At 40.6% G+C, this 144,179-nt stretch overlaps 1 protein-coding gene and 1 pseudogene across 6 annotated transcripts; one reads left to right on the top strand and one right to left on the bottom strand.

Annotated features, from left to right (window-relative positions):
* Positions 1-30,321: 30,321 nt before the first annotated feature.
* FAM49A (family with sequence similarity 49 member A) lies at positions 30,322-109,186 on the bottom strand. 6 transcript variants are annotated; one of them, XM_030555388.1, is made up of 13 exons: positions 109,110-109,186; positions 91,588-91,738; positions 63,043-63,130; positions 60,752-60,831; positions 46,671-46,792; positions 45,506-45,611; positions 44,385-44,521; positions 44,224-44,301; positions 43,806-43,922; positions 43,640-43,719; positions 39,623-39,749; positions 33,765-33,835; positions 30,322-32,996 (listed from the first exon to the last, which is right to left on the bottom strand). In XM_030555388.1, the coding sequence occupies exons 4-13, from the start codon at positions 60,819-60,821 to the stop codon at positions 32,933-32,935; spliced, it is 972 nt and encodes a 323-aa protein (XP_030411248.1). In that variant the 5' UTR covers positions 60,822-60,831; positions 63,043-63,130; positions 91,588-91,738; positions 109,110-109,186; the 3' UTR covers positions 30,322-32,932. The 6 variants fall into 6 exon arrangements, with proteins under 6 accessions (XP_030411248.1, XP_030411251.1, XP_030411247.1 ...); XM_030555391.1 differs by lacking the exon at positions 63,043-63,130 and having other exon boundaries at positions 30,322-31,129; positions 32,888-32,996; XM_030555387.1 differs by lacking the exon at positions 63,043-63,130.
* An 8,137-nt stretch (positions 109,187-117,323) lies between these two features.
* Positions 117,324-120,378, top strand: LOC115647687 (annotated as a pseudogene).
* The last annotated feature ends 23,801 nt before the right edge of the window (positions 120,379-144,179 follow it).

Genomic DNA, 144,179 nt, shown 5'->3' with positions numbered 1-144,179 from the left:
CTGGAAGGTGGCGGGTGCATTTCGCAGCCCAAAAGGAAGGACATTAAATTTATACACCCCCACATGGGTGATGAATGCTGACCTTGCCTTGGCAGGTTCATCTAGCGGTACTTGCCAGTACCCCTTGGTTAAGTCTATTGTAGAGATGAACTGGGCATGTCCCAACTTCTCCAATAGCTCATCGGTGCGTGGCATTGTATAGTTGTCCGGACGAGTTACCGCATTTAGCTTATGGTAGTCCACGCAAAAGCGTATTTCCCCATTTGGTTTGGGTACCAGAACCACTGGAGATGCCCATGCACTGGTAGATGACTGGATTATACCCATCTGTAGCATGTTCTGGATCTCCCGTTTTATAGCAGCTTGGGCATGAGGAGACACCTGGTAGGGTGGGGTTCTAATGGGGTGAGCATTACCTGTGTTAATGGAGTGGTATGCCCATTCAGTCCGTCCTGGGGTGGCTGAGAACAATGGGGCAAAGCTAGTGCACAGCTCCTTGATTTGTCGCCGCTGCAGACGTTCCAGGGTGGTTGAAAGGTTCAAATCTTTCACGCCACCGTCTTTTTTCCCTTCGTAGTAGACACCGTCAGGCCACTCAACATCATCTCCCTGGACTGTAAACTGACAAACCTGTAAGTCTCTGGAATAGAAAGGCTTGAGAGAATTAACATGGTACACTCTGGGCTTTAGGGAGGAATTGGGAAATGCTATGAGGTAGTTCACAGTTCCCAGGCGCTCTTGGACCGTGAATGGCCTTTCCCATGATGCTTCCATCTTATGGGCCTGTTGCGCCTTCAAGACCATAACCTGGTCTCCTACCTTGAAGGAACGCTCTCTGGTATATTTGTCATACCAGGCCTTTTGCTCTTCCTGAGCATTCTTTAGGTTCTCTTTAGTAAGGGCTAAAGAGTGTTGGAGGGTGTTTTGTAGGTTGCTTACAAAGTCCAGAATGTTAGTTCCTGGAGAAGGCGTAAACCCCTCCCATTGCTGCTTCACCAACTGTAATGGCCCCTTAACCTTGTGACCATACACAAGTTCAAACGGTGAAAACCCTAAACTGGGATGTGGTACAGCCCTGTAGGAAAACAGCAACTGCTGCAACACTAGGTCCCAATTATTGGAGTGTTCGTTGATGAATTTACATATCATGGCCCCCAAAGTTCCATAAAACCTTTCCACCAGGCCATTGGTTTGATGGTGGTACGGGGTGGCAACCAAGTGATTCACCCCATGAGTTTCCCACAGTTTTTGCATGGTCCCTGCCAGGAAGTTAGATCCTGAATCAGTAAGGATGTCGGAAGGTCAACCTACCCTGGCAAAAATGTCTGTTAGGGCCAGGCACACAGTGTTAGCCCTGGTGTTGCCTAGAGCTACTGCTTCTGGCCATCGGGTAGCAAAGTCCACGAAAGTCAGTACGTTCTGCTTTCCTCTGGGCATCTTTTTTGGGAAGGGACCCAGAATGTCCACAGCTACTTGCTGAAATGGGACCTCAATTTATGGGGAGTGGCTGGAGAGGGGCCTTGACCTGGTCTTGGGGTTTTCCCACTCTTTGGCATACCTCACAAGACCAGACATACTTGGCAACGTCCTTGCCCATCCCCTCCAAGTGGAAAGACTTCCCCAACCGGTCCTTGGTTCTGTTCACCCCAGCATGGCCACTGGGATGATCATGGGCTAAGCTTAAGAGCTTCCCCCGGTACTTAGTTGGAACCACCAACTGTTTTTGCGGCTGCCATTCTTCCCGGTGTCCACCAGAAAGAATCTCCTTGTATAAAAGTCCTTGCTCTATAACAAACCGGGATCGATTAGAAGAGCTGAGAGGCGGTGGGGTGCTCTGTGCCACTGCCCAAGCTTTCTGAAGGCTGTCATCTGCTTCCTGCTCAGTCTGGAACTGTTCCCTTGAGGCTGGGGTCACCAGTTCTTCCTCAGACTGTGGACTTGGGCTTGGTCCCTTTGGAAGCGATGTAGGTGATGGGGTAGTTTCCATTGCTGGTGAACTGCTCTCCGCTGGTGCACCTGAGGGTATTTCAGGCTCTGGCTGAGCCTTTTGGGTATGGCTGTCTGCTGCTTCTGCCAGTTCTGGCTAGCTGGCGCCCACTGGCGTTGAGTTTGAAGATGTGGTTGCACTTGTTGGTGCTGGTTGCTGTTCCAGTTCCGGGCCTGGGACTGGAGGTGCTGTGGTTGTTTCAGTGGTTGGCATGGAATCCAGGTCCACTACCTCTGTCTGGGTCTCTGGTAACAGAGATGGGGCGTCTATGGATGGCTCAGGAACAGGAATGGGTCTGGAAGCTTGCCTGGTTTGGCTACATGTAACCATTCCTACTCTCTTGGCCCGCTTCACCTGGTTGGCCAAGTCTTCCCCCAGTAGCATGGGGATGGGATAGTTGTCATAAACTGCCAAAGTCCACATTCCTGACCAGCCTTTATACTGGACAGGCAGTTGAGCTGTAGGCAAGTCTACAGCTTGTGACATGAAGGGGTAAATTGTCACTTGGGCCTTTGGGTTGATGAATTTGGGGTCTACGAAGGATTGGAGGATAGCTGACACTTGTGCCCCCGTGTCTCTCCAAGCAGTAACCTTCTTTCCGCCCATTCTCAAATTTTCCCTTCGCTCCAAGGGTATTTGAGAGGCATCTGGGCCTGGGGATCTTTTGGGTGATGGTGGTGTAATGAACTGCACTCGGTTGTAGGGTTTATTGTCGGTGTGCCCTCTGGGTTATTCGTTCCCCTTGACAGTAGCTTTCTTGCTTTCTGCCACTTCCATCCATCTGGCTCCAATCTCCCCCGCCTCGGTGAGATTTTTGGGTTTTCCATCTTGTATATACGGTGTTATGTCCTCAGGAACACCATCCAAGAACTGCTCCATTTGTATGAGGAGGTGCAGTTCTTCCAAGGATTTAATATTGTGTCCTGATATCCAGGCCTCATAATTTTTCCCAGTGTAGTAGGCGTGTTAGGGAAATGACACACCTGGTTTCCACTTCTGGGTTCTGAAATGCCGATGGGCATGATCCAGGGTTATCCCCATTCTGTATCTGGCCTTGGTTTGAAAAAGTTTATAGTCGTTCATTTTCTCCTTAGGCATTTCAGCCGCCACCTCTGCTAAAGGTCCACTGAGCTGTGGCCTCAATTCTACCATGTACTGGTCTTCAGGGATGCTGTACCCAAGACAGGAGCTTTCAAAATTTTCCAAGAAGGCCTCAGTGTCATCACCTGCCTTGTAGGTGGGAAATTTCTTGGGATGTGGAACCATAATTGGCGAAGGGTTGTTAGGATTGGCTGGAGCATGCTGCCCAGCCTGCGCTAAGTCCAGTTCATGTTTTCTCTGTTTTTCCCTCTTTTCACTTTCTTTTTGTTGTTTTTCCATTTCTCGGTGGTGGGCCGCCTCTTCTTCTTCTTGTTTCGTTCGGTGGACTACCTCTTCTTCTTCTAGTTTCCTTTTGTGGGCTGTCTCTTTGGCTGCTTGTTCTCCTTTGTAGGCTGCGAGTTTGATGTTTTCTTCCTTTTCTTTCAGCTCCACCTCTTTTTGTCTTTTTTCCAGTCGTCGCCTGTGTTCAGCTTCTTTGATTTGTTCTTCGGCCTCCATTTTTGTATTGGAAGGCATGGTTCCTGTTTTCTTGTGTTGGGGTGCCCTCCGGTGTTTATCTTATGAACTGCAGGTTCTCTGTTGCCTCCTGGGGTTTGCCTAGCAACAGTGCCTTTTTCCCTTTCTTCCTCTAGCTAATCTTTTCAATGTAAAGTAAACCAGAAAACCACTTTATTTGCATGTGTATTGTGCTGGTATTTGACTCCTAATGGGAGTGCTATTGTGTGACAAAAGACCCGTAATAGCTCCTTAATGGTTCCTTGCTTAATATGCAAGCCAGAAACTGCAAGAGATAGCAGAGAAAAAAAAAACTCTGGTTCCTTTTAAAACCAAATTGTTTCTCTCTGCTTAAAAGCCCTAGCAGAGAAAAAGAAAATAATATTTCTACTGGCTTCTATCTTTCCCACAAAGCTGCACACCATGTCATAACATTTTTCCCAGATTTGGACCTTAGCGTCCAAAATATGGGTGTTAGCATGAAAACCTCCAAGCTTAGTTACCAGCTTGGACCTGGTAAAGCTGCCACCACCCAAAAAATTAGAGTGTTTTGGGGCACTCTGGTCCCCCCAAAAACCTTCCCTGGGGACCCTAAGACCCAAATTCCTTGAGTCTCACAACAAAGGGGAATAAACCATTTCCCTTCCCCCTCCTCCTTCCAGGTGTTCCCTCCCTGGGTTCCTGGAGAGATACACAGAAGCAAACTCCGTGAATCTAAACAGAGGGATTCCACCCTCCCCGTTTCCAGTCCTGGAAAACAGAAGTACCGAGAGCTAATCTCTCTTCCCACCTCACCCAGAAGGAATGCAAAGTCAGGCTAGTAAATCTAACACACACAGATATCCCCCTGACTTCTTCCTCCCACCAATTCCCTGGTGAGCTACAGACTCAATTCCCTGGAGTTCCCCACTAAAGAAAAACTCCAACAGGTCTTAAAAAGAAAGCTTTATATAAAAAGAAAGAAAAATACATAAAAATGGTCTCTCTGTATTAAGGTGACAAATACAGGGTCAATTGCTTAAAAGAAATATGAATAAACAGCCTTATTCAAAAGAACACAATTCAAAACACTCCAGCAACTACACACATGTAAATACAAAAGAAAAAAAAACAATAACCCCTATTGTTTTATGATCTTTGTACTCACAACTTGGAAACAGAAGATTAGAAAGCAGGAGACAGAAAAATCCTTCCCATAGCCGAGAGGGACAGACACAAGACAAAGAACAAAGAACTCACACCCAAAACTTTTCTCCACCCAGATTTGAAAAAGTCTTGTTTCCTTTCCAGGTGAAAGAGACATTAACCCTTAGCTATCTGTTTATGACAAAGATGCTGCATGAAAAGTGACAAAGTAGCTTGTTCCACTTTACTCCCTTCAGCAAGGGGCAGAGGCAGGGGAGGAATTGTGAGTCTTAGTTCATTCTGTGCTTTCTCCTGGGGAGGTACAGTTAGGCACCACACTCTTTCAGGGCACAGTTAGTCTAGCCCTATAATATCCCAGTTATAGACAGTATACTGTACTATGTACAGCTGCTAAAAGGAGGGATTCCCTCTGCCTGTCTTTGAATTCTGAGCTCAAGCATCCTGAATGGCCACCCTGCCCAGATGCCAATGTGTTGGCAGATATGCTAGGATTTCAGAGTGATGAATACTGTTCAGCCGATGCACCTGTTTGGTGCTGCAGGGGATTCACATACAAATAAAGAAGCAGTATGTTGTTTCAGTCCAGTATTTATAAACAGGAGCCTGGTATATAAATGATTGCTCTACCGCCTGGTCATGTGACTCGTTACTGTTTTTGGTGTCAGTGTTTTGCACAATCCTGGAAAGTAAGAGTGTGTGTGTGTGTGTGTGTGTGTGTGTGTGTGTGTGTGTGTGTGTATATAAAGTTGTAAATGAATGATGGATATTGTAAATCATGAAGGGAAAGTTGAATATATTGGTCCTGCTTGTGCTCTTATGGAAATCAGTTTGACTACAATGGGTTCAGTGTTGAGTTCTGTGTGCTTAAATGATGAGTGATTCTTTTTTCTGTTTAAAAGGCTCAGACAATGTTAGAATTTGCAGGAGCTGAGGTGGTTCTACTATGCCCCAGTTTCTCACTGCTGCTGCCAGTTTTAAAAAGTGAGGGAAGATGTAAAAGAGTGAAAGGAGATCAGCACTTTCTGCAGAGAATATTGTCTCACTTTTCAAAAACACAGTGGACACTGGGCATTAATTTAAAAGGGTTTGTTGAAATTTTATTGATTTTTTTTTTTGGTTTCAAATACAGTATACCTTTTACCTCACTTTTTCTTCCTACAAAGTTCATTCATTTTAGGGAACGTGATCAAAGCTATCAAAAAAGGAAAAATTGGAATTTATGATTATTAAAATAAGTAGTTACAGAAAGAGACTTTGCATATTGTACATATGAATGGCTGCAAACTACATCATCAGATCTCTTATGAGCTCCAACTGGGCTATTCTAGGTCTTGTACTACTCTTATCATACTATCCAAGTACCTTCCAGATGAGTTTCATGCTAAATTCATTTCATGATTGGGTCCTATCCACCCAATCCTATTCCCATTGAAGTCAATGGAAGTTTTGCCATTGATGCCAATGGAAGCAGGCTCTGGATTTATTTTAGTACTTTGTTTCCAAATCATTGAAGGACATGAGGCTTTTAAAGAATTTAAAATTACTTTTTAAGTAGGAATATGGAAACTGGCATATCAACACACAGCAGTGGTACATCTAGGCTAATATTCCTAAGATGTTTATACCTGATGTTTCAAAGCAAAGCATAACATCTCCATAATTTACTTAACTGTGTGATTCTGTATCCCTGGGGAAGTGCTGCCTGACCTGTTTGTGAAAAGTTTTTGCCCTGAAATAGGATGGTGCATAGTTATAATATTTTTCATATGTAATGTAACTACTAGGACTGTCAATTAATCACCGTTAACTCACACGGTTAACTAAAAAAATTAATCGTGATTAATCACAGCCTTAAGAGTGTGATTAAGCAACAGAATACCAATAGAAATTTATTAAACATTTTTGGATGTTTCTGCATTTTCAAATATATTGATTTCAATTGCAACACAGAATACAAAGTGTACAGTGCTCACTTTATATTTGATTACAAATATTTTCACTGTAAAATGAATTGAATATTATCACCTCATACAAGTACTGTAATTCAATCTTTTGATCATGAGAGTTGAACTTAGAAAGGTAAAATTATATACAAAAAATATAACTGCATTCAAAAACAATGTAAAATTGAGAGCCTACAAGTCCACTCAGTCCTACTTCTTGTTCAGCCAATCGCTAAGAGAAACAAGTTTGTTCACATTTACAGGAGATAATGCTACCCACTTCTAATTTACAATGTCATCTGAAAGGGAAAACAGGCATTTGCATGGCACTATTGTAGCCAGCATTGCAAGGTATTTCCATGCCAGATATGAATGTTTAGCATATGCCCCTTCATGCTTTGACCAACGTTCCAGAGTACATGCTGATGATACTTGTTAAAAAAAAAAAAGTGTTAATTACATTTGTGTGACTGAACTCCTTGGGGGAGAATTGTATGCTTCCTGCTCTGTTTTACCTGCATTCTGCCATATATTTCATGTTATAGCAGTTTCAGATGATGACCCAGAACCTGTTCATTTTAAGAACACTTTCACTGCAAATTTGACAAAATGCAAAGCAGGTATCAATATGAAATTTTTAAAGATAGCTACAGCCCTCAACCCAAGTTTTAAGAATCAGAAAATCTGAGCAGGATGAGTTGTGGAGCATGCTTTCAGAAAAAGCAACACTGATGTGGAAACTACAGAACCCGAACCACCAAAAAAGAAATTAACCTTTTGCTGGTGCCATCTGACTTAAATGATGAAAAAGAATATCCAAAGCAGTGCAGACCAATGGATGTTATCGAGCAGAACCCATCATCAGGATGGATGCATGTCCTCTGGAATGGGGGTTGAAGCATGGAGACATATGAATCTTTAGCTCCTATGGCACATATACATCTTGCAATGCCAGCTAAAACAGTGCCATGCAAACACCTTTTTTCACTTTCAGGTTACATTGTAAACAAGAAGTGGGCAGCATTATTTCCTGCTAATGTAAACTATCTTATTTTTGAGCTATTGCATGAACAAGAAGTAGGACTGAATGGACTTACAGGCTTTCAAGTTTTACATCGTTTTGTTTTTGAATGAAGTGATATATTTTGTACATAATTCTACATTTGTAAGTGCAATCACTTATCACAAAAGTTGAACTACAGTATTTTTACATTCACCTAATATAAATACTATTTCTTTTGTTTTTTATGGTGTAAATATTTGTAAAAGAAATATAAAGTGAGCACTGTACACTTTGTAGTCTGTGTTGTAATTGAAATCAATATATTTGAAATTGTAGAAAAAATATTCAAATAAATGGTACTCTAATCACAATTAATTGTGCTATTAATAATAATTTTAATTGCTTGATAGCCCTAGTATCTACACATGCTATCATTATTTAAATATTTTCTTTTTTTTAATATCTTATTCAGCTATTTGCCTTAAGAGTATCCTATTGTAGTGAGTTCTACAGAATAATTAAACATGACAAAGTAGTTTTCTATTTTAAATTGGCTACATTTTAGTTTGTAGGCCCTTTTTGTTTTTGTAATATTGAAATTGATTTTAACCTTGTCACTGTACTGCAGTGACTGTGTGTATGTATCCATGTCTCCATCTAGTTAGTGGCTCATTGTAAGAATAAAGGACTGATTACTAGGGCCAGTTCCAACAGATCTCCTTCAGCTCAGCTAGAGATCTGAGCCTCTGGAAAGGAAAGACTAGGAGTGAAAACCTGGTTCCATTGAAGTCAATGGCAAACTCCCATTGACTTTACTGGGACCAGAATTTCACCCCAGATGCACAGACTTAGCTCTCCAAGTGCATGTAAGATTTCTCTCATTGCTGTGTTTGTTGTCTATAGCACATGCTTTTATCCACACTGCTGCTTCTTTTCCCAACCTCCTCACCTTTTCTGACTGCTCCTCCAGCCTCCACCACATCTCCTGCTCCAACCGTATTCCGCTCCCTTACCATTCCAGTTAACACTCAGCTAGATGTTCAGATGAGTTTCCATCTCTTCCCAAATAACTTGGGAATGAGGGGCATGATGTTTGATTTAAATGATTGCCTTTTGCAGTGTCTGTCTAATAATGCACAATTTAATTAACAGTGAGGGAATAATTATTTGGTTCAGTGGCAATACCAAAAAAGGAGAAAAAAAAATGGTCTGTCTCAAACAGATTCCACCCCTCGCCCCACTGAAAACAAACAAACAAACAAAACAAAAAAAATAATTTCAGGTCAAACAAAGTTTTGTTCAACCAAAAATTGCATTTCATTTTGGAGTGTTTTTATCCTTTTTAAAGAAATAATTCTAGATGAGTTTCAAAATGAGAAACCGTTTTAAAACTAAAAGTAACATTTCACTTCAAAAATGTTGAAAAAAGCATTTTGACTTTTTGGAAACATGTTTCTTTTATTTTTGGCTGAAACTAGTTGCCAAGTTTGACCCAAATCAACAAACAGTTTTGGTCACCCCAAAACTGCGTTTTTTGGCAAGTAAACTGCCCAGCTCTAAGTTTAATTCCTTGAGTTTGGGCATTTTAAATATTTTAAAGGGGTTGTGGTAACCACAATCAACCATGTGTTACTTACAGTCAATTGTGTCATCAACCTATGGAGAAAGTAGGGATGAGAAAGTAAATAAACCAATATCATTAGATGGTCCTCGTATACATTCCCAGACAGAACCAGCAGGCAAAATGAAGCTCCCTGCATAATGTGATTTGCAGCACTTCCTAAATGATCTCCCCTCTGGAGATGAGATTCATTATGCTGCTCCCATTCTGGGCAGTGAGAAAGTAAGACACTTGGATGGCTGACAAATCTTCTTTCCCTGGAAAGGTTGGTGGTAGAAGAAATAAAAGTAGATCAGGCTCTCTGGGTCAGATCCTAAGCTGATATAAATTGTCACAACTCCATTGAAGTCAATTGACACCAGCTGAGGAACTGTCTGTATACTTCTTTCTTCTCTAATGATGACCTAAAGCACTAAATCCTCAATAACCTGAGAGACTTTTGGGGAGTTGTTTCAACACATCTATCACTTGCTGAGGGCTAATGAGCAAAGCAAAATACTAGCTGAATGATCACCAAATGGTGTGCCAACATTTTTTTTTTTTTTTAAACACACTGATGGTGCTACTTTTTTCTACTACCAGTGTCTCACTACTAGCATCACTCCCTTGTGCTCTTGGTCTGTTTTAATGCCCTTTAAATCTTGTAGTCCTTTAATATTTTCTTCTGAGATAGAGCAAGATTCCTTTTACTTTGAGTCTAACTACCCTCATCTACATTGACATAAAACTCTGGAGTAATACTACTCAGATTAACAGAGTTCTATTGATGTAATGCTGGTGAGGGAGAAGAATCAGGTCCTTTATTTCTATCTATTAAATAAGAGCTAAATTGTTTTGCAAAGCGTCCTGAGTTTATTACATAGCTCTAGAGGCTCTTGTGAAACCCAAACCGTCTCTATGTTCCCTTGTCCGTAGTTGTTTGCATTCACATTTCACATTCAGATTTCACTGCATAAAGGGCAAGGAAAGTTTACTGAATGGAAAGACCTTTGGGTCTACAATATCAAACAGTGGAGTGACCTCAAAGGAAAACATTTTTTTTTTAAATGAAATAAGGTTTCCTTGCAAATCCTGCTTGTTTTACCCATCCAGCTCTGACTCTTTGCTGCCTCTGTGGTAACACATGTTTTATATGAATCAATATAAAGATGAATTTTAACATACATATAACTAGATGCAGCTATGCAGTAGGAGGGAATTCCTACAGGATGATGTCAAGTTTTTTAAGCAGTAAAATTAAAAATAGAGCATAAAACCTGACCAGTCAACTTGGCTTTGAGCCAAGTCAACACATTTGGGAAACATTATCAAGTTTATCAGAGGTAATGTATCGCAGAAAATCTGCTTCTGTTTATATACTATTTATTATTCATTTTTGACATTTTCCTTCAACCTTTTTTCCCCTAAGCAAATCTATGCTAGACTGAGTTGAAACATGAGATAACAGAATAGCCTCTTTTTTCCTTCCACATAAGACAAAAGCAAATCTGACTAAAAGCAGAAACTCTTAAGTGAAAAGTTATGATTTGCTATTTCTCTCTTCTAAGAAATATAACTGCAGGAAGCAAATTTGAATTGACAGGGAATATTATTTGGCAATAAAGGAGAAAACGGACTCAGTGAAAAACCTCACAAAAATCAGAGGCTTGGGTAGGTGAAACTGTATAGATCATAGCATATAATATTTAGTAGCATCTGTAGCAAAATGTTCCTTTTTTCTACAGTCGACTAAATTCTCCCCTGCTCTATGCTACAATATATGCATATATGATATACTGTAGGATGTACACAACCTCTTGCTCACAGGAGCACACCTCTACCTCAATATAATGCAGTCCTCGGGAGCCAAAAAATCTTACTGCGTTATAGGCAGAGCGCCCAGCCCTGCCCCCCAAGATTGCTGCTTTACCACGTTATATCCAAATTCATGTTACATTGGGTCACTTTATATCGGGTTAGGGGTGTATTGACATATTTTAGTCAAGAGGTCAAATCCTCTGCTGGGGTAAGTACTTTGAGTTCAGTGGCGTAATTCCAGTAGAGAATTTGGCCCATGAGTAGCAGGAGTTTTACAATAAAAATAAAGGTTCGTAGAAGACAGGCCTAAGTCAGGGCAGAATGTGATCCAATGAAAGGAAGTTACCAACATGGTAAACACCTTTAGACTACATGGGCCCAATCTTACAATCCTTACTCAAACAAATTCCCATTTAGATAAACTTTTAATGGGAACTATGCCTTACTGAGACTGAACATTCAGATCTTATATTAGCTTTCTGGTCAGTCTTCATAGTAGAGTTGGACGAAAGGAGAGCCTGATCCAAAGCCTCTAAAATAAATGATTTTTTCCGTTGACCTTGTTTGGCTTGGGATCAGATCCTCAATTAATTTAGCATATTTTCCAGCAATTTGTCCATCAATGGATCATTTCCTTCAAAATTCATAATTTAAAATTATTCACCAATTGTTTTAATAAATAATTAACTGTATCTTGTGAGCATTTTATTGCAAGTGTTTGATATTCAAATTTCAAGTTGAACAGCATGAAGCATTTTCTGTTCCCTGACAGGATGAGCAGAAGTCTTAATCAGATTTTTGGAGCAATTCCCGATAAATAAAAAAATAAAATTCACTTTCTTTTAAAATTCTAAAAAAACCCAAAAACAACAAAAAAACCCCCACACAATCCATATCACTAGCCACAGACATTCCTACCAGTGCACTTGTTTCCCAGAAATATAAAGCAAAGCATATGCAACAAGGGGCAGGAAAATGGCTGAGGCCAATTTTGAAATTCAAACAAATATACTCCGAACATTTTATTCAAAATTTACAACTGTATTGAATGCTGTATGCATGGATATAGTGAGGTGTTTTTTAAAATGAGGAATAAGCATAATTCCTTAAATATTTGCTGTGATGTGTTCTTTGACGGGAAAAATAGATTAACTGATTTTCTATCTTTATTTCTTTTATTAAACCAGAGAAGTTTTCTCAAAAATACTTAAAATTCCAATGTGTGATGAGTGTACACATTCAGGTTCAGATTGCTATTTGGAATATTTTTGGTCAGCTCTAAACAATTATGACTGGCTATAAAACTTGTGCTGCAGCAAATGGAACATCTCTTAAAACACAGTAGCATTGGAGAGGATCTCTGTTCAAAGTGGACACTGATGGAAAAGAGACCCAGAGAGAGTAAGTGAAAAGGAGTTCCAAGTAACCCAGTAAGGATGAACTGCTGAACTCTTCTGGAGAAACTAGCATTGCTTGTTAGCCTGTCAGGTAGCCTGTGCCACCAGAGAGAAAAGGAGGATTTACTGGGGAACATGAGGATATACGTGGGGTACAAAAATGTTAGAACTTGAATAACTGCTTTTTAGTTTTGTTTTCTTTTTAAAGTTCATAACAGGCTCCATCCAAAACATAGTGACTTGGCTTTAGATCAGATTCTAAGTAAACAGCTACATGGGAGCCAGGTCACTGGCTTTATTTTCCATTGTTGCCACTGTGGTCCAAGTACTTCTGTTTGGCAATTGCAGTCACCTCAGCCTGGTAGATCCCAGAGTACCAGGCCCACCTACACCAATCATTTATAGTGGATCGGTGGGGGGTGTGTCTATGTATTATAATTGTTAATATGTGCTGTTGGTTAAGCACTGATCTGATTGTAGTCATGAAGGTCCATCCATCTGCATCAGCTTGCAGGACAGGGCCCTAAGTTTCAGACACAGAGTGAGTGAAGGCGACCAGTGTAGGTGAGTTTGCAGTCATGGTACATTGAAAGTGCACACCCACAATCAGTTAATTCAGTCTGTAGTTTAAATGTGTCCCTGAATTACTCATTGATGCTAAGCTCTCACATAGCAGCATCTGCACTTAATGCTTTCTACCATCTCTGCTAGGCTATGGAAAGAGATTCCATCCCATCTGAAATTATACATGTCTTGACCACCTCCCATCTGGACTACAGCAATGCAATGCAGCGCTGCCCAGAGGATTCAGGGGGCCTAGGGTCTTCAGCGGCAGGGAGCTCCCACTGCCAAATTGCTGCCGAAGACCCGGAACAGAAGAAGCTCCGTGGGCCTGGGCCCCTCAAGGTTTTCCGGGGCCCCCGGAGCAAGTGAAGGACCCCACCCTAGGAGCCCTGAAAAACTCTCGTGGAGGCCCCTGTGGGGCCCGGAGCAAATTGCCCCACTCCCCTTCCCCGCCCTCCCCCCTGGGTGGCCCTGATGCAATGTACGCGGGCATGAAGCTGTCAACCCTTAGCAAACTCCAACTACTTCAGAATGGAGCAGCACTACTCCTCAGCTACTCAAGCTACCAGCAGCACATCAAACTTGTCTACTACCATATATACTAGCTTCTTATGCAATATCGATTAAAGTTTAAGATCTCAATCCATATGTTAAGGCACTCCATGGCCTGGGCCCAGCATATCTAAAGATCAACCAAAGGTCTGGAACGAGGACCATAGTAGAATGACTCTGCTTCTTTGAGTACAATTGGACTTTCTACCATCAGAATATAGCTCATCTATGCAGGAGACATAGCTTTCTCTGAGGCAGATCAAATTGTGGAACAATATTTTATAGAAACTCTCTTCACAATCCTCCCCTCCTTCTGCTGCAAGTCCAAGGTACTTGTCTTTGAACTGCCTTCTTAACATATATGCAGAGTAGCATGTACATGAAAAACTAACAAAACATCCCCACCAAAATTAAAAAAACACTCCCCTGCACATACAATTCTCTCCCTGGGGAAGAGAATGAGCCACATGGCAGTCACATCATTTAATGCATTTCAGAAAGATGCTCAGACATGATAATAAGGATGGTTAGAGACCCTGAATAGAATGGAAAAAAGGAAGAGACGGCATGAGAAAGGACAGAGGGGACAGCTTTACAATCATACAGATACTCTGATTATGCATGGACATCTCTTTTGTTGACAATAAATAAGAGATCCACTAAGATAAGAAAGCTAGCATTATTAACATAAGGATGGCCATACTGGGTCAAACCAATAGTCCATCTCACCCAGTATCCTGTCTTCTGGCAGGGACCAGTGACAGATGCTGAAGAAGAAATTAAGAGAACATGGCAATTATCAAGTCAACCATCCCATTACCCAGTCCCAGCTTCTTGCAGTCAGAGGTAATGGGTCACTCATATCATGACGTTGTGTCCCTGACCATCTTGGCTACCAGCCATTGATGGACCTGTTTTCCATGAACTTACCGAGTTTAAAATAAGTGTTATACTTTTGAAATTCACAACATCCACCATGCTTCCTTATTTTTTAAACCTGCCGCCTATTAATTTCATTGCGTGATCTCTTGTATGTGTGTGATGTGCCTATTCATTTTCTTGACACCATTCATGATTTTATAGACCTGTACATATCTCCACTTAGTCATCTCTTAAAAGCTGAGCAGTCAGTCATTTTAATCTTCCCTTGTACTGAAGGCTTTCTGTACGCTTCATGATTTTTGTTGCCCTTCTCTATACTTTTTCCAGTTCCAATTAGGGCTGATGTAAGGACATTTCGTGCCCCAGGCGAAACTTCCACCTCGTTCCCTGCCCCCTCCCTGAGCCCTGCGGCAGCTCCCTGCCTCCCACCCCAACCCTGAGGTGCCCCCTCACAGCAGCTTCCCCCCGCCCCAGGAACCATGCAACAGCCCCCCACCCCAGCTCACCTCTGCTCCCCACACCCTTGCCCTGAAGCATCTCTCCACCCCATCCCCAGGTGCTTCCCCCTGCAGCAGCTCCCCACCCCACCTCCACCCTGAAGCATGTCCCCCATGGCAACTCCCCACCCCTCCTCTGCAGCTCCCCGCTCCAGCTCACCCCTGCTCTGCCTCCTTCCCGAACATGCCATCACTACTTCACTTCTTCCGCCTCCCAGGCTTGTGGCCTCCATCAGCTCAGGCGCCGCAAGCCTGGGAGGCGGAAGAAGTGAAGCAGCCACTGCATGCTTGGGGAGGAGGCAGAGCAGGGGTGAGCTGGGGCGGGGAGTTCCCCTATGTGCCATCCCCCATCCTTACTTGCTGCAGGTGGCCCTCCCCGCGCTCCCCTGCCCCAGCTCCCTCCGCCTAAATGCTGGCAGCAACCAGGGCAGCCGAAGATCTGCTGCCATGGTTGCCTCTGAAGAAGATCCCACCCCCCAAATCCTTGTACCCTAGGCAACCGCCTAGGTTGCCTAATAGGTTGCACCGGCCCTGATTCCAATATGCCTTTACTGAGATGGGGAAACCAGAACTGCATGCAGTATTCAAGGCATGGGCATACCATGGATTTATATAGTGCCATTATGAGTTTTTTGTCTTATTGTCTATCCCTTTGCTAATGATTCCCAGCATTGTTCATTTTTTTACTACTGCTGCACATTGAGCAGTTTTCAGAGATCTATCCACAATGACTCCAAGATCTCTTTCTTGGGTGGTAACAGCTAAATTAAATCATATCATTTTTATCTATGGTTTGGATTTATTCCTATGTATATGTGTTTGCACTTAACATTGAAATTGATCTGCCGTTTTGTTGCCTAATCCCCCAGTTTAGTAAGATCCCTTTGTAATGCTTCAGTGTCAACTTTGGACTTTACTCAAGATAGTTATTTTGTGTTGTCTGCAAACTATCTTACTGTTCACCCCTTTTCCCAGACCATTTATGAATATATTGAACAGCACAGGTCTCAGTACAGATCATCACAGGACCCTGCTATTGACTTTTCTCCACTGTGAAAATTGACTATTTGTTCCTATCCTTTGATTCTGATTTTTTAATCAATTACTGATCCATGAGAGGGCCTTCCTTCTTATCTCATGACAGCTTAGTTTGCTTTAAAGCGTTAGGTGAGGGACCTTGTCAAAGGCTTTCTGAAAGTCCAAGTACAATATATCTAGTGGATCACTCTTGTCCACATGCTTATTATCTCCTCGAAGAATTCTAATAGAGTGGGGAGGTTTGATTTTACTTTATAAAACCCATCTTAATTTTTCCTCAACAAATTGTATTCATCTATGTGTCTGATAATTCAGTTCTTTACTAGAATTTTCAACCAATTTGCCTGGTAGTGAATTTAGGCCAACTGGTCTGTTGGTACCAGTATTGCCACTAGAGCCTTTAAAAAAAAAAAAAATCAGCATTACTTTAGCTATCCTTCAGTCATCTGATACAGAGGCTTATTTACATTCCACAGTTAGTAATTCTGTGTTTCATATTAGGGTGAATACCATCCAACCCTGGTGATTTATTACTGTTCAATTTATTCCAAAATCTTCTCTATTGACATTTCAACTTGGGACAGTTTCACAGGTTTGTCATCTATAAAGAATGGCGACAATGTGGGAATCTTGCTCACATACTCTGCAGTGGAGAATTCATTTAACTTCTGCACCAGGGCCTTGTCTTCCTCAAGTGCTCCTTAAGCACTTTGATTGTCCAGTGGCCCAACTGATTGTTTGGCAGGCTTCCTGCTGCTGATGTACTTAAATATTTTGCTGTTAGTTTGTGTCTGTTGCTAGCTGCCCATGAAACTGTTTTTTGGCCTACCGAATCATACTTTTACACCTGACTTGCCACAGTTTATGCTCCTTTGTATTTTCCTCTCTAGGATTTGACTTCCAATTTTTAAAAGGACACTTTTTTGCTTCTGATCACCTCTTTTACCCTGCTCTTTAGTTTTGGTCCTCTTACTCTCTCTCTTTTTTTTTTTAAATTTGGGGTATATGTTTAGTTTGAGCCTGTTAGGAAGTTTTTGGTAGTTTCTGTGCAGCTTGCAGGCATTTCACTCATGTGACCATTTTCCTTTTAATTTCCACTTAACTCGCCTCATTTTTGTATAACTCCTCTTTTTTGAAGTTAAATGTTATTGTGATGGGTTTCTTTGGTACCCCCCCCGCCATAAGGATGTTAAATTTAATTACATTATAGATGCTATTATCAAGGAATTTAGTTATATTCACCTCTTGGACCAGACCCTGTGCTCCCCTTAACACCAGATCGAGAATTGCCCCTCCTCTTGTGGGCTCCAGGACTAGATGCTCCAAGAAGCAGTCATTATAATGGGATGTAGAAATACAAATTCTAAATCCCATTCTGAGGTGACATTCCCAGTCAATATGGGGATAGCTGAACCCCCCCCCCCATTATTATTGAGCTTTGTTTCTGTAGCCTCTCCCACTGACACACACCAGGGGAATCTGAATGAATAGAGGGATTATGATGAGAGGAAATTATGGAGGAGAGGGCAGGAGTTGTCATGGTGCTAGTTATGGCTGCCTGATTCGATGGGCCAGTCTATCTTAGAGACAGTTCTAACATATGCCAGTGGATCAATAGGGTGGAACAGAGCTCTGCTCTTCCCCTGACATATCCTCTCACATCTTTGACATACTCCCTATGCTGCGCTGGAGGTGGGGGAGTTATCACAGGACCCAGTAAGCACGACATAACACCAGGAATGTGGTTTAACTAGGCTGCCATTTTATTAATTTATACATTTGGCAACTATCCAGCAATAACTCATCCAGTACAGGTCCTCCTTCCTTTGTAATACATTCCACCTGCTAGAGCGGCAGCCATCAGTCCCTCACCCTATTAACCTTGTCCCAGCACCATTTGTGAGCCCCTATTACCTTCCCTTTATCTGAAGGCCTAAGGGGGTGAGAAAACCCCCCCATTCCTCTCCTTCTTTAGGAGAGGTCTTCCTCTAATCCACTTCTAATTCCAATCCCCTCATGAACAAGTACCTGCAGCGGGCACAGGCCAAGTTGCGACAAAAATAATAATACAGCCTCACCTACTCAACTCTGGGCTAAGTTGAAGGCAAAAATCCCACCCTCCCGGACCAATCTAGCAGGGAGGAAAAATTCCCTTCCCAGCCCCCAAAAGGCAACTAGCATGATGCTCACAGCAAAGGGGAAAAAACCCAGTCCTATTGTAATCCCAAGGAGGTAAAAGGTTTTATAAGTCTTCTCCTTGGGTGCATGGGAGCCAACAGATTTATGCTGAATCCTCACCAAACCAATCAGCCTAAGACATCCTCCTCAGGCCCATGAGGAGGGGCCCACGAGTAGGGGAGAAAAAACAAGGGTAGATGTGCCATCTTTAGAGAGGCCATGCTGACCCAGACAAAGCCACCTCTGAGGCTGCTGGGGGAGCAGGAGGAGGGGGCCCTTCCCATAATTGTGCTGATATTGGTGTATAAATAAAGCAAGGAACAATCACAGATAGGGTCCCCCCTTTCATGTTGGAAATCATATGCGATATATTTCATGAGATATTTTTTGCTGGCAGCATTCAGAAGTCTATGCTTCCAAAGGTTTACTTCAGTTCCATTGGACATACTGCGAAAGAGGGCTTGGAAGAAATAAACCCTGCACCAGATAGACAAGGAGAGACTAGGCCAAGGAAAGAGGTTTTATTTTCAAGCTTTTAAGTGGGGGAGGAGGCGGCAGCTGGTAAAAATAATATTAAAGCCCATTAAAAAGTAGTTGAGAGAATGTCTTTTTAACTGCTCTAATACCAGCACTCTGGCCATGAATTGTTTTTGTACTGCTTTAGAGATCACGGAGGTAAATGGCCACCACTGCAGGGGTTAAAACACTATCTTTCATTTTTATGTTTCTTGACCTGGGAAGTCAATAAAAGCTATGTCAAAGGAGTATACCCAGCAAGAGGCAGTTACAATTACCATAGTGTGTAATACAATGGAACAGGAATCCCCTGAAAAAAAGAGCTTCCCAGGCACACAAAGCTTTAAGAGGCTTTCTGCACTAGGCTAAAAAATTGCTATTTCATTGGGAGCTGTGCCTGCTTATTTGACTCGTTTCACGCTGAATCTGATCAGATGAGGGTTCTTTCATATCTTAATTAGTCTAGCTATGGCATCTCCTATACTGACAAGGAGTATCCATTCTTCTCATCCGCTTGTTATTCTTCATTACAATATGTAAAAAGAAAACAGGCTGCAGCTTTTATTCAACCTAATAACTTGATGGCTGATTACTTGTAGGCACCATACATGATTGATTCTTGGGGAGGGATTTGGAGGAAGAGAAGCAAGCAGCTTTGCAGACTAGCTGAGGCTATGTCTACACTACAACTTATGTTCACATAATTTATGTTGCTCAGGGCTGTGAATGAAGTTCCCTCTAAGTGATGTAAGTTTCACCTACATAGCACTGTCCACATCAATGCTGTTCTGTTTGATTGCTTCTCCCGCTGACATAGCTTCCGCCACTCAAAGAGGTGGCTTTATTATCCTGATAGGTGAGCTCTCTTGTCAGTATAGAGGGTCTTCACCAGATGTGATTCAGCGGCACTGTATGTGTTGACATGCAGTGAAGGTACATTTTATATGTTCCCTCACAGAGCCATTGTTTCAGACTCCCGGCAGACTCAGGCAGAGAGCACTTGTAAAGTTTGTACCACAACCTTGAGGACTAGAAGCTTTTGCCCCTATAAAAAGTGACATCTTAGATTCTGCAAAATGAATCTGAGCTACATAAATACTAGTGTTAGTTGAAAATTTTCAACTGAAAAGTATTTTGGTTACTGGCTGGGCTTTCTTCAAAAGCAATATTTTCCATTAAAATATCGTTGACATTCAATTCTCCATTTTCACACGAAAGGTCACTTTCCACAGAAATCACCATTTCATTTTAAATATTTTTTCTGACAAAGCAAAACTGAAATGTTTGTTCTCTTTGTTCCCTTTGCTGGTCGAAGCAGAAAGCTACATAATTGTAATTTTTTCCACAGAAAATACTGTCTATATAGTAACCTAATTCAGAATTATAGCTGCTGACTGTAGTGGCTAAAATAAGAACTTGTATCACAGGACCCACTCACCATTATGGTGCCTCCTCCTGGCTGCTCTGGGGAACCAGTTCCTTCTAGGGCTGACACCTCCTTTTGCCATCTCTCTCGGTGACTCAAGATATTCTCTTCTCTTCATGGTTTGGCCTTCCAGCCAGGTCACTCTAGTCCTTCGCTTCCAAGGTAGCAAAGTCCTATTGGACAACTGTTCCAGGTAAAAGCAGCAAAGAGTCCTGTGGCACCTTATAGACTAACAGACTTTTTGGAGCATGAGCTTTCGTGGATGAATACCCACTTCGTCAGATGTTCCAGGTAGTCTTCTGCACCACTGTCCAGTCTGTGCCACTTGCCCAGTGGTAGGCAGGACCAAGGCCTGCTCTATATTCCAGGTTCCATCCCAGGGACTGTGTGTTCAGCAACTGTGGTCTGTTTTCTCCCAGACACTGTTGTTCTTTCCCTGGACACCTTCCTACATCTTTTGGCTCCTTCCCTGGGTTTAGCAGCCCAACTCCCTCCTCCCAAGGAGTAACTACAGCCTACTCCACTCCAAAGCCCTAAAACACATCCTTCTTCTTCTAAAGAGTGACTGAAAATTACTTCCTTACAGCCCTTTTTTACTGCCAACTTCCTGGCTTTATAGCAGACCCGCCTGTTCCTCCTCAGCTGGACACCATCATGAATCAGTCTTTCAAGGGCTGGCTCTCCCCAGGTGCAGCCTACCAGATTAATTAACCTACTTTAACCATCTCTGCCTTGTGTGGAGTGGACACTTCATCACAGTTTCTCTAAACAATTAGTTCAATGCAAGCTGGGTGTGAATCTACCCCACACTAGCCTTCTGTGGATTAGTTGTGTGTGTGCTCCACATGTTAACAGTTCATTAGAGCACTTTGAGCCAGTCCTGTTTCAAAGGTGACTAGATCAAAGTGTTCTCAAGAGCTGTTAATGTGCTTCAGAAGGGTGCAGGTGGTCGGTCGGTCCACAACAGGCTACTGCAGAGTAGATTCAGACCCCAGCTTGCCACAAACTGAATGTGCGTGTAGGCAAGTCCTAAACGTTTACTGTATTTTACTCCTGTTCACTTTGAGTGGCCAACACATGTACTGTGAGCTGGATTTTATTCCTATTTGTGCATTATCCACAGACTTGTTCATTAAGTTCCAGTCAGTTATAGCTAGACAAATCTACTGAAGGCAAAAATGCTTTAGCACTCTCTCACAAGACTAGGGTGATCAGATAGCAAGTGTGAAAAATCAGAACAGGGGATGGGGGGGAATATGAGTCTATATAAGAAAAAGACCCCAAAATCAGAACTGTCTCTAGAAAATCCACACATCTGGTCACCCTATAAAAGACCTAGTTGTCATTCCAAAGTCTAATGGTGTAAAAATGTCATATAACCCAAACAATGGAAACAAGATTATTTTATTATCAATTAAAAAACAAATGACTACAAGGAGATCATTAGAAACATCAGAACTAGAGCCATAAGACCTAAATCTGATGTTGTTCACACCAGTATAAATCAAGAATATTACCACTGATGTCAATGGACAAATGCCCATTGATTTCAATGGGGCCAGGAATTTATACCATGTAAAATGGATGTAAGTGAGACAATTGGGCCCCACATATCCTCATGTGTACTAGACTCTCACTATTCAGAGCAGGCCATCAGTTCTTAGCCTAATTAATTTCTCTTTTCTATATAACTTTGAGTGTATTATCTTAATGCTGGCAGCATAAAAAACACTGAGAACAGCAGGAAAGCAGGCAGAGCCACAAGGTCAATGCACTTATAAAGGGGAGCAGCTCTTTATTTTTTTATTGGGTTCCTATCTACTATTCATTACCAAATGTAAAATCCTTGACATTTAATTATCTCTAGATGTTCTGATATGAATCATTGCCACTGTAAAATACAAAAGGCTGGTGGTAGCTGGTTTGACCTCAAACCAGTTTAAATTATTTGGGTCAGATTGTCATCTGGTGGAGCTTTGGAATAGCTTTATTCATGGCAATGGCACAAGAGCAATTTGCATCAGTTGAGGAGCTGGGCAATAATGTCATGAGTGATAAAAATAAAGGTTAATTATTCAAGCTTAAATGCATATCCCACTACATTAATTAAAATAATTACAGCTGTGCGAGACATCAGCAGAATAGTAAGCCTTAATGTGAACGTGAAACCATTCAACAAAGAAATCTTCATTAGCTTGTTCAACTTGTTAATTAATAAAACAAATGTCATTCTGACAGATTAAGTTAAACAAATGTGGCCTTTACTTTGTAATTTTAAAACACAGCGGCACAGAATTGGCTGGGCTAGGAGCTGGAAATAATCTTTAAGGGTATAAATATTAAGATATGATTATGAACATATATTTCAATCAAAATGTGCGCAATCAAAAAATCAACATAATGAATACATACTTTTAATCTAATAAGAATTATACACATAATAAGAATTTCATGTAAATCCTTAATAAGGCTGGTCTGGGGTCACAAAGGTCTTGTTCCACAATGAGTTATTAATTTTACAAGTGTTTAAATGGCTGACCTCACTATGGCATCCCCTTAGAAAACATAAACTGAGACAGCCAAATATCAGTAACTGAGACCAAATATACTAATTTCTGTAAAACTCATCTAAGACCCTGGTTCACGTCCACTCTAAGGAATCCTATGGTAGAAATCCTTTGATTGGGGATAGGGTGACCAGATAGCAAGTGTGAAAAATAGAGATGGGGTAGGGGATAATAGGTACCTATATAAGACAAAGCCCTGAATATTGGGTCTGTCTCTATAAAATCGGACTATCTGGTCACCATAGTTGGGGAAGATGATTTCTAAGGCCCTGATTCTGCAAGGGTACTATGCTTGATTTAATTGGAACTACTACTATCTCTGTGTGCACTATAAAACAGCAAGTTTAATGCAGGTATGGACAAACTGGGTTGTAACACAATTCGCTCCAGTACCTAAGGATGGGTGAATAGTGTAATAGGTCAAAAATGTATTCCTCCTTCCCTCCAGCACACTGAAAGCTTTGACAAAATCAAAAATTTTGTCAAATGTTTTACTAGAAAATCTGAACTTTTTGTTGAAAATTTGCCAAAATGTTTTCAGCAAACAAAACCCCAAAATTTTCACCAAAAGCCTTCTGCAAACTTTTCAGTGAGTCAAAAACCAAATTTTCCAACAGAAATAAGTTTAAACGGAAACTTTTTGACCAATCCTAGGGCTCAGACCTCTATCCAGTGATGTCAAGGGAACATTGCTGATTACATCGACAGATGCCGGCTCAGTCCTTTGGCAAGCAAGCAGCAGGGATTCAACACACACACACACAAACCCAGATCCACAAAGGCACTTAGACATGCATATCCCCACACTTAGGCACCTAAGTGTCAGGTGTATGGTCCTAAGTCACAGTTTTGGCACTACGGCAATCCGCAACACTCCTGCCAAATCCTGTAGGTGCCTATACTTACTCAGTGCCCAAATTCTCCAAGTAAAAGTTCCCTTGATGCCTATGTTTCAGCCTTTGGGTATGCACGGTCCTACCTCCCTTAGATGGCTAGATGCCGTTCTCTTGCCTAAGTCCCAGAGCAATTCACCGCCCAGGGAAAGACAGGGATTCAGTCGCCTAAGTCTCAGGTCGGGTCTGATTTGGTAGGTGTGCCCAGAGGCCACCTACCAGATCAGAGTTTATTCAAAACTCAGCCGGAGGAGGTGCCCGTTTTATAACCTTTGGCCCAATGGTTAGAGCAGTCACCTGGGATATGGGGGAGACAAGTGCAATTTACACCCACACCCCACCTAAGGGAGAGAAAGGATTTGAACAGGAGTCTCCCATCTCTGAGGAGAGGGATCTGAGATATTCGGATGAGGGCCTCCCCCAGTCTGTCCTGTTGAAGGCTGGGGGAACAATGAGTATGATTCTGTAGTTCAGTGGGTAAAGCCTTCTGCTGAGAGGTGGAAGATCACAATTCAAAACCTTTCTTCCCTTGTGGTAAGAAGGGCAATTTGAACCTGGGTCGCCTACATCCCAGGCAAGTGCACTAACCACTGAGCTAAATGTTATACGATAGGTACTTACTCTGGCCATTTCAAGTAGAGCAAGACATGCTCCTAACTCATCCTTCAAGAAGTGCCTTAGGCACTGACTCCAGGTAGCTAGGCACTGCCCTGAAGCCTGGATTTAGCTTTGCTCACACTCCATTGGTCGGCATCCACCATTGATGAGTTTAGGTAGCTTCCTACCTAGTTTGCTGGCTTTTGAAGATTGCATTTTTAGGCATGATTTCCCCCCATTCATAGTATTGGGAGCCTAGATGCCTAATTCAGCTTTGTGGATTACACTGTTGTTCCTGTGATTTTTCTATGTGCCAAAAAGTTAGGTGCTGTCATGCTCAGCCTTGCAATGCCTAACTCCCTTTGTGGATCTCACCCATGGTCCTTAGCCTAAGATACGGTACAGTGCTTCCAATGTGCTGAACTGAGCTGCTGTACTCTTTGCATGTGATCTAGCTTACGGAAATGTAAAATGATCACTCTGTGCCCAATGGAGAATGTGGTGTTCCCAAACAATTCCATTAGAAAATCATTCTGGTTGAAAGGAGATTAACGCTTACTGCAGTTAGCACCCAACCACATAAAAGTGTGCATTGAAATGATAATCTCACTGTTAGCCAATCTTAAATAACATAGATACTAAAAAAAACCCCAGGATCTCAAATGTATTAAGAAGGCAAAAAAAAAAAAAAAAAAAAAGCAACATTATAAAATAGGACATTTTTTAACCTTGTGTCTTGCTTAACAATTTTTACAAAGTGAGGTAAATAAAGCATTTCCCATATTTACATCAGCTGGTCCCTAAAATTAGATCAACTGGAAAAAAGTCTAGGATATTATCTTAATTAAACTCAACCTCATTCAGTCTAGTTCAGAAAATAAAGGATTTTGTAGACATCTATTAATTTTTCTGAAACATTTTCTTGATTGTTAATTTTTAGATTCAGTTTACAGACAGATTATGAATAGAAGATTTCAACAAGATTCTCATGTTATATATTGATCTGCACTAACAGAAGCCTAAATTTTATTAGTAATAAGTAATCACAAGGTAAACAAAGCTATCAAGCAGGGAAGAAGACAGCATGCCATCTACATTCCAGCATCCTTTGAGCTTATTTTTCAAAGAATACATTTCAAAGGTTTACTATAAAAAGAAGGGGAACAAACCCCATAGTTAGCCTTCACCCACCGATTCCAAGAAAGCAAGTGCTTTTATCGCTGTGTGCTGGGTCCTGGCTAAGGAACAGGACAGCCATGCTGGAAGAACGACTGGTGAGAAAAACTTCTTTGAACAAATGACTCTAGGTTGTTGCGTTTTAGTCTCAGAAATGTATTTTTCCTTTTGTTTCTTTGCAATGCTTTCTTTCCCTATTCCTTATACTTGGTATCACGTAAACTTACGGCCTTTTCTTAATAAAATTGTTTTACTTTTACCTTAAACCAACTCAGTGCTTTGACTGAAGTGGAGGATTTCTCAACGCCACTTAATAAGCTGCTCTGTATGGTCTCTTGAAAGAAACAGCAAAGCTGAGGAGGTTTTGTGGGTGCTACAATAGGAAGGGCTGGGCACTGCAGCAACAAACATTCTTGAGGAGAACTCAGAACTGGGAGAGTGTTGGTGTCACTCTGCAAGGAATAACCAGGCTGGTGGAAACCAGGATGAGGCTATTGTGCTGTGAACACGCTGTTGGTGTCAGGGCTCTGATATACAGGGCAGGTAGTGATAAAACCCCTTACTAGCCTGGGTTGGACCCCAAATCTTCAAACCAGTCAATGTCACATAGAAGTTTAGCATTCTTGTTGTAGTAATGTAATTTATTTCCACATGTCCTCAGCACAAGCATCCTCAGTGTACACACAGAGAGGGAGAGGGACGAGCAATTGGAGCCCATTAGCAAGGCCATCCTTCCACAAAGGGACAGTACAATGAGTGTGTGTTGCTCTCACACAACAGAAGGAAGGTCACATGGAATGTTCCTGTTTGGATTTTTGTGTAAGCACAGAGTTCATTGGAGCGACTGTCCCTACCCTCTCCTGACTCCCACTGTCACTGCTAAATAAAGGCCTTAAGATCTTTCCTTTCCCCTGTTCATTCCCTATCTTCATGAGTGCCAGAGAGAACAGGAATTGCCCTCATCATGTACATACACTTGCAGCTCTGCATTTAGTCAATCACTACAATCTAACCTCAGGCTTCAGAAGGTCACCTGCAAGGGTCAGGAAGGAATTTTTCCAGATTCACATTTGGCCAGCTACATTCTGGGATGTTTTTTTCCCCAACCTTCATCTGATCTGAAGCATCAGATATTGGCCACAGCTGGAATCAGGCCACAGGATGAGATGAACCAATGCTCCAAGGAGGTACAAAGAACCCTCTCTCCCAGATGGTTAGCAGATGCTCCCATGCTTAGGCTCACACTGATTATCTACTATGGTATCAGGAAAGAATTTTCACTCAGGTCAGATTGGCAGGAACCTTGCAATTTTTTAGCCTTCCTCTGCAGCATAGAGCACTGATAATCTGCAAGGGTTATCTGAGCATGTCATCTAATTAATTCCCTGCTGTCATAGGGGCCTCAAGCATTGGTTGATCCATAATATTTCCTGGTACACAACTGACTCTGGCACACGACTGTTTAGTTTCCTGAACACTGAAATGTGAACTAGAACCTGGATTCTACTTTGGTCAAATAAACTCTCTTTGGAAAGATTCAGCAGCACGTTTCTTTTAATCTCATTTATTTAAGTGGGGCAGAAACTGGGTGAGTGGACTACTCCCGTTTGTCAGTGGCAAGGCTGGGAAGAGAGCCCAGGAATCCTGATTCTGAGACTCGCTGCACCTGAGAATTGGAGCATTATCTACATGAGAAGAATGTCTGGAATCAACAGGAGGGGGGGCGGGGAGAGAGAGAGAGAGAAGTCCCAGCATGGCTGCCTATTGGATCAGGCCCACAGAAAACAGCTGAGGAGGAATGCAGGATACCTCTTTTTAGGTTAGTGGTTAGAACACTAGCCCATGATATGAGAGACCAAGGGACAAATTCAGAGCTGGGATATGAATCCAGGTCTCTCAGCTGAGTGCTTTAACTACTGCATTGTAGGATATTCTGGGATGGGTCTCTCCTGTTGAAGCTGTTCTACTTTGTATGAAATACTTAAATAGTCATTGTGTGAGAGAAAGAGTGGGATAATGACTATAGCCCAGTGGTTAGGAGCACTCACCTGGAAGATAGAGGTTCAGTTCCTGCTCTAATTAATATGTAAGTACTTGCACTTGTTCTATTATAAATGGTGGTGTGACACATGATTAGAAAGGGTTAAGCATCCTGCAGGATGAATGACTCAAATTCAGCCCTTAGACATATGTGGAGATAACGTTTTTGTTTTTGTGTATTTACATATACATCTCTACCTTGATAACACCACCTGATATAACACTAATTTGGAAAAAACACAGTAAAGCAGCGCTCTGAGAGGGGTGGGGCTGTGCACTCCAGCTGATCAAAGCAAGTTCGATATAACGTGGTTTCACCTATAATGCAGTAAGATTTTTTTGCTCCAGAGGAAAGCATTATATCGAGGTAGAGGTGTATAGGTAGTGGTCAACAGTGTAATCAACAGTCCCTGTCTATGCTGTATTCTGTTAATTCAGAGATCAAAAGAACATCTTAACATTTAAATGAACTGTAAACATAGGATATCACTGTATTCATTTCTCTTTGAAATATATAGCAAATAATCTGTGAATGGTGGGAAAACAGGCAATTGCCTTATGTTAATCTATGCAAATAATTACCAGGTGATTCTTAGGAATTAAACCTACTCCAATGTCTCTCTGGCTGCCTATTGTTTATCCAGGACTGTAAGGTCAAGTGGATGCTAGAACATTGTATAAAAGACACTTGGGGTCCTGATCCTGTCATCTCAGATCTGCTTAAGTTTCATCAGGGGAAGTTTGAGTTGCAAAATTGAGATCTCATTTGTTCTGGAACACCCTGAATAGGATATTGGACATTGGATTATAATCTATGGACTAAATTCTAAAATAACTCTTTGCAACTACAAAGCTCACGATCTCTGCTATGAATCTGAAACTCAACTGAACTCATATCTGTATGTATATTGATCTTTTAACCATACACTCTTTTCTTTTCTAATAAATTTTAGTTTGGTTAATAAGCATTGCCTGCAAGCATGTATTTGGGTAAGATCTGGAATAGTCATTAACCTGGGAGGTAATGTGTCCCATCTTATGGGATTGGTAGAACCTTTTTGTATGATGAATAAGATTTTCATTAATCCTCATCATATCTGACTTGGGTAAGCAGGTGGAGGCCTGAAGCTGGGTTGCTTTAAGGGAACTGCGCTGTTGACTCCTGAGTAACCAGTGAGGTATAACAGAAACTGTTTTGTGCTGGCTTGGTAAATCTCAATATTGGAATAGCCACCAGCTTTGGCAATTGCCTGCCCCATTCTTCGCAATTCAGCCTAACTGAGTGACTTCAGCTGACTCCCCTGGGATTCCGGTCACAGGTGGACTTTAACATCCAGGTGTGTCTATGGACACACCTTTGTCCTGTAGGCATACTTCCAAAACCACCTCAGATTTAAGATGCCCAGCTGCAAACAAAGTCAGCGGGAGTTGAGTCTCCAACTCACTGAAGTTCCTTTGAAAATGCCACCCCAAATCTTTTAAATATATCTTGGTCAATTTAATTGGCATATACAATACGTGGTTTTGAAAAAAAAATGTTTGAATAGTTTCATTTTGCCTTTCCAGCCTCTTTGTTCCAAGGACAGTAGTTTTAGGGCAAAAGGAGAGATGGAGATGGGAAAATGGACATATTACTGCTTCTATCATGAATTTTCCTCCTCAGAAGAAATTAGCAACCCACATAGATTCAACATGCAGCCTGAATGCAGTACACCCTGCCATAGGCAGTGGCAGAAAGTTATAGCCACATGTGTACATTGCCTAGCACAATGGACTTGGACTCTACATTTGGGCACCATATTAAAAATGATGATTCAATTAAACATTTGAACTTTCTCCAAGAATGGCAAGCTATTTAAGACTCTGCATTGCCTCAGAGCTTATCGTAGCCAGTTTTTATTTTGTTATAATATAGGATGATGTAGTAGTAATCAAATGTCAAGCAACTTAAAAACAATTAAAAATGTAAAGTAAAAGTTGGAGGCTTTTTCTTGTATAAAGCCCACCACACAGAAAGGTATATTATACTCTCCTGAGGCAATTCTGTGCCAAAAAGTTAAAAATTCTGTGCTAAAAAATTAAAAATTCTGAATTTTTTTGTCAGAACAACACTATATAATCATGGCAATTATTTTAGTAATTTATTTTGAAAGAAATATCAGCAACTATGTTCAACAATACAGACACAAAAAAATTCTCCAAGGAGCAGAGAGTTAAGGAAACCCCTATGACAACTCAATTCCTGTTTCTCTACCCTCTTCCCCCCGGAGCCCACCCGGGGGGGCCAGACATTCATAGCCATTCTTCCCAGAGGCCAGCTGCAGGGCCTCCCCCAACCCAGACTCCTGGAACCATTGCCCCCAAAGCTCAGCTGTGCCTCACCCCTCACCCACCTAGACACTCGCATGCACCTCCTACCCCCCCAGAGCCCAGTGATCCATAGGGAGAAACATCATGATGCTGGGTCCTGGGCTGGAATTGAGTTTCCTGCATACCACCTCTTTCCTTCAAGGCATGCTGGGAACTGTAGCTACCAGGAATCCTACAGCTCCCTCCTCCTCTCCACAGCAGCATCTTCTATTTGTGAGCTGGGCTCTGCTGGGTCTAGCGCTCCTTAGTGGCCGCTGGGGGGAGATGGAAATTCTGAGCATAATACTAATTTCTGTGCTAATTCTACTTTCCGCAATGGTGCAGAATTTCCCCAAGAGTAATTATATAGGATACATTCAACCAGCAGAGCTGTTCAAGTGTCTAAGAACTGTAGTATCTGTAATATTACTGGTATAAAAAAGTATAACATTTATAAATTGGGTATATTTGGGGATATTGTATGGAACTTTCAAATGTCAATCCATACCCTCCTTTCTTATTGCCCACTGTATAAATACAGACAATCCAAATGGTATGAATGTACCAAACTTTTTATTATTTCAAACAAACTTCTGTACAAAATAGCTCCGTCACACCAGGCAAAGAAATGCACTGACATTTGCAAACAGCACATGACAATTTTAAGAATGCTTTCAGGTTTACATTTTTCTTCATTACACAGTTCTCCTCTTTTGGCAAGTATTAACTTTAGCAAATAAAGAATCTATCAGATCCACTACGAATCTGCAGTCCATTTAGCTGACAATGGTGAAAGTACTTTTTTTACATTTGGTAAATATCCCTATAATAAACTGTTTCGAATGACATCTGGGTATTCAGCAGCAGCTGTATAGCAGAGTCAGAAGCATTATTACCTGTATTACATTAGCTTCTAGAGGCCCCAATCAGAATTAAGGCCTCAAAGTAATAAGTGCTGTGTAAATATACAAAAGAAGGCAATCCCTACCCCGAAGAGCTTACAGACTAAATATTGCCTAGGAACTGACATTGATAAGTAGCTTTGTAGGAGTGCAGTACAGTTTCTAGTGTGCAGCATTATACCACCAAAATATCAAAGGGCCACATTTTCTGAAGTGCATTCATGAAAACTCCGGTGACTGCACACAAATTCCAATACGCATATAGATACATAAATCAGAGTTTATGCATATGCCTTAGAGTTTACATGCAAACATGTAAGCCAAACACGCAAAATTAATGCAGGTTTTTGAAAACGTGATCCTCTCTGCTAGAAAATTCACAGCTGCTGCAGGACACTCAGACACTCAAAAGAGCACTTTGCTGGTTTTGGCAAAAGATCTCTATTCCGTCGACTGGAGAAACTAAGAATAAATGTAACTCAGTGAGGAACACAACTTCTTGACAGTTTAAGTCACATTTGAAAACAACGGTTAAGTAAGCAACTGAAACTTCTCAGTTTTCAGATGGTATTGGCTGATAAAAAGTACTATACAAGGAGTTTGATTTTAAGGGAGTTTACAAATAGCCCAACTCCCAAACACAGTCAAACCCTCTTTATATTACTCCTGCTCTAACGAGGCCAGGTATACTAGAAACTTACACTAGAAGTTACACTAGAAACTTTTGCGGGTATAATAATGTCAGGTAGGGGTGAGAGAGTCTTTACAATATTTTTATATCAGCAGAAAGCTCTAGTAGACAGTTATACCAGCAAAAAGGCTTTTTGCCCATTTAAAGTATGTCTACACTACAATAAGAGACCTGCGACTGGCCCATGTGGTGGGGACTGGGGCTATAAAATTGCAGTGTAGACATTCAGGCTTGGGTTAGAACCAGTAGCATAGCTAGAGGGGGATGTCAATTTCCTGGCACCTTCATACTCACCTGGGGGAGCGATAACAACAAACAACAACAACAAAGGCACCACCCACTGTGACGTTTTTATTTACTCACTCTGGGTCTTCGGCGGCGGGACCTTCACTCGCTCCGTGGGTCTTTGGCGGCACTGAAAGACCTGCCGCCGAAATGCCACCAAAGACCCCCAGAGCAAGTGAAAGGCCCACCGAAGATGACTCGGAGCACTGCTGGGTGAGAAAAAATGCTGCAGCGGGTGACGCTTTTTTTTTTTTTTTTTTTTTAAATCGCTCCCCGTTCCCTCCACCTGGCTACGCCACTGATTAGAACCCAGAGTCTGGGACCCTGCAAGGGGGAAGGGTCCTGGGCTCCAGCCCAAGACCCAACATCCCATACTGCTGTTTTATAGTCTGCAGCCCATGCCCTTTGAGACAGTGTCAGCTGACCTGGGCCAGCTGCAGGTGTTTTATTTCAGTGTAGACAGACCCTTAGATTTCATTTGGGGAACTGGCATAAGCTTTCTAATGTACACAAGGCTTTAGTACTTCCTCATTATTCTCCAAGCTTCAGGCTTTAGGCCTAAGAGTATTTTTCTTATTCAGTAATACAAGCTTGTCTGAATCTGAGAATAGTCTTGAACTGCATTTTATAAGTAAATACATTAAACCCGAAACAGGATATCAATTTCTCAACTGTGGAACGGCAAGGGTTACAGAATAAACCGAAGAGACACAATGTCTTCTTTGGCAACAGAATCTGTTGGCTGTTTTCAGCCAAGCAAGAATGCGCAGTAGGTGGCCACTTTTCCTTCTGCCTAATACAAAACATGTTGTGTCTCATGCAATGGTGCTGAACATTCAAATGACCTTCAGTCCATAAAAATTAAATGGAGAACTTTATGTAAAACTAAATTTCCAACAGCACAATAAACGAAGAAATGAGACAATTTCACTTTTAATTTTAATTCACATTCAATTTCTCCTGCAAGATTTCACCCCTAGGGTTTAGTCTATTTGATTTCCATTTTGTACTTACTACTGCTTACTTCTGTGAAAGAGGCAGTTTTTTTGGATTAAACAAACACAGACAACAGACTGTTATAGATGTAGTTGAAGTATAATGTAAAAAGATAAGGCCGACATGTAAACGGAGATTGTGCTATATAAAGTCAGTCATGTTATGACTAAAGATTCACAGATTTCAATGATGTGAAGAACATACACACAAGTATTAACACCAATCTGTATTAAATTATGTAAACATACACATCTTCTGTGATCAATACATAGCTCCACTTGTCTCAGAAGGGATTACTGAAGCATCGCTCGAATGTGCTTGGAAGTAGATTCATCATTCAGGTGTTTTGTAGTGAACCTAGGAATTATAAATACAAAGTGAAAGCGTAATACACAAATAATGAACATGAATTAGGACATCATCAAAGCTTTGTTATCTGTTCTGCAAATTAATATGAAGTTTTACTAAATGTAGTAGGTTTACATATATTAAACATGGTTTCCTCACTTTCCCTATAGAAAACAAAGCTACAGCTGGGAACATAACTCTAAAATGGAAGATGTAATTGTATGGTTTGATATTAACACTTTCACAGAAGACAGTCAGTGATTCCATTACCATTCATTCATTCATTTCATCCCCATTACAAATCTCAAAACAATCTCATTAATTTTGTTAAGAAATAATCAAAATATATTCAGCTCTTTTGGAATCTTCGTTTAGTACACGTGTGCCAAAGGCAGCATGCGAGCTGATTTTCAGTGGCACTCACACTGCCTGGGTCCTGCCACTGATCCGGGGGGGGGGGGAGGGGGGTTGCATTTTAATTTAATTTTAAATGAAGCTTCTTAAACATTTAAAAAACCTTGTTTACTTTACATACAACAATAGTTTAGTTATATATTACAAAAACTTATAGAAAGAGACCTTCTAAAAATGTTAAAATGTATTACTGGCACATGAAACCTTAAATCAGAGTGAATAAATGAAGACTTGGCACACCACTTCTGAAAGGTTGTCGACCCCTGGTTTAGTACATCCACTTACCTTAGATATATGCATGCCTCCCTGCCCCCTTACCATATGGTCTGAGCACCTCACACTATACTCTACTTCCATACATACCTGAGAGCATTCAGAAGGACTTCCACGGTATCAGGAGGCTGCTCCTTTAAAACTTTTATGTACCCCTTCATCTAGAAACAGAAGCATATGACTATTGAACAATACAGAATTTGCAGTATATGAAAAAACAGATAAAAACCTAACCAATACAGGTTAGCTTTATTTCCAAACATGTCTCATACAGCCAGTGAGCACAAGCAGTAAAATGTCATCATATTAAAAAACATGCAAGGGTGATGGACCCCACAGTTCTGGCTCCAGCTCAAGCCAGAATGTCTACACAGCAATTTTTAGCCCTACAACCCATACCAAAGAAGAAGAGCAGCTCTGTGTGGCTCAAAAGCTAGTCTCTCTCACCAATGGACGTTGGTTGGTCCAATACAATGTATTACCGCACCCACCATGTTTCTCTAATATCCTGGGACCGACAACTACAACTAAACTGAATAGTACATTATGGAGATGTGTCTATTTCTCAAAATCTAATTGGGAAAGGGTTTTTTGGGGGGGGAGGGGAAGGGGAAAAGGAAAAGAAACGAGACTACAGTTTAATGGTTTGGGCACTGGCTGGAATGTGGGAAACCCAGGTTAAATTCCTGCCCCACCTGATTCCGAACAGAATTTTTCATCCCAGGTCACTTCAAAATCAGGCAGAGCAGGGACTTGAATCTGGGTCTCCCAAATCCCCAGCCACTATTCTAACCACCAGCGATGGCCATACAAAACCCCGTACCTTTTTCCCTGACAATTTTGGTTTTTTGCAGAAACATGAAAAATGTTTTGTTTTTGTTCCAAAGCAGAATGAAAAATTTCAAAACCTCAAAATCTGTTGGGAAACAGAATTGTCATCCTCAGGACAGCTCTACTGCCAAGTCCCATTGCAGAGTTTTAACCACAAGTCAGTCTTTCCTCTCAATTTGAGATAACAATGTGTGTCTAAATCTGTAGGTGGATAAATGGAAGTTCAGTTAAGCACTTCCCAGACTCTTTTAACTAGCGCCAAGTCTATGGATTAGCTGCACAAGATGATCTGGAAAATCCTTTACTCACTGAGTAATCAAATGGACATTAGCCAATTGCTCATTCTCCCTGTATGGAAAATCCAGTTGAGCTCTCAGCAATCCACGGATAGATGAGGGCAGCCTAAAGCAGAAGCTATGCCCAAAATAGTCACCATGTTACTCGGCAGGAAAGTGGCTTTTCTCCAAAAACAGAGACAATCAGAACCTAGGAGACTCAGAAGGTAAGAAAGGGTTCATTTGCTACACTGTCTGTAGGGTGCGCCAAAACTTTTTCCAAGAGATTGCTGGCTTGGAAGGGAGAATTGCCTTCTGCAGAAACATTGGAACAGACCCATCTGAAATACTGAAAGTATTCATACTAGGACATGCACTTTACTCTTGAAATTAAGATTTAGGTCCCCTTTGCACACACTAAAATCTGACTTGAGTATCTCCTGCCTGCCAATTTCTTTTTACTTTGTATCTAGCTACCTACACAGTTATAAACTTGGATTACAATACATAGTAAAGTGCCAGGCAAATGATCCCCATTCATTGGATAACAGCATTGTGAAACAATCATCATATATATTAGGAAAGCTATCATATACAACTGGGCTTTTGGCAACATTTCAAGTCTTATTTCTGTGGCGGCATGGTCCATTGGGTAAGACATTGGAACCAGGAAATATGGTCCCACTTCTACCACTGACCTTGAGAAAGTCAATTTGCCTGTATGTGCCGCAATTTCCACACTGTAATATGGAGTCAGTGAAAGTCTTTGTAACGTGCTTTGAGATCTACAGAAACTATTATGAAAGCTAATATTACTATAAAAACAGATTGATCATTTTCAAAAAAAATTGTGCGTTTTTCATATGTGGGAGGGAAAGCTGTTTGGCGAAAAAAAGACAGTTACCTTTTCCATAACTGGTGTTCTTCGAGATATGTTGCTCCTGTCTATTCCACAATAGATGTGCGTGCTCGCCACATGCACCGGTGTTGGAAGTTTTTCCCTATAGCAGTACCCGTAGGGGAGTGCCCCAGCGACCCCTTGAGTGGCGCCTCCATGGTGTGGTATAAAGGGCGCTGCGCTCTCAGCCCACACTCAGTTCCTTTTGCCAGACAACTCTGACAGAGGGGAAGGGGGGCGGGATGTGGAATAGACATGAGCAACACATCTCGAAGAACACCAGTTACGGAAAAGGTAAGCGTCTTTTCTTCTTCAAGCGATTGCTCATATGTATTCCACAATAGGTAATTCCAAGCTATATCTGTTGGAGGTGGGAAGGCGTTCACAAACTCTCGGGATGGAGAACGGCCCTGCTGAACCCGGCTTCCTTCCTGGTCTGAGAATAAGTGTATAATGCGAGGTGAACGTGTGAACTGAAGACTACGTGACAGCCCTATAAATGTCCTGAATGGGGACATGGGCCAAAAAGGCAGCTGAAGAGGCCTGCGCCCTAGTCAAGTGCGCCTTCACAATTGGTGGTGGAGGAATTCTCACCAGATCGTTAACAGGTATAGATGCAAAAGGTGATCCAGTTGGAGAGCCGCTGAGTGGAGATCAGCTGACCTTTCACGCGCTCAGCCGAGGTGATGAACAGTTGCGAGGACTTTCTGAACATCTTAGTCCACTCTAGGTAAAAAGCCAGAGCCCGTCTCACATTCAACATGTGAAGGTGGTGCTCCTCACTGGAAGGATGGGGCTTGGAGTAGAGGACTCACAGAAAAGTGTCCTGACCCACGTGATAGGCAGAGACCACCTTCAGGAGGAAAGAAGGGTGTGGGCAGAGCTGGACCTTATCTTTAGGAAACATTGTGTATGGAAGCTTGGAGGTCAGGGCCCTGAGTTCTGAGACCCGCCTAGCCAACGTGATCGCAACCAGGAAGGCCACCTTCCACGAGAGGTGTGACCAGGAGCACATGGCTAGCGGCTCAAACGGGGGCCCCATGAGGTGGGACAACACCAGGTTTAGGTCCCACTACGAGCCTGGGGGCCTAACATATGGGAAGAGATGATCCAGCCCCTTAAAGAATAGGCCAGCCATAGTATGGGAGAAAGATGGAAGATCGATATGACACCCAGGTGCACCTTGATTGACGAGGGCACCAGGCCCTGGGCTCTAAGGTGAAGGAGGTAGTCCAGAATAAACTGGATTGGTGAAGCCACTGGAGAAACGCCCCGCTCGTCCACCCATACGGAAAACCGAGACCACTTTGCTAGGTAGGCTCGGCGCGGGCTGCCTGCTTTCAAGGAACCCCTTCTGAGCACGTCCTTTCCTCCCTTCCTAACCATCAAGCAGCCAAGCCGTGAGGTGGAGTGCCGCTAGGTTGGGGTGGAGGAGGCGGCCCTGGTCCTGGGACAGCAGGTCCGGGCAGGATGGCAACGGCCACGGGGTGTGGTGGGAGGGGGCGACTCCAGGCCTGTGAGGGTCCTGTACCCATGCTGCCTGGGCCATGTCAGGGCAATCAGAAGGACCTTGTCTTTGTTCGTCTTTATCTTTTCCAGAACCTTGCCAATCAGTGGGAATGCGGGAAAGGCATAGAGAAACTGGCTTGATCAGGACAGAAGGCAGGCACTGGAGATAGTGCCTCGACCCAGCCTTCCCCAAAGCAGAATGGGGGACAGCGACGGCACTGAGGAGTTGCGAACAGGTCGACCTGGGGAGTTCCTCACATTTGGAAAAAAAAAGTCTGTGCACCACCTCTGGGTGGAGAGACCATTTGTGGTGAGAGGAGAAGTCCCTGTTCAAGTGATTCACCCACACGTTCCGCATGACTGGCAGATCGAAGGCCTGTAGGCAGATGTCGTGGGCTATACAAAAAAGTACCAAAGCCTGTAGGCTTCGCGGCAGAAGATTGGCCCCTGCCTTGCCTGTTGATGTAAAACATTGAGGCTGTGTTGTCCGTGAGGACCCTGACCACCCGGCCCTCCTGGTGCGAGTGGAAGGCCATGCATGCCAGCCGTACTGCCCTGAGCTCCTTGATGTTTATGTGGAAGGTCAGATCCTGGGCCAACCACAGACCTTGGGTTTGAATGTTCCCCACATCGGCCCCCCAGTCCAGGTCCGATGTGTCTGACGCCAGTTCCAGCAACAGGGACCTGCCCCTGAACCAGACCCGTTGGAGCATATTTCTCAGGAAGGACCACCACTGTAGGGAGGTGATCACTGGCTTGGGCACTGTGATGACTTCGTCCATCCTGTCTCTGGCCTGGGAGAACTCCAAGGCCAACCAGAGCTGGAGAGGCCTCATCCTGAGTCTGCTGTGACGGACCACATATGTGCACGCCAACATGTGACCCAAGAGCTGGAGGCACACTCTGGTTGTTGTCACCGGAAACTTTGTGACAGTGTCAATGAGCCCCTTCAGGGTCTCAAACCTGTCCGGTGGGAGGAAGGCTCTGACCGACGAGGTGTCCAGGACCACCCCGATAAACATTATGCATTGTACCAGGACTAACGTGGACTTGGTGTTGTTCACCAATAAGCCCAAAGTGGTGCACATGGACAGAAGAAGCACCACGTGATCCTGCATCTGCGATCTTGAGCTGCCCTTGACCAACTAGTCATCCAGATAAGGGAAGATCTGGACCCCTTGGTGCTTGAGGTAGGCCACCACAACCAACATACATTTTGTGAATACCCTGGAGGCAGTGAACAGGCCAAAGGGGAGGACCGTAAATTAGTAGTGTTCCTGCCCCACCGTGAAATGGAGGAAGCATCTGTGCCCCTTAAACATATGAATGTGGAAGTATACGTCCTGCAGATCGAGGGTGGCGAACCAGTCGCCGGGATCCAGGGAGGGGATGATGGAGATTAGGGAGACCATGCAGAACTTGAGCTTCACCACGTACTAGGTTCAGGCCTCGTACATCCAAGATGGGCCTGAGCCCCCCTTTGGCTTTTGGGATAAGGAAATAGTGGGAGTAGTACTCCTTGCCTTTGAACTGCCCCAGTACTGCTTCCCAGGAGCCGCCCCACCTCCTGTTCGAGCAGAGCCTCATGCGAGGGTTCCCCTAGGAGGGACGAGGGAAAGGGGTGGTTGGAGGGTAAACAGCGTAAACAGTCCGCATGCTCAGCTAAGCTAAGCTAACTACAGGTACCACTATAGGTACCATACACTGAACAAACAAGCAGTTTTGGGGACGAGTGCCTCTTATAACGCGCCATGGAAGCACCACTCCAGGGGTCACCGGGGTTCTCCCCTGGGGGTACTGCTAGGGAAAAAAACTTCCAGCACTGGTGCATGTGGCGAGCACGCACACCTATTGTGGAATATACATGAGCAATCACTCGAAGAACTTTTTTTCTTTTGTCACTTGCAGTTTAGTTTTGAAGGTTAGCTGTTTAACTGATTGTAGACTTAAGTTTGTCAAAAGCACCTTGGATATATAGGTAGGTACTTTTTCCTGTATGTATGTAAGACATTAAAGGTTGATTTCACTTCATGACTATGTTCACCAAAACTTGAACTAAAACCTCTCAGTCAGCATTAAACAGATAAAACTTTAGGCTTAGTTTGGGTCTCAGCCAAAATAGTAACCACACACAATAGCTAGCTATTTAGATTAGAAAAACTTCCAAAAAAAGAGAGGATTTTAGAACTGACAAATTACAAGGCTAGTTTATCCCAGAATGTCAACACTGCAATTTTACTGTAATAGAACAGCTAATAAAGGAACAGAACTGGCTTCATACAAGACAAATGAGCAACAGTGTCTTGATACAAGATTCAACAACAACTGAAAATGATTTGTATAAAAGCCTAAACTTCTATGGAAGAAATCTATAGACAAATATTTTGCAAATGTACAGAGCATTAAAAAAATTCTTTGTTGTAAATTATGCTTACATCAATCTTCGATGTCTTAGAAAAAGCTCCCACAGGATGAACGTGATCATAGAGAATAATAACGCCCACCATTACTCTCATGCAGAACATAAGAGTCTTTTCACTGGTGAACCGACTTCTGTATTCTCTGGAAAATAAAAAAAATAATTCTTGATTGATTCTGCATAGCACACTTTTATTCTTTCATGTGTTTCACATGAGGACTTTATTCTCAAACTAGAGTATTAGTGCATGGCAATCCCAAATCTGATATAATAGCATTAAAAGTGTAAAACAATAAGCTTTTAAGTAAACCAAAACCAGTAATGATCCTTGAATCAATCAACTTGGCAGTTTAGAGAGAGAGAGAGAGAAGTCAGAAAACAACTGATGGTACAGTAAAATTGTCCACTACCTCTTCAAAAATCATATTAATCACCTCTATGAAACTATGAATTTTAGACATTTACTGGAGGTCTCCACAGATATGGAAGGTTTTAAAAGGTAGACAATGCTCATTATTCACTATTAGAATGCCAAAACAATAGGAACTCAAAAGTAAAGCTACTTCTGTTGTTTAAATATGAGTAGTGAACAGGTAACATTCCTATCAAGATTTTATTTGCCTTTTAAATGGTAGCCTCAGTATGTGGATTGCCAAGTTAAACAGTCACAACAACAGTTACTCCTTGAAATCATCATCAGGGAGGTGAAAAATGAATTGAGCAGAAAAGAGGCCTGAGACTAGTCTGTGTTGTATTTCTCAACTACCTTCCCACATCAGAGGTTCAGATTAACTCCTTTATTGTTTTAATTGATGACTTTTCTGCTGATTTCTTAGGCTATGTCTACACTACAGGATAAATTCAAATTAGCTTAAACCGATTTTATAAAACAGATATTATAAAGTCGATTGTGCGCGTCCACACTAGGCACATTAATTCGGTGGTGTGCGTCCACGGTCCAAGGCTAGCGTCGATTTCTGGAGCGGTGCACTGTGGGTAGCTACTGTAAAATAATGAGGCCAATAACTTCGATTTGCGTCCACACTAATCCTAATCCGATATAGTAATATCGATTTTAACATTACTCCTCTCGTTTTGTAGGAGTACAGAAATCGATTTAAAGAGCCCTTTAAATAGATATAAAGAGCAGTGTAGTGTGGATGGGTGCAGCGTTAAATCGATTTAATGCTGTTAAAATCGGTTTAACAGCGTACTGTAGACCAGGCCTGAAATGAAAGTCAGCAACAGGAGAATGGTGAACCTTGTTAATTTCCAAAACCTAGAAGCTGTACTTTACATTTCCTTTACTTTGAATTCCTGAACTATTTTCTCTTGTTTAAATAATGTAGTAACAATAATAGCATATAATCAGAAACAGGCTATGGGCACTTATATCTGGACATGTCCGATAACTATTCAGCTGTCTCCTTTATGATTTAAAAAAGCAATCTAAAATTATGCTTTTAAAAAAGTTTAGGTGGTATTTTCAAAAGCAATCAGCATTTGCCTAACTCTGCTTCATATAAAGTTTTGCCACTGACTTCATTGGAAGCAGACAGGAGAAAGCTGTGCAATTCTGAAATTGTCCCATTCCTTATTTTATTATCTTCAAAAAAAACAACAGTTGTACTAGGATGGTAATACAGTCTCTTGCACACAATAACTGTAGCCAATCTCGGGATAGGCATATTATCAGTGAAAACATATGCTCCTGACCCTGAGTGGCCAACACACACAAAGCACACACCCCTTTAAGCTTATCAACTGGAATTCCATTACACCTATTAGCCACTCTATCTGAATGACTTTAATTCCTTAAAATTTTCCTTAATTATGCAACCTTTCTGTAAAGCGCATGGGCCTAAATTTTGAAAAGCAACTGATTAAAGGTGTCAAGACGGGTATGAAAAATCTGATGCACTCAAAGAAGCGGACACCTAACACTTATGTAAATCAGCTTCCTCTCAGATGTCAAGATGAGCAACCAAAAATTTAATCACCCAAAATAAGTCATTTTTCATTGCTCTCTTCTGAATGAGGAAGTTTAACTGTAATTCCTAGAGCATCTTTTCTAGAAAAAAGGTCCAATCTTGGTTTAAAAATTGTCAGTGATGGAGAATCCACCACAACCCTTGGTAATAACCCTTAGCTAAGATTAAGGGTCACTAAGATATGAAATATGGAGCAGAGGGAGGATGAATTAAAGAAGGTCACCAGATTTTTTTCACTATCAGTAAGAATAAAATATTGTATCTTACATTTTATCATATTTAAGGCTTTGTTAATTCAATTCCTAGGATGATGATAATTTTTAGTATGTCATAGCTCCTGGAATGTTAAGGTAAATGAAAGTTCACTGGAGATGTACTACTATTACCTTCTTTGACCTTCAATATCTCCTCCCCTCCTCCCACCATCTGTCTAGAAGCATCATGTCAGGACATTTTAGAACTGGTAGATAAACTGCAGTAGAAGCCAAACAGTACGTAAAATTAAGGGATTCCTTTAATAATTTTACAAAATAACTACAACTAGACTACAATTTAAAAAAGCCAAAAAACAAACAGTGGCTTCCTCATTACACAATCTTTAGCTTATTTTACATTAATAAATCTGTTTGACCCAGTAAAATTATGTAATAGTCCCTTTCTAAAGGAGTAAGGACATTTGAGTTAAAGGAAAAAACAATATAGTCTACGTTCCTTTTGTCATTTTAGTATACTCTCCCTTTGTTCTTGTCAGCCGAGTGCAGAAACTGTGCAGAGGATTCTCAGCTTGGATACCAACTCCCTATATGGCTTTAGGCATTTTCTTTTGCAGCCACACTTTCCCAATGTGAAATTATTAATCTAGGAGTTCACAGCTGTACTATGAGGATTGAATTAATGTTTGCAGAACATTGGACATATGTACTCCTTGCTAACGTACAATGGAGTCCTGTTCTTGGGAAGAAATCAGTTTTATTCTATTACTTACATCCCCCTCTTCTACAACGAGGGCACTGATAGTATTTGATGTTTATATTGTGGTAATGCCTAAAGGACCAAACCCATCATACTAGGAAGTGTACAAGCATATAATGAGAAGATGGTCTCTACCTCCAAGAGAGTTTCCCTCATCTGAACCGGAAATGGATACAAACAAATTAGGAAGGGAGCACAGAGTAACAAATGACTACGATTAACTTGGTAAGCCATGGTCATAACACAGCAGTTTTTGTAGGCATCAAAGCACAGGAGAATTCTGACTTTTTTTTTGTTGCAGTTCTATCTATCTGTTTAGATAAACTTTACATAAAACCTGTTGCAGTGAAGGTAGATTTGGCCAAACATCACAACTGAGTGAAAACCCTCTCCGTTGGCTGATTTACAGCCAAATAAAGATTAAATTTAAACAAGTTCTCTGATCAATATATACTTCCCCAGAACCTCCAGTATTTTCAGAAACAAACAAAAAAACCCCCACCCCTAAATACCACCCAAAAAGCCTATCTTTGTTCTCACAAGTTTGTCTATAAAAATGGAATAGCTCAGATTGAAGTATCTGGTTTTGTGATATCAACTACAAGAAGATTACCCCACATACAATTGTTTGGGGATCTTCTAAGAAATTAGACCCCCAATCCAGCAAAGCACAGAGTATGTGCATAACTTTATATGCAAGTAGTCCCACTGAAGTCTACGTAGCTATTCTAACACTCTTCTGAATCAGAGCCTTATGCTGTGAACCTCCCTGGGCAAAACTGTTAATTTACTAATGAAAAATATTCACACTAGTCAAGATAGGAGGCATGACTTCTTATGTTAGTTCTTTGCCTACTCACAAGTCTAGTACGTATGCCTTAAATTAATATATCTAAGATTTTTATAGAGCAACTACCAGGCTGGTTGCTCTATAAAAATCTATGATAATAGAAAAATATTTTAAATTAAAGGCATACATACTAGACTTTAGTTTGCAAAAACTGCTCACATGCTAGATGGCTACTTAAACAGATCAAAAAAAAAAAAGATTGAACTGATAAATAACTTACGGTGTTTCCAACATGACTTTACATACACTGGCCATAGTACTTAAACAGTCTGTTGTATTCTCAATTGGTAGGGTTTTGTTCTAGAAAAGTTAAACACAACCATGATCATTAAAACAATTTGTACAACTAAATATTAAGATTCTTTGCACTATTATCTATCACTTACTTCTGATACAAAGTGTGTTGTGGCATTGCTGAGTGTTTTCAGCATTGGTGTGGCTTCTGCATAAAATAGAGACATTCTGTTGGCCATTTCATTATTTACTTCATTCTCAATGTCTATCTGATGAAAATATGAAGAAAAAGTAGTTAATAAATGACACTCCTTTCAAAATGTTACCAGCAGGGAGAAACAGATCAACTGCATACTCTCACGCTGGTGAGCCATTATTTACATGAGTAGTCCCATTGCAGACAATGATACAACTTGTCTGATTAACTGCTCACCAATGTAAGGAATTGACAATATAGTCTTTAACGTAGGCAGCTTGTAAACCAATGCAAAAAACATTACCACCAGGGGTGGGAACGCACAGTCATAAACTCCAGAGAGGAAACAAAATGTCCAAGTTCCATTTACTTACATGTAAATTGTTTATTCTGTTGCGATTTATTGTCCGTCTGTAGTAACTGAAGTCATTTTGAATGGCTGGATTTCTCATCTTAATGGATAAAAAGAATCAGCATTCAACACACTTCAAAATGCAAGGAAATGTTTCAGTGTATATTTAAAAATATTTCTAACCTTAAGTTCATCAAAGCGGAGAGTAAAATGTAAGATTTCTGCAAACTCCTTGGCTAGAGCCTGTTCTCGTTCCAGGTGCTGGGTTGGAGTATAGGGTGGACAAGTCAATGATTCCAATAAGCTCTGTAGTGCTTTCTCTAAGGAAGATAAAAATCACAAAAAATATTGTATAGTAAGTCATGGCTTCTGCATTTTTGACACAATGTCAATTTGTATCTTGATGCTTTATGCCATACGTATAGCTATTTTTGTAACAAACTTGATTTCTAAATAAGAATTTGCCAAGAAGAGACAGGCCCTCTGTAACATGAGGAGCCTTAAAGACATAATTAGTAATTGTCCATAGGATTCTAAAAATGAGGGATGGGGGAAGGGGTATCAAAAAACAAAAACAAAAAAACCTGGCGTCTCATTCTCTACTATCACTCCCAGACCTTCCACATCCCTAATTCTTTAACAGTCCTTCCCATACACAAATGCTAAAGAAAGATCTATTGCATCCAGTCCCTCAGACTCTTCATCCACTTTACTTCCCCTAACGGTCACCCCGCTCCACTTCATATTGAAGATGCTTCTGGGACCTCTGCCAAAAAGAATCCACCCTTCATCACCAATGCCACTGTGATCCAACATGAGGATTGCAAATGCAGAGTGAGGGACCTGGCAATACATGATGCAGGGATAATCTCCTACAAAGGCTTTGTGAGGGGAAAGCTCAGCCAGGTGGACCTGAAGGTTGTCTATACTTGTTCCCCATTCCACTCAGGAGCCCTAACCCAGATCGTCTTTCCCAGCTGTTTCTAGATGCTCTCCCTCAGTTTAGGAAATTGACCAGTACTGATAGTGAAAACCTACTCAAGGGCTGGCCAGAACCCTAAATGTTAAAGTATATGGCTTCATGCTGCTTTTAATAAATTTCCAAAATTAAATCAGGTAAAATTTATGTTCAGATCTGTGCAAATAGAACCTACAGGCTTCCCAGAAGAGCGAAATCTAGGCACTGTAGTCAAATTAATAGTACAATGTTTTACTGTGCAACTCTAAGCTTTCAGAAGAAGAGAAGCTTTGCATATCTGTATATGAAAAAAAAATTGGTTAAAACAAATACATGAGGCACTCACCTAGTCTGAGTGAAAACTCATAAAACTGCTTCAGCCTCAGAACCAGAGGACACACTGAATTCCAAGCTTTTTCTTGAAGCTGGATATCATTTGGGTTTTGTATTGCCTACAACGATAATATTACTGTAAATACATATGACACTAGAGTAAAGAACCAGGCTTTTGTGGATGTATAGATATAGGAAGATTGCCAGTATAGTAGTTTTAAAAATATTTCTTGAAAAAAATTTAGAACAATTGTAAGAAAAAAGCGCCAAAAATGAAAGGTCAAGGACTTTTTTTAAAAAAAAAGCAAAACAAAAATATTGAGGCATCTGTTTCAGCTGTGATAGAAACAATATCATTTAATGCAGCCCCTGGGAACTATTTTAAAACTATTCATTCAAAGTGCAGCACCCACATACAGGAGCATGCTTTAGAATCATCTTTTAGGTCAAAGTATCCATAGCAGAAACATTAATGAAGGCCATTTGCACTACACTCACACTGAAAAGGGTTTATGGGGTCAAAGCTTGGTCCCTTCACAGTGAATGGGAGTTCCGTCACTACTTTCGTAGTAGGTTTCGGCTGTTAAGTAACCAATTGCTCTTACTAATGATAACCATGAAGATCTTGTATCAGAGAGACCAAGACACCTATCTTGGCAAATGCCCTAGGTTGAGAGATAAAGCAGACAGATACAATTCTGAATGCTAGCAGATAATTGTAGCAATTCAGAAGCCTTCCCTTAGACAACCACATGTAGAATTGTAATCACAGTGTATTTTTATGGTGTCATGAGACAGTCTTACATAGAACAGAAACTATTTTGCATTTTTCCTACTTTACAGTGCCTTAATGATATTGAAATACTTTTCTAAATATGGATGTTGATTTTATTCCCCATAAAGGTACATAAAATGTGTTTTCCGAGAACCAAAGTACAGTATTCAATTGTATTAATATTAAGATGTTTAAATGAAACACCGCTAACAGTACTGTACCTATCATTAAAAGAGTGAATGTAATTTAATTCTAAATATCTACTGTATTTTATAAGTACAGTTTTACTGAGTACTTTTAATACAAGTTTTTGTGAATTGTCTGGCATGCAAAGTAGAAATAAATATTGCAGGCTATTACTTGATGTTTCTTCAAGAGAAATGTCATTGCTATATTATCATACATCTCTTATTTCTTGTCCAGCTCCTTTGTAAGCCTGAAGGTCTGCAAGCAAGTTTTCAGAATCCTGTAAAACTGCATTGATCTGATTCCATACCTCCCCTTCTCCATCTGTAGGCTGTGCATCTAAGAAATATAAAAAGTGAAAACACAATGTCACATTACAAATGAAATATGAATGTCAACATAATTCAGTTCCATTTATGGAGTTAACTCCAATTAGATCAGTCATAATTGATTCTGATTTTATTCTGGTATGATTCCACTAACTTCAAAGAAATTATTCCTTTATATCAAAGAAAGAGAGATAAGAATCAGGCTCTGATCCAAAGTTGATTCAAGTCAATTCCCATTGATTTTGGTGGGCTTTAGATCAGAACTAGTGTCTTTGTTCAATTCTCCCCCTACTTCTCAAGTCAGTACAATCAAATGTTCAAAATATTTAGAGAGAGACAAGGTGGGTGAGGTACTCTCTCTTATTGAACCAACTTTCAAGAGAGAGAGAGACAAGTTTTCAAGATTACACCTTAACAACAGCTCTTCATGTGTAAGCTCGAGAACTTGTCTCTCACCAACAGAAGCTGGTCCAATAAGTGATATACCCTTATCCAACTTGTCTCTCCACCATACTAAGACTGACACAGCTACAACGATATTGCATAGAAAAAAGTTAGAGGTATTTTTCAGAAGTAAATAAATTAGAAAGTAGGACAACCGAACTGTGCTTAACTGAAAGTTTCTTTTCTTTGAGTAATAAAGTCCACAAATCCATTACAATGGCTAGTTCAGCCTCCTTGCAGCTTGAGGGTAAAACGAGATCTGTCTGTTCCAGGCAATAGGAGACAGCCTCATCCATGAAATTCCCTTTAGTTAGGACAACCGTGACAGCTCAAATAATTCAATTCCACTTTCCTAACTTAGTATAAGACTTTAATTAAAACTGTATTAAGTCAATGTTCAGTTGTAAACTTTTGAAAGAAAAATATTTTGTTCACAGCTACAAGCATTTCAGTTATGAACAACCTCCATTCCCAAGGTGTTCACAACTCTGAGGTTCTACTGTAAAAGTCTGAACACAGCCAAGAGAGACAACAAGCACCCATGCTAGATACAATTGTCTTCAGTGACACATCACCATCACTTGAAACACCTGCATCTGAAGTCTGGTTGCTTATACGCTCACTGGTTATCATTGAAAGTTCACTGCATCTCTCTTGGAGGAAATAAAATACACAGGGAAGTGAGACTTCACCAGTTTCAAGTGATGCTTGCCTAATATGAATTGCCAGCACTACCAACTGGTAAATTCTGTATCAAAGCCTCCGAAGTGGCTGGCTTTGCCTTTTACAACCTCCACCAGCAAACTGTCATGGGGAACGTGGAAAACATAAGTGGTGTAACCCCTTGAGAGAAAATATTTCATTAGCCCCATTAGAAATAGAGAGGGAGCTGCAAGGATGTTGTTATTCAACCACCTAGTCATGAACAAGACAGTGGTAATCATTTACCCTATCTGTAAAAGCAGCCTCTTTGAGGTACTCCTCAAAATGCCTGCCATGGGGTCCTAATGGTCTCTGAAGCAGAAGGGACAATCCAGACCATTTTCCTACTAAGAGTGGAGTCAGATATTCCTGGGAAGAAATCATTGTGTCTCCTCCTCCTTCACAGAGGGGAAAGAAACCCAACTTGCCCTCAGTTTCCTCAGGGTCTAACATCCCTGATTCAAATGATCTGTTTCAGACCATGCAGTTGCTGGAAATGTAGCAACTGCCATCAACATTAGCTATGCAAAAGCCACTGTCAGGTAGTGCCTTGCTTATCCATGAAATATACAAAGGATTGTCTCTGTGGTGAAGCTGGTGCAATTACTTGGGATATCACTAAAATTACAGGACATGAGGACGATATAAAGCCAATCAATATATCCTGCTGTCCCTAAGAATTTGTAATGCGGGCCAAAGGCACTGAAGTTAATGAGACTAGGGTAAAGTGAGGTCTTGGGTGGCCTCTTCAGGGAGTTGAAAATGAAGCCAAATGGAAGTTAAAATGTCTCCTCTTAAAGCAGGCCAATCTTGGCATGTCACTAAATGAGGCATCATATCTGCCAAAAGCATCACACCTGTCTGGCTTTGACTGACCCGAACATTAAGGGAGCATGATGCCTTGAAGACATTGCTTTGAGTCTATCTTGTCAGCGCTGCCCGTTACTGCATAGCTCTAATACATGGCTCATCACTCAGCACTCATAACACAGAGAGCAGCATAGAAAGAAAGATATTGTAAGTATGCTATAATAATGTCTTAAAAGTTTTAACGTCACAGCAACATTGATTCTTCACCCTCATTTATCAAAAGCAATTAGACAAAAAGTATTTTATGAGCTTGAATACCCCTCTCCCCCAGCATTACTTGTTATAGCAAATACTATACTTAAGAGGACTCCAAACACCATTAAATGCAATGAATTTTTTTTTCCAAAAAATTTTAGGTAGAGATGCTAATCTCTCCATGGTTAAGATTTAAACCAATTTTCCTTATGAACTAGATTTTGAGTTTCCAACCTTCTAAATTAGTCAAAATGAAACCAAGCCACTTGAAATTTCATGAGTATGATCATGTGCAAGGACAATTTTTTTTTGGATGTTTTCAGTAAAGGGATTTCATGGATGTGTTTACAAAAATGTAAGAGGCAGTGGTTTCACTTTTTCTGGCTCCAACTCCAAATGCAGCTTTCACTTCTAAACTTGCTGGTCTTGGCAAGGACCAATGCACCTTTGGTGAGGATTTATTTTATTTTATTTTATTTTTTTGGAAGGGTGAAGAAACACTTAGGGAGAAATTATAGCTACTTTAACATACATAAAGTGCTTTTAAGGAACTTGCATGCCTGTTTTTTCAGATTCTAGGAAGTTCACAACACCTGCATACCAACTTCTTGAACTTAAAGTAGCCCTGGTACTTCCATTGAGCAGAAGTACCCAATAGACCATTATGGGAGTGTCAACCTCATAACCCACATTACTTCCTGGATGTACTGCACTTGCAAAGCAACAGAACCTGGGATGCATGAGAGAACTGCATTCCTCAGTGTGAAGCTGCAAAAGCAGATGCGTAGGCAAAGGGCCTGGTCAAACCTGTTCATCATCCACATGCTCTTAGGCCTTCAATGTGCAGATCTGAGGGGAATAGGAGGAGCATAAGTTCTAAGAACTTAGACAGTTGGAACATGACGTAATATAGATATCTACTACTTCTTCCAATGGTCAATACCTCTATTCACGTATTAACAGGAAACTTGATTCTTCATCCAGAAGTTGCAAATGCTTTGAGCAATGGAGTTGACAATATCTGATTTCACAGTTAAGCTGCTAGCCAGCCTGAAGAGGGGATCGTTGGAAGCTTTATGACTATTTCTGCAAATTGTAGTTAGCTGACAGTCTATCTGAGACCCAATAACTTTTCTAATTGAATTGAATTGAAGCTCCACTGTTTTCTTGCTCTGAAATCACTGGGATATGAATAAAAAGTGTCTTGGATAACATTTTCAGACTCTATAGTGTCTCAGATTAGGGACAAACTCCCATTTATAGACTCAGACTCTAGGACTGGAAGGGACCTCGAGAGGTCATCGAGTCCAGTCCCCTGCCCTCATGGCAGGACCAAATACTGTCTAGACCATCCCTAATAGACATTTATCTAACCTACTCTTAAATATCTCCAGAGATGGAGATTCTACAACTTCCCTAGGCAATCTATTCCAGTGTTTAACTACCCTGACAGTTAGGAACTTTTTCCTAATGTCCAACCTAAATCTCCCTTGCTGCAGTTTAAGCCCAGTTTAGGCAGCTAGTCAGCCAACTTGATTTTCAAAAATGCTAAACACCCACAACTATAACTGGCCTGGAAGGAAAAAAATAGGCTGATTACTTAGGTGCCTAAATACAGATGTAAGACAATCGAGTTTGAAAGCGTTGGACTTAGGTTTAGCATCTCTTGGGAATAAAATGGTTATTTGTACTAACAGCCCCAAATTCTCTGGTCTGTCATTCCAAAGTTCATCGTAATTTTTGGAAGACATCTGAACAGAAACAAATATTGGCCAATAGTTCAAAAATGGAATGTCAAGTTCTGTAGGGCACTATTTAACTTACATTCAGCTCCAAGTGGTTTGGAAGTGCCCCTGCTTTTAGAAAGGGGAAGGTATTTTGGGGGGGTGAGGGTGGCGGAAGAGAAGAGAAGTAGTACATGGAAGAGAAGAACTGCTCAAGAAAAAAAAACCTTACAAGTTATTTTGGAAGGCTGCTATAAAACAGAACTCCTTCAAAAGTTCAAAAAAGACTGTTTTTGTTGCTTTAAGAAAATGCCAAAGTACTCCCAGCAAGATATTTTTTTCTGCTTTCTTTGTACCCCTGAAGAAGGGCCTTCATAGACAGCAATAAACTGTGGCAGTACATCCTTTATGAGAAAGAGAAAATTCAGAGCCTGCTGAGAATAGCCTCAGGTACTCAAGATTCAGTCTACTAGCCATTAAATTAAACATGGTCAGACCCAAACAGTACAATGCCCCTTGAATTAACAAAATGCACATCATGGAATTCACCATAAGTACTAATGAAAGTTTTCATTAGTTGTGATACTTAAGAGTCACATGACCAATTGGGAGTTAAGATTCTGTCTCTGTATCCTTTACTCTATTAACGCAAAATTTGATGGGGGTAAGGGGAAGAAGTATAGGAGGTGTCTAATCAATCCAACTCCAGATTGGTTTGAATGAAAATGCCCGCATCACCAATGCCTCAGAAGAATGATCATTTGTTTTATTGTTGGAAGTAAAGAAAGATTATACAGGTAGTCTTTTATCAAAGTGATCACATTTATCTGGTCTGCATCCTACTCTTACAGAAGGGCTTTTGAAATTATTTCTTTCTTCCCCCTCCGCAGCAGCTAAGACTTGCTCCCTGAAGTGGGATATCATTTGCTGGAGAGACTGTATTGAGCACTGCTATTTGGTTTCAAGTCTGGAGTGAAAGAAGATGATGGAAGTTACTGACTCTACTCAGCTGTTATATTGAGATAAGTGCTGTGATTAACATCTTTAATTTTTGCCTGTCTAGTTTTTTTTTTGTTTTAATTTGTCTAGGTTCTTATGGCACTGATCACCACAGTACCTGCCCAACTCAGGAAAACTACTCATGTGTACGCAGAACTCCCTTTTCTTGCAAGACAAATATTACAGAAAAGTATAATGGCAATTTTAAATTTGTCTCCTTAGCTCTTACTTCCATCTCCAGCTCATAAGTATACTTTGTCAAGATAATCCAGGAAAACACCAGACGAAAAGCTACACTGGTAACAGCTGGTTACATGAAAAAAATTATTAGAGAAGCAAAGGATTTTTCTGTACTCGAAATCCCTAAGCACCACAGATGAAATGTAAGAAAATGGAGCTAGTCAACAGTTTTGAAATGGATGAAATTTCAAAATTTGGATAAAGAAAAAGTTGAGAGGATTTTCATCCTTCTCACCTATTTTTCAGCCAACAGTAGAGCTAATCAAAATTTCACAAATTTTGAATTAAAAAGTGTGTGTGTGTGTGAATTTTCACACAAATATTCAAGAGTCCCCAGCTCATTTTTTCAAATAGTCCTAGTAAGCAAGTCAAGAATTTTATGTCAAAAGTATTTGAAACACTAAGGACAAAAAGATGAAAAGAACATGCTGGTGATAGATGTTTGAGACAAAAGTGAGAGCCTTCAGCTGATGAAAAGAGAGAGCAGTTGGAAGTAGACTAGAGTCTTATGTATTGTTAACTGAAAATTAAATAGTAGGATTTTTCAAATCCTAAAGTGAAGAAGATGTCCTGCTATTAATCTGTATCAAATTATAGAATTACTGCTCAACCCAGTAATAACAGCTATGGAGAATCAGCATTTAATAAACATGTAACATGCTACTTTGCTGGCAGCTCATCCCTACAGCCAGCTACCTCAACCTATGGCCAGTTCACATGAAGAGTGGAGAGTAAAGAACCATGCTGATCTTTGGCTTCTCTTCCCACTCAGATCCCTTACCCTGTCTCCTCACCACTTGTGACCAATATTTGCACATGTAACCTTTGTTTAGAAGTGGAGAGGGTGGGGCAATCATGTGGGTCATAGTTATATTTACTTTAAAAAAAGATTAGTTTGCCAAAGAAATCATTAGGGATTGCAATCCAGTGAGACATTTTGTATTCATTGCAGGAAGTGATATGTCATCTCACATATCCATCCACTCTTCAGCTGACATATCCCAAGGGCTAGTGAAGAATTGCAAGATATATATTTCTGAGTTAATGCAGAGATTACATTTTGAAATTTCAGCATGTAGTTATGAAGAAAAAGTTTACAGCGTCCTGCTAAGTCACAAAATGCAGTAAACAGAATTTGCTGTCCCCATACACTGTTTTTTTTAAAAAGTAACACTCTCCAGAGTGCTTTCCCAAATCAGAGTGCTGTATATTTGTCTGCACATTAATTTCACACCCAAGGAAGCTACTGAACAGACGTTATTTCTCCATTATTCAAGGGCTGAAATAACATTTTTTGCCTCAGTTGGACTACATTTTGATCATTCTAAGGAAAACAGAACCCGAAGAAGGAATGCGCTGAGCTAAAGCCCTGCCTCTTTTAACCAGAAGCATCACTTTGTAGAGATCTAGCTGCCCTGACACACAGGTGATGTGTGCCTGTGTCATAAACAGATAGCTAAGGGTTAATGTCTCTTTCACCTAAAGCACCTGACCAGAGGACCAATCAGGAAACCGGATTTTTTCAACTTTGGGTGGAGGGAAGTTTGTGTCTGAGGTCTTTGTTTTCTGGCTGCCTGCTTTCTCTGAGCTTTGGAGAAGTAGTTCTGTTTTCTAATCTTCTGTTTCTAAGTGTAAGGACCAAGAGATCAGATAGTAAGTTATATGGTTTCTTTTCTTTGGTATTTGCATGAATATAAGTGCTGGAGTGCTTTGATTTGTATTCTTTTTGAATAAGGCTGTTTATTCAATATTCTTTTAAGCAATCGACCCTGTGTTGTGTCACCTTAATACAGAGAGAACATTTGTATGTATTGTTTCTTTCTTTTAAGACCTGTTGGAGTTTTTCTTTACTTCAGGGAAATTGAGTCTGTACTCACCAGGGAATTGGTGGGAGGAAAAAATCAGGGGAGATCGGTGTGTGTTGAATTGGCTAGCCTGATTTTGCATTCCCTCTGGGGGAATAGGAAAGTCCTTTTTGTTTCCAGGACCGGGAACGGAGAGGGGGAGTCACTCTGTTTGGATTCACAGAGCTTGTGTCTGTGTATCTCTCCAGGAGCACCTGGAGGGGGGAAGGGAAAAAGGATTATTTCCCTTTGTTGTGAGACTCAAGGGATTTGGGTCTTGGGGTCCCCAGGGAAGGTTTTTCAGGGGGACCAGAGTGCCCCAAAACACTTAAATTTTTTGGGTGGTGGCAGCAAGTACCAGGTCCAAGCTGGTAACTAAGCTTGGAGGTTTTCATGCTAACCCCCATATTTTGGACGCTAAGGTCCAAATCTGGGACTAAGGTTATAACAGCCTGGAATAAATCCCTGTAAATACATACATGCAGATTATCCTTCCTCTAAATTTATCCAAGATTCATCAAAGAATCTGGTAAGAATATAAAATGTTTAAGAAAGCTGATAGCTAATTTGACCTATTTTACACATTGTATTTGACACTAAATGAACTGAGATAATACAGACTTGATGTCGTAAGTGTTTTGCTGAACAAGAAAGGAATCTTTGCAGCCCTGAGAAAATTAACATAAGTAACCAACTTGTCCTTATTTACCTAGATATACGTGCATATTTTCTGAAACCTATGTGTACTTTTGGTGTCAGCAAAAATCTTAACCCAACAGAGTTGATGTGCATTTGAACATTAACATAACAGCTTAAAAATAATAAAGGAAATAATCAGTTAAGCAAATAGTCACATCTAACCATCCTTAATTCCCAGGTTTTACTACACACGCAATTCATTGCACAACAAACTCCACAGCTATACCACAAACTCTTTCAATTATAATAGCCACTCGTAATGCACACATCCCATGATTTGAGAGCACTCATACAAAACATGAGCTCTGACCTGGATGAGATTAAGATATTGTTAGTAGAAATACCTGTAACAACAACAACATGTTACGTCCATAAAGTATGCCTGCACTGAGGCACTGGCATATCAAGAGCTCTCCATGTGCTGCTTTCTAGACACTCTACGGAGCCCTTCATTCACTGATGCCTCAGCACAGGAGAACCTCTTGCCTCCATACATCACCCTCTTCCCTGTCCGCATGCTTCGCTGCTCACCTACATCCTTACACAGTCTCACTCACCCATCTGTCCTCAGCCCATGTCTTGATTCACCCTCACCCCTGGGCTTCAGCCCATTTTCTAATACCATAATTGGGAGTGGCTGTGTGTTTAATACAAGATCATGGTGGTCTTCACCCATACAACTAATGCCTCCCCACCTTTGTAGGGTGCAGCTAACATGCTCAGGTTTGTCACACTGGAAATCCTCTTCAGCAAGCTACAGAAAGTCCAACAGAGGCAAGAGCATTCTCAGGAGCTGAACTATTAAGCTCTGCTCTTCAGGTGCATTAATTTGCAAGTCTCCCTCTCAACCTGATCTTTTACATCATCCAACAGTGAGCAGAGAGGGAAGAGATTCTTACAAAAACAGTGTTCACTGCAGGTCACCACCTAAACTCTGAGACAATTTTTTTCTTGGGATCCACTTGTAGTTTGCCAGAGAGGGACTATAGTCTTTTGGAACCAAGTAGATGTGTCACATGCGGACATCCACTGGTGGAACCAATGACATCTGCCAGGGGCCTGGAATGAGTTGGCCAGGGAGCTAGAGAAAGGCTAAGGTAGTGGTTGGCTTGAGTCTGTTTACAGGCAGGACTACTCAGCCATGCCAAAAGATGCCACATCATCTTAAAGCAGAGATAGGGGACTAATTAAGCAGCACAGCTGGGGAGCAGCCCTATCAAGTAATACTACATATATGCCATTTTACTTTAATCATTCCACAGCTCAGTCTACAGCCACATGATCTGGCTAGGGAATTCTGAGGAGTGGAGATAGGGAGCAGGGAGACAGGCCAAGCAGCTGGGCTAAGAAGAAAAATGTCTGAAAACAGAAGTAATCCTACAGTGGGATAGTTCCACCTGCTTCTTTTGGTGGAAATAAAGGTTATGATGATGAATAACTTTCTTTAACTTGTTTGTATTTTAAATTGTAGTGGTGGCCTGTGCCTAAGAAAAGGCTGGTGTAGAACGTATGTGAACTCTGCAGTTTGTACTGACTGTGATTGTGTAGCTACAGTTAACAAGAAATATCAGATGTACTTAGGGCTAAAATTTCATAGATGGCTGATTTTTTTGAAAAATAAAGATCTCTAGAGAAGTTGGCAAGTATTTTATCCAGAAAATATTCCATAAAATGTAACACTATTGTTCAGGGGAGAAGTCAATTTTGAGACTGAATTCAATCATTACTATATAAAACACAAATTTAGTCCTGCTTTAAGTGAAAAGCTCAATGCTACCTGAAAGATGGACTCCTCCATAATATTTGAGAGCATTAATATATGAAGGTTCCAAATGTATTAGAGACTGCCATTTGCACTCCATTATAGAATGTATGGAGTAGGATTTGGCTTTTAGCATGAATGTATCTTACCAATTTGAAAGTATCCTGATTTCTCATACATTTCTTGTACTCTTGTCTACATTACCCTCAGCCTCCTTTTCTTGGCAAGATAACTGAGACAGTGGTAACACCCAAGCTCTATTAGTATCTATTCTCTGCCAGCATCCCTGAAGTCATCATAATCAGCTGTCAGATATCAAGATATGGCATCAAAATAGTTCTGCTAGTACTCATTGTTTACCCAAACCCACTGAGAAGTTTGGGGGGCAGAGGAAGGTCATATGGTAATAGTACTTCAATTTTTTGAAGACTTTGGTACTGCTTTTCACATTGTACTGATGATACGTATACAAAATCTTGCAGAAGCAAATGGGACAACATGCTACTGGTTTCAATCATTCCTATCAAACAGGGCCCAGGGGATCATGATTGGCCTTTACTCCCGGTCACCAATGCACTAGCATAGGGAGTACTGCAAGGCTCAATATGCACTCAATTTCTCCAAGCTCTCTTATGCAGACATTGAAGAGAAAAGAACACCAGAACCTCTGATGCTGGTGACACTCAGCTGTCTATTTCCTCTCTGAGGAGGCAGGCCCTGACATCACCTACAAGTCCCAGTGCCTAGAAAGATCAGGACATGGATGAAGAGCAACTGGCTCAAGCCAGGTAAGAAATAATGTCAGGAAGGGATAAATGCATTGAGGAATCTGCCAATATTATCAATTATTGAAGGTCATAAAACCATAGACTATCAAGACAATACAAAGCCTTGGAGTCAGGGAAAACATTGTCATGCTAGAAATTCCAATCTGGGGACAATACAATCACAAAATAAAATAACTTTACCAAAGGCAGCTGTCCCAAACAAAGCTAATATTGACTAAGAGTGCAGTAAATCAGACATGTCATTACAGTATACTAACTAGCCTTCTCTGGACTTAGATGATTACCTAAGCTTGAGGAACACAGAGCTGGTTTGGGTTTATGATTTCAGTTGATACATTTAGAGTAACATTAGACTAACAAAGATCTAATGTTTATTAGCCCTTCTCTACTGGTTCTCTTCATAATCTCTAAAGCAGTAGAACATGGTCAGATTCATTAAAAGTGCTGAGACTTTTTAAAGATACATACCAGATATGTAGGACAGCACTTGAGGTGCAAATTGTTTTTATTGTTTAACTGCTACATAACAATCTCACTTTAAGAACTATAAATCTAAAACCAAGAACATACACTGTATGCATTCCCTATCTCCAAACCATTTGGACACATCGCTTGGCTATTGTGCACCTGTGATAAACAAGGAGGTGTGTGACACAAAGCTTGTGTGACACACACAGTCGAGTGTGGAGAGTTCTGAGAGACAGTCCTAAAATAAACATGTTAACTTCATAAGAAGCTGAAAGATGATTGAACTCAACTGTTTTCAGATGTAAAAATATATTGTTGAAGAATAGCTATAATATATATTATATCCTAATAAAATGTAAAGATACAATTGAAAAGTTGTCCCTATATAAATAATGAGGAGTGACTGGGGCACAGAAGCTAGAAAAGGTGCATGTGTTTTAGTTTGATAGTTCTATTTTTTCCTGTTTCGGCAAATTAGTTCTTTGAGTGAAAATTATCTTATTATTGAAACACAGTGAAGACAGTTTTAATTATGTAAGGGACCACCAACAATTGGTTGCAGAACAGAGGTGGTCTTTTAACGAACATGGAACCGAACTATGCTCAATATAGCCCCAGTCCTCCACCACTTATGCATATGTTTACCACTATGTGAGTAGTCCCATAGAACTGACTGGATTACTCAGACTTAAATATGAGCAAAGTGCTTGCAGGATCAGGGCATACATTTGGGAATTCTAAAGTGAGGAGGTTCCCATTAAGGAGAGTATCTTGTTTCACTGTATATCAAAATAAACTGGCCATCTCCCAAGTCCAGAAGTATGGTGGATGAGTTCCCAGTAACTGTACAGTATGCCTAGCCCTCTCAAAGAAAATTCAATAATGCAAAAAAAGTAAGTTGGGAGAGGGCATTGATAGTGTGTATTTTAGAAAAGCCTTCTCAAGTGTCAGCTTTGATGGCATTTTAATTGACTTAAACCTAAAACTAGAAACCTTAAGTATACAAGAAGTTAGAAAACAAGTCCAGCAAGAATCCAAGTACATTATTATGCAAGCACATTAGTTTAAGAGCCTCTTTTTTATGCTGTAATGGAGTAAATGTAAAGTTCATTCAAGCATGCAGCTAAGGGAATCTTCTGGTGTATTTATTTTATAGGTTTTAACTTGGCCCAATTCAATCATGTAGTACCTTTAAAAGTAATAAAATCACAACATTTTTAACCTTACACTCAGCAGTATCAACTAATTTAAATTTGTAGGCACTTCTGTTCCTCCACAGTTGCGAGTGCCAGACAAGTGTATGCATGTGCCTATAATAATCACTTGTCACTGTCCTTGGGGAGTGGGTGCTCTCTGCATTACCCCACTCCATTTCTTGTTGGCAACATACTTCAGGAAAATCCAGTTCCAGAGCCAAGATTTTAAAAATAGATATTTCTTCCTTCAAGGCCTCCTACAGCCAGACCACCTGTCTCCTGCCAAGTCTGCAGTTCTGGCAGAAGTACCTTTTTTTCAATCCATGATATGATGGTACTGATTAAACAGTGCATCCCCAAGGCAGCAAGAGGCCTTTGTAAAAGCACAGAGGCAGGTGTAGAGCTCAATTAGACTACTCTAAAGTTTGATAGACCAGATTACAATGTTTGGGACAAAGGTTTGACACCCCAGTTTTACAATAAAACACATTCATATTATTTGGACAAAAGAGAAGGATGCAAGACTTACAATCTCAAATTTTTACTTGTACTATTTATTGGAACTAAACAGATTAAACTCTACAAGTGGTATCAGCATGATTCTTCATAACCTAGTAAATTAAGATCTGGGAAGGGAAAATTGTTATAAATCTACATAACACTATTTCCAAGCTGTAGCCTTAATTCAGGAAAGCATGCTCCAGTGGTTTCTTGAACAGGCATTGCTTTAAGAACATGCTGACCTGAGTGTGTAAATAATGTCATTGTTTTTCTGTTAAGAATTAAAAATAATGACTAGATTTTTTTTTTAAAAGTGGATCCAATCTTTTAAAAAATATGATTTTAGAAAACAGTTGGGTATCAAATTCTTCAAGTAAAATATTTTAAGACAAGTACAAATTTGGACTCAGACTGAAATTCTCCTTGTCATTCTTCCAAAAGAATTTGACAGAGGTCTGTAATTAATTATTTCTGCCAGAACCATTGTTTAATAAAGGTATTTAAATACTCTAAGAAAAAAGCCATGTCAACATGCATTGGTATCATTTAAAAAGGCATTTCATGTAAGTAGCAGAATTGAGATTCAATCTATGTTTAAAAATTTGATAGCCAGTTTTCAAGAGAACATCTAGAATACATGCAGAACTAAACAGTAAAAAAATGAATTATCTTGCATCAAGGTACAGATGTGGTTAGAAAATTAGCATGCAACACATTACATTTTGTAAGCTGACAAACATGTGACAAATATATGCAATAAAGCATATATACAGACCACATTTTCGTAAGTTACAAAAATTGCCCAGTTTATTCAGTATTGAACAATGCAAAGAAAAGTGCCATTTGAACAATTTATGTTGTAGTTATTGATATATTTGGTATTTATTTAAAAAAAACCCTTTTATATGATGAAGTGACAAAATAAAATGTTTATCTAAAAAAAATGATTCTTAAAAAAAGTTTAAGGCAATCAAGGCCTTTCATCAAAAACATTAGTATGTGTGTGTCTATTTTCAGGATTGATACTATGTGTATTGAAACCAGGTCAAGACGAGACTTTACTCTTACATTTATCCTCTTTGTCCAACAAGATTTTAGCAATTTTACAGTAAAATGTTTTACAAATATTTATCAGAATTCAATATTAAACAGAAGCATATCTCAATTTGTTCACAAATCTCTTTTTAAAATATTGTATGATGCATAAATCCATACAGTATTAGGAAAAAATTATTAGGAATAAAGGCGGCAGGCCAGGCAAAAAGTATTGCTCACTTTCGAAGTCAAGGAAAAAATTTGCACCCGATCAAGTTCTGTGCAAGTGAGTACTTTTCAAAAGCTTTCACATTTGGTTACTGAAAACCAGAAAAGAAAGGGAACAGGCATCCTGAGTAAATGAATCATCTTGGAGATATTGATTTGGATATTCTGATTCTGCTGGAAACTTGCCACTATATTTGATCATTAAAAAGTTCTCTTAACTAGCTTTTAAGTCATGAAAAAAGATTCTCATTGTCTTGTAATTTTTTGAACTTACTTTCAAAATCCAGGAAAAAATGTGGATAGTTTTCAATTTCCCTGGTAAGGACCTTAAGAAGATTACCCATCCCAGCAAACCTAGTGAATGCAACAAAATCATAAAATAATTATACTGTATATGCAAAATTAGAATGTTAAAACTACGGGCTTGACACAGTCTGCAACATCTATTAAATTTCATGGTAAGTTCTGGACCTTACAGAAAATGTTTATTATTAATTGTGTGGTATTTATTTACATACCAATGCAGAGAGAGTGAGGCCTTGTCTATACTTGGAAATACCTTTGATGGAGAAACAGACGGTCAGCAGTCAGGGTAGATGCATTTGTACTGACCCTTAAATGTAGGCGAAGATATGTCGGAATTACTTCACTATGCAAAACTTACAAACCCTGAATGGTTGTGAATCCTCCCAATGCTGAATCAGGAATATTCCAAAGAAAAACAAGGTCTCAGTCCTGGATTTATATTTAAAAACAGAAACCCAAGTAGTTATTTATTAAAAAACAAAACAAAAAAAACACCACCATCCATTAATCTAAGGAACAGAACCAAAAAGTTACTGTTCTCTGCGTTTCTAAAGTTAACAAGATTTAAACAACATCATCATCATAAGCACTACAGCTCTACCTCGATAAAACACTGTCCTCGGGAGCCAAAAAAAATCTTACCATGTTATATCGAACTTGCTTTGATCCACCGGAGTGCGCAGCCTTGCCTCCCTGGAGCACTGCTTTACCGTGTTATATCAGAATTCGTGTTATATCGGGTCGCTTTATATCAGGGTACAGGTGTACTACAAAAACTGTTGAACTTTCCCCTTCATTGTAGTACAATTATTAAAAACTTAAACATCAGATACTTGTTAGTGATTTAAGAAACACCCAGGCCCCATCTTAATGGAAAAACCTCACTGTCAGAGAAAAAAAATTCAGAAATTCCTGAAAAAGTGGAGTGTCTCATTGACAAACATGAAAGAAGACCTCTGTACGGCCTTGTCTTTGTTGGAAAGTTTTACCAGTTATACCAGTATAATTTTACCAGTTTTACCAGCATAATTTTTCTACATGGAGACTCTTATTCTGGCCGAGTATAAAAATACTTTTTTCAGATTAGCTTAACCCCACTTCCCAAGAGATGGAGAGACAAGCTAAACAGAAAAAGGCACACTTATAATAGGAGAGTGAGAAAGCACACTGAAAGTTACACTGAAAAACTTCCATGTTTAGACAGCGCCCATAGCAATCTAGGACCACAATATTTCCCCTCTACCTTCATCTACACAAGTACAAGTACTATATTATAAGATAAATGAGGCACTACATTAATGACAATTTAAGCATGGTAAATATGTTTGTCAAACCCTATCATCCATAGATCTTTGGACTGGCACCTGATAGTTATCTATTTTTTAGTTTAATCTCTCTTTCCCCCTCCTCATCTCTTCATTTAAACGAGTATTAGACCACACATGAAACTCTGACTTATTAAGCACACATATAGTGTTAATATATGCAATTTGGGGAGTGAGGTTTTGTCCAATGGTCCTATAAACCTTGTGAATGAAAGGTGACACGGCACCTGCCTGTTACACATTTAAAGGATTTGTTTCCATGACAAGAAAGAACAGGAACAGCCTTGTAGTGGAATGTTTCTATGATTTTAAAGCAGCCCTGTTTATTTCATAAAGTGTTATAAGTGAAATTAACAGTCAATGATATATGATCTCACTTCATCTAGGAAGCCATATTAGGCTTTAAATGGTTGTACATTTTTCATGGAATTCAACTATCCAGAAGTTTCCTTTCCAGAACACCTCTAATGAGCAGACTGTCAAGCCCTTTACAATTAGCAATATTTTGCATTCAAAATATTAAAACGTGAACATCAGTTTTTTCAGAAAGTTATACCAAGCTCATATGCAGAAACAAAGATTACTATATATTTTTTTAAGCTTTCAAAGCAAGGTCTGTATTATAACTACTGAGTTTAACTTTCCAATTAGATTACAAAAGTGAACAAAATGCAAATGGAACGAAAATTAGTTTATACAGTACTAAATCACGTATTTCTTCAGTAATTTAACATTTCATCCCAACAACGGTAATACGTTGCTACCGGCATCATGCAGAACAAACAATATGCAGATCTCAGTTTCCTTTTCATAATTGTGGAACAAACAAAGCACTGACTGTTATTGAACCTCTGCTTTAAGAACACAGTTCACACGACCCAGTTAGTCCCATTTTGGATTCCTCACTTCCAACTCATTTTAAATTGTGTCTTACCTCACTGTTCAGACAGCATCTGATAAAGCAATTTCTTCTAGTTCCAAAGTCAGCACTACATCCAACGACTGGCTTGGTCAACAGCGTGCTAGAAACAACAAGAAAGCAGTCCCCTTTGCCAAAAAACAAACATGCTAGACTGAGACTAAAATTTTTATTTCTGACCCTAGGTATTTTATGAATACACTGTAGTGCAGCACTCCAGGGCTAAGAAAAAAATCTAAGTACATTTCCTGGACTTAAGTTACATATACCTGAACTTCCATTTTAATTTATTTTCTTCCCTCATTTGGAATTGTCATGTAATTAAATTATTTTCACATCAAGTTTCATTTTTCTCCGTCATAAACAAGGATCATTTAACAAATAGTGATTTCATAGTGATCACTGCTGATCATCATGCTGCCACTTCTGATGTTCTAGAAGTTGATACTTCAACATCCTCTACTACTGGTGTCTAAAGCTACATAAAAAAAAAACCATGAAAACTTCTGTATCAAAAAGATTTGGTCAAGCTGATTACTAAATGTTGCTCCTTGTTTTGTAGTACTAAAATCAAAAGGACAATAAAAACAAAAAAGATATGGGGTTGAAACAAAATCTTGTCTCAAGTTACTGAACTTTCAGGCTAGAATACAATGTTCAACATCCTCTTAAGGGTTTCTGTTCATAGATTAAATGCAAAATCCAACTTCAAGTATTTTAAAAAAAATATTAAACATCTTAATTTCCCAGTCTTCACACTGGGCCCATTCTTTCCTTCTACATAGCTCTCCACTTCTTCTATTATGAAAATAGTAAACTAAATGGAGTTAGTAGATTTGCTTGGCAGCAGTCTTTAGACAGACAAATACTTCATGTGCATATACGACACAGTAGCTCAACATCAATGGAAACTAACTAAATGCCACCCACAATCATCCTCACAAGTTCTCACGAAAAGCAAAAGATTAAAAACAAATTGGGAGTCTCTATATACAAGGTTAGTTTGGAGTTACGAGAAACCAAACACGCTTTAGGTTAATGCTGAAAAAGTGAGATTACCTTATCTTTGAACACTAATAATTCCCCAAAACTCTATATAAGATTTGCTTTAGATATGGCAGGAAAGAAACCTGTATGTTGAGCTAAGATCAGATACATGAAATTTCAGGCAGACTGGTTTAATTCTGGAGATGCTGGGAGAGACCTCTAACATAAAGTCACCTTCAATCCTCTAGAGAAACTAGCATGTCCATTTATCCATCCTGGTATCCCAACCCAAAACATAAATATAGCTCCTCCTAATTAGAAAGCCCAAATCTCGGGAATAAGAAACATTGTGTATCGGTTGGAAACACTCGCTAAGCCAGTCCAGCCAATAAGTTATTGAAATTCCATTTGGATTTTAGGTACAGTCTTCTCTAGCATATGTGCAGTGTGCCTCACATGGCATGTGACCAGGCAAACTGAGAGACTATCACACCAGAAGGGATAAAATCACACTAGGGCAGGGGAAGGCAAAACTACGGCCCAGGGGCCACATTCGGCCCTTAATATATTTTAATCTGGCCCTCGAGCTCCTGCTGGGTAGCAGGGTCCAGGACTTGCCCTGCTCTGCACATGCCAAGGCGCTGAATAGCTCCCAGAAGCAGTGGCATGTTCCAACTCCGGCTCCTACACATAGGGGCAGCCAGAGAGCTCTGTATGCTGCCTCTGCCCCAAGTGCAGCCCCCACAGCTCCCATTGGTTGGGAACTGAGGCCAATGGGAGCTGTGGGGGGAAGCACGGAAAGCCACCTGGCTGTGCCTCCACATGAGCCGGAGTGGGGACATGCCGCTGCTTCCAGGAGCTGCTTGAGGTAATTGCTGTCAGGAGCCTGTGCCCCTGACTCCCCCTCCCTCCCCCCCTGTGCCCCAACCCTGATCCCCCTCCCACCCTCCAAACCCCTCAGTCCCAGCCCAGAGCACTTTCCTGCACCCCCACCCCAGAGCCTGCACCCCCAACTGGAGCCCTCACCCCCCTCGACCCCAACCCCCAATTTTCTGAGCATTCATGGCCTGCCATACAATTTCCATACCCAGATGTGGTCTTCAGGCCACAAAGTTTGCCCACCCTAGGGACAGCTAACTATAAGCAAGGTTGCTAAGCAAGGTACTACCCGTTTTCAGGAATATGAATAGAAAGGTTTTAACAAGGAGGTAGGGGAGAAGAGTGTTTCAGAAAAGAAAAAAAATGCAGGATTCCCCCCACCTTGAACACCCGCTCCTCCTCAGGGTGCCAGCCTTTAGTTTTTGACTCAATGTCACTCAAATATTTATGTGCATATAATATTTGACTACAGTATGGGAAAAATGCCTATAACTCTCTGAGCTACGTTAAACTACAATTTTCAACATTGTTTCCACCAGTCGAAACATTCTAATACTGTATAGGAAAGGCCTATACAGGATCCTTACAGCAGGGGGTAGACCGGAGGGGTAGACCAAACTATGACATGAGCGTAGCTAGCATAGGTCAACAGCAGAGTTAACAGTTAATAAATGCAACATATTAATCTCATATTTCACAATTGTTCTAGCTCAAACCTCAGACAAATACATTTGTTTGGAGAGCTGACTGCTCTACCATATTTCAGGGTATAAAATGCAGAATTTCTACAAAGTAACTTCCATCAGAGAATCTCAAATGCAGTATTTTAAGCTTTATCGTGAAGGAAGATGTAGAAGTGCAAACCAGTTTGCTTGTGAACTTTAACCTGATAAAGAGTCTTTTGTGGTAATGGTGAACTCTACAAATTAGCAGCTAACTATTTCAGCTCAGGGGGTATGAATATAATTTGTCTCCTCAATCACACAGAGTGGATACTCAAGTGAAAAGCTGATCGACTAGCAAATCATGTATAATCATTAGTTTAGTTTTAGAAGAGCACAATGTTCCGTTTCACTAACCTGGAAAGTATTTGATCTCTAGTACTGTGGACTCAGTTTAAAAGGTGAGCTTCAGCTCAACATACACATGATTAAAATGTGTATACTGTAATACTCCTAAATGGGGTGCCAAATTCTGTTTAGTGTCCAAACCACTCAAAATTGTAGAAATAACTTACCTTTCAGTGGTATGCTTTAAATCAATGAAGTGCTGACATCAGAATCTCAGCTATATATTTATGCTTTCTTCTGCTCTCCAAACAGTTCAAATTTAGTTATGAATTTACATAAGCATATAAGAAAAACATGTTTTCTATTTAAATTTACATAAATTTTCAAGACAGTTAGCATCAAATCCCAATTTATTTCTCAGGTACTCTGAATTTGAAGCTCTAGACAAAAAGCCAAACCAAAATAAAACAAAACAACAAAACCACAGAGGTCATAATGAAAAGCATGAGAGTTGAGGATGTTATGTTACTATATACACTTATAAATGGGCATCTGGGATCAGACTTGAAGAAGATCTCTGTGTAGCTTGAAAGCTTGTCTCTTTCATGAACAGAAGTTGATTCAATAAAAGATATTACCTCACTCATCTTGACTCTCTACATTCATTGAAATCAATGAGGGGGAAGACAGTACTGCCTCAGGCTTTGCATGCATGAGGGGAAACTGACCAGAATAGTTAAATTATATAGGAATAATTACTTCTAAATTATACAGGAATAGTTAAATCTCTGCAGGACTGGAGGACTTAGTGAGAGCGTCCAGTCTTCAGAATTTGCTCTCAAATATATGTCTGCCTTTAGGGCATGATGTAAAATTTACATTGTTTTCATTGTTGTAAAATAAAATTGTTTTTTAATTTTATAACTTAATATATCAGTAGCAAAATATACCAATGTGCTTCAAGTAATAATGAAGGGAAAAAGTGATCACTACATCACCCCCCTAAAAATTAAGTAATGACTCAAATGTTTTTTGTTTTTTGTTTTTTTTAAGATCTACCTCCATAAATTACCTGAAAAAGCACACTTGTTAGAACTCTGAGAATCCAAAACATACAGAAGGATAGATAATTTCACCCTCTTCTCATTCAGTTACAGTGAGAGCAGGTTGAAATGTTTCAACAAAATGTTTTTTTCACTGAACAATGAGGAGCCCTCAAAAACAATTATTTCGTGGGAATGCTTCAATTTCTCAACAAAAGTTCCATCAAGAAAGAGATCGCAGAACAGCCAACAGCCCAAGTGGTTAAGACACTTGCCTGGGTTCAAGTCCCTGTTGTGTCTGATTTGGAGGGACTTGAATCTAGGTCTCCGACACCCCAGATGAGTGCCCTAGCCACAAGATAACTGGCCACTCTCCCTGGTTTTCTCAACATTTTTTGAAAGATCTCAGTTTCATCCTGGTGTGACAGATTTTTTGAAATCTTGGAAATTTTCGGAGGGGGAGAGAGGGGGAAATGTTCCATCCCAGCTCTAGTTTCAGTTCAGCTGAAAATTTAACCATTGCTGGGGTGGGGGGAAGAGAGAGAGGGAGGAGGGACGGAGGAGAACATTGTAGATTTTTTTTTAAGCCTTCTAAACTCTCTGCCTTAACACTAGAGAGGGAAGGGATAGCTCAGTGATTTGAGCATTAGCCTACTAAACCCAGGGTTGTGAGCTCAATCCTTGAGGGGACCACTTAGTGATCTGGGGCAAAATCAGTATTTGGTCTTGATAGTGAAGGCAGGGGGCTGGATTTGATGACCTTTCAAGGTCCCTTCCAGTTCTAGGAGATGGGACATCTCCATTAATTTATTTTTATAGATTGTGGAAGGATGTTCTCAAACTTCTATCAATATCTTTGTATAACTCAACAACATCTATTCTGTATGTAACACTTATTTTACATTAACATTTCTAAAATAGCTTTTGAGTTTTAAAATGCAATTGAGATTCTTTTGTATCCCTCTGGCCTCCCCTATAGACCATAAATCCTGCTGTATGGACCTCGTAGGAATATCTATATTAAAAAAAAAAACTACTACTAAAGTTATCCTAAAGCAACTAAACAAAGATAATGTTAAAATAGTGGCCCTAGATACCTGTGTTTTATTAAAAAAATTGGAAAGATGTCTCCTTTTTCAGGAGTATAAGGCTTCCAATCCTAATCAACTGTGAGCTATTAGATTTTAAAACCTATTACTGACCTAGGACCAGCTATTCTTTATCTGGGCCAGGAACAATAACAACAAGACTTGTGAACTGCCTCATTCATCTCAGCGAGATGTCAACAATAACTATTTCATGCCTCATGTAAGAAAGAACTGGAGTGGAGGGGAGGAATCAGATTTTCCACAATTTACTGAAAGTTATGTCTACTCTGGTGCACAAGCAGATAGTGTTCATCTGAGCTTCATCACCTGCACTCCAGTCAGTCAAGAAGGAGCCCAGTAAACAAGACAACGAGCACATTTAAGTGAAGCCAAACTCAAGGAGCTCAGAGACCACAGAAAATCATATGTTGATCAGCAGCAATTATTCATACATTCACAGAGTTTAAGGTCAGAAGGAACTATTAGATCATCTAGTCTGACCTCCTATATAACACAGTTCATATAATTTCATCAAGTTATCCCTGCATTAGGTCCAATAACTTGTATTTGACTAAAGCATATCTTCCGGAAAACATTCAATCTTGAAGATATCAAGAGATGGAGAATCCATTACTTTATGTTTATAGTTTGTTCCAATGGTTAAAACACTCACTATTGAAATTTTCTGCATAGATTTCCAATTTGAATTTTTCTGCTTTAACTTTCAGCCATTGGTTCTTGGTATACCTTTCCTCTGAAAGATTAAATATCCCTTTAGTACCTGGTATTTTGTTCTCATTAAAAAAGGTTCTTATACATTGTAATCAAGAACCTCTATCTTTTTGATAAGCTAAACAGAGAAATTTAAGTCTCTCACTGCAAGAGATTTTCGCACATCTTTGAATAATTTCCGTGGGTCTTTCCTGCACTATCTTCAATTTTTCAACCCCCTTTTAAAAATGTTGACAGCAGAACCGGACTGAGCTTTCCAGTGTTTGTCTCACCAATGCTATAAACACAGGTAAAATTGCCTCCCCTACTCCCAGAGTCACTGCTTTCCAGTATATACCACCCCTCCCCATTCTATAGAAATGGCCTATATTCTTCTTTCTTCCTAGACTTATGTAGGTAGAGCTTGGAAGAGTACTACCACCTTCCCTCCCCTTCACCTTCCAATCTGACCCATCTCAAACTGCTGAAAAATCTGAAAGTTTAGCTGTAGTTGTGGTTTACAACAGTTAGTGGTCAAGATTGAAAGGTGCACGCTAACTTTACTCTGTCACTTTATTAGAGCAGACACTTATCAGCTAAGGTTGCTAGAGGCCATTCCTAGAGAACTTTCATACTGCATTACCTACACCTATACTCAGCAAAACACAGATCATTCTGATTACCACACTAAAGGCACCACTATTACTCATTTCCAAAGAAGACAGTCATTTCAGCCCCAGTATGATCCAGACGTATCCTTTTAAAAAAACTGCATAAATAATTTCACAACAAAAACTAAAATCAATAATAACTGGGAAAGATTTACCCACACATCAGCTGGTAGCAGGGTGTAACATACCTGAATTACAACAAAATAAAAAATGAAAAAAGAAAAGCAGGGCTATGTGATCTGTACAGAGTAGGCCACAAGATGGAGAGTAAGACATACATCATTGATTAAAAGCAAGTTACAAACAATCCCCAGTATAAAAGTAACAGTTCAAAGAGGAGAGAATTGCCATAATACAGAGCTAGACAGATCATGCTCCAAGTCTGAAATCCACAAGCAGACTGTCGGCACACAATTAGGAAAGAGAACTATAGGAAGCATTCTACAGATCTGACGGGATTAACATATCACTGCTTAACAAATGGCCCACTATGATAAATAATTCCCCTGATTCCATCATACCAGAGAGCTGGCCAGCATTGTCAGAGCCTGCAACCCCAATGACAGAAATACATACTCCAAAGATACCTCACCAAAATCATGAAATAAAAAGGGATGACCTCAGATTATACCACCTTAATTTCTCTGAACTGGAAGCCTTTTATCTAGCAATTACAACCTCAAAAATGTTTTTTGTTCCACATCCAACCCCCTCCACGTATGTTTTATCTTGAGTTCCTACAAACTTTGTCCTGAGCTATGGAGGCTGCAGTGTCCCAGAGGGAGCTATCTTGACAGCATGGAGATGAGGTTGTGTCATATCTTGATCCACTATGGATTTGCAGGTCAAGATCAGGACTTTACACAGTTAATAGAAGTGGAATGGAAGCCAGTGGAGGGACTGGAGCACCAGACTAATATGCTTGTGGCTGAGATGGTAGAATGGGACACATTTTGCACAGGTTCTTTATTGCTTCCACAATCAGCTTTGTGTACAGTGTACCCAGTTTCAATCTGATGGATATACAGATCAAGTTCGTAGATGGTCATCCTAGAGAAGAGGTAAAGTTTCCAAGCAGGCAGGAAGTGAAAGAGGTTCTTTCCCCTAATCCCATCATTAATGTTATTTGATCACCCAAACTAAGAGAAAAGCAAAGTTGAATGTCAAGGCTTTGGCTTGCTTTGAGGAATGTGGCAGATGCCTTTGATAGAAAAAGGAATACAATGTTTTGCCTAATTCAAAGTCCCCCCACTTCTAATCAGGGATGGTGTCCCTAGTCTCTGTTTACCAGAGGCTGGGAATGGGCAACAGGGGATGGATCACTTAAGGATTACCAGTTCTGTTCATTCCCTCTAAAGCACCTGGCATTGGCCACTGTCAGAAGACAGGATACTGGGCTAGACGGACCCAGTAGGGCCGTTCTTACGTAACCACATTGCGTAGACCTGGGTCAAGTTTGAGTCAACTGTTCTTCAGCCAGAGAGAAGTCTTAAAGAAGATATCACAGGATGTTCCTCCACTTAACCCACAACAAGATCACAGTGAAAGAGGAGAGAAGCCGACACAAATACCTCCCAGAAATTTGCAAGTTTAACTGTCTGAAGTGATTTATTTGGAAAATATCCTATAGAACATGCACAGGTTGAAAAGGAAAGCATCACTGTTGATCAGATACTGAGTACAAATGCAGAAGAAAATTAGGGACAGAAGGACTTGCACAGTACTTTAATAATGTAGCTGCTCCTTTTTGTCCATCACTGGTTGTCTCCTTTTTTATTCAAGCTCTTAATGGTGCTTTGTGGAGTATACTGAACTGTACTCAGAGCAAATTCAATACAAATGCTTTAAAAACAAGATGAACCTTTTCATACCCTAGTTCTACAGAAATGAATAAATATTTTATCACCATTGTTGTGTGTGTGTGTCAAAATATCAAATCTAATATCAAACCTGCCATATCAGTCCTGAGGTAATTGGTGATGTGCACTTCAAATGTCAGCAACAAGCTTAGCGACCAGGAGCTGCTAACAGGGAGTTTTGCAAGGGAGTTCTCCAGGTGAAGGAGGAGCACATACAGCATCTGTGGGGTAAGTGACTGTCTGCAGTGTTTGGGTTTGTGTGTGTGTTTGGGGGTTACTTGCTGTGTGCTGAGCTTGTGTTTGTCAGTCTGTTTGGTTTGTTTGTTTGTTTGAAGGACCCTGTGCTGTAGCTGGCAGTTGGAGGTGGAGCTACTAGGAAGGTTTGAAAGCTAGAAGCCTCTGGTAATTGGCTGAACCTTAACCAGTGAGCGGGGCATTCACTCAGGCCAGGGCTTTATAAAGCTGCGCACAAGTGACCAGGGAGCTTACCAAACAGGAGCTGCTAACAGGGAGTTTTGCAAGGGAGTTTGGAAGGGGAGTAGGAAGGGAGGGGGGGTCCCTTGTCGGTCTCATCTGTGACCATTGGTCCCCTGAACCCATAACCTGAGCCACATCGAAAACCTTTCTGTTTACAGCAGAGAGGAGCGGACAGGGAGCTGTAGACGGGAATTTGAGAGAGTTTGACAGAGGGAGGCTTACAACGGTGAGGAGGACCCGCAACACCTGTGCCAGCACTGCTTCTGTCTCTTCCACCTGCGCCTGTAGCCAGACAGAGCACCAAAGCATGGATGCTTTTACCCAGATTCTGGTGTGGGCTTGCAAAGACTGTAATTTGCAATTTCCACTTACTGATATCCAGGCTGGGGGTGGCATCCAATGTGAAAGGTGCCTACTGGTGGAATCTCTCAGGCAGCAGGTGGGAGAGCTACAGGAGGAGGTGGCCAGGCTGAGGAATATCCATGTCCATGAGCAATTCCTGGACAGTATCCATGTGGAGACAGCTGACGGTGCTGTCCCAGTTGACAGGACTACTGACACTCCAGTGGAGGAGGAGATGCTTCAGGGTGTATCTGACACACCAGTGGAGGAGGAGGCTCAGGGTGGACACAGCCAGCTGGTTACTTCTAGCAGCAGGTAGTGCTCCACCGCTGCTGCGAACCCTCCTGTTGTGGTAAAAGATAACCATTATGCTCTTCTTGATGGGGGTGATTTCTTCTCTCCTGTAACAGTTAAGGGGGTGAAGCCTCGTACCCCTAAGGCTGTGAGGTCTGCTGCCACCACTGATAAGAAACGTAGGGTAGTGGTGGTTGGAGACTGTCTGCTGAGGGGGATGGAGACACCCATCTGTCGCCCTGACCGTTCATCCCGGGAGGTATGCTGCCTGCCAGGCGCCCGTATCCGAGATGTTACAGAGGCTTTGTCGAGGTTTATCCAGCCTTCTGACTACTATCCCATGCTACTCATCCATGTGGGCACAAATGATACTGCGAGGTGTGACACTGAGCAGATCAAGAGTGACTACAGGGCTCTGGGAGTACGCATTAAGGAGTTTGGAGCGCAGGTGGTATTCTCTTTGATTCTTCCTGTTGAAGGTAGGGGTCCAGGCAGAAACAGATGCATCGTGGAGGTGAATGCCTGGCTGCGAAGATGGTGTCGCCAGGAGGGCTTTGGCTTCCTCGACCACGGGATGCTACTTGAGGAAGGACTGCTAGGAGCAGATGGCGTTCACCTTTCGAAGCGGGGAAAGGCCTTATTTGCGCACAGACTGGCTAACCTAGTAAGGAGGGCTTTAAACTAGGTTCGACGGGGACAGGTGAGCAAAGCCCACAGGTAAGTGGGGAACAAGACCTGGGAGATGGGTTGGAAACAGGAGGGAGCACGGGCTATAATGGCAGAGAGGAAGGAGGGTCAGGGCAAAGCTGGGAGGCAAGATCAAACCAGTATCTTAGATGCCTTTATACAAATGCAAGAAGTATGGGTAATAAGCAGGAAGAACTGGAAGTGCTAATAAATAAATACAACTATGACATTATTGGCATTACTGAAACTTGGTGGGATAATACACACGACTGGAATGTTGGTGTGGATGGGTATAGTTTGCTCAGGAAGGATAGACAGGGGAAAAAGGGAGGAGGTGTTGCCTTATATATTAAAAATGTACACACTTGGACTGAGGTGGAGATGGACGTAGGAGACGGAAGGGTGGAGAGTCTCTGGGTTAGGCTAAAAGGGGTAAAAAACACAGGTGATGTCATGCTGGGAATCTACTACAGGCCACCTAATCAGGCGGAAGAGGTGGATGAGGCTTTTTTCAAACAACTAACAAAATCATCCAAAGCCCAAGATTTGGTGGTGATGGGGGACTTCAACTATTAACTGTTGGGAAAATAACACCGCGGGGCACAGACTATCCAATAAGTTCCTGGACTGCATTGCAGACAACTTTTTGTTTCAGAAAGTTGAAAAAGCTACTAGGGGGGAAGCTGTTCTAGACTTGATTTTAACCAATAGGGAGGAACTTGTTGAGAATTTGAAAGTAGAAGGAAGCTTGGGAGAAAGTGATCATGAAATCATAGAGTTTGCAATTCTAAGGAAGGGTAGAAGGGAGTACAGCAGAATAGAGACAATGGATTTCAGGAAGGCGGATTTTGGTAAGCTCAGAGAGCTGATAGGCAAGGTCCCATGGGAATTAAGACTGAGGGGAAAAACAACTGAGGAGAGTTGGCAGTTTTTCAAAGGGACGCTATTAAGGGCCCAAAAGCAAGTTATTCCGATGGTTAGGAAAGATAGAAAATGTGGCAAAAGACCACCTTGGCTTACCCTTGAGATCTTGCGTGACTTACAAAATAAAAAGGCGTCATATAAAAAATGGAAACTAGGTCAGATCACGAAGGATGAATATAGGCAAATAACACAGGAATGCAGAGGCAACAATAGAAAAGCAAAGGCACAAAATGAACTCAAACTAGCTATGGGAATAAAGGGAAACAAGAAGACTTTTTATCAATACATTAGAAGCAAGAGGAAGACCAAGGACAGGGTAGGCCCACTGCTCAGTGAGGAGGGGATAACAGTAACGGGAGACTTGGAAATGGCAGAAATGCTTAATGACTTCTTTGTTTCGGTCTTCACTGAGAAGTCTGAAGGAATGTCTAGTATAGTGAATGCTTACGGGAAGAGGGTAGGTTTAGAAGAGAATAAGGAAAGAGCAAGTAAAAAATCACTTAGAAAAGTTAGATGCCTGCAAGTCACCAGGGCCTGATGAAATGCATCCTAGAATACTCAAGGAATTAATGGAAGAGGTATCTGAGCCTCTAGCTATTATCTTTGGGAAATCATGGGAGACGAGGGAGATTCCAGAAGACTGGAAGGGGGCAAATATAGTGCCCATCTATAAAAAGGGAAATAAAAACAGCCCAGGAAACTACAGACCAGTTAGTTTAACTTCTGTGCCAGGGAAGATAATGGAGCAGGTAATCAAAGAAATCATCTGCAAACACTTGGAGGTGGTAAGGTGATAGGGAATAGCCAGCATGGATTTGTAAAGAACAAATCGTGTCAAACTAATCTGATAGCGTTCTTTGATAGGATAACGAGCCTTGTGGATAAGGGAGAAGCAGTGGATGTGATATACCTAGACTTTAGTAAGGCATTTGATACAGTCTCGCATGATATTCTTATAGATAAACTAGGAAAGTACAATTTAGATGGGGCTACTATAAGGTGGGTGCATAACTGGCTGGATAACCGTACTCAGAGAGTAGTTGTTAATGGCTCCCAATCCTGCTGGAAAGGTATAACAAGTGGGGTTCCGCAGGGGTCTGTTTTGGGACCGGTTCTGTTCAATATCTTCAACGATTTAGATGTTGGCATAGAAAGTACGCTTATTAAGTTTGCGGACGATACCAAACTGGGAGGGATTGCAACTGCTTTGGAGGACAGGGTCAAAATTCAAAATGATCTGGACAAGTTGGAGAAACTGTCTGAGGTAAACAGGATGAAGTTCAATAAAGATAAATGCAAAGTGCTCCACTTAGGAAGGAACAATCAGTTTCACACATACAGAATGGGAAGAGACTGTCTAGGAAGGAGTAGGGCAGAAAGAGATCTAGGGGTCATAGTGGACCACAAGCTTCATATGAGTCAACAGTGTGATACTGCTGCAAAAAAAGCAAACATGATTCTGGGATGCATTAACAGGTGTGTTGTAAACAAGACACGAGAAGTCATTCTTCCGCTTTACTCTGCGCTGGTTAGGCCTCAACAGGAGTATTGTGTCCAGTTCTGGGTACCACATTTCAAGAAAGATGTGGAGAAATTGGAGAGGGTCCAGAGAAGAGCAACAAGAATGATGAAAGGTCTTGAGAACATGACCTATGAAGGAAGGCTGAAGGAATTGGGTTTGTTTAGTTTGGAAAAGAGAAGACTGAGAGGGGACATGATAGCAGTTTTCAGGTTAATGCTTGTATTATCCCCAGTCTGAACATGTATATTATTTTATTTTTCTATTTGTAGCATTTATGAATAAGGTAAACTACGGAGCACACATCTGAACTAATCCTAGCAAGTGTTCCACTGTGACAAATCTTATCTTGCTTATAATGCTAAGCAAGCAATTTATTTGGAGAAGAAATTCTGTAACATCACCAAAATTCTGAAATAGTGGTTATTGACACACTGTATGCAGTAATATTGCGAGACATCGTGATTAAGGATGAAATATTAAGTCTTTATAAAAAGACTATAGATTGTCCATTTAAGTATTTTAGTATGCATGGGGGTGACTATGTTTGATAGTTCTGTTACACAAAGTAACAAATGGACATTGACTTCTGCGTAATATTACCCTTTCATATTCCATTGACATTTCCAGTGAAGAAAATGCATTATTCTACAACACTGCAAATAGTTTAGTAGGGTACTTAAATCATACATATTTTGACTACTACTATTAAGATTCTAATTCACCTGACAGTTTCAAATTAGTTAGTTTAAGATCTGGTACCATTTCTGAGTGACAGCAGAAGAGAGACAAGAGACACCGAACATACATTCCTATTTATTATGTACATTACAATAATGCAAGGAAGCCACAAAAGTGATTGGGGCTCCATTGTGCTGTACCAACAAAGTAAAAAGGACAGACCTTGCTCTGAAGAGTTTACAGCCTAATTTAAATCAAGTATAACTAGCACTAAGGAGGACTTGGAAGGGGGGGGGGAAGAGATGAAGGAAGCAGCAATAAGAAATGCATTATATGCATTAGGCTAGCTAGATTTTTAAAAAAATAAGATATGAACAACAAATATATGGAGCCTAGGTTGATGGCTGGCATTGACACTATTGATTGACAATTTATAAAAGGGAGCATGACAGTTTTGTTTTACCCTCTGCTTTTTACTTGAGAAAAATCAGAAGTAGCATTCTACAGTTTTACAAGACAAGAGCAGTAATCCTTCAGCTCAACGCTGCACTGATTAGACCTCAACTGGAGGCCAGTTCTGGGCACCACATTTTAGGGAAGATGTGGACAAATTGGAGAAAGTCCAGAGAAAAGCAACAAAAATGATTAATGGTCTAGAAAACATGACCTATGAGGGACGACTGAAAAAACTGGGTTTGCTTAGTCTGGAGAAGAGACAACATGGTAACAGTTTTCAAGTACATAAAAGGTTGTTACAAGTAGGAGAGAGAAAAAATTGTTCTCCTTAACCTCTGGGGATAGAACAAGAAGCAAATGAGTTTAAATTGCAGCAAGGGTGGTTTAGGTTGGACATTAGGAAAAAACTTCCTGTCAAGGTGGTTAAGCACCGGAATAAATTGCTTAGGGATGTTGTGGAATATCCATCATTGGAGATTTTAAAGAACAGTTTACACAGACATCTGTCAGGGATGGAGTCCTGCCATGAGCGCAGGGAACTGGACTAGATGACCTCTCGAGGTGCCTTCCAATCCTATGTTCTACGAATACCTACTGGATGTCTCAAAAGGAGCATATTGTTAACTATCACACTTTAATCTAGGGACCAACATATTGAATCTTTAGGACTTCCTTCCTCCAAAATGTTAGCCAGGCATTCAAGTTAAACAGGTGTTAAGAACAGCCCCCTCTGTCCTACCTACAAGATATAAAGTTTTAGCCAGTTTAACTCTTCCCCACCACCTTACCCTCAATTGTTCAAAATTAATTTTCTTGATGCTTTTGCTGTTACTTTAGTAACTCTCCGGCTTCTCCACTGGAAGCTCAGGTTCTGTCTAATATCAGCCTAAGCAGACTTCCCCATGTATACACTTTGGGTTTGGCTACACTCAAAACTCCAAAGCGCTGCTGCGGAAGCGCTCACGCGGCAGCGCTTTGAAGTGCGAGTGTGGTCGCGGCGCCAGTGCTGCGAGAGAGCTCTCCCAGCGCTGCAGGTACTCCACCTCCCCGTGGGGATTAGCTTGCAGCGCTGGAGCACTGTTTACACTGGTGCTTTGCAGCGCTGTAACTTGCTGCACTCAGGGGTGTGTTTTTTTCACACCCCTGAGTGAGAAAGTTGCAGCACTGTAAAGCGCCAGTGTAGCCAAGGCCTTTGAAGACAAGAGAAGTCAAAGGACAAAAACCACACTCCAGGTCATTTTCTCCTCCTTGCATATCACCTTTTGCGAATTGCCACATTAGCTTCCTTAAAGGGTAAAATAAAAAAACTGCTATAATAGCAGAAATCCTAGAAATTCCTAGATAGGAAAAACAAGATATCAATCTTCTTTAACCAAGTAGAATGCAAAATATCAGCTTCCCAGGATAGCTTCCTCACCCCCAGCATGAGCTGTTACAGTCTCTAACTACCAATCTTTTATTTTCCAAAGTCATAATAAAAGAAAATCTGCTATGTGGAGAAGGCAGCTAAACAAGCCCACAGATGGTCTGGAAATAAAAAAATCCAGCAACTGATCAAATACAATGCACCTTGTCACAGCACACAATGAGAATTAGCAATTCAAAGTTAAATTTGTTAAAATGGTAAAGGAAATTCTGTCAACATATTTTAAATTAACTGTGGCAAATTACTATCAGACACTACTGTTAATTTAGCTATGCAAAGTGCACAGTAATTTTTTATTAAGACAATAAAATTATTACACAGTAGAACTTATGTTCGAGTTCAGCTTTGTTATACACTACTATTTTAGATGAATTCACTACTAACAACTCAAATTTGCATAGTAACTAATCATATAAACCCATTTATGATTCTCAGTTTACTCCCTTCATATTACAAGATGCCCATGACCAGAAAACTCCATTATACAAAGAAAACAGAGTATTGTTCAGTGATGTGAGAAAAGTTAAACACATGCACAAAAGTGGACATTGTGCAGTTGTTTTGACAACCCTGCAATGCTACTCAGTGGATTTCCTGTGAAGGAGACATTTAAAACTCACAGACCAGTCTATAGACATTTGCTCATTCAATATGGCTTCATGTGAAAAAGGGATAAAACAAGCTCCGGAGTACGACATTTGTTAATTAAATAGTGCCCTCTGCTGCTTGCAAAGGCAACTAACAGGAAAGAGACATATTTCAAGTATTTTTTATCCTAAAAATTCTATACTATTAAAGTATTGCCACTGTCAAACAGGAACAACATACAAAAAGGCTTGAAGATGAAAACTCACACTCTTCAGAGACTAAAAATTATATGGAGTTATATATTTTTTGCCTAAGTAACTTCCACAGCAATCTTGATCAGTTGGAGGGAGGAGGGAAAATCTTTAATCAATAACTCATCCTGGTTTTTGAAAATCAAATTAAATTATTTCCTGTTGATGCATCAAAAATTCTGCAGTTGAAACCCATGGCCTGTTCCAAAGCCCTCTAATGCAATTAGGAAAAAAAAACAAAAACCAGCCAGGCTCATGCGAAGTAGTGGAAATGTATTTAGGGAAAAGTGGTCCAGATAACACTACCAGCACACATGAATGTATTCAACACAGCAGAGAAAAGGAGAGTAACTTCCCCTTATTATTTTCCGCCCCCACCCCCCCACTAGGAAGCATTTTTTTTCCACAGTATAAGGGATATGTTCCATTGAGACCACCCAAACTTCTGTTTTTTTAAATATTAGTTTACAATTTTTTAAAAGTGGGTGCCTAAAGCTAGGCAATGGGAGTTTTTGGGTACTCAGCACTAGAAAAAGATCAAGCCACTTATTTCAGCACCTAAAAAAGGATTTCTGAGTCTAATCACGCATCCAGATTTTTAAGACTTTAGCTTTAAAATTCAGAAGCCATGCTCTAATAGCACAAGTCATATCAGCGTGTGTATCAATAGGATGCACTTCGAGTGGCTTTGATGCACGAGGCCAAAAGCTTCTCCTTCATCCCAAAGCATCTCTGCAGACAAGGGGAGCTGTACAGAGTCACTATTCATTCCTGTTCTGGCTTGTTTCTCCAATAAGTCCACCCTGGTTGTGTCCCTGTGTACAATGTCCCTCCATCACACCAGTTGCATTTGCACTATTTTCTTTAGCGTCCTATCATGCTTGTCTTCTCCTCACCATCCTAAACTTTTTGATTGTTGCCAATGCAATATCCTGATTTCACATCATACTCTCCTAACAATTTATCTTAAATCATTCCATTTTATACCAGCCATCTTTTAAAATAATCTCATCTTTACTACTTCTAGATTTATGATGTCTGTTTCATTTAAAGCAGCTGCTTCTAAACTATAGCGTAATACTGTTAGCATGCTTTGGAACCAAAATGAATGTCTATAGCAGCCACTCTTTTGTCAATGTCTATGCAGCACTTGTAGCTGTGGCCCATCTCCTTATAACCTTTATGGAGCCATTGACACTAACCAAGCTTTCTAGGTACGTAAGATTTTACTTGTTTATGACTTCACCGTTTCTGCATTTCAACACTGTCTACTGCCCCTTTTCCAAGATGCAACCACTTAAATCTTCCTGGCATTTACTGTAAGTACAAATCAAGTACACATATTTTCCAGAGTAGTGAAAAGTATCATTAATTCAAACAAGCATGCCTACCAGCTGTACAATGCATAAACTAAAGAGCTCAACTCAAGTTTAGAGTTGTCACACCCTCCAGCTCCTCTAACATTTTTCCACTTTCATCTAGTTTAAAAACCACAATGAAAAACAATGATGATTCCCTGCCCCAATGTCTTACACTGAAATTTGATTTGAACCAGTTGCTTCATTTTCCACCAATTCTTGTAACACTGAAGGAGTCTTCATATACAGATTTTTAAACTACAATTATCTTATCTGGAATGCTATATGATTTTGCTACTTTCGATAATGCTTCCCTCCAAACTGAATCAAATGCCTTCATAAAGTAGATGAGAACAACGAACAGCCTTAAGTCCGTTCTCTCTCCTCCAGTAACTGTCAGAGCATAAACATCTGATCCATATGGCCTGGTCTAAAGCCACACTGCTCCTCAAAAACTGGCCTTAATCTATTAATAATTAACTATCATCATGATTTTTGACACATCCAAAATCTTGTACCATAGCTTGCTCAGATACACTGGTGCAGTTGGGCAGTGGAAAGTACTAGGGAACACACTTCAGGAAGCGATCATTGCTACACTGAAGTGATCTAATAGGGCATCTGCATCTTAACACACAATTCTGTGTTTAGAAAAAAAATTAGACTCCTCTCTAGATTTTTTAACAAACTAAAGGAGGATTCCATTAGAATTTAAAAGAACTATTTCCATCCCCATCCTGCACTTTTAAAATTTTACTTTTTGCCAAACCTCTTCTCCGCTCATACCATTTTCTCCTTTTACCAGAATGCTGGACCTGTGTAACATCATTTGAAAAAGTGCCACTTTTAGCATATTCTATCTAGAAGTAAAAGAAAAATGACAGTATAAAGAGCAATATTTAATTCTTCATAAAAAGCTGTAATGATAGCAGTTATCCACTAAGTGGCATTATTTACTCAACTATAGCAATACAGCAAAACAAAATCATCTGAACACAGTGCATATATTTACCTAAAAATGAAGAGACTGAAAAATTGTATTCTGGATAATCAATTTCATTTATAAATGTCAAAGATTTAAGCATTATTCCAATTTAATGAACAGGTTTCAAGCTTATTAGGAACCTGGCACTACCAGTTTATTCATTCAGTCAACACAATTGTAAATACATAAAAGAAATGTCCAGTCACAAAGCAATCATGAGAAAGATGCAAAACAGAAATGTCACATCACATTGTAATTTGGGAATCTGTCTGTAGGATTTACAAATTATGAGCTATATATCTGAGGCTGCAAACTTAATTTTAATGTGCAGCTTTTCACATTCTCTACTGCCTGTTTGCCTCCACAGTGGACTGAAGCTCCAATACACAGAGATTCAGGGTTGACCAATAGAGGGTAGTTGACTAAATACCTAATTTCTGGAAATCTATTCACTCTAGATAGACTGATTCCTGCTCAGAAGGACAAGCATAGCCAGGAAGAGGTCATCTTGGTAACAAAGTCATGTGACAGTGTGTGTCATGTGAGAAAGTTGGTCAAGGATGTCAGCTGAATCAGGGAGGGAGAGGGGGGAAAAGGTTTTAAAAAAAAAAAAAGAAAGAAAAGAAAAGAAGGAGCAGAAACTGGTTTGCACAGGGGCCTTTTTTCTCCAGTCCACAATGGAAAAGCAATCCAGCAAATGGCAGCCATGAACCAAGGCATCTGTAAGTGCTGAAAACTCACAGCTCTAGCTAATTCAAGTTGTGGGTGCTCAACACTTCTAAAAATCATGCCAGCTGTTTAGATGCCTAATTTTAGGCAGCAATATTTGAAGATTTTGGCCCTAGTTTCCAGAAGTTATTATACTACGCATAGAGTAAAGTATTTTCAGCTTGACTAAGATGCACTCACTGTTTACAGGCAAAGAGCTAGTTCATTAGAATTAGCGTAGCTTCTGAATGGGCCTGATTTGCCTCATGTAGTCATTTATACCTGCAAAATAGTAGTGTCTCAAGTAGGTATGAAACACTACTATTTGGTTTTGGTGGCACTTTATGTCCACTTTGCACAACTATAAATGACTACACTAGGCACAAACAGAAGGCAGTAGAGAATTTGCATCAGTACGTACAAGAGCACAGGGCAGTTTTGGATCTGACTTGTGGACTAGATAATGACTTCTTCATTTAGGCCCCAATTTTGCAAATACATAAGCATGTGCATAGCTGCATGTGCATAGCTAAATGTGCATGCTTAAACACTTGAAAGAGTGAGGCCATTCTGTTTGTAAAAATGGATTGTTCCTGATTTGTGTAGGCACAGCAGTGTTCACACCCGGCCAACAGCCTATTTTACACATCCACCCCCCACAAACATTTAGTGCACGAGTGAACCTATAACCAAATTCTTCACATCAGTTAATTCAAGAGCTGTTTAAAAATTGTTGCTTTGCTCCAGTTGGAAAGTATTTGAGGAAGTCGTCAGCAAGTTTTGTTAATGGAGATAGACACCATACAAAAGGCGTGTGTTAAAAATAAATTGAGTGCTTAAAAAAAATTCACACTGTGCTTACTCCCTACAGCCTCTCAGTTTGCTTCTGGTGATAGTTCAAAGCCCTGGTCTTACGGCAAGAAAAGTCAATGGAACTTGTGCCCCTACATCATGAAGGTACCTTTGAAAACCCTACCCATAATATTTTAGGTCATCAATGGGCTGGGCATAAGCTGCATCGGAGAACACTTCTCCATTCACGCCCACTGAGACAACTCCAGTCAGGATGATACTCTCAAAGGACTCAAAGATATTCTCCAATCTGGGCATTTGACTGTGGAACAACCTAGCACAGAAGATAAAATTGAGCATAAAAGTCTAAGCCTCCCCATTTTCAAAAAAAATTATACCTTTTTGCAAAATCCTTCCTGCAAGTAACACATGACAAAGAATAATAATTACATTACTCTCCTTAAGACTCACTTATGTCACAATGTTGATAGAACAATTGACAATAACTAGACAGCAGGTGTGATCAGAAAACTGCTTATTTACTATGTATTTGTATTGAAATAGCACCCAAGAGTTCGAGTCACGTACCAGAGACTAACGTGCTAGGCACTGTACAGACAGAACAATAAAAATAGTCCCTGCCCCAGAAGTCTTACAATGTAATGATCACACTAATCTTGATCTTGCTGTTGTAAACAGTGCACAAGGTATCTAAATATTTTTTGTCCAATATTTTAACTGTAAGCTCTTTGAAAAAGGGACTAGTTTTTCACTTTATCTGGGCTCAGTGTCTAGCAGAATGAGGCTCCCATCCATGTATAAGAAGGTTTTGAATGAGCTCTCCCCTGACATCTAGTGCTGAGGTGGGGAGGGGGAAAGACTAGACTGTGGGCTAGACTGTGTATACATGAACACACCTGCTCTGCCTAGGCATGCAGCAGACAGAGCTGTGTTGCCCAAGTGATCAATATTGCCTGGCATTGAGTTACAAATCTCTTTACTACTGAATACAGAGATAATGAAGTGCTGTTACTCTTATTGTATGAGTAAAGGGCAGTAGGACTGTACTTAGCCTGTCCTGATTAAGAGGGTCATCCTCAAATGAACTTGTGAAGCAGAGGTCATATGCCAGATCCCAGTGGAGGGGAGCGAGGGTAGGGACGGGTGTTTCTATGTGGTGGTATAGACTCTGCTTAATAGCTGTAGGCAACATTTGACCTGCTCCTCTTCACTGTTTAAAAACAGCTGATTAGACTCAGTTGAGTCTTTAAGTGATCAATAGAGCTGAAATCACTGATAATCAGGTCCAAGTGCTAAGACTTTGACCTGCTGTGGAACAGCATTTCTGTGGAAGAGACTGCATAGGCTGCACTAGCAGTGAGGTTCCCTCACTTGCTGCTGAAATCACTGAGAGCTGGGTGACACCTCAAGAGATTGACTGGCATAGGTTGCAGTACAGAGGCAGATAGCAGGAGGAAGCGATGGTGTAACTTCATAGGTGGTAGAGCAGATGGTAAGGAGGAGCAAACGCTGGCACAACAAATGACTGCAGTGGAGCGAATGGTGGTGTGGAGGCAGCAAGCAGTGACACAGAGTGAATGACAGCAACTGTAAGCCAGTTACAACAGCAGCAACAGCAACATCCCTTCCCAGGGTGGGAGATAAACTCATGTGAGCACAACACTGAAACGGGTCTTCGCTGACCAAGGACAGGAGCTATGAGTAGGATGTGGCATGTTAAAGGAACATTTGTTTGTCAGACTTCCACACTGCAAAATGAGAAAATGAGGCAAAGGATGCTGCCCATTGTACTCTGGGGTGGGTGTTTTGCTCATGGTCAGATGTGTTCAAATCATGGCTGTGGCATTTTCCCAAATTAATGCTGGGTTCCTTTCTCCTTCTTTATTAAAAGTTCTGTGCTATACACAGAGTCTGTGCTTGCGATTGGGGAAACATTACCTCTTAGAGGCGCCCAAGAGTGATGTTTAGTTTTCCCAGATTACTGGATGGGGGCTTGAGCCGGTTCTGTGCTGTATTGTTAAGTGGGACATATTGAACCTGCATGTTGCTCCACCTGGAAGAAGGGTTATACAAGATTGGGGCCTCTAGGTGCTATGACAATACAAATATTAAATACAACAGCATCAACAAAATCCACAGTAAGCAAGAACTGGCACAAGTGGAGGAAGATTTTGAAAAGATTGCTGAATCCTATATGACCATTTCTATACCAATCTTGTTTCTGTGCATGATAACAGAAACAACATAAATGCTTATGATAGATAAAACAAGAGTGCTCAAGTAAGCATGTGCAGTAGAATCATTTTGTCATTGAAACTGAATACCTAGATTGCTCTACAAGATGTTTCTGGGTTTATTTCGTAACCAACCTTTTTTAAAAAAAAGAAAAATAGTTATAAGCAGTTACATATTTTGGTCCTTCCACTTGAAAAGGATGAAAGAAAGTTTGGGGTCTATTTCAACCATTGGTCAAGAGACATTCATGCATTATGAATGTGCCTAACACCATAATATTTGTGTGTAACAAAAGTGCCACAGTTCATTGGTTAACATATTGATCTCCACAGGGCTGGCCTTATCATGAGGTGAACTGAGGTGGCCGCTTCAGGTGCCATACTGTGGCGGGGGGGCGGAGGGGGGAGACATGCCACTAGAACCCAGAGTGTAGAAAACTGTGTCTGCTTCTGCTGTTGCTGCATATGTATTCCCTCTGCTCTAGATGCAGAGAGATAGCAGAGTGTTGTGCTGGAGAAAGGAGGGCACAAGAGACATAACAGGCAGGCAGGAGAAAAGGTGAGAGGGAATAACAGAAAGCAGCAGGAGCTGCTGGGGGAGAGAGGAGGAGGGAGAGGAGCCTCTTATGTACCTCTCTAGCACCCCCAGGAGCCTGGATTGATTAACGCCAGCTTTGCAGGGAGCTTCCTGTTTCCTGCTGCTTCCCTGAACCCACCTGAGGAGAACAGGCAGTCAACTGAAGTAGTAGGAGCCAGTTAGGCCCTTAAGATGGGGATATCTTCCCTTGCTCAGGCCTTGCTACCAGCCTGCTTATTTGTTCCCTTCAACTGAGTGTTGAGAGCCACTATAGCTGGCACAGAACAGCAGTCATGCGTGAAAGAAGAAAATGCCCCTCGGGGGCAGAATTCAGAAAAAGAAAGCAAGCAAAGGAAGTTTTTCTATCTAAGCAGAAAGGAGCTTTCCTGAGATACATAAACACAAATGTTCATGGTGATCCTTCCGGCCCCAGTGAAGATGTGAGTGGTGAAGAGATGCCTGATCTTCCAGTTAGTCAGAGTGCAGGTGACCTGGCAGCTACTGCAGCATCCATATCTCTATCTCAAAAGGGATGTAACCATGCACAGAAGAAAAGTGTAGATCTGAGAAGAGTGTGGTGGAGGCACAAGAAACAGCTGCTGCCAAGTCTAGATGATCTAGGACTGCGGACCCAGTTGAGCAGTAGCCTGAGGAACTTCCTTGTACTGAATGGACCTCAGCAAGTGAAAAACATTATGTTCCCCAAAGACTATGAAAATAGGAGTTTCATCCAACATATTACTGGCGTGAAATCCCCAATGGTGACAAAGTGGAGAGGCCATGGTTTATGTACTCAAAAACCCAGAATACTGCATACTGTTTTTGTTGCAAACTCTTCCAATCTAATGTTCCAGCCACATTGGGTTCTATGGGAACAAAGGACTGGAAAAATGTGGCTAAAAATCTGGCATGCCATGAGAAGGCAGCAAATCACTAGAGAGCATTCCATAGGTGGAAAGTGCTTGAGATGAGACTAAGGTTAAACGCCACCACACTTGATCAGCATCAAGAGAAGATTGCATCAGAGTCTCTTTACTGGCAAAATGTTCTGAAAAGTCTCATTGCTACTGTGAGAATGCTTGCTACCCAAAACCTAGCACTGAGTGGCACTTCAGATCAGCTGTACGTGCCAAACAATGGAAACTTCCTTATAACTGTGGAGCTGATGGCTGAATTTGATGCTGTACTCCAGGAGCCTCTAAGAAGAGTCACTACCCAAGAAATGTATACACACCACTACCTTGGAAAAACAATTCCAAATGAAATCATACAGTTACTGGCAACAAAAGTCAAACAGAAGATTGTGGCAGATCTGAAGTCAGCAAGATATTACTCTGTTATTCTGGACTGCACACCATACGAAATAAATGACTTTAATTTAATTTTTGTAACAACAACAGAACCTAGTGAAAATGTCCCAGCAATGGTGACTGTCAGAGAGCATTTTCTAGAATTTATTGACATTGATGATACTACAGGAGCTGGTATGACAAATGTGCTTCTTAAAAAGCTGGAAGACACAGGAATTGCAATAGCTGACATGGGAAGTCAGGACTACGATAATGGTGCCAACATGAGAGGAAAGAACAGATGAGTGCAGACATGGATCGAGAGTTAAATCCTTGAGCTTTTTTTGTCCCATATAGTTCTCGTTCATTGAACTTGGTGGTCAGTGACGCAGCATCAGCTTCTAATGACGCTGCTGAATTTTTAAAATGTAATTTAAAGCATCTATGTATTTTTCTCTGCATCAACTCATCAATGGAGAATTTTGAAGCAACATCTGGGAACATCCTCTCTGACACTGAAACCACTGAGGGCCACATGATAGGACAGTCGAATGGAGGCAATAAAGCCTATCAAACACCAAATTGGGAAGATAGATGATGCTATAGTTGCCATTATGGAGGATAATGCTATGACAGGAACTGTTCATGGGAGAACAGTGGCAGAGGGAAATGGAATTACCAGAAACATACATAAACTTCTAATTTCTGTGTGCCTTAGTGTTGTGGTATGACATACTGTTTGAAATAAATGTTATAAGCAAGCAACTCCAAGGTGTTGACCTTGATATATCTGGAACAATGGAATAACTGAACAAAAGTCATACCTAAAGTCTTACCGGTCAGATGAGGGATTTCAAAATGTTCTGAAAAGTACACAGAAGTTGGCAGAGGAACTTCACACTGAAGCTATTTTCCCACCCATTCAGGAATACAAGAGTCACCGAAGAAGATGACATTTTGATTACGAGGCACGGGATAATCCCATAAGAGACCCCAAACAACAATTCAAAGTTGAATCATTTAACCAGGCATTAGATTGTGCAATACAATCAGTTGAAGAACATTTCATGCAGCTCAAGGAACAGAGCAGTATATTTGGGATGTTGTATGATATTCCAAAACTCCACACTATACCTGAAGAAGACCTACACCAGCAATGCAGGGCACCAGAGACAGCGTTGACACATGATGACATGCGTGATATTGACGTGAGTGATTTAGGTGATGAACTGAAAGCTCTTTCAAGATACATTTCAGCAGGATCAACTCCAAAGGCTATTCTGGAATATATGTGCACAAATAAGATGACCACCCTCTTTCCAAATGCTTTTGTTGCTATGTGCATACTTCTAACACTTCCTGTAACAGTTGCTGCGTTCTCCACTGGCTTCTCCAAGCTGAAGTTAATAAAAACACATCTACGCTTCAGCCTCTCCTGTGTCATTGTGGTTGGCCTTTTAGCCATCTCAAAACAGCATGAGCTGGCCCAGACTGTGGACCTTCAAGAAGCAGTTCAAATCTTTGCAACCAAGAAGGCATGGCAAGCACCACTTTGATTATTCAAACAGATAAAAATGCCAGTGTTTACTATGCAGACAAGAAAAGTTATACTTGCCATTCAGGCATTTGAAAGTTTAAGTGTTACTTAAAATTTTTGAACAAGGCATTTTAAGTTGTTAGCTCTCCTTTATTGGTGTAGGTAGCAGAGCAGTACCATGAGAGGAGTAGAACAAGAAGGCAGCAAAATTGAGGCCTTTCGAAGTTTTGGGCCAAGTGAGGGGACATGGGGGTGTCATTTGAGCTCCCCGCCTCAGGTGCCAAAATATTGTGGGCCAGCCCTTGATCTCCACATTATGAACTCATATTAAATCTTGCTAAAATACTGTCCAGGCTAGTCTTTTCCCCCCCGAGATACTGTTGTAATATTTGGATAACATGCTGAAGCTGGCTATCAGAAGGCTTGGATGGCTCAGATGGTAAAAACAAAAAAATGAGTTTATAGTTCTCTCAAATAAGTATTAAAAGGTAAGATTTACAGCTGGTTGAAACTTTCAAACGGAAGACTTCATTAAGAAAAATTGCAAAAAAACTATGTCAAAGTGTCATCAGTTCCACACAGTGTTTGGTAACAATAGTTCTGGAAGTTTTCATTTGCCAAGGGAAAAAAATAGGTTCTTTTCAAACTCTGCCAAGTAAAAATAGCCTTTTAAATTACTTTTTGCAATTTTTTTTTTTATTTTTCAAATAGCTCTACTGGACCCCACTTTTGGTAGCAAATTAAGTTTAATTCTCCTCTTTTCACTGATGACAAATGTCTCCAAAGTTTCAGGAAAGTTTCAGGCTGAGTAAGAAACGTACCCAGCATTTTAAGGATAATCATCAATACCCCACCCTGACATTTTGATAAAATTTTCAGTAACCGTTGTGACTAAGATAGACAATGTTGCCAAAGTCATTATTTTGACACAATCTTTTGCTGGAATAAGTTATGAAAGTTTAGCTAAACAATCAGCAACTCATTTAGAGCTTAAAACAAGTTCCTGCAAATGTAGGTAACATATACACAAACTTATGTGTCATCTGGTAATAAGCTACTGAATGTTAGATATATAATGTATTGGAAACAAAAGAACAAATAATCAGGGCTTGCAGAATTTTCACACCACCAGTATTTCATGCAAAACAAATTGTTGTACCACAAGAGCCTTTATAAGCCACAACCCTGACACTTAACAGAATAAAGATAGTAGTGTTTTGTATTTGATTGTAATGCTGTTTAACTTCTTATTTAATAAACTTTAAAAAACCTGTCATTAACTATATCTTATGCTTTTGTTATTCCTTCCTACCTTTACTTCGCTTTTTATTATGGATCAGACTCTCTTCTGTGATAGGTCCTCTTTTCTTTTGTTCTTCTCTCACCCACCTATATCCTTTCCTCTTTCAAACAGTACTTTCACCTTTGTCCTCTTCCTTCTCCCCCTTGCCTCACTTCCCCCTCCCCCCTCCACACATAAACCCCTCTACACCAATCAGCCATTCATTCATTGGCTCACTCAACTTCCTCTCCCCTGTTCAGTGAAGAGCAATGGCTTTTGGCTGTGGAACTCCTCAGCTCTTCCCTGTGAAAGTGGCAGCAGCACATGGGCTGCACTGCTGCCCAGCCCCCATTCCCTCTCAAATAAGCACGAGCCCTAGAATTTAATTGAGAGCAATATCCTTTCTATACTTGTATGTCTTTTTTACACTTAAAAAAAAATCCTGTAGAAATTTGTCAGTAATAATTTTCTGTTAAATCCTATAGGATTCTTTCACAAGAGACCCCCGTAATGCAGACCGAGAAAGAAAAATACGTGACACCCAAACACCAAAGCATCTATGTTGATTACTAACTGCACTTCAGTGTGTGTTTATTTATGGACTTGATGGCATAATTTTACATGGTAGAGAAGAATACTTCCCTCTACAGCAGGACTTACTGAGTGAAATTCTATTGCCTATGTTATAAAGAAGGTCAGACTATTTAATCATTTTAGTCCCTTCTGGCCTTAAAGTAAATCCATAAATCTGCTAGTGGTTCTATTCTGTTCCTTTTACATCATCACATCTATAATATTAGTATGGAGTTCCCTGGGTTTATCGGAGTGTGGCTGAACCAAATCTGTTTTGTTAGCATCCCCAATGAGACAGACTTCTGATGTGATGAACTGATTTCTTTCTGCTCATAACTCTGATTTTTCTTTGATGTTTCTTTTGGGGGTCACTTGCTCATAGCATACCATGCTGGATAATGCACAACAGCTGTCCTGTTGCCAGAGTAGGGAAAAGCTATCCTAAAGACTCATTTCCACATATCTGAGGGCTCTCTCTCTTTCTGCTAGGAACCACGAACCCAAACTGACTTCCTCTAATGAGCCTTGTCCCACAAACACACACACTATGCAAACAAAACAAAACTGTCCCTCCCGTAAGGATTTGACAAGGGACAGTCCGTTTCAAAACACCAACATCTGCCAAAAGTTTTCAAACAAGCTAAGAAGAAGAGCTGGTGAACAGCAGCTTGTCTGAGTCAGAGCTGATGAGAACAATTCTGTGGCATGCTGCCCTAGAGATCCCAAACATTTTTTATCAAGAACTTGTCAATCATTAACAGTGCTAAAAGGAACATTATATTTTCCTCTTCAATTTCTGTTCCCCTCAGGAGGTGGACAGCAGTAGCCAAAGAGCAAGGCTTTCCCCCACAGAGAAGTGTGATGGGAGACGTCATTGTCAAGGACAGAGTACCATTGTGTATGTAGGGTCTTTCAGACCAGGCTCCCTTCTAATTCATGATGTCTCAAAAGTCTTTTCTTGGAGGGAGACCAAGAGATCATCTATAAGGCAATTTAGTGCATCTCAAGCTGGGGTGTAAATGTACAGTGCTCTAGCCCGCCGGGAATTAAAAGTTCCATAGTACACTTTGATGGCCAGATGTTTCAAAGTTGTTCCACGCAGAGTTGCTGCTGCTGTCTCTCTCTCTCACGGGAACACTGTACCAATCATTTCAGCAGTGCAGGCACCCCTAATAAAGCCAAGCATATTTAACAAAAATACACACTCTACAAGTCTACAATATGCTACGTTTCAGAATATAAATTTACTTTCATTTAAACACTGCAAAGGGGAAGGCATATAAAAATCACACACACTTGACAATCTCTTACCTAGCAAGGTAGTAGTTCCAGTTCAGGTTCTACAATCTAGAATGATGGAGTTAGAAACTCAGCATCCGTCTGTCACATAAAACACTCAGGATCACACCCGGAATCACTACGCTTTTCCTTTCCTTCAACTTTGCAGATGACGCTTCCCTAGCTTAAAAAGAAAATAAATTGGGTTATATCAAAGAAAGCCCACACTCATTTTTTAAAAAGTGAAATTTGGAACATTGTTAAAATAGACAGAAAAACAATTTTAAAGGTGTGGGAGAGCTGAATTTTTAAAATATTTAAATTTGAATTTTTATTCAGGCAAACATTCAATTATTGTTGAACTGCCTCAACAATTTATTTGCGATTAAGTTGATGAATTGCTGCCAAGATTGGTGCAAGTGGTTTTCACACAACTGAGGCATGTGCATTATGTTAAGAATTCAACTAAATTATGGGAATGCGTGAGACGCATGCCTTGTAAAATTTAGCTGCTTGTCATAATACCTATATTCATTTAAAAACAAAATATTTACATAAACTGGAACTGCTTTTGCCAAAATCCTTTGCATACTGGAAGATTTGAGATCGGGCTCTCATACTTTCAAAAGATTAGCAAAGTTTTAAAAATCATATGTAAATATTAGGGAAAAAACAAAGTAACCAAACACAAGGGTTATTTCTAGTGTAACAATATCTTTTCTTATGGCTAAAAATCCACTGTTCATTCCATAGTCAAACTCAAGAACAGCTGCACAGTTATGATTCCCGATGTCAGATTTGTGTCCATTTATTCTTTTGCGTAGAGACTGTCCAGTTTGTGTCTGGACACAAATCTGACATCAGGAATCATAACATTCAAAAATCAGTGGGAGAACACTTCAACCTCTCTAACCACTCAGTGACAGACTTGAAGGTGGCAATTTTGCAACAAAAAAAAAAAAAAAAAAAAAACAGACTCCAAAGAGAAACTGCTGAACTTGAATTAATATGCAAATTAGATGCAATTAATTTAGGTTTAAACAGACTGGGAATGGTTGGGTCATTACACTAATTTAATCTATTTCCCTATGTTAAGTTCTCCTCACACATTCTATGGGTCATCTCAATTATCACTTCAAAAGGTTTTTTTTCCTCCTGCTGATGATAGCTCATCTCAATTGATTGGACTCTTCCAGTTGGTATGCATACTTCCACATTTTCATGCTCTCTGTAAGAAGATATTTATACAATCGATGTGTTCCATTCTATGCATCCGAAGAAGTGAGCTGTAGCCCATGAAAGCTCATGCTGAAATAAATTTGTTAGTCTCTAAGGTGCCACAAGTACTCCTGTTCTTTTTGCGGATACAAACTAACATGGCTGCTACTCTGAAACTTGTAAGTGAGGACTGGCCTGTCTCCCAAGATCTCAAAGAGTGAAGGACTGTCCTTCAGGACAGGTTGTAGATCCCTGATGATGCGCTGGATGCTAGTGGCGTTCTGTTACTTTCTTTGTTGGGCCTGTCCTGTAGTAGGTGACTTCTGGGTATTCTTCTGGCTCTGACAATCTGTTTCTTCATTCAGCAAGTGGGTATTGTACTTTAAGAATGCTTGATAGAGATCTTGTAGGTTTTTGTCTCTGTCTGAGGGAATGGAGCAAATGCGGTTGAATCTTAGAGCTTGGCTGTAGACAATGGATCATGTGATGTGGTCTGGATGAAACCTGGAGGCATGTATGTAAGTACAGCGGTCAGTAGGTTTCCAGTATAGGGTGGTGGTGTATGTGACCATTGCTTAATAGCAGTGTAGTGTCCAGGAAGTGGACCTCTTGTGTGGACTGGTACAGGCTGAGGTTGATGGTAGGATGGAAATTGTTGACATCATGGTGGAATTCCTCAAGGGCTTCTTTTTCATGGGTCCAGATGATGAAGATGTCATCAGTGTAGCGCGAGTAGGGGCATTAGGGGATGAGAGCTGAGGAAGCACTGTTCTAAGTCAGCCATAAAAATGTTGACATACTGTGGGGCCATGCGGGTACCCACAGCAGTGCTGCTGACTTGAAGGTATACATTGTCCCCAAATGGGAAACAGAATACCTGTGAGAGAAGGGCATCATCCGATTTACATGGATGGCCTTGGCTTTCATTCAGGATGCAGTTTGTAGTGACTACCTCTTGACCGCTGAGGTTGCAAATGATGTGAAATGCTGGCTTCAAGTGAAATTTGACATCATCCGCCACTTGGTTATAATATGCCTCACAATTGCGGAGTGTCAGGGTGTTAAATTTTCACTTCAGCTGATTGTGAGCATGCTTATCACTATGCTGGTGGGCTGAGGCCTTCAATTTAAATTATCTGGAAGGCCTTGTCTGATAGCCATGGTCGTTGCGCTGGATGCCTATAGCCAATCACCTGAAAAGTCTAAAGATAAACCGGTCATAGGTTACCCCACTGCATGAATGGAAAGTCTGTGAATCACAAATCTCCTGAAAAGTGATACTTCTCATAATACCCTTGAGTGAGGGCTGCTGCAATTCCATTTCTGGAGACATTGCTTTTCAGAAGCAACAATTCTGAAAACTAACCAGGGACACAGCAGACAGCATCTTTGAGTTTCCAGGTATACCACAGAGTTACTCAGCAACTCCTTTTTACATTTAGTTAAAAATGTGATTAGAGGTTTCCTATATTTTGTTAAGATGACAAATGTTAAAGGTCCTGATCCTCAGCTAGTATATATCAATCCACATATTGCAGAAATCAAAGGCAACAGTCTCTTTACACTTTTGGTACTGTGGGGAATAAATGGAATTTTAAGTGCATCTTCTATCTAGAAGCCTGGAAATTCTCAATCTCTGCTTAATAATAAATAAAAATAACTAGTGTTCCCATCTCTATTGTATCTGAGCATCTGACTCCTTATTCTAATCACCCTGGATTGTTTCCAATACCAGAAGAGACTCTGGGCCAAATAGTCAGTTGCTGTAAATTGGCATAGGTCCACTAGCTTCAATGAAGGTATGCCAATATAGAGCAGCTGACAGTACAGCCTTCCATTGCCACTCATTAAGTTGGCTGGTTGTTACGTGGGGATCTGGAGAGGACACTTAATCTCTTTGAGAAGCTAATGAGAATGTAAAATAAAAATCACCAATTTTTTGGAGGCTGTATGTTTGCTACTGTTTATGAATAATTGGGGGGGAGGGGATGACATCTCATGTTTTCACTTGTTTCCAAAGCAGATTAGCAGATGTAGACTATAGTAGTTACTTCAGACCAGATAATCCCCTTTGTTTGTTAACACCAATTTTTTAAAGACCTTTTTAATCCTAAAGAAAAGGCACCAAGCTCTAAACTTTTAAGATTTTAATTTCATAGCTAAAACAATAGTTTCCCCTCAATTCTGATTAAAAGAAACAAAGCAATGGCTCTTTAACTGCCAGTGGTGAGATTTTCCAGTGGTTTACATAAATAGCTACACAAGGTACAAAGTGGGTATGAAATACTGCCCAGTTCAGTCATACTCAGACTAAATAAGTGGCTCTTTAATGTATCTCGTGCAGCTATTTGCAGCACATGATATTAAAACACTATGTGATTTAATTAACAACCAATCAGGATGCTTTTATTATGTTATTAACCAATTGTAGGTGATAAAATAATACTTGGTCACTTATTTTGCTGAGAGAATTTTTATATATTATATACATACACACTAAACATTTCCCCATCATATTGTTTAAACATCAATATATACTAAAGTAAATGAAACAATGAATTCACACTACTGTGGCTCTTTTGGGTAATGCTGATCATTAATTTGGCTCCTGAACCACTGAGGTCTGAGTATCATTGGCATACTCAAAAAAAAAATAAAAACAAAAAAGCTGTAACCCACTTTGCTAAAGTGTAAGTGATTACACAGGGTTGCAAGGCAGTAAAGAATCTGGTCCCCAATATGCAATACGTGTCATTTTTTTGACATTATACAAATGTTCACATAATGGAATGATTTTCTACAGCTGCCAATCTACAATCACAGCTTTTCGCTGCATATTTTAAAATTTCAGATTTCAGTTTAAAGTAGCCAAAACAACAATGCTATTGACAAAACTGCATCATACTCTGTAAAATCCAACTGATTCTTAAGTGATTGGGTGTGTAGATAGTCACTGACACAGGATGGAAGAATGCTCTGGAAAGCTGTTTCTCTCAGCCCCAGGAGAAATGTTTCTGCAAGGTTTAGAAATGGCTTGGTCAAAGAGGTGATACAGTATTTACTTTCCACCCTCTTTACACCCAGCCCCCTCCCCCCCCATCAGAATCCTCTCTTTAATTCAAAGTTGTTCAACCAAAAAAAAAAATCATCAGAACAAAATATATTTCAATTCTGCAGATCTTCATTGAAGGTGTAACTATCAAGTATTCCCAGGAAGAATTAAATCTATTCTTCACCAGTAATATGGTCTCTCTTTTAAAAAACTGTTATGAACTGAGATGCACAAAACTGAGGGGGGAGGGAGGGGACCAAAAAAAAGATCTGAGTTACTTTAGACATTTTTACATGAAATAGAATATAGCAAACAATGTAACAGAATAAACTTCCTAAAGCAATTTTTAAAACATGCATTTTTTGCCTTGAGATTCTCTTCAGTGAAAGTCATATGGTAGCGTTTTTCTCCTTTTATGGGCAAAAGAATAGAAGGAAGTCAGCACCACTACAAGAACTGCTCCCTTCAGCACCAGCATATGAATTCGGATGTTGTGAGCTGTTCTACTACTTACTATCCCTATCTCAGTGAAAAAAAAGCGCGTACACTGAAAGCACAAATATAGAACATGAAATCAATCAATATTTTTTCTAATACATACGTAGTTACTTGTCACAAAATATTTCATGATTTCCTGGCTACACTTTAAAGACTATATTAAGACTATATTAAGAACTAAAAGATGCAGCACTGGTAAGCAAATACAAATTAAATACATAACATTGCCTTCTTGTATTAACGCCATATCAGTAGTATATGAATTTATCTTTTGGAATCAGATACACTGACTCAGAACTGTAAGTAAAATGCAAAACTGCGTAATACAGTATTTACTATTCTACGTTCTTATATGTGTTCTATAACATTTTGGTGTTTGCCTCCACATCCTTTTGTAGAACAAATGCAGCTCAACAAAACAGGACCATAAAAAAAAGAGACTAATGTGATTTACAAAACTTTGGCCTTCCAGAAGACATTGTCAACCTTTTAAGGCTCCAAACTGTAGAAAGGTAAATGTCATTCCACATGCCTTCAATGAGTTTTGTTGTTCTGCATTATTAACAAGACAAACTTCAGTTTGGGGCCTCATTAACTCAGACAACAATTAGGAAGCTTGGCCCAACTCATATGATGATGCTCCTGACATGCACACATTTGCCTAACTACAGCTGCTTATACAGATTACTTATAGGTCCAACTTAGTCACCAGCCCCATAGGATGTGGGCTGCAGACTCAGATCCAAAAATCCACCTGTTGTTACTCAGCTATTTGCACTTAATATTGTAACCAAGCTGTCCCTGCTTTCTTGGACACTGATGCAGCAAACAAAGTTAACCAAGTGTGTTTTCAGGATCATAGGCCAAGTCTTAAAGTTAAGAACATGTGTAAGCATTTGAAATAGCGAGCCTTAGTCCTTAAAACTAACTGAAAGAGATGCAAAAACTTTTAAGAAGAGACACTGTCTGGTCAAATATGATTCAAAATGTAGGGTTGGTGACCAGTTTTAAATAATAATATTAAAAAAAAAAAAAAAACTTGGTTTTTTTTGCAAGCCTATCATTGCTAGTACATGACAACCTGAAAGTGAAATGTTAGAAACTTACTAGTCAAATTTTTATAGCCATAGGATCTGCTCTTTGCATTTAGCAGCATAAATAGTGAAAAATGTTTTTAATTTTGTTTTAATAATCAAATATTATTTCAAACATAAGCAAGGAATATACTTCTTAAATGTGATTTTTAACCTGACAGTAACCATTTATAAATAAAACAGATCAAACAGAATGTAACTGTGTTCACAATACTATTAACATTTACTACAATTGTGGTTACTCAGACTGCAAGGACTTAGCAGCCCAGCGTTCTTCAGTAGCAGAACAGAAGGGGATTTTTTTTTTTGGTAGATTTACTTTTAGTTCAGTAAAAGACAGACAGACAATGTGCAACTATCTATGACAGAATGAACAAATAAATAGTCAAATCCCAACCATGCTTGTCAAAATGTAACTAACTAGTTTTACACCAATTATATTAATAGATAAGCAACTAGCCACACACTTAAAACCTTTATGATCTGTCCATAAAACCTATACAATTACAAGGGAAACATTCAAACCATGAGCCTCTCTACTCGTAAAAAAATTAATCAATCAGTTAATCAAACAATATAGCCCAAACTCACTTCAAGATCTGAAATCAATCAACATAAATGATTAAAAGCACACAGAATTTTTTTTTAAAACAAAAGATAATATTTGATGCAAAAACAAAGAAAAACTATACAGAACCTCAGGACATACACCATATAGATGCTAATTTGTTCAATACTGATAACACTAACAGGGGTTCTCAAATGTTCCCATCATGGACTACCTTTGAGACAGTCTCATGGACCTCATTTTCCAATATCCCAGTCCTAATCTCATTTGTAATCACTAACTGTCCTTGTAGTAATTACAATTGTTTATATGGAAATGTAACATTAGGAAAGTATTTAGATATTGTTTACTGTGTTTGTTATATTTGCTATTTTGTCCTTCTATTGGAGGGAAGTCACGCTTCCCCCCTTGCTACCTGCAACTATTTAACAACTCATTGATTCTTTCCCCACTCCCTTGAAATTCTGGCCTGTCACATCGAGACCTATGTGCAGGAAGAAGGGGACTACCATAAGAGAGCTATGTAGTGGCAGAGGTTGCTCTTGTCTCGCTGACAGATCCCGAGACAATTGGCAGCTCCATTCTCACTGGTAGATGACAGATCCTGTCTCCGAGGCCTTGTCTACACTATAGAATTTCATACCCACTGTGTAGCACCGATACAGTTGCATTAGTGATAGCAGCAATGCCAGCACTAGAGTAGATAGGGTCTGATATTTTCATTACCATATTGTGAAACCCTACTCTGAGACAGTGCTGAAAATGCCTAAGCATGGTCTATGCTAGAGCTTACATCACTGATATTAAAGATGTAATGTAGATGAATATAGAACAGCTCCCATTTCTTCTTCTATGCAGGAGCCGCTTCTACTGGAGGCAATTATGGTGGCTCTGCCTTGTTGCTGCTTCTACAGATGTCCAAGTCCTTCAGATCTGAAAACAAGGCGCAAGCAGCATAGAACCTCCTCTATGGAAACCACCAGCAGGCTATACCACAGTTTGAGAACTGCAGAACTACAAAATTACATAATCATGCGCTAACAGAAGAAAACAAATTATACTAAGGGAGGGTATTATCAGGCTGAAGCAGCATTAGACACTAATAGTTTCTAGAAATAATGACAACTCAGAAGAGAAAGAATCCTAGCAATTTCAACTTCCAGATCCAATCTAGAAACAAGCCATTTAAACAAATAATACTATGAGAAAAATCCTTCCTCCCTGTTTGAGTTACTGAAAACTCAAAAGAAAATGATCTTGAATGCTTATGAATCAATGTTCTAACAGATAAAGTACAAGATACAGTAGTCATTAGAGTCTGCTACAGACCACCAAATCACAACAGGGAAAAGGATAACTGTCTCCTTATGCATCTATCCATAATGCATAGGAGAAAAGGTATGTGATCATGGGGGGCTTTGATTTAAAATGATATATGTTGGAGATCTCATGCTGCCAGTACTAAAATTTCTTTGGAATTTCTAAACATTACAGATTACAATTTCCCAACTACAAAATTATACGGTCAACATGGGAAAAAAGAACTATTAGTGCAGATCTTGTCCTAACAAGGAGCTGATCATAGAACTAAAAATTAATGTTAGTTTAAGTACAAGTGATCATGACTTGGTCATACTTATAACGTGCAAGCAGAATGAGTCTGACCCAGTAATATATATATTTGTTGCTTTAACAGGGCCAATTTCACAAAGCTGAAAACAATCATAACCCAATTATCTAGAAGGAAGAACTGACTCAGAAAAATGTGAATGATAATCGGGAATCATTTAAGAACACCTTACCAGATTCCCAAAAAGCCACAATCCAACAATTAAGGAAGACTGTGCTGGTTTTAAAAAAAACCACACACTAAACACACACAATCTGGCTTAGAGGGGAAGTGAAGACATCTACAAAAAAATTAAAAATATATAACAAATGAAAGAAAGGTAAAGCTCATTGTAAGGAACATAAACCAGAAGAAAGAAATTATAGTTAAGTGATTAGAGAAGCCAAGGGACACAAGAAGAAACCTATGGCCAGCAAAGTTAAGGACAATAAGGAGGATTTTTAAAAATATATTAGGAACAAGAGAAACCTAAGAATAATATGGGTCCATAACACTACACTATCAATAATAATGCAAAAAAGGCAGAAGTGCTCAATAAATATTTCTGTTATGTATTTGAAGGAAAAGATGATGTACTTTCATCATGAAATAAAAATACTCTTCATCCTACTGGTACCTCTGGAGAATATTAAACAAAAGCTATAAAGACAGACGTTTTTAAAATCAGCAAGTCCAGAAAACTTGCATCCAAGAATTTTAAGAGAGCTAGCTGAGGAAGTCATTGAAAATCACCATTAATCTTCCAATCAGACTTGGAGCACTGGGGAAGTCCCAGAAGACTGGAAGAAAGTTAATATTGTGTCAATTTTTATAAAGGGTAAATGGGATGACCTCGGTAATTATAGGCCCGTGAGCCTGACATCAATCCCAGCAAGATAATAGAACTCAATTAATAAGAATTTAAGGAGAGCAGTGGAATTAATGTAAATCATCATGAATTTATGGAAAAATAGATCTTGTCAAACTAACTTGATAACTTTTTTTGATGAGATTATAAATTTGGTTGATAAAGGTAAGTGTGCTGACATAATATACTCAAACTTATGTAAGGTATTTGACTTGGTACTGCACCGTATTTTGATTTAAAAAACAGAATGATATACAATTAACATAGCACATGTTAAATGGATTAAAAACTGCATAACTGATAGGTCTCAAGAAGTAATTCTAAACAGGGAATCATCACTGGGTGTGTTTTCAGTGGCATCCCACAGAGGTCAGTTTTGGGCCCTACAATATTTAAGATTTTATTTTACTTGGCAGAAAACAAAACAAAAAAAACAATCACTGATAAAGTTTGAAGATGACACAAATGTTGGAGTGGTAAATAATGAGGAGGACAGGTCACTGATTCAGAGTGATATAGATCGCTTAGTAAACGGGGCACAAGCAAACAATAAGCACTTTAAATACAACTAAATGTAAGTGTATGCATATAGGATCAAAGAATGTAGGCCATATTTACAGAATAAGGGAATCTATCCTGGGAAGTAGTGACTCTGAGAAAGATTCAGGGGTCATGACGGATAATATGCTGAACATGAGCTCTCAATATGATGCTGTAGCCAAAAGAACTAACGTCATCCTAGGAAGCAGGGGAATCTGGAGTAGGAGCACAAAGGTTACTTTACTTCTGTGGGCACTAGTACAACCACAGATGGAATACTGTGTCCAGTTCTCATGCCCACAATTCAAGAAGGAAGGATGTTGATAAATTGGAGAGGGTTCAGAGGCGAGCTATGAGAATGATTAAAGGATTAAAAACTCTGCCTTATAGTGACTGAGCTCCTTGAGCCTATCTAGTTAGCTTAACAAAGAGAAGGACAGCTGGTAACTTGATGCAGACTATAATTATCTACATGAGGAATATATATATAATAATAGGCTCTTCAGCCTAGCAGAGAAAGATATAATACAATCCAATGGCTGGTAGTTGCAAGCTATAGAAATTCAGACTGGAAATAAGATGTAAGTTTGACAGTGAGGATAATTAATCACTGGAACAAAATTACCTAGGTTCATGTTTAATTCTCCATCACAGTCAATTTTTCAATCAAGATTGGATGTTTTTCTAAACTATATGTTCTATGAATTATTTGAGAAATGATCTGTGGCCTAGGTTATATTAGAGGTCAAATTAGATCATCATAATGGTCTCTTCTGGCCTTGGAGCCTATGAAACCTGTCCTCAGACATTTCTATTGCAATCTATTAATTCAAATAAAATCCACAGAAAATTAGATCCAACAAGTATCAAATAATATATCAAAGGAGAAATTCAAACTTCTAGGTGTACACAGTAATAGGACTTATAGGAGCTGTTTCAACATAGTTCTGGAGTCCATTTACCAGAGACAGGATCATATGGGCTAACCACCATGCTAGGACTGCTTCAGCCCTCAAAAAACAGATTCTTCTGTATTAGAAGGAACATCAGTAAGATATTCCAGTTACTTGATCATCATCAAAAGACTAACCAATATCATCAGACTACCCAAAACCAATGTTCCCCATCTTTGCACTACAGAATGGTAATCAACATATTAAAAAAAAAAAAAAAGAAATTAGGAAGTGCATTTCAAGCTTCTCTTTCCCCCCCCAAAAAACTTTGATTCAATCTATACAGTGTTGTTGTAGCTGTGTTGGTCCAAGGATATCAGAGATACAAGGTGGGTGAGGTAATATATTTTATTGGACCAGTGCCAGCTGGTGAGAGAGATAAGCTTTTGAGTTTACACAGAGCTCTTCTTCAATGTGACATTCTGGATGGAACTTTGGGTTTCTGCAAAATGGAAATGATGGTGGATTAATTAGCATATGTACCAATCCATTCTCTGTGAAACAAAAAAATAGTAGATGGCATCTGTTTTAACATGAAGTGACAAGATAGCAGAAAGGACCATGGCATCAATCCAGACATGTTCAACCTACACATCAATGATCAAATTACACTGCTCAAACTGTGCTCTTACCCAGAGCTCTTACTAAAAAACTTCAAGAAAAAAAAAAAGTAGTCAGTTGGTATACAAATGATCTTGTCATAATCTCGTCAAGCCTTGCCTTAGACTTACTGAAGCACAAGGCCCCCTACAAGGTAATCTAGAGAGAGGGAAAAAAATGCCATGTTTTCCACGAAAAACTCCAACTAAAAAAGACCCTTCAAATCATGCATTACTCATAAACCTGCTTCAGAATGAAAGCATCAAGGAACTACATATACCATAGACTTTCTACTTCCTAAAACACCAGTGTATGCCTACAGTCCCCCCGTAAGAACACTGAAACACCACAACAGGATAATGGATACTCTTGGGGAAATTTTGCATCACTGCGCATTTGCAGAATTCATGTGTCCAGCAGAATTTTTATTTTTCCTGCAGAAAATACATTCTGCCCAAAACGTGCTGCAGTTCCTTTCCACATTTTGCCCACCAGAAGTTGCTGTGGCATCGGAACAGCCAACAACATGAACCCAGCCAGCTGTTCTGGTACCACAGTGGGCCTCTAGTTGACAAAAGGAAGAACGGCAATACAGAATGTATTTTCTGTGGGGGAAAAAAATACTTCTGTACATGCACAGTGGCGCAGAATTCTCCCAAAAATAGAAGTTCATCACAGCACCCTCCCCACGGAGCCACATTAGGCCAGACAGAGTGGGGTACACAAGGCTGCTGGGGGAGGTCACAGACTGGGGTTCAGAATGGCTAGTGAGGGGACACATTGGGGTGTGGGCTCAGGAACCTGTGGAGTGACAGCATTGAGCCAGGGGCTGAGTGGGAGTGCAAGGCCACATGGGGAGGGAAGTTGCAGGGACACATGGTAATAGGAAAGGAGTTTACAGAGACCCATGAGGATGTGGGGAAGAGGCTTGGGATCAGCCAGGGTCTGCATGAGGGAGGCTTCCCAACTCCCTCACAATCCCACCTCTCCCTCCCCCCAAAAAACTTGTTCCATACTTCTCCCACCCACACCCAACAACCCTCCAAGTTCACTCCAGGCTCCTTCCCTCTCTCTCAGCTCCTCTATTACCCCTGACTCCCCAAGCCTTTGCACTGCTTCTGACAGTGAAGGAAATACAGTTATGTATTGTAATTTAAAATAATTACTCAGAGTTCTGTATTAATGTGCCTAGTAAGGAATCTATTTGTCAAAAAAAATTACCAGAATCTTTTTATTTGGTCTGTATTGCTACAGACATACTTACTGAGAGATATTTTGCAATAAAATTACCAAAAAAGTGTTATTTTGACAAATAAAATATGCAGAATTTTAAAATATAGTGCGCAGAATTTTAATTTGACGCAGAATTCCCCCAGGAGTAAATGGTGTAGGAAGGTTTATGAATGCAAAATCTAAGGCCCAATTATGACTCGTTAATTGACAAGTCACCACAGAGCACTAGAGAACTAAACCCAGGCATCTGATAAACACACTCCACAACCTATACAATCATTCTCATACCAAATCAGTATTGTCCTCCAGATCAAAGTAGGAATACATTTACAAACTGGGCCAATATTTATTGCCAGAACAAACAGGATTGCCAATAGACCATTCTACCCAGAACTACTATACTAGCAGAACTGTATCTTAGAAGAGTTGTTCTCTAACTTTTTCCACACACCCCCGCAGACCACTTAAAAATTGCTGAGGGTCTCAGCAGAAGACTTAATGATCTTTCCAAATGTTGTTTGTACCATTAGTTAACTATTGTAAAGCGCTTTGTATAAATGCTCTATTAAAAAAGCTCTTAAAAAACAAACTGGTTTTGGTCTACAAATAAAAATGTACAATTCATATTTTAATATCAGTATTCTTACCTTTCTAATGCGATGGATGTGCCCTCTCTCCCCCACCAAGGCAGCCCCCTCAAGCTAGGCCTGGGAAGGAAGGAGTCTCTTCCTCTCCCGCCCCAGCCGTGGCAGCCTCCAAGCTGGGGCTGGGAAGGAGGGGGTCTCTCACCGCCACAGCAGCCACAGAGCTGAGGCTGGGAAAAAGGGCCGTCTGTCCCCCAGCAGCTGCAGCCTTGGAGCTGGGGAAAGTCACCTTTTTCTCTCATCGCCATAGCTCTGCGCATCCCAAATTCCCCTCACGCCCTCGTCTCATCCCATCCCACTACCTTCTCCCACCTATCCTTTATTCCCCTCAAGGCCACACCTCACCTTACATGTGAATCTTCTCCAGTCTCCAGGCCCCTAATTAGCAAAGCCACACTTGCACAGCTCCACTACTTAGGTGGGTGGCCCTTCACTCTCATGTGTGGGCTGCCTGAATGGAGCTCACAGACCACTGGTGGTCCATGGACCACAATTTGAGAAGCTCTGCCACAGAAAATTGCGCACACACACAAAACGGAATCTCTCAAACATCTAGGGCTCAATCCTGCAAAGATTTATTGTGCGCTTCACTTCAAGCACAGTGACTATTCCTTTTGACTAAGTACTCCAATTCTGAAAGCTGATTTGCATGGAGATTCAAACCACAATTTGAGGACTTCAATAACTCAGACATAGGTTAGGGGTTTGTTATATAAGTGGATGGCTGAGATTGTGTGGCCTGCATTGTGCAGGAGGTCACAGTAGATGATCATAATGGTCCCTTCTGATCTCAAAGTCTATGAGACACACACCAGTATTAACTAGAAGAGAGAACAGTGAAATCCCAGAGAAGTGACTAATCATAACTCAGGGGCTAAATTAGATAATCATACCCCAGCAGTTTCTAAAGTGCTTTACTGATTTGTATATTATTAAAGTAGTTTGTGAAATAAAACTGATTATTCGTATGCAGGGCCGGCTCTAACCATTTCGCCGCCTCAACCACAGCGGCATGCCGCGGGTGGGGGGGTGCTCTGCCGCTTGCCGGTCCCGCGGCTCCGGTGGACCTCCCGCAGGCGTCCCTGCGGGGGGTCTGCGGTCCCGTGGCTCCGGTGGACCTCCCGCAGGCGTGGCTGCGGGAGGTCCACCGGAGCTGCCTGCCGCCCTCCCGGCAACCAGCAAAGCGCCCCCTGTGGCACGCCGCCCCAAGCACGCGCTTGGCCCGCAGGGGCCTGGAGCCGGCCCTGTTCATCTGAATCTCACTGGAATTGACTGATATTTATTTAAGATAAAATAAAAATTATCCCAGTTTTGGCCATTTCTAGAACTCAAAATTAACAAAAACTTTACAAACATTTAAAAATATTTGAATGGAGAACGAGTGCCCCCATAATCATGATCAGATATGGCCCCAAAAACACTGTCCTATGTCAATAAATCATTTGTATTGTGGTACCATCAAAAAAACTCCAGTTAGGATTAGGCACTGTACAAATATATAGAAAAATAAAAGCATGCTCTCCATTTCAGTGAAAATGGAGGACACACAGTGGCTCGCAGTATTATGTACTACACCCTTTGTTATGGAAACTATTATCTATCATAGTTTGAATTTTAAAACTATAAATAAAATCCCAATAGCCTACACCATATGTATCATTTCAGAGAAATTTCATTTTACCCCATTTTTCCTTGAGCTTTTGGGCTAGTTCAGTATAGAATATTTTAACTCACTCATTTCAAATTATTTTCTCTATTCACCATACCTAGGAACAATGTAGTAAAACTGAATGAGATGCATGAAATGTACTACTAGTAGAGTGTTAATAATGAGCCAAAACCATGAAACGCAGTGTAGTCAGTAGAACTCCATACGTGGATAGCACTAGCAGGTTCTGCCCCCTGCTCCCCCAAATCCCCATATATTTACTACATATGTTTTATTGTCCACTTGGGACATAAAAGTTAAGGGTTAACAATAGCATAATCAATTTATTTTCAGGATTTTAATAGCAAATCATCAGAATTACAGCTAAATAATGATTAAGTTGTGAAAAGTGAAAGTGTTGTGATTTTGAATATTATTACATGATTTAGCAAATGAATGATCAAACTTTACGTATGCAGCAGAAAGGGAGTTTCTGAATGTAGTCGTTAAAATGGTTTTAAATAAGGCTACTGGCATTTTGCATCATGCCCAACAAAAACAAATTACATTAAACATTATTATTATAGGATATTCAGATATGCATATAAATGTGACTGATAGGGAGAGGACTAACCAGTTTGAGGTTATTTGTACATCAGCAAAAAAGGACTTCTATTTTAAGGTGGAAATTTTCATTCTAGTCTAAATGATTAGCACTGTGTAGCCCAGATACTTTGGAAATGTGTTTTTAAACACTAATTTTAAATAACATGTTTTTTTGGCCTGAGAAAAGCAGAGCATATAAAGCAGTGTTATGAAGATATTCTAAACCTCAGCACACTGACAATAAAGAATCTCCCCAGCACTATGACAATTACAGCTACTCTGATGACCATTAGAGTGTCAATGTTTGCCAATGGTTACTATGCAATAGTATCCAACATAACTACAGTTTCCCCGTGTTATCTTTATTTTTTCTTTTGACTAACAAGTACTGACTTTTTAATGTTGTCTAACATATGGAATTTTTTTTTAAGTTGAGGGTGGAAGGAAACAGGAATTCAAGAGTCACTACATAAAGGATATAAGAGGGCAGCATAAAAAGGAAATTAAAAAGGGAGTGAACTAAAATATGAAGTACACGGAACACAAAGGGATTAATAAGCAATCCTGAAACTCTAAGACATAGTTAGCTGCATTTAGGTACAATCTTATAAACCAGATGTGCTGCAGTAGTTAGGCAAAAATGTAACGTTTGGAAGAATTTTAGCCTTAACTGTTAGTTTCCACTTTTGTGGGTTTAAGTCAAGCTCTTAATGTTACTCTCATGTAATCTGTAATTTTCTTTTATGACCATGAACAAATTACAGTATAGCCTTGGGAGGGTTAAGAAATTTCTGATCTCTATAGGGCTTCACAGTTTTATTGATTTAAACGAAATATATGGGCAGTTAGGAAAGAAACTTTGTATTCACACAGAAATCATGTCTAAGAGGAAAACGACAAAATTGCTGGTGTACAAATATTCTCTACACTTTACTAAAAAGGAAAATTTAATAACATCACACCTTACAAAACAGGCAAGGAATTAGCTTTATTTTTCTCCACCTGGCATGAGGTTTCTCTGTTTTTTTGCAGACAAGTGCTGGGTACTCAAAAGGCAATCTTATGTCACAAATGCATTTCATTTCTCCAAGTAGGAGCTCAAAGTGAAAATGAGGTTTAGATTATTATACATTTCTAACTAAGCAGATGCAGAGATGCCGGGAGAAGGGAAGGGAAAAATCAAAATTTAAAAAAAAAAAAAAAAAAAGAGACAGCAGAACATGAAAATTAAAAAGGGAAAAAAGTGAACATCTTTCTAGTGCTTTATGGAACATATGATGTCAGCACATAAAACAGGAATGCTGAGAGTTTAGCATACTGAAAGCCAAATCAATAACATAAAAGGAAGACTGCCTTGAAGCTAAATTTAAAAAATGAGTAAAATCAAGTGTGGTATCAGTTCAATGTCAGAGACATCACAATACAGAAAGGGGTTTAGGGATTCAACCAGGAGGGTGAAGTCAATGTTACAGAAGACTTTTCCACCCATCCTCATAACAGAGGTAGTTTTTGGTTTAGTTTATGTTACTTTGAAAGAGGTTTAAGCTAAAAAAGAAAACCAACCTAATACCAGAATAGGAATGTCCTCACAGGAATTATACAGATATAACTATACCAGTATAACAAGTAAAACTTTTCTGTGTTGGTGAGGCCTGAGCAGTCTCACTGATTCACAGGGGGTCAAGAAAGTAAATGTTGTTTTTAAAAGAAAAGAAGGCAAATGAGTCTCAGGTTGGTATTGCCTCAACCTATTTATAGGCAAATGGTGAGTTCAAAGCCTAAAACACATTTTGCAGTGTGCTGCATGCACAAAACTATAATAAAGGGGGGAAAATTACATAACCATCGAGCCCAGTGGACATGAAGGACCCTCTCCTTCAACCACTAAATACGTGTGCATTATTCCCCCACACTCTACTTCTGTTTGCCTCATCCACCTGCTAGGGTCTGAAATAAACGTGTCAGCTCTTTGAGGATATGACTGCCCACCTATTTGCTGAAGTGTCTGTGCGGTGCCAGCCCCTCCCTGGGTGGCCGCAGGTGCTCCAGGAGAGCAGACCAGGCCCTGCGGCCCCCGGGTACGCGGGGAGGGGGAGCAGACTGGGCCCTCCACCCCACCTCGAATAACGGGGAAGGGACGCGAGTTAGCCCCACATTCCCCACCCAAACCGCAGGGAAGCGGCGGGGGGAGCAGCAGCCCCGTACGCTGGTTGCCACCCGCCTTCACAGCGAATGAGGTGGGGGGAAGGCCGGAGCCAGCAAGACCCCCCGCGGGGGAGCCTGGACTCCGAGGCGGGGGCAGCTCGCAGGGAAGAGCGCGGCCGTACCCTGGTCTGCGCCCACATGCCCCAGCGCCCACTCGCACGGTCTCCCGGGGCAACGCAAGCGGCGAGGCAGGCCCAACGCCACCGGCTCACTCCTTACCTGAGTCGCTGTGCTCCGCCGGCACCAGCCACCCGCACCGACACCGCCTGCCCGCGCGACAGCAGCCCAATGCCCGCCCAGCCAAGGGGGCGCGGCGCACAGAGCTCCACCCCCTCCGCCTGGTGACCTATCACAGCCGCCCAGCCCGCTATGGGCGGGCACTTCGCCCCCAGGCCCGCGTCCTCGCCCTGACAGACAGGGCAGCGGATTCCCACTTTCCCTCTCACCGAGCTAACGGGCAGACCCCGGGCATTGGGAGCAACCAAACCCAGTGTAAAAGGGGGGTGGGGGGAGCATAGGCCCTGGGACCTTCCCCAAAGCCAGGGTAAGGGGGCGGAACAAGCTCTGGGACCCCCTCCCCCGACTGCAGTGTAAGGGGGGAAAACTGGCACTGGGACTCGCCAATCCCAATGTAACGTGGGAAAACAGGCACTGGGACCCCTCATCCCCAATGTAAGTGGAGGAGTAAACCACGCACTGACCCAGCCTTCTCAGTCAGTATTTCCTCAGCTTTTCCAGTAGGGTGACCAGACAGCAAGTGTGAAAAATAAGGATAGGGGTGATGGGGGGTAATAGGAGCCTATATAAGAAAATTGGAACATTTGGTCACCCTATTTTCCAGCATCATGGCAGGTACCATTTCATTGCATAGCTTATTAGCTCTCATTTCTACCCAGTATCCACAAAGCAATCCCATTTTGGCAGCGTGACGCAGTTGTTCTCCTCTCTGCCTCATTGGCCATCATTCCGACCCTTACGTCATGGCTGACCTAATGGTGTTTTGTTAGTTTTCTTTGCATATTCTTGTCACGGAGAATTCCCGTCACCTCCCTCTATTTGCATCAACTGCTCTTCCTGTGACTTCTAACATCCGAAATCAGATTGCCATCCTGGCTCAAGACTGAACCAAGATGTTTAAATTGTTGCACAGACTTTACAAACCGTAGAGTTGTATTCTAACCTGATAAAATCTGTAGTGAAGACAATACCTATGACTGGAACTGGAGTAGTTCTAATGGATAAGAGAAGTCAAGATTTGAGATGCCTATTTTGGGGGCTGTGTATGATGCTGGGAAGGTCAGAGCTGCTGCTAAATTGATTCTCTATCCCAGCATTTCTCGAATGGGGGGTCCCAGCCACAAAGCAGGGAGACTGACAGCTGCTGGCCAGCGCTGAAGCCAGTGCTGCCACCAGCAGCAGTGCAGAAGTAAAGGCAGCAATAGCATATCAAGCCACCCAAACTTTTGCACTGCTGCTGGCAGTGGCTCTGCCTTCAGAGCTGGGTGTTCCATAACAACAAGGCTGTTGTGATTGTGTCACTTCCCTAGGCAACATCCTTGTTGTCATGGAATGTGACCCTTTTGTAGCATATTTGTAAGCAGGGTCTGAATGAATTCTCCCCTGACAGCTAGCTGGGTGGGGGAGAGACTTCAGGAGTAGGCTGTATTTACATAAACACCCTACTCTGCTTAGATAACCATCAGATAGAGCAGTGTTGTTCAAAGTAATCAGCTTTGGCTGGTTTGGGGTTACAAATCACTTGCAGGGGTAGTGAAATGCTGTTATCAAGGGGAACAGAACTGTGCTTAACCTGTCCCAAATGAGGGGGTCATCCTCAGCTGAAAGAACCTTGTTAAGTCAGGAGCTCGAATGCCAGAGCTCTATGAAAGTAAGACGGGTGGGGACAAGTGTCCTAGCTAGGAAATGTGGACATTCTCTAAGGGTCCCCAACCTGGTTTAATCTATTCCTTCCTGCTGTTCAAAGATAGAGCTAAATAGGCTTTAGGAGGAGCCTTTTTATTATGTTAAAGTGCTCAAATGACAGGTGAAATTGCTTCTGATATGGCAGTGTTTCTGCCTAGCCTGCAAAGAGCTGAAAATCACTAAGGCCTTGTCTATGCTTGGGGATGGATAGGAATGATCTAAGATATGTATCTTCAGCTACACTATTCTCATAGCTGAAGTCAACGTATCTTAGATCAACTTAGAATCACTTCCCGTCCTTGTGGCACAGGATCGACAGCTGCCACTCCATCGACTTTGCTTCTGCCTCTTGCTAAGCTGGAGCTCAATGGGAGAGGGATCAGGGATCGATTTATTGTGTCTACACCATACATGATAAATCAATCCCCGATAGATCGATCGCTATCCACCAATCCAGCGGGTAGTAGAGATGTACTCTAAGGCCACATCCAGACTAGGTATTAAAATCGATTTTAGATACGCAACTTCAGCTACGAGAATAACGTAGCTGAAGTCGAATTTCTAAAATCGAGGTACTCACCAGTCTGGACGGCGCTGCATCGATGTCCGCGGCTCTCCGTGTCGATTCCGGAACTCCGTTCGGATTGATGGAGTTCCGGAATCGAGGTAAGCGCGCTCGGGGATCGATACACCGCCTCCAGACTAGACGCGATATATCGATCCCCGAGCAATCGATTTTAACCCGCCGATGCCGCGGGTTAGTCTGGACGAGGGCTAAGAGACTGACCTGCAGAGGTCACAGCAGAGAAGCAGGTGGCACTGGCAGCAGAAGGTGACTGACAGTGGGCTGGTGAGGCAGCCAGGCAGCGAGCCAGAGCAGGTGCTCAGATGGCAGAGCAAGCAATGTGTCCTCTTCCTTGGGTGAGAGCTGAACTGACACACATATGCACCTCTGAACCTTGAGGTCCTCATTGACCAAGGAAACAGAGACAGGCACAGAAAAGGACTTTTTGGCTGTAAAACTCAAGATGATAGGAAGGCTCTGAGATGGAAGGCACTGCCCCACACAGTCTGGGTTGGTTGGTGTCCTGGTCACAGTTTTATGATTATGAATCCTGCTTGTGGCATTTTCCCTAATTAATGTTGGATGACTTCTCTCCTTTTATTTAAAGTTTTTTTTCTGCACTCAGACTCTGTGCTTGCAAGTGGGGAAATACTGCCTCTCAGAGGCACCCAGGGGAGGTGTGTAGTTTTCCCAGGTTACTAGATGGAGGCTCGGGCTGGTTCTGTGTTGCATTGTTGAAAAGGAACCCCTAGATATTGAATCCTGCCCTGGTTGCTGCTTGCTCCACCTGGCAGAAGAATTACATATTGAAGACAGCCAGCCCCCACTCTAAAAGCAGGAAAAAATAGGTAGCAAAAATAAAAAAAATACAGTACTGTAATTTCTTAAATAAGTTAATTTTGTTAAAACGGATCATTGTGTTGTACATGGCCTGAAGAGGAGAGCTGAAGTGGACATAGATAGTGGACAACAAGAGTTAGGAATCGTAAATGTGGTTAAAAAAAAAAGCCCCCAAACCAGAAAATACTGGGTTTTATTTGCCATTTGGATTTACTTACTCTGGCTCAGAAGACATTCCAAGTCCCAGTGTATTTTGTGCAGAGAAGTTTTGGTCAATAACAGCCTAAAACCAAATAAAATTTAGTGACTTATATACGTGGAGAAGTCTGTGGAATCTTCATGAACTTGAGCAACAAAAAGCTGTTATACGTAAATCAGCAATTGTGACACCCAAAACTCTGGAGGCATCTTACGCTGTTTCAATTTTAATCACCAGGGCAAAAAAGCCTCTCTTATTCTTCCTGCAGCTAAACAAATATGTGAGATTCTGACTGGCAAAGATTCTGCCACTCAGCTGAGCTATCAAATGATACAATGAGCTGTCATATTGACAATATGTCCAATGACATACAAGAGCAAGTGATGGAAAGGATTAAAAAGAGCAAGTTTTTTTCCTTACAGATTGATGAATCCACTGATGTTTCAGGAGCAGCACAGTTACTGGTCTATGTTCAGTACATTTGAGAAAACACAGGTAAAGAAGACTTTCTCTTCTGCAAGGCACTGCTGATATATATTATGGAAGAGGAAATATTTAAGCCCCTTGATGCCTTTATAATGGGGGAACACATTAACTGGAACAGCTGTGTAGGAATCTGCACTGATGCTGCAAAAGCTATGTCTGGTACGAAGAGTGGACCTGACAGACTTACAGAAGTGGCCCTAGAAGCCTAGTAGACACTGAATGACTCACAGAGAGGCTCTTGCTGTAGGAACATGGATCCCTATCTTAAATCAATTTTGAATCAAGCTGTAGCAATTGTTATAATTATTAAAGCAAAGCCACTGAATTCATGACTTTTTAAGAGTCTCTTCGGAGAAATGGGATTGGAGCATCAGCACTTATTACTACATACAGAGTTTCGCTGACTGACACAGGAAAGGGTTCTAACTCTTTTTGAATCGAGAGATGCAGTGCCTTTGTTTCTGACTGAAGTGGATTCCTCCCTGATGAAGCATTTAAGTGACATCAAATGGTTGGCAGCACTCACATATCTCGCAGACATTTTTGATTGTTTAAATTCATTAATGAGTCACTACAAGGAAAAGAAACTAATTCTCAAACTCAATGACAAAATTAATGCCTTTGCTAAAAAACTGGATCTGTGGAAGTCACAAGTCAACAAACATTTTCAAATAATTTGCTATCATTTTTTTGGCGGGGGGAGGTCATCACAGCCTGAAATATTTTCAAAGGGAAGCCCAACAAAAAGAGTTTGAGAACCCCTGCTCTAGCCTTTCATTCACATAAAAGCAGTTTGCTGAAGCTACTATAGCTCTACTTGCTTTGCCACATCATGGCCATGGGTGAACTTTTCTTTTAAAACCCCAGATTTCTTCAGTATCTAACTAGAATACATGAGATGAATGGAGGGGATAGTCTTAGATACTAAGAGACTATCCATGTAAGGCATACTTAGTGGTCCCCATCACTGTAGTGTTTAAGCTTCTTATAATCTTTAATGTGCTTGTCCTCACAACACCCTTCTGAGGCAAGAAAGTACTATTACCCATATTTTACAGACAGAGAAGGGGCACAGGGAGGCCAAGGTCAGACAAAAAGCCGGAAATTGAACTCTGGTATCTCAAGACCCAGGCAACCATTCTTCTTCTGTATTAAGTTTAAGACCTTGACATTAAGACCACTACACTACACTCTAACCACCTAGCCAAGCAACAGATACAAAATGATGTCAGTATTAGAGAAGAATAAACTTGTGTCTCACCTAATGCTGGCTATTTTAAATTCGATGGAGTGCTGGAAAACTTTTTCCATCTGAGTCTTTATGCTTCAGAAGTGGTTCCAGACTTGGTGAAACCAATTTCGATTTACAACATAATATTTTAGAGCCATTATAAGAATAAAGAAAATATTTTAAAATGGAATGCACTTTTATTGAGATGGATGAATAAAATATACATGTATGCTCAGTAATATGGGTCTGTTATAAAAGAAGACAAATATATATTGTTTTAAATTGGAAACTGAATTAAAATAGAGATAACAGTAAAGAAGAAAACTGAAGAACCACAAGTAAATGTTGTTAATACTGACAGTAAAGTTTAGATTTTGTTTATTGCACAGTTCTTGTTATAAACCTGTTAAAAGAGGAGAAATATTTCCCTCTTGTTATTTTAATGATTGACAATTATTTACCAATATGTTATACATGCAAATGTGTTTGAATGGAAACACATAAAGTAGAATTTGTGTAATATCTACTGGGCCATATTCTCAGATAATGTAATTTGCTGTAATTCCATTAATTTATACCCGTTGAATATCAGGCTCTTGGGCTTGGTCCTCAGCTTGTGTGAAGTTGTACAGTTCCCTTGAAGGAAATTGAGTTATGCTAATTTACATCAGTTGAGGATCTAATCTAGAGGCTTGATTAGTGATATTTAACCAAATTTTCCCTTTTATTTCTCATTTCATCCAAAGAGAGCTCAACCCTGCTCACAGTGGAATAATCAAGTTTGGACCCCAACTATTTCAGTAGCTGCTCATACAGCTCAGTCCACTGACCTTCAGAGCATAGTACAAAGGTTACCTTTTTAGGTAGGCCTTGGCTGGTTTTGCTGGCTTAATGTTGTCCTGTGAATTAGAAACATCTAACCAATTTGAACTTGTACTTAAAACTTTATGGAAATCATAGGCATGTGTGATGGGTTGTCCACCCCCACAGAAGGCAGAATAGGTTAAATTAGGTCAATTAAGCTTATATTCTGCACCTGGAGGAGAGGCAGGGAAAAGTAAACCTAACGGAAGACAAAGTTCAGCTGGGAAGGAGCAGATTGGGCCTGTATAAAGGGATTAAGCTGCGAATAGAAGGGCACTGGACTACAGGGACAGACTTAAGGTTTTTTGGTGGGGTATTTGCTTAGGAGTTTGAGGGATGATCTATTAAAGCCAGGGCTTTCTATAAATTGTGATTGGTTTCTATGTACGTGTATTTGACATAAATGTGGACTTCTTCATTTTTCATGTCTGGGTGGTGGATGTACTTGAGCAACCTTTACTGTTACAGAATATTTTGTTTGGGTGTTCAAATCAAGTAAGTTTAAGGGTTTTCATCTTTGCATATAGAGAGTCATGCCATGCCCTAATGACTTGGGCCCCAATCCTGAAATTGTTAATTCCAAAGCACAGTCTCCAGACTCCTTTTAAGAAGAGAACAAAAATAAACCAGTTTTGGGAAAGCTTGGAAATGTGCTTAGTGCAGGTAGGAGGAAAAATGCCAAAAATTCACTAGAATCCTCTTCAAGTCCAAATACTAAATTTTCCTAAGCATACAACCTCACTGAAATCAATAGATAATGAAGACCTAGAGAAAAAAAATGTAAAACTCCCTGTGTGAAGAAGGCAAGAAGTTAGATGCTGTTGCAGAGACACAATAATTTCACTAAGGAAATAATAGCTTTGAGGTCATGATATTTCAGAATGGAGCAGCAAGGGAGTCACTTCTGACAGTGAGTGCCCAACTGATTGGAACGTCAGCATTGAAATACGTTAGGTCACCTTCATAGAACTTGTTTTTTAGAGCAGAGACTAGATAAAGGAACTAGAAGAAGAGCCTGTTCTATATACTCTAATCCCACAATGCTAGATTTCATCAGAAGTTTGAATAATGAATCCAGTGAAGACTTAGAAAAGAATATATTAACAAGCAACTAGTGAATGTGTAAGCGTCCATACATCCCAAATATGCAAATCAAAGGAATTGCCACAGTGTGAAATCCAAATCAACTGAATGCATGTATCCTGCTAGAGTTCTAACATTAGATACCTATCAGGAGACGTTTGTGATGATACAGGCACATTGAATAAAAAACTATTACTATGCGATCTGGAAAGAGGAGGAATTCTCGGTCATTTGATGACACTCTAAATGGAGAGAGAAATCAGACTGAGAATACTGCAAAAAGGATTCTGTTTTGGATGACATTGTTTCTTCGGATGTGGTTTCAGAAAAGATAACCAAGTCAGAGAGAAAAATTAAATCTCAGACTCCTGAATGGAATTCTTCCACCTTGAGAAACCAGGACATAAAGGTTGGATCAAATCACAAGGGACACCTAAAATTGAATCTGACAAAAGTAACAACTACAAATTTCATCCCCATTCCGAAGAAGATCATTTAAAAAAAAGAGTCAATCTTATGCAGTCCCTGTTTCTCCCACTAATTTGAAGAGTCAGGTAAAAGATTCTTTACCAAAAAGAGACAGTTTATCCAACCTGTGGTAGTAATAAATAATAAAACCAAACCCCAAAAATATTTCACCACACCTTCTGGTGAAAGCTATGTGGAAACTTCCACAGTTTCCTCTACTGATAACACAGAGAAGCATCACTTGCTCACTTTCTGAAAGTAAAACTGAATCCAAGACAGCAAAATGTGTAAAAGTGGAGCTCTGATGGAGGAGCTCTCTTCTGTACTGAAGGGACTAAAAATAGAAAAGTAGACAAATCAACTGAAAAACAAACAGGTTCTGATTTAGACAGCTCAGAGCTGAGAAACTTATGTTTAGATGTTTCCAGATCTACAGTGAGAACTAAAGTTATGGGATTTCTTTTTAACCACACCAGCAAAGTAGATGCTAGTGCTTGCTCTTTAAGACAAGCAGATGTAGAACCCACCACTATTAATAAGGACAGTTTGTTACCTAAAATAACATCTTTACAACCCCCCAACAAAATGAAATCTTCCAAGATAATGCTAATAGAGCCATTAATACAACCTCAAAATCCCACCAATGTGAAGAACAAATATTGTTATCAAACACAGAGATCACGTCACCTTGTAAAGATTATAAATATCCCTTAAAATCTGGTGTAGTTTCCAAAGAATCAGAATTAGAGCAGAATATGCTTTCTCAAATACATAATGAAGGCAAAAAGACAAAAAACAGGAGACTTAATGTCTACAAACATGCAGTGTAACAAAAACAATTTAGAAAATATACAGACATTAGAGCAAAATATTGTCAATGTTCAGAAAAGCCCAAGTAACACTTGTAATGTTTTTGATGGTGATAATGAGAGCATTTTCGAGTCCCCATCAGACACGAAAAAGTTTACCAAAACAATCAAAAATCTAGACAGATCAATTTGTATAGCCCATAAGAAGAAAAGGCCAAAGCTTCCAAAGTCCCCCACAATCACTTTACCATGTCTAGTATCAGAGGGGTAGCTGTGTTAGTCTGGATCTGAAAAAGCAGCAAAGAGTCCTGTGGCACCTTATAGACTAAGAGACGTATTGGAGCATGAGCTTTCGTGGGTGAATACCCACTTTGTCTACATGGTCTGACAAAGTGGGTATTCACCCACGAAAGCTCATGCTCCAATATGTCTGTCAGTCTATAAGGTGCCACAGGACTCTTTGCTGCTTTTACAATGTCTCCAATTCATGAAGACAATTTAGAGAAAGTATTTAATCCCACTATATTTAATTTATTTTGTGAATAAAAGAGAGAAAAAGCACAGGATAGCACCAGCCTTGTAATTTAAAATACAAAGCCTAGAAACTGAAGCCAGAGTCAGACCCAAGCATGCATCTACAGAACAAAGTATACTTTTCAAATTACTCATATCATCCAAAAGAGATTAACCTTCACTGATTCAGGAAGTAAATGGAAAAGAGAACAAGGATGGTAAAGATGGTGAAATTAAGCGGTTCCGTCTGGAAAAAGTACTGTCTTCTCAAGCTTGCTAATATTTACAACTAAAGAAAAGATATTTACTCCCTTTATAACCTCAGTAAACACCATCAGAACAACTTTCACAGCTTACTCCTAAGGGATGCCTGCTTTACAACTTGATGCAGCCAGATCATTCAACATACCTCAAAAGTCTGGGTCACTTTCAGGTTCAAAAAGTTCCAAGTAACATGGAAAAATATTTGCAAACAGATAAGATGTAAAAAGAACTAAATTTACAAATGCCAAACTATGAAAGCAGTGACAAAAGTTTCTCAAGCTCATTAAAGTCTAGCTGATATGAACCAAATGTCCCTGCTGGTTTATTAGATGGGGAGGCATTTTCAGGAAACAGCTAAAATAAAATCCATCCTAGACCTGACCAGATGCTGATATATAGTGAAACAAACTTTCACAAGAATGGTACATAGATAAAGCTGAATTCTGTATGAGAAACCAAATTTTGAAGGACCTCTATTCCTCTGGAGGAAGGAGAACAGGAACTCACTAATATTTGGGGTGAAAATACTTCAGAAGAAAAAGATTCATGTATATTTGCAAAGCTTGCAGTGACTAGTTACATTAAACGTGTAGTAAAAGATCTGCCAAATTAACTTGTATACGGAACCCAGAAGGGGGTAGGAATTGTAACTTCATTTTTTGATAACAAAGAGGAAACACATATTTGGCACAAGACAGCAGACTTGTTCTCTAAAAATAAATTGGAGCATAGGGCTAATTTCTGAAGAACCTGGTTTCCAGGGAGTCCCTTTAATGTTAGATCCTGGTGAATATCCTAATTTAGTGTTTTGGGAGAAGATGAAAGTATAGATTTAGGTCCATGAGATAGATCTCTTGAAAATGGGTGGCCACAAAGTTTAATCCATTGGAGAACCAAAGGTAGTAATTTATGAGAACTCTCTCTTTGAAGGTAAATATATGAAACTGGAATCAGAAATATTCAAACTTACTGAGGAAGGAAAGCAAAAGAAGTACTGGTAGAAAAGAAGACTCTGCCATTTACATCAGTTGGGTCCATAAAAGTGTCTGGAGGTATTTGGATTGCTTACAAGAAATTAGTTTGCAGGTAATCATTTGCAGGAGGAAGGTGTGTACCAGGAATGGAAAGATAGGAGTGGTTACAGTGAAGAACTCTGAGATTTCACAAACCCCCAGATGATAACATTCAGTGAAAAATACTTTGGGAGTAAAAGTTCCAATATTAATGTTTTAGGAATTATTTCCAATTTGAGACACTTGGAATGGCTGAGGACACAATCGATAAACGTGTTCAGTGAAGAGTAGGTTGTCTATGAGAATCCTGATTTTATAAGAGAGCAATACTTGATAAAGGACTGTATCTCAGAACTGAGGCTTGGGCAAGCCACAAATTGTAAGATCTCTTCAGTTCAGTCCATAGTTGTGGATATCATCAATAGCCAAATGGGGAAATTCAATGTCCAGTTATTTTCATAACCAGAATTCAAAGGTTGCAGCCAAATATTTGAGAAAAAAATCAATTATATTGATGTTTCATTTGCTATAACATCTTCCAAGATTTTGGGTGGCAGATGGATTGCCTACGATAAAGAAGATTTCTCTGGTAGTCAGTATGTGTTAGAAGAAGGAACCTATCCTAATTTTTCTGCAATGGGATGTCCATCCCAAACAAATCTTAAATCTCTATATGTTATAAACATTAAGCTTTCTGAGCCAATCATAGTCCTCTTTGAAAAGGAAGGTTTCAAGGGGAAGAAAATTGAATTTACTACAGAAATCTTAAATCTTCAGTTCCAAGGATACAATCCTCAAATAGTTTCAATTCAAAATCTTGGTGGAATGTGGGTAATCTATGAGTACAGTAATTATAGAAGGCATCAGATGCTGTTGTCATCAAATGAAATCCCAGACTGGTATAAGTTAAGTTGCTATCACCAAACTGGTTCCCTACATACTTTATTACAGAAACATATATACTTTAGAATTTGAAATAAGGAAAGTTTATGTCAACTGATAGAAATATAGATTATTTGAATCTTCTCAGAGCACAGGTTACAGAATATGCTAGGTTAGATGACCGGGTCTGGGGTTATCAAGAGGGATTCAAATGCAGGATGGCTGACTATTTCTGCTTGACAGTTGTAGGAAATCTTATAATTCCTAGGCCTTTCACTCAAGCAGAGTGAAGACAAACAATATTAACATGTTAATCTTGATGCAGGATCCATAGCAAAGGGAGTTTAAGAATTGAATTGAAATGATATAACAACATGAGGAAAGGGAATAATGGAAGCAAGGGGTGGTTATACCAATAGGAGAACCTGGCATATTACATTCAAGACCTGCTGCATATAGACCTATTGTTTTCACATCATATGTGAGCAAAATTATGGAAAGAATGATAAATGAGAGCTTAGTAGCCTATCTGGAAAAAAAATGAAATTATAAACCGTGTCCTGGTTTCGGGAATGGAATATGCACAGTTGATAATATTGTAAGATTAGAAACAAATACAAAAAACCAGGAGGAACAGAGAGTTCACTACAAAAGCAATTTTCCCTCTCTTGGTATTGACACCTCTTCATCAATTATTGGGAGTGGACTACATTCACCCTGACTGAATTGGCCTTGTCAACACGGGTTCTCCACTTGTAAGGTAACTCCCTTCTCTTCATGTGCCAGTATATTTATGCCTGTATCTGTAATTTTCACTTCATGCACCTGAAAAAGTGGGGGTTTTACCCATGAAAGCTTATGCCCAAATGAATCTGCTAGTCTTTAAGACACCACCAGACTCCTTGTTGTTTTTGTGGATATAGACTAACATGGCCACCCCTCTAATAGAGAGTCAATGATAATTGTCTTTCTGGACATTGAAAAAGCATTTGACATGCTAAGGAAGAAAGGCTTGCTGTACAAACTAGCAGGAAGTGGAATAAAAGGAAGACTGTTCTGGTGGGTAAGAGACTTTTGAAGTAATAGAGCTATGCAAGGCTTTGTCGAATATTTATAAACATATTAATGGAACTCCGCAGGAGAGTGTTATCAGTCCACCCTGTTTAATATTATGATTAATAATTTCCTGAGGAATATACAGGCAGGAATAGGTATTTGTGAATGACTGTGCTATATGGCCCAAATATAGAAGACTTAGAATAGCTATGGAGAAAACCAGTGAAGTGCTATGGCGGATTTCAGAATAAGGATATACTTGGGGATTTAAGTTCTCACTTGGTAAAACAAATGGAAAGATCTTCACAAAAAGGAAGGTTGGGGAAGAATGGAACCTATATCTCTATAGAGAAAAAATACATGTAGTTCAAAATTTTGCATTCTTAGGAGTTATGTTTGATAACAAACCAACTTAGAAGGATCATATAAAGACTAAATGAAAAGACAGCATAAATCTACTTAAAACTATTGCTGGGAAAAATTGAGATGTAGATAAGAACACATTGCTGATGCTGTGTAGGGTATTAATAAGACCAGTTTTACATCATAGATGCCAATCCTTTAATTCAACTTCTAAATCATCAGTTAAAAAATTAAAGTCAATCAAAACCCAAGCTCTGCAAATCACAGGTAGTGCTAGTATTATAACTCCATTGTGTGTGCTGCAGGTAGCAACCAGAGAAATACCTATACATTTAGGAATGAAATTGTTAGATTTAAAATTTTGGGACAAGGTTAATGGAAATAGTGAAGATAAGAGTACTAAATAGATATACAAGGATTGTTGGGAATCAGGGGCCATGGATTCTTCCTAGAAGTTGGGGGCCCATGAGGCCCCACCCCCCTCTGGGCCCGTCTCTGGCCCTCCTCTTCCCCTGAGGCCCTGCCCTCCTGGACAAGCTGGAATCTGGAACTGGGCCAGGGATCCTGAGCCCCTCCACTTGCCCGGGGTGGGGAGGCCTGAAAGCAGCCCCCGTCCCATCCCCCAGGGCAGGTGGAGGGTCCATGGCTCATCACAGCTGCCCATGTGGCTCTTATTCCTGACCCAGCTCCAGATTCTGGCCTGGCTGGGAGGCGGGGCTTCAAAGGGAAGAGGAGTGGCAGGGGGCTGGGCTTGGGGCAAAAAGTGTATAATCCAGGCCTGTTCACTTTCAAAAGTGGGAGAGCAATGGCCCCTTGACTCTCCCTGTTCTGGAACCCTTGCTGGGAATTAAGTAGACAAGAAATAACGGGGCACCACAAACGTCCACATGTTAACAGGGTCAAAGGTTGTGTAAAATATTTGGATGAAAAGAAATAAATTAAAAACTCTACTTAGAGGAAATCAAACTATAGCTGGACGGTTGGCTCTCCAGTTTTGGATTTGGAATTATACAATAAAACAAATATGAGCAGGACTGTCAAATATGATGATTAAAGTTTGAGATTATACATAGCAAATGAGGTCAGCATTGCCAAATCCATATTGTCAGCTCTAGCAATGACAAAACTGGTAGAGTGGGAATAGACTTTTGTGTCCCTGAATTTGGAATTAAAGATCTACGGGACCATCTAATCTTGTGGCCATTATGATGGGTATACTGTTGGCACTGATCTGGATAAGGGACATATACCCATCTGTGAAGGTCTACGCCCCTAGGGTCAGGGCAGCGTGGCCTAGCGGCCAGAGTCTATAGGGCAGCTGTTAGGTGCAGGGCAGCATGGCCTAGCGGCCAGAGTCTGTAAAGTAGCCCTGGGGTGCTGGCCAGTGTGGCCTAGCAGCCAGAGTCTATTAGGGTGGGCACCCATCAAAAGATGTGGCAGCCCCAGTAGGAGAGTCCGTGCCCACCTGACTCCACTAGGCCCCAACCCAGGGCCCTAACAAGGCATAGCAACTTGCCACTGACTCAGCAGGGGGGTCCTACCGAAACACGCTGAAATTTCCCAGCTGGGAGGTACCACTCCATCACCCCCCCGGGTCACTTCCTACCAGTGTCTGAGTTGGGGTCTTCCAGGAGACGTCGAATCCTCTGTGGTCAGTTGGGCCAGTCACCTCCAGTGGCTCCTCCAGTCACCAGAGTACAGGCGGTACCAGGGAGACTCTGATTCCCAGCACAGTCAGGGGCTGTGGCTGGCCCTCCACAGGAGCTTCCCAGACAGGTCCTTCCCCTGCGGCCTCCAGCCCAGAATGAGCTGGGCTTCCTCCTTTTATACTGCTAGCACATTTGGAGCATGCCCTGTCCCACCAGGGAGCTGGGACTTCTGGTGTCAGTAATATGGGCTTAACCCTGTCTGGGCTAGTGCGGTGTAAGCAGACCTTGTCACACCTTCTATGACTGATATCCTATCTGACACTTTATTGGGTATAATGGCAATTAGAAAGGGAGCCCTGGAAAACAGAAATTACATAATACTGTTCTTAAATACAGAGATAGTACATCTAGGTATACATATAGTAATAGTGTGGATTCCAGTGTATATCAGGATACTGGTCAATGAAAAGGCAGATAAAGGGCCTAAGGCAGCTAAGAGTGCCTTAAAAATGAGGATGTTGATATAAAGGATTCCTCTGAGTACACAGAACTTCAAAAGTTTGGTTAAGAGTGAAATTAAGGAGCAATGGCTAGAACAATGGACCAAAGAGAAAAAAAGGATGAAGGTGCTGTGAAATATGTCTTAAACTTGAGGATAATGGTATACTTAATAGCTATGATAGAAGAAGTGAAATAACTATATTTAGATTGCCAACAGGTCACTGTGACCCAAATAGTAATTTATATTTACTAAACAAGTACAAAGACTGGTTGTACGACACATGCAAAGCTGAAGAAACAGTTAAGCATCTGCTGTGGCAATGCAGGGAGAATTACACAGAAAGAAAGATTCTTTATGAAGAACTGAGATGCCTCAAGGTGAAAGAAGATAGTCTGAAAGGATTAGTGAGAGTACCGGGGAAGTGTAATAGTATAATAAAGCATTACTTTTGCTTTTTTATGGATACAAGACTGGGTGAGAGGAAATAGATTTTTTGCTTATGTGAAAATTGCAGTGGGTGGTGGTTCCAACCCCCCACATGTTAAGGGCTGGAAAAAGAAAAGAAAAGAAGAGGACTGCAGGGGAAGTAATCTGCAGTCACTTCCTGGGAGAAGGGAGGTTTGTTTGGGGCTACAGAGTTTGGCAAGAAGTCAGGGTAGGGGGAGGCAGTAGTCTACAGTTGTTCCCTGAGAGAAAGGAATTTAGGTCAGCAAACCCAGAGGGGGATAGGGCCATAAAATAGAGAAGGAAAGGAGGAAGAAATCCAGGGAAATAGCAATGTGGACTGGGAGCAAGTAGACCATAGTTGCTGTATATAGGGGTCCCTGGGCTGGAACCTAGCATAGAAGGGGGTAGGGGGAGCTGCATTTCCCTACCTGGTTTGGCAAGGCTAGAAGGCTAAGTTGTGAAGAGGGAGCACTGTGAATTATGTTACGAAAGACTACTTCAGCAATGGATTGACCATTGGCAGGGGGAACCATATGGAATGAAAGCTGCTACTCTATGCCTGGCCAGGAGGTGGCCATCACAGCACCATCCTCCCCTACCAATATCAATATGAGTTTTTACATACATTGATTTTGATGAGAGTAGGAAAGGGACCAACAATAGATACTAAGAATACATTTATAAAACAATCTAAAACACAATTTTTTTTAAATCTAATGATTTGCTGGAATATAGACTCTTGATGATTCTTGAGTATGAATCAATTGTAACATCATCTTGAAAACATGGCAAATGCATACTCATCTGGCATACAGCCTTTTCTGTCTGGAGGGTAGGATGCCTTGCATATTTCGTTATGCAAAACCACACCAACAGCCATCTGGGTGCAAACAAAGACCCCAGAACAGATGGGAGACTGAGTTATTTGCTTTTGATGTTGCACAACTAATAGATTATTTAGTAGTTTTCTTGAGCATTACATCCAAGACCTAATATGTGGAATAAAACGATAACCTAGTTAATGCTCATTTTGCCTCTCTGTGAAGGCCAAAAAGAGGTAATATCACTTTAACAAAAAGATTTAGATCCTGATCCAAAGACTATTAAAGTCAATATAAACACTCTCACCAATGTCATGACCTCTGAATTAGGTCTTTAATCACTCCCTCAGTGTGTGAGAACCATAATTTTGTGATTAAAATGGAAAAAAAATTGAAGCTAATAAATTATACTAATATCTAGCACATTATAAATAATATCTTGCACATGTGACTTTGGCTGGAATTGTGGGAGCTTAGCCTTTCTGAAAAAAAAAAACATGTTCAGAGCTGTTTTCTGGAGTTGAGGGGCTTGATTCTTTTCTGAGCTCCAGTGATGTAAATCAGGAGTAACTTCACTGAAGCCATGGATGGAATTATATCCTTGCAAAACCAATTAACTGTATGTGAGGGATACATTTTCTGATGTCTCTGAAATATGTGGAGCAATTGGCTTTTGCCGTCTAGTATCCTTTTTGAACACTAATGCATTTTTCTGTTTCAAGGATAGGTTTTCCTGTGTTTTTGTCAAATCTTGTCTCTCCAGACAAGGAAGAAACCTATTCTTTGAGAACAAGGGTGAATCCTGAGCTCTCTTCTGGCTCCCCAAAGGGAGTAGAGAGCTCCTGGTCTCCATTGCTGGGGATTCCTTCAGCATGAGGTTGTTCCCCGTGGGCACAAAGTTAGCATAATAACCCCCTAGGCCACTTTGTTTTGAGGCATCTAATGTAAAAGGTGAGGAGGGGGCATGGCCATAGTGTGTTCTAACAGTCCAAGGTTGTCAGTGGCCTCTTCGGTGGGGGAGCTCAGTCAGCCAGTATAGGATAGAACAGCTTCATATTTGCTGGGGCCAAGGCCCAAGATAGGCATAGAACTGGATGCAGCTGAGTATCTAAGCTTAAGTCTGCCTGTTTGGAAGTTATGACAATACAATTTTTAACCATCTTTATTTTGATCTAAAATTCTCTTTATTCCTTATTTAACATTGTAATTGTGGTACAATTTTTGGCTGTATAAATTCATGTTCAGTTTAATCCTTCCTGAGATATTAAAAACATCAGTTTTTAAAATGATAAAATCTAATTCATTCAGCAAGATTTATTCAATATCCACATGCTGGCAATTTAGATAGCACCCACCACCAATGTGTATGTTTTTATACATTAATTTCCAATTGCCCTTATCATAACCTTATTCCCAGATTTGGACCTTAGCGTCCAAAATATGGGGGTTAGCATGAAAACCTCCAAGCTTAGCTACCAGCTTGGACCTGGTACTTGCTGCCACCACCCAAAAAATTAGAGTGTTTTGGGGCACTCTGGTCCCCCTGAAAAACCTTCCCTGGGGACCCCAAGACCCAAATCCCTTGAGTCTCACAACCAAGGGAAATAATCCTTTTTCCCTTCCCCCCTCCAGATGCTCCTGGAGAGATACACAGACACAAGCTCTGTGAATCCAAACCGAGGGACTTGCCCTCTCCGTTTCCAATCCTGGAACAAAAGCACTTTCCTCTTCACCCAGAGGAAATGCAAAATCAGGCTAGCAATCCAACACACAGATCTCCCCTTGATTTCTTCCTCCCACCAATTCCCTGGTGGGTACAGACTTAATTTCCCTGAAGTAAAGAAAACTCCAACAGGTCTTAAAAGAAAGCTTTATATAAAAAAGAAAGAAAAATACATACAAATGTTCTCTCTGTATTAAGATGATATAACACAGGGTCGATTGCTTAAAAGAATATTGAATAAACAGCCTTATTCAAAAAGAATACAAATCAAAGCACTCCAGCACTTATATTCATACAAATACCAAAGAAAAGAAACCATATAACTTACTATCTGATCTCTTTGTCCTTACACTTAGAAACAGAAGATTAGAAAATAGAACTACTTCTCCAAAGCTCAGAGACAGCAGGCAGACAGACAAAAGACTCAGACACACAATTCCCTCCACCCAAAGTTGAAAAAATCCGGTTTCCTGATTGGTTCTCTGGTCAGGTGTTTCAGGTGAAAGAGACATTAACCCGTAGCTATCTGTTTATGACAGCCCTCATCAGTGATTTGGCATTAGCTCATTCCTCTCGCTCAATCTTACACAAATTAAACAATTTCCCTTAGGGAAGTGATAGTTAATTAACTTGTATAGGGTTTTAAAATAAGCCCCTGTGTATATGTTCAATTTGTAATCATTTAATATTTCTAAAGTATATTATTTGCAATTAAAATAATTCTGTTTCTTCTGATTTTCTTTGATAAACAGGAATAAGTAGCTATAACACATTAAAATGGATTATAGACTCTAGTAGGTGCAGGATCAAAACCTAGGAAAGCACTTTTGTTTACTAATTCTCAGCTGTCATTCTACAAAATATGTATAAGTTGATAATATAGTAGTAGTGTTACTATATAGGGCTAGTTAAATATTTGTTGCTGCTGCTTCTTTGGGAGGGGACATTGCCTTGCAACCAACATTAATGAATGACTAATTTATTGTACAAGGAAGTGCATCTAAAAGCTGAAATAGAATATTGACCCTTGCAATATGATCCTTCTATAGTGGCACCTGCACTGGAAAAAGATTAATGGAATTATAATTACCTTGTAAAATAGTTCCATTTTTCTTGAAATAACATCACTAATGCAAAAAAGTTATTTCATATAACTCAGTCAGGTCAGTGAATATATCATTTCACTTACCACTAATGTTAATATGAATTTTTTTAAGTACTAAACTATTTTTAGCTGGTCTGCACAAAGTTACATTTGCATCTAGCAAGATGTATCCTGGCAACAGTATATTTTTAGATTCCTAACAATTTAGTATTTTCATTTTATGCAAATTATCTGCTACAGCAAGAATAATGAGAATTCAAGATGACTGACTTTTATATCTAAGAGCAATAGATGGAATCTAGGAGAATGGTATATTATACATTTTCCTCAATATGCCTGCTGAATAAAAACTGAAGACTTGATTCTTGATTGAGAATTTACACTCAGCCCTGTGTGTTGCATAGGTGGGCCACCCTGGGTGGTACCCTGAGAAGGAACTATTAGCCAAAGTCTGAGTTCCTCCTGTGCTCTCCCTTGATCTGATCTGTGGGGAGGGAAATAATTTATTGTAGCTCTTACTATTGTGCAGCATATTTCCCCACATGCACAGTTATAGCTCTGCTGGCCAGCACTTCGGAGGTGAGGGACAGAATTAAAGCTCTACCCATTTCCCATTCTTCTGCATTGCTATTCTGCCCACTTGCTAGCAAGGAAAAGTGTTTGTCCCACAGAGCCTGCTCTTTCCAGTTATAAACACTAACTCAGTCAGTCTCAGCTACATCACAGACCTTAAGTAATGCATAGGCCATTTCTAACCTATAACACAAATATGAATGTCACCCATGGTTATTTTATCAACAAATATTCTGCCAATCTGTGAACTGTTTGTGTGTGTGTATTTTATATATGTATTATAGAGGGATCTGGCAGAAACCCCTATATTTTGAAGATTCTAGAATTTTTTTTTTAAAAAGATGCTTGAACACCTCCATTGTTTGCAGCAGGCTTTTGAAATTCAGCAAGGACAAAGCCCTATGGGTAGAGATGTACCTTTCACTCATCCCATAATCTCTGTTCAGATTTGGACGAATTATAAATTTTTTCCTTTTCTTGCTTGTATTCTGCCTGAAAGTTGCAGCAGTGTGACAGAATAGTAACTAAATGTGAACATTCTAAAGAGCCAGCCCCAGGCATGCTGATGCCAAAGCAGCAATAATGTTGGAGCTTCTGTAACAGCAATGGGGGAAGAAGGGAAGAGAGCTGGGCCAGGCTCCCTCTAATGGTCCCTCCAGATGTCCCCACTCTGGATAACAGCTTTATTCTGCCAGTTAGTCTTGTAGCTCAAGTGGTAGTCTGTGCTGCAGTTCAAACCCTGCTGGTGATGTGTGGGTTGTTACATTTATACATAATAATTTGTTTTTACCTTAAAAAATAAAAGTCCTAGGGAATTACATACAAATATTACATTAGACTAATGTTTTTGGTGTTGAAAATTGTGTTAAAAATTTCAGAGGAGTTTCCTGGCCCTTCTTGCAGGCTAGAGGGCTCTGTAGGGGAGCGTGCAGTTTGGGCCTAACAGGAGTTAGTCTGTAGATAGCCAAGCTAGATGATATAAATTGTGCCTCTCTGTTTTAGGGAGCCACCTGTTTTGTCTCTCTGATTTTGCGTTTTTACATGTTACTCTGAATTCTAAGAAATAAAGAACAGTTTTGTTACAATATTCCAGCAAGAATATTTCATAATTTTATCTGTTTGTGTGCAGTGAAAACTAACATTTAGATTGCAAACTCAAGCACTTGACAATTATGAAATACTAGAGTTGAGACAATCCTTATGCATCTGCATCATGAAAAAGGGCTTAAATCAAGTGGCATATTCTTTTTTTCCCACAGAACCCCATTCAGCGTACAGGATGGATGCCCAACTAGACAAAATTAAGGTTGCATTGGCATCCTACATTCTGGCATTTTCTAACTGGAGCACTTCACTTTGCAATCTAAATAACGTTTTTCATGTAGTTTTTATTTATAGAATACAAACACCCACATAGTGCATTCTAAAGAATAGAATGATAAAAAGATGGCTAGACAAATGATGGGTCTGCTAAAGTACAGGAGATTAAATATTAATTGAATTAAATATTTTAAGTCCTAGTCCTGCAAAGAAATAAGGCATTTGCAGTGGCATTGGGAGCGGTGCATTATGGGCAGCTATCCCAGAGTTCAAGTGGCTGCAACGTGCTTTTCAAATGAGGGGGGTGAAGTGGAGTGTGGTGTTTGTATGTGGGGGGAAAGAGAGTGGATTTTTGGCGTGCTGAAAGTGTGTCAGCATGCTGTCTTGTAAGTTCAGATCCCCCTGCCTCTTACTCACTCAGTAAACATTTGCTTTGCCCCATTGCAGATAAGCAACAAAGAGAAGAGAGGCCACTTGACTTAAGGGGATTATGGGACGTTTCCAGAGGTCAATCAGAACTCTAACTTAACTCCCCATTTACACTAGCCCTGCAGCGTTTCAGCCAATATAGACTAGCCGTTACTGCACCTCCACGAGAGAGATGCCAGGAGTGCTCTAGCCAGGGAGTCAGAGCGCTCTACGTGCCTTGCCAGTGTGGACGGGGATCAAGGTAGAGTGCTCTGGGAGGCTTTATTGCGGTATAAAGTGCCAGTGTAGCCAAGCCCTAAGTATCATGATAAGTGAGAACACACTTTCTACGAATGACTATCTGGAGATGTCTGGAAAGCCAGAAATTTTACACCTTCAAAATAAAATCTCTTTCCCTTTTTTAGGGAAATATGAATAGAAAATTAAAGTATGACATAAAAGCATGGTTAGAGACTTCATCTGAGATTGTGCCAAAATTAGAGCTATTTTAATCATCTACCTCCTAATAATTTTAAGTGTAATCACTGTGTGTGCATGTGTGTGTTTTATAGGTCCCCTTTTGTACCAATTCACAGCAACTCTAAACGCTTGACTCTTTAGCTCAAGCTGCAGTCACTTATGCTTTTAGCTGTGGAGATCTCCTGTTCATTCCCTATTATGGACTTGTCTACCTTTAAAATGCTACAGGTGAGCTGCCAGAGGGATTCTCCCATCAGCATAGGTAATCCACCTCCCCAAGAGCCTGTAGCCAGGTTGATGGAAGAATTCTTCCATTGATCTACCACTGTCTACATTGGGATTTAAATCATTATAACTACATTTCTCCAGGTTGTGGATTTTCACACTCCTCAGAGATGCAGCAATACTGATGTAAATTTCTAGTGTTGACCAGGCTTGTGTTGGCTAATATGGTGGCAGTTACATCAGCACATGCTTACATCTCTCTAGTGTATAACACCAATGAGGGTGCTTAAAACACTTCCATATACACAGATAAAATGACTCTACACTTCTATTCCTCTGTTACATTGTAAACTTGTCATCAACTGAATAATTAGGGTCCATGCTGCAAAAGGGGGGTGAGGAGAGGAGTTTAGTCTAAGGCCAGCAGTACCACCTAGTGGTTATACTCTGGACTGTGTCACTCAGTGGTGGGATTCTGTGACTGTGTTGCCCAGTGGCAAGAGTCAGTGACCAGGGATAGGGGAACCTAGGCCCTCTGTGCTCCACCAGATTCTAGTCCAGGGCCCAAAGAAACAATTCAAATTGCATGGCCTAGGAGACAGGTGCCTCTGTAGGCCAACAAATTTTGAAAGAGAAAATAGTTAAGAACATAGAGGTTAACCATAATTGGAATAAAATAAACATGATTTTAAAAAAGGTACATCATGCCAGACCAACCTTATCTCCTTCCTTGAGAAGATAACTGATTTTTTTAGACAAAGGAAATCCAGTAGAGCTAATGTACCTGGATTTCAGTAAGGCATTTGATACAGTTCCACATGGAAAACTGTTAGTTAAATTGGAGAAGATGGGGATTAATATGAGAATTGCAAGGTGGATAAGAAACTGGGGAGACTACAATGAAAGGGGACTGTCAGGCTGGAGGGAGGTTAGCAGCAGAGTTCTCAGGGATCGGTCTTGGAACCAATCTTAGTTAACATTTTTATTACAGACTTTGGCTCAAAAATTGGGAGTGCGCTAATAATTGCAAATGACAAAAAATTGGGAGTTATTGCCAATATGGAGGAGGATCAGAATAACATACAAGATTATCGGAATGACATTGTAAACTGGAGTAATGGAAATGGGATAAAAAATTTAATAGTGCAAAGTGCAAGGTCATGCATTTAGGGACTAACAAGAAGAATTTTTGCTATAAGATGGGGATCTTAGTTGGAAGTGACAGAGGAGGAGAAAGACCTGGGTGCATTGGTTGATCACGGGATGACTATGAGCCACCAATGTGATGTGGCTACGAAAAAGGCTAATGCAGTCCTAAGATGCATCAGGTGAGGTATTTCCAGTAGAGATAGAGAAGTGTTAGTACCATTATACAAGGCATCGGTGAGACCTTATCTGGAACTGTGAGCAATTCTGGTTTACCTTGTTGAAGAAAGATAAATTTGAAGTGGAATGGGTGCAGAGAAGGGCTACTAGGATGATATGAGGAATGGAAAGCCTAATTTATGAGAGGAGACTCAAAGAGCATGGCTTGTTTAGCCTAACCAAAAGAAGGTTGAGGGGAGCCATGATTGCTCTCTATAAATACATCAAAGGGATAATAATAATAATAATTAAATAAAAATAATAAATCAAAGGAGGAGTTATTTAAGTTAAGCATCAATGTGGACACAAGAACTGGCCATCAACAAGTTTAGGCTTGAAATTAGATGAAGGTTTCTAACCATCAGAGCAGCAAAGTTCTGGAACAGTCTTTCATGGGGCGCACTGGGGTAAGAAACCTAACTGGCTTGAAGACTGAGCCTGATAAGTTTATGGAGGGGATGGTATGAGGGAACTGCCTACAATGGCACGTAGCCAATCTGTGACCACTACTAGTAAATATCTCCAGTGGCTGGTGATGGGACACTAGATGGGGAGGGCTCTGAATTACTACAGAGAATTCTTTCCCATGTGTCTGGCTGGTGGTTCTTGTCTACATGCTCAGAATCTAACGGATCACCATATTTAGGGCAGGATGGAATTTTTTCCCTGGGTCAGTTTGGCAGAGACCCTGGGGAGTTTTCATCTTATTCTGCTATATGAGGCATGGGTCTCTTCCAAGTTTAAACTAGAATAAATGGTGGATTTTCTGTAATTTGAAGTCTTTAAACCATGATTTGAGAATTTCATTAATTTAGCCAGAGGTTAGGAGTCTGTTACAGGAGTGGGTGGGCGAGATTCTGTGGCCTGTGATATGCAGGAAGTCAGATTAGATTATCATGATCATCCCTTCTGACCTTAAAATCTATGAGTCTATGAAGAGTCATAATATCTTGAATACAACCAAAATCTATGTTTTCTGCACCTGAAGCTGTACTAAAGCCTTTCCTCAGACTGCCCTACCTTCTCAGAAGTAAAACCCAAGCTCTGCTTTAGTTCTTTTATTTAACAGAGTTGCTCACACTGCATCTGTTTCTGATGACTGCTTACAGCTCCACCTGTGACTTTTGAAATTAGCCACTGCTGCCTAATGGCAGCCTTTAGCAGGGAGTGGCTGATAGAATTTTTGAAGCAATCTGGATCAAGACAGGAGAAGAACCACAGTTTTTATTCATTGAATGAGGCAATTTTTCTATTTATAAAGTGACAATGGGGAAAACATATGAGCTGGGAAACCCTCATTTCTAGGGTGACCAGACAGCAAGTGTGAAAAATCGGGACAGGGGGCGGGGGTAATAGGAGCCTATATAAGAAAAAGACCCAGAAATTGGAACTGTCCCTATAAAATCAGGATATCTGGTCACCCTACTCATTTCCTCTCTCATCTGCAGATCAGCTGGAGAAAAATAGTATCATTCAGCTATTCTTAGAGAGTGGAATTCATCTTGTTCAGGGAGCCTATGCAGCACTTAGGACAGGACTACACACTTTAAAATGCAGCAGCAGGGCAGCTGCAGCTGCGTGGCTATTGCGCTTCAGTGACAATGCTACTATGCTGATGGGAGTGGCTCTCCTGTCAGCTTAGTTAATCCACCTTCCTGAGAGGCAGTAGCTATGTTAACGGGAGAAATCCCCCCACTGGCATAGCACTGGGCCAGTATAACTACAATGCTCAGTGATGTGGATTTTTCACACCCCAGAGCGAGGTAGTTATACAGATGTAAGTTTATAGTAGCCCTAGCCTGTTTCAAGGTGCTTAAGTGTGAGTTAAGTGGTGCAGAGGTCTTATATGGCATACATTACAGAAAAGATTTCCATGTCAGGAAGAACTAAAATTAAATAAGAACATCCTCTGCATCTGGGTGAGGATGACAGGGAAGGAATGAAGTTCCACTCTGTGTATTTAATTTTTCTGCTTAGCTATTAGAAGTAACAAACCCTGAAAGTTTCCTGAGAGCCCTTTCTTCTGAGATCTTAGAAGACTAAAGTGTCAGAATTGTGGAGAAACCCACAGTAAACATAAAAAGAGTGAATTATGCTGTGACAAATGTCATTTCAAATCTCTAATCCGTTGTGTCCCTGAGTCTCTCGTCACCACTGGCCAGGTTTCTTCCTCCCATTGAAAATCTGCACTTTTCCCAACATGCATCACATTCCAGATTGAACCACATTTTATTTTTTGCCCACTAAGAAACCATGCAATTGAAAGATGATGCCTAATCCAAAAGTATCCATGAAGTGATGAGTGTTTTATTCAAATAAGCAAATTCAGGTCACAATATTAGATAAACATTTCCAGTTCTGCTATACTGGCAGTCTATATTATTAAAGAAGCATCACCAGTGTGCACATTGCTGTATGGTGCATAGATGATGACATGATCTTTGCTGTACGGCTTTTGCAATCTGTTGCTTAACCTGAGGCTAATGAAAAAACAGAGGGATGGGATTACAAATTGCATATTTACCTCTTGTGGCCTATGAACTTTATGACTTCAGGGTTTTATTCTTCAGAGTTTGAGTCACCGACAGTCAGCTCATAGCAGCTTTTTAGAGGGTTCCTCTCTCTTCAAGGGTAATTGCTGTGTACAGCTCTGTGAAAAGAAGCACAGATAGGCATATTCAGTTTTGTATACAATAACTCCATTCTCACTGTCTGGTCAACAGTCAAGTTCAGTATAACTCCTCCCTCCATTTCTGAATCAAGACTATGGAAAGGAAGGTTTTTTGATAGATAGAGCAACTCTGCTGTGAAAGAACTCTATCCTTACTGACAGCTTTCTACCCAGCAGCATTACATAGCTCATTAATTCAACATTTCATAGTTCAGAGAGAATATCAGATCTTAGGGAGAGCTTCCCCATCTCATCTGCTCTTTGCAGGAATATAATTTTTTATTACTCATAGATTTGTAAGATGAGCAACATCTATATGCTGCAGCTGTGGCAAAAATCAATTCATATTCATGCATTTTTTATTGCAACACCTGCCATCTTTTAAACTGATTTCCAACATTTGTGCACCTACATTCAATTGTCTTTTATAATTTATAAATATAACCTTTTACTGCTTGCTAACCTGATTCTCTGACTCAGTCTGAAATGTCTTTGTTTCACTTTAAGAAATTTTGTTTTCAGGAGCTTGAATCAGCAAGTCTTGTTATCACCCTGGAAAAGTCAGTTTCAGATTCAGTCAGTGATATCATCAGACAGAATTCAATTCATGCATCACAGACTAGAGGCAGGAGATATTATTTCCTGACTCAGACTCATAGGGGAAATCTACACTGCAGTGCTTTATTGGCGCAGCTACACCAATGCAGCTTACCTCCTGTATCGTGTCTGGTGAGGATGCGCTATGCTGATGGAAGAGCACTCTCCCTTCCACATAATTACTCCACCTTAGCAAGAAGTGGAAACATGTTGGCAAGAGAGTATCTCCCGCCAACATAGCGCTGGTATGGATAGCGTGAAACTTGTTTCACACAAGAGTGGGGCTTCACATCCCTGAGCAACACAAGTTATATTGACTCAGGCTGTAGTGTTGACCTGCCCATAGACTTTAAGGCCAGAAGAGACCACCATGATCATCTAGTTTGACCTCCTGCATATCACAGGCCACAGAACCTTACTCCCTCACTCCATAACCTCTGACTGAGTTACTGAAATCCTCAAATCCTGATTTAAAGACTTCAAGTTATGGAGAATCCACCATTTACACTAGTTTATACATGTAAGTGACCTATACCCCATGCTGCAGAGGAAGGCAGAAAACAAAAACAAACCCTATAGCCTGTGCCAATCTGACCCAGGGGAAAATTCTTTCCCGACCTCAGATATCATGGTTAAACCATGAGCATGCGGGCAATGCCTACCAACCAGACACCTGGGAAAGAATTCTCTATAGTAACTCAGAGCACTCCCATTGGGGCCATTGGGGAATCAGTTCACTCATTGACATCAACAGACTTAGGGCTGGATCCTGCAAATGCTTACTGACATAACAGCATGTGAGTAAGTAGAGAATTATAGCCAACTTTAAACAGTCAGTGCACTACAGTTGCAACAGCACTAAACAGGACACATGGCAGTTCACCATAGCACTAATTAAAATCAGCATCCAACCTCATCCTTTGGTGATTTTGAATTTAAAACAAAAGTATAAACTATGCATACCTATGGCACTGTATAAATATAAATAAATGAATATTAACAACATATAACCCTGAGCAAATCCTTATTAATCTTTTTACCACTTTGTGGGTATTCTTCCAAGATGCAAAATTTGCAGACTTGCTTAACAATTTTTCATACAGTTTTCAGTAACTTCTGTTACAATCACAGCCCAATTTTCAAATATAGGGTTCTTAATAAAATATTATATGCTTAATAAATAAATGGCCTTTCTCTGAAAAACTCCTTTGCGTGGATATCTAACTGCCAATCCACAGGCAGGGTATAGGTTTGCTCTACAACTCCAAAATGAATTCTAATCCAGCACCTGAATTCTGCATCCCTATGCTGGAGGCTTGTGGATCCACATAGTTGTAGAGTCATTGGCTGCACCTTTGCCCCTCCATTACATTCTTCCTCCTGAATGAGCCTGTAGATAGTTGATGGGGAGCTCAGCTGTGAAGAGGATGCATAGCCTCTCGTCTTTATCTCTGCTGCAGCTATGCAGTGGAACTGTTCTGCTGCACTGAAGACTTTCTGGAGTCTTTACTAGAATAAATGAGTTTACCCCAAAGTGAAACATTTCATAAAAGCAGCAGAGACCAAGACTCTAAAATTAATATATGTTTAAGGAACAGTGCTGTTACCTGCAGGGAGGGATAGCTTGTGGTTTGAGCATTAACTGCTAAACCCAGGGTTGTGAGTTCAATCCTTGAGGGGGCCACTCAGAGTTCTGGGGCAAAAATCAGTACTTGGTCCTGCTAATGAAGGCAGGGGGCTGTACTCACTGACCTTTCAGGGTCCCTTGTAGCTCTATAAGAGAGGTATAGCTCCATGTATAACTGACATTTTGGGCAACCATTTTTTGTTCAAATGTACTCTTCCATATCAGCTCTTGAGGATTATTACATACATGTCCATTTGCACAAAAAATATTTACTGCCAAATATTTATGGCTAAATTCTGCCCTTTGACATATGCCCACAGCTCCTAATGAAGTCAATGGGAGCTGAATGCTTTGCTTTTAAGAGAAGGATTTGGCCTATAGCCTTTTTCTGGAGTAAACCCAGCCATGATTTTTTTCCTATCAGAGTTTCCGATTTCTATACATGAAGTTTATGCCCAGACTTATTTTGTTGTTTCCCTGAAATGGTGTGCAGCACATTGCATCAGGTGACAGTAAAATACAATAGGATGCCTGTTAACCAGAGTGCACTTCCTTCTACACAATCATTACATTTATCATGCTAACTTTCCATATCCTGTAGATATGAATCTCACCTCAGGCAGGAAACACGTGTGCACGTTTTTGTCATTAAAGCAAAAAAATGACAAGCAAATTCAACCAGTGCTAACATTCAAATGTGCATTATCATGTAGTCACAAATGTACTGAAGAAAAAGTTAATATCACAACTAGCAGGTGGGGAGTTTAAAAGGAATTTTCTGGGCGGCTATGCACAGCTTTATAATTCTGAAAAGTCACCGTGAAATTTACTTCAAGCTGTCTTTCATAGGGTTGTTTACATTGATTTGTTTTGTCTGCTTTCTATAATGCCTTCCCTGCCAAGGACTACATTCTGCTCTCATTTACATCAGAACCTAAAACAACCCCACCTAAGATAATTTGGCTCCGAATTCACAATTTGAGTATACAATAATTATGTGTAACATATCAAGGGCCAGATCATTAGCTGGTGTAAATTAGGGTAGCTCCACTTGAGGATCTGGCCCTCAATGGCTTCATGTATGAAGAAAGAAAGAAAGAAAATATAATTAAGGGATTAATAAAGGGTCACTGTTCTCAAAAGAATTGTTCTCTATATTATAGGCATTATGCACTCCGGTAGGCTGAGTTTTGGAAAAGTTCAGGGGTAAGAAGGAGGAAAGCAAAAAAAAAAAAAAACAACAACCAGGTTTCTAATGGAAAAAAGTTATGATTAGGTTCACTCTGAACAGGCTACCTCTGCATAAACCACATAGATGAACATAATTTGTTGGGGAAGAGTCAACACAGTTTTGGAAAGTGAAATCATGCTTCACTAATCTACTAGAATTCTTTGAGAGGGGTCAACAAGCATGTGGACAAGGATGATCCAGTGGATGTAAGGTACTTAGATTTCGAGAAAGCCTTTGACAAGGTCTTTCACCAAATGCTCTTATGCAAAATGAGCTATAATGGGGAGATGCTTTTATAGATCAGTAACTAGTTAAAAGATAGGAAACAAAGGGTAGAAATAAGTGGTCAGTTTTCAGAATGTAGAAAGGTAAATAGTGGTGTCCCCCAAGTGTCTGTACTGGGACCAGTCCCATTCAAGATATTCAGAAATGATCTGGAAAAAGGGGTAAACAGTGAGGTGGCAAAATTTGCAGATGCTACAAAACTATTAAAGATAGTTAAGTCCAAAGCAGACTGTGAAGAGCTACTGAGGATCTCACAAAACTGGGTGACTGGGCAACAAAATGACAGATGAAATTCAATGCTGATAAATGCAAAGTAATGCACACTGGGAAACATAATCCAAACTATACATATAAAATGATGGGGTCTAAAGTAGCTGTTACCACTCAAAAAAGAGATCTTGGTGTCATTGTGGATAGTTCTCTGAAAACATCCACTCAATGTGCAGTGGCAGTCAAAAAGTGAATAGAATGTTGGGAATCTTTAGGAAATGAATCGATAAGACAGAAAATATATTGCTGCTATATAAATCCTTGATACACCCACATCTTGAATACGGTGTGCAGATGTGATCGCCCCATCTCAAAAAAGATATATTGAAATTGGAAAAGGTTCAAAAAAGGGCAACAAAAATTAGGGTGTGGGCAAGGGGGTGCCAGGGCTCAACCCTCCCTGGGGAGGAGGGGAGCCACACCGGCCTCGTCTCGTCGTCCGAGGGCCTCTGCCCTCGGGACCGCAGTCTGCTCCGGCGGTGCGGGCCCTGTGTGTGGGACCGAACAGCGACACAGTTAAATAATAGGGGCCCAGCCCTTGGTTCAGGCGGGGCACCAAACACAGTTACAGTTGCTCTGGCCCTTTGGAGCAGGGCAGAGCAGTGGCACTAGGCTGGGAAGAGGGGGAGTCTGCCACCTGGTTACAGGGGGAACGCAGGCCCACCTACTCCTCTGCGTTCCAGCCCAGGGCCCTAGTAGCAGCTGACGCCACTAGTGGCGGTCAGTGGGGAGGTCCTGACCGAAACACACTGACATAGGCGCAGGGCCTTCTGCAGCCTGACTGTAGTCAGCTGCCCCCGGGCTACTTCCAGCCTCCCCCTTGGTTCCTACCTGGTCCGTTGGAGCATCCAGCGCCATGGGTTCCTCCCAGTCAGGGCAGGGCGGTAGGTCCGGGAACACCTCGCCAGGTCTGGTCTGGCAGCTCCTCGGGGCCATAGTAGGGACGGGGCAGCTCTGGCAGCTCCTCGTCGTAGCGACTGGGGGGCAGCTCTGGCAGCTCCTCGTCATAGCGACTGCAGGGCAGCTCTGGCAGCTCCTTGTCATAGCGACTGCAGGGCAGCTCCGGCAGCTCCTCGTCGTAGCAGCTTCCCAGTGGTGAGGGTCAGGGGGCACATCTGCTCCTGCCAGCAGCCGAGCCCTGACTGAGGGCTGGGGGCCAGTTTTTATCCTTCCGGGTCGCCGCCTGACCCTTTGAAGGGCGGGACTTCCTCCCAGCAGTTCCATCCTGGGGGGTGATTGATGGGGCTCAACCCTCCCTGGGGAGGGGACCTCAGAAGATCATCTGCTCAAAGCAGGACTAATCTCCAGACAGATTTTTGCCCCACATCCCTAAATGTCCCCCTTAAGGGGGGAAACTTACAACTTTGGGTTTAGCAGGCCAATACTCAAACCACAGAGCTATCCCTCCACCCTCCCTGAAAGTAGTTTTTCACCCCAGATGGGACTTGAACCCACAAACTTTGGTTTAGGAAGCTAATTCCTTATCCACTGGGCCACTGGGGCCCTGAAATTCAACTTAAAAGTGCTACCCAGGCCCCAGTAAGAGTTGAACTCACAACACCTGGTTTATAAGACCAGGGAACCTAACCACTGAGCTATGGAACAGGAATGGATCATTTGGTGAATGCCTGTTCTGTTCATTCCCTTTGAAGCACCTGGCGTTGGCCACTGTTGGAAGACAAGATACTGGGCTAGATGGACCTTTGGTCTGATCCAGTATGGCTATTCTTATAATAAGGAACACTTGGGCATTCTTGGTCCCTTTTTTCCATTCACAGTTTGATGTGTGATGACTATGTTACTTTATTTATGTCTCATTATGTTATTAATGCCAGTGACCAGGAGTAGTTGAGAATAGCATTGCATGGTCCAGGAATATCAAAAAAAAGCTGCACTCATGATATCTAGAATGAACAAAATGATTGTTCTTTGGAGGGGGAGAAAAAAGGTAAAGTAAACATGGGTTTGGCAAAAAGTTGTAGAACATAGTATTAGCTTCCCTTTATATAGCAACAAACATCTCAAAGCACTTAGCCACTACAAACACACAGCATCTTTGCAGGGAATCACCACTTACAGAGGGCAGTGGTTAACTACGGCCAAGTCTCCACTACAAGCGAGGGGGTGATTCCCTTGCTCGTATACACATACTTGTGCTAGCTCTCATTGAGGTAGTGTGGGTATATATAGCAGCGTAGCCACAGCTGAGTCGTGCTGCGAGCATACACATTGGTTTCAGGCAGGTTTGTACTCAGCCTGCCTCAGTGGTGCTTCTGTTGCTGCTACTATAGCTACACTGCTATTTATACTTGTACTAGCTCTCTTTGAGTTAGCATGAGTTTGTTTACACGAGTAGGGGAATCACACCCCGCGCTTGCCAGGCAGATGTAGCTTAACGTGCAGCATGCTGTAAGACATGAGGGACCAGAGATATGTTTGGCTAAGAACACCAGGCAAACCTCTAGCCCAGTGAAAAGGGCCCTGCGATCTTTACTGGACAAACAAAACAGACAAAACAGAAAGGATTTCTTCCATTTATGGTCACTTCAGAGGATTCTTCCACTGCCCACAATAAACTGTGTGGTACTCAGGAAATTCTAAAAGATTTGTGGTGGTGAAGAAAGCTGGCTACGTACTGAACAATTTGGGATTTGAATTCAGGTGTAGTGATAAAGTCAACTCCATTTAAGGTTTAATACATATTGAGGGCTATCATAAATAAATAATGAAATAAATCCTAGAGAGAACAAGTTTCCAGATAAGCGTTTTTAAGGCCCATATTGTGACAATGATGGGCCTCTTCCCCTTGCACAGGCCTGTCATAGCTGCAGTCCCTGCAATTGGAAAAACATCGGGACAGCTCTCTTGCAACCTGATGCAACACCTGTTGAAATCGATGGGAGGACTCCCATTGGCTTAACTGAGTTTTGGATTAGTTCTTATTGCCCAACAGGTTCAAGAGGGAAGGTGGGGACATGACTTAGACGTTCCCTGCGCCCACCAGGCCACTTGATAACAGATTGCGTCCTGGAGAATACTCCCTCCCCCAGGCTTCCCATCGGACTATGAAATGTGCATTGTCCCTTAGTCAGGCTAGCTACCAAATGCCACACCATAGCCCTAATCAGGTATTAGGGGCTTGATCCTGCATCACTGAAGTGAATAGAAGTTTTGGCATTGATTTCAATAAAAATAGGGATGAGGTCCTCTATCTGTAAGTCTCCCTGAACCTTAAAATCAAAAACACAAGGGAGACACACTGATAGTGAAGTGGAACTTTGGGGATTTCTTTATCCCTTTCTATAGAAACCCATTTATAAATGGTCGAGTTCCTTTTGTGTGTTTGAAAATATGCTATATAACGTATCTTCCAATATGCAAAATTAGCTTCTTGGGACACAGGAGTGGTCATATCCCAATTTAGAATCTGAGTTTGTCAGCCAGTTTCCATTTCCTTCCTTCCTCATTTCATTCCTAAATCCCTCCTGTCAGATTGAGAGGAATGCCCTGATATGGTCTCCTCCCTCCCTCTGAACCAGGATGCTTCACTGCTTTTTAAAGAAGTACTTTTTCTTAGGTTATGCCTTTTTTCATGACTTGAACTTGTGAACTCTGGTTCTTTTTTTCACAAGTAACAATTAGGAAGCTGCTGTAAATATATACTGAAATATAAAAATAATTGAATAGTATAATTATATTACTGCTACATGACAATGATATAAATACATAAAGATTGTACTGTAACTACATTGGAAGATACTGTTTAATAGCAGCCCAATTATAACTATTTTAAGCCTCCTTCCTATAATACATTTGAATTCTGGCTAAAATTTTACGAGACCCGTGGTAACTGTTACGTAGGCAATGCAAAAACTCATGGATTTTAGTTCTCAACCAGTTATATGAGAAAGCACAAATCGGTTGATTTTTATCCTTTATAGTCATTAAAAGAGTTCATGGCCCTTTTTATACTAAGTTCTCTGTTTCACATCTCCTACAAAAGATGAAACTTCCAGCAGCATAGTCACATCATGTTGGGGCACTGGTCCATTCCTGACTCAGAGTAAAGTGTGTCATATACAGCACTACAGACAATCAGATACCACAGAGAGAACAGATAACTGATGTGGAAAGGAGAGCTCCCCAACCTCAGGCCCTGTTGTGAGTCATTTGTGAGGCCTCGTAGTCTTATTGGAAAACCTGGGAGGTGGGCGGGCACAAGCCCGCCCACTTCTAAAGGCCCCTCCCCCAGCCTAGTGGGAGGGACCACTGAACCCAGGGGCGAAATGAATGCGGGGAACAACTAATGAGAAAAACAGGGACTGACGTGAAGGTGGGGATAGAGGGTTGGGGGTTTCCCTGGGAGGGGAGACCCAGATTGTGGGTTACTGCTTGGGGCACCGGGGTCTGGGAGGGACATGGGAGCCAGTGGCAGGTGAGACACCGGCCTGCAGAGGGTGCTTTGGGTTGGAAGAGCTAATTCCCAGGATGACCAGCAGGACACGCCACGCTGGTGAGTCATTGCACCGCTACAGGCCTAACAAACAAGTCAGTTTTTGGTGTCGTTTTACTTATCCAAAGTTAGGCAGAGCCATAATGGGCTTTTGTTCATAAACACAGTAAAAGGAAAGTACCAAAGTATAGGGTTGGTGCCACAATTGCAACGAGAGGGGTCACTCAAGAGAAGGCTTAGCTGTTCAAAGAATTGGCAAATTTAGACCTTGGCAGCTGCTGTGTAATGAGGGCTCAAGAGCCTTTACAAAGGCTCTAGTGAAACAGAAGCTACTTAAAAATAAATATATAAATAACTGCACATACTGAAGTGCTGGTTGTAGGCAGTGAAACTGGGAACATTAGATGTTTGTCTCATAGCCAATGAGCACAGCCCTTAAAAGTCATTGCACGTCTTATAACTGTCGCTACACTTTCTTTTTTTGGAGGCTCAGTAATGAAGTTACCCCTGTTATGGCAGCAGTCAGTCTGCTGGAGCTATTCATTTCAAACATTGACTATATTTGTACCTGAAGATTCCTCTGCGGCCTCCTGTCTTATTTGAAGATGATTATTTGATGTCGGCCATCCTTCCTTTGATTTTTATTTTAAAAGATCAGAGGGGTAGCCGTGTTAGTCTGGATCTGTAAAAGCAACAAAGAATCCTGTGGTACCTTATAGACTAACAGACGTTTTGGAGCATGAGCTTTCGTGGGTGAATACCCACTTCCTCAGATGCATGTAATGGAAATTTCCAGGAGCAGGTATATATATGCTAGCAAGCAAGCTAGAGATAACGAGGTCAGTTCAATCAGGGAGGATGAAGCCCTGTTCTAGCAGTTGAGGTGTGAAAACCAAGAGAGGAGAAACTAGTTCTGTAATTGGCAAACCATTCACAGTCTTTGTTCAATCCTGAGCTGATGGTGTCAAATTTGCAGAT

The sequence above is a fragment of the Gopherus evgoodei genome, chromosome 3 (genome assembly GCF_007399415.2).
Source record: "Gopherus evgoodei ecotype Sinaloan lineage chromosome 3, rGopEvg1_v1.p, whole genome shotgun sequence".
NCBI lineage: Eukaryota > Metazoa > Chordata > Testudines > Testudinidae > Gopherus > Gopherus evgoodei.
This window is presented reverse-complemented; position numbering and strand designations above follow the sequence as displayed.

Excerpts from the sequence above, each read along its gene's own strand:
- FAM49A (XM_030555388.1), bottom strand. The coding sequence starts at position 60,821 with ATGGGTAATCTTCTTAAGGTCCTTACCAGGGAAATTGAAAACTATCCA. Across the intron at positions 43,720-43,805 it reads CAACACACTTTGTATCAGAA|AACAAAACCCTACCAATTGA; the intron begins GTAAGTGATAGA and ends TAACTTTTCTAG. Across the intron at positions 32,997-33,764 it reads GTCCTTCTGAATGCTCTCAG|GTTCACTACAAAACACCTGA; the intron begins GTATGTATGGAA and ends TATAATTCCTAG.